The sequence below is a fragment of the Pezoporus flaviventris genome, unplaced genomic scaffold, assembly GCF_033815535.1.
Source record: "Pezoporus flaviventris isolate CSIRO_AGI_PZ_B2104156 unplaced genomic scaffold, CSIRO_AGI_Pfla_v1 ptg000148l, whole genome shotgun sequence".
In the NCBI taxonomy this organism is placed as follows: Eukaryota; Metazoa; Chordata; class Aves; order Psittaciformes; family Psittacidae; genus Pezoporus; species Pezoporus flaviventris.
The window spans coordinates 1,877,480-2,000,452 of NW_026892696.1; the positions used below are offsets into that span (position 1 = coordinate 1,877,480).

The 122,973-nt window shown below is 41.2% G+C and overlaps 8 protein-coding genes across 10 annotated transcripts; 1 reads left to right on the plus strand and 7 right to left on the minus strand.

Annotated features, from left to right (window-relative positions):
- Positions 1-641: 641 nt before the first annotated feature.
- Positions 642-14,669, minus strand: PDPN (podoplanin). 2 transcript variants are annotated; one of them, XM_061479330.1, is made up of 6 exons: positions 14,362-14,669; positions 4,418-4,497; positions 3,705-3,837; positions 2,034-2,069; positions 1,552-1,657; positions 642-969 (listed from the first exon to the last, which is right to left on the minus strand). In XM_061479330.1, exons 1-6 carry the CDS (start codon positions 14,435-14,437, stop codon positions 963-965), a joined length of 438 nt encoding a protein of 145 aa, XP_061335314.1. In that variant the 5' UTR covers positions 14,438-14,669; the 3' UTR covers positions 642-962. The 2 variants fall into 2 exon arrangements, with proteins under 2 accessions (XP_061335314.1, XP_061335313.1); XM_061479329.1 differs by having other exon boundaries at positions 1,546-1,657.
- A 16,382-nt stretch (positions 14,670-31,051) lies between these two features.
- LRRC38 (leucine rich repeat containing 38) lies at positions 31,052-118,867 on the plus strand. Of its 2 annotated transcripts, XM_061479327.1 has the most exons (6): positions 31,052-31,947; positions 43,021-43,263; positions 45,577-45,825; positions 47,147-47,300; positions 118,231-118,446; positions 118,771-118,867. In XM_061479327.1, exons 1-3 carry the CDS (start codon positions 31,320-31,322, stop codon positions 45,603-45,605), a joined length of 900 nt encoding a protein of 299 aa, XP_061335311.1. In that variant the 5' UTR covers positions 31,052-31,319; the 3' UTR covers positions 45,606-45,825; positions 47,147-47,300; positions 118,231-118,446; positions 118,771-118,867. The 2 variants fall into 2 exon arrangements, with proteins under 2 accessions (XP_061335311.1, XP_061335310.1); XM_061479326.1 differs by lacking the exons at positions 45,577-45,825; positions 47,147-47,300; positions 118,231-118,446; positions 118,771-118,867 and having other exon boundaries at positions 31,069-31,947; positions 43,021-45,348.
- CFAP107 (cilia and flagella associated protein 107) lies at positions 68,637-71,958 on the minus strand. Its single transcript, XM_061479375.1, has 4 exons — positions 71,736-71,958; positions 70,744-70,857; positions 69,754-69,931; positions 68,637-69,126 (listed from the first exon to the last, which is right to left on the minus strand). Exons 1-4 carry the CDS (start codon positions 71,874-71,876, stop codon positions 68,873-68,875), a joined length of 687 nt encoding a protein of 228 aa, XP_061335359.1. The 5' UTR covers positions 71,877-71,958; the 3' UTR covers positions 68,637-68,872.
- Positions 72,330-76,539, minus strand: LOC133282948 (arylacetamide deacetylase-like 4). Its single transcript, XM_061479325.1, has 4 exons — positions 76,329-76,539; positions 74,300-74,516; positions 74,035-74,098; positions 72,330-73,350 (listed from the first exon to the last, which is right to left on the minus strand). The coding sequence occupies exons 1-4, from the start codon at positions 76,500-76,502 to the stop codon at positions 72,576-72,578; spliced, it is 1,230 nt and encodes a 409-aa protein (XP_061335309.1). The 5' UTR covers positions 76,503-76,539; the 3' UTR covers positions 72,330-72,575.
- LOC133282974 (arylacetamide deacetylase-like 4) lies at positions 77,710-80,530 on the minus strand. Its single transcript, XM_061479364.1, is given in 6 exon segments — positions 77,710-78,307; positions 78,310-78,791; positions 79,640-79,703; positions 79,987-80,052; positions 80,055-80,322; positions 80,423-80,530. Coding segments are annotated over 6 exon segments (1,269 nt in total). The 3' UTR covers positions 77,710-78,026.
- LOC133282969 (arylacetamide deacetylase-like 4) lies at positions 82,486-87,544 on the minus strand. Its single transcript, XM_061479358.1, has 4 exons — positions 87,254-87,544; positions 84,883-85,099; positions 84,422-84,485; positions 82,486-83,705 (listed from the first exon to the last, which is right to left on the minus strand). Exons 1-4 carry the CDS (start codon positions 87,518-87,520, stop codon positions 82,931-82,933), a joined length of 1,323 nt encoding a protein of 440 aa, XP_061335342.1. The 5' UTR covers positions 87,521-87,544; the 3' UTR covers positions 82,486-82,930.
- On the minus strand, positions 89,430-95,204 carry LOC133282960 (arylacetamide deacetylase-like 4). Its single transcript, XM_061479349.1, has 4 exons — positions 94,923-95,204; positions 94,340-94,556; positions 90,917-90,980; positions 89,430-90,639 (listed from the first exon to the last, which is right to left on the minus strand). Exons 1-4 carry the CDS (start codon positions 95,103-95,105, stop codon positions 89,865-89,867), a joined length of 1,239 nt encoding a protein of 412 aa, XP_061335333.1. The 5' UTR covers positions 95,106-95,204; the 3' UTR covers positions 89,430-89,864.
- LOC133282970 (arylacetamide deacetylase-like 4) lies at positions 103,039-108,583 on the minus strand. The gene is made up of 4 exons (XM_061479359.1): positions 108,343-108,583; positions 105,662-105,881; positions 104,829-104,892; positions 103,039-103,984 (listed from the first exon to the last, which is right to left on the minus strand). The coding sequence occupies exons 1-4, from the start codon at positions 108,496-108,498 to the stop codon at positions 103,198-103,200; spliced, it is 1,227 nt and encodes a 408-aa protein (XP_061335343.1). The 5' UTR covers positions 108,499-108,583; the 3' UTR covers positions 103,039-103,197.
- Positions 118,868-122,973: the final 4,106 nt, after the last annotated feature.

The following is a 122,973-nucleotide window of genomic DNA, read 5'->3' on the forward strand; positions in this document are numbered from 1 at the left end:
AAAACATGATGCATATCACTTGACATACAAAGCCCTTTGCTCTGAACTCTGCATTCAGCACTAAACATGCCGCAGAAAAGCTGTGGACTCCAAAGATGCTTTATATCTTGCTAACATATTCTGTTCTTATTTTGCACACATTAACAAACAAGCCAACTATACAGTTAGGAAAAAAAAATGTATATGCTAATTCAAAAGCTTCTACATATCAGCTCTAAAGTGGGCTGAGTAACTGGCTAAAGTGACCCATCAAAACTGGGTATTTTCCAAGCACCCTTTAATTCAGGATGTGTATTTCAATCCCTGCATGTCTCTGCAACAGGAGAAGACAGGAAATTCCTGGTGCAGCAGTCAGAAGAGCAAGCTTTCAGCTAGTAGGTCAGTTCCAGCTGGGCCTACCATGTTTTGCCACATAATGTAAATATCAAGAGCAGAAAATCTGTATCAGTAGTGGAAAGATTTAGCTTCCAATATCTATCTTGTAAATAATTGGTTCTCTGTGAAGCCAATCCCTTCTTTTTGATACATCATTTGGTAGATAAACATGCCACAAGCACTTAACCAGCCAAAACCACTTAAGATTCTGGAGGTTTTTTTAATGCTTAAAATGTAATGTGAAATAATCTTTGGTAGTGTTTAAAAATAAAGCTAGGATACATATATTACCTGCAAATCACATTTCAGATGTAAATCTCATTGCTGCTGGGTTTTTTCTTACTGTATAATCATTTTGTGCTTCTACTAAACTCCTGGTTAGTAAAAACCTTATGAAATATTCCACACTCTGTAGTCTGGGGCAGTGGGAGTCTGTATTGTGTGGGATCCCCATAGATCTGGAATTTTTCAACCGTATTTTCCATGGATCATCTTCTCACACAGATACAGGAATAGTCTTTAGTTTTTATAAGAAGCACTTGTATTTTTCTGGTGTAGAACAGCGTGGCTGCTTGTTTCAACTGTTTTCAGGGCCTGTAGGACAAAAACACAGATGTTTTATGTTCATACTTACCCAAACGTTACGCGGTCTTTACTCTTTCTTCTTGTATGTCTTATTTCACTTTCCAGTTCATAGTTGAGTACTATTGATACAATGCTGTATCAATAGTACTCAAGAAATGTAGTGTGGTCTTTTACTAGTTTGGAGTTTATAAGCACTTCAGATTTACATGGCACCAGTGAATCTTGTTGATACCAAAACAGCTTCTACGAATGTCCAGAGAAATAAGATAAAGATCACTTGTGTCACATGTTATCCCACACTTCCAGAAGTTGGTCCTGTAATACTTCATACTGGATTTTACCTCTGTGCAGTGGAGTAATCCAAAACCCATGCACCTGATGACTATTATAACTGCATGAACGCAGTGTCTGACAAACTTCTCTGAAGTATATGAGTGGGTTTAGATCACCCACCTCACATTGGTGCTGTGAGGTCATGAAACAGGTTATTGTGTCAAAACAGCATTAGAAATTCCCAAAGCAGTCCCTGTGACCTTGCTCAGAGGTTGGTGCTTGTTTGAAAAGCCTGAGTAACTATTTACTTACGAGTACCTGCCTGACATCTTCCTTACAACAGCAATGATGATTCCTGCAAGGATTCCAACTGCAACTATTACTCCAATAATTATTCCAACCAGTGCAATTGTTTCCAGACCACCTGAAAGAATGTGGGGAATGTTAGCATGTTTCTAATGGAGACCACTAATAGAAGGCTACTGATAGAACTGACAGTGTTCTGCTGCATCTCACTCTTTGGGGAAGGTTCCCTTATCTTGTGAACTCTGAATTAGGCTGGGTAAGTTAAGCAGGCTTTTTGTAACCTATAAAAGTGCTTTTGGGCTGAGGGGCTCCATAGAGATATGGCCATGGGGACAGCAATGGGGTGAAACAGAGGAAGAGTTCAGGGAGCAGCTTGTGACTCCTGCCAAAACTTTTATTTAAGTATAGCATGGGCATCACTAGTAGCTTTTTGAAGGGTATCACCTGGCAGTTACGTTCTCCCTTGTTTTTGTAATGGTTACTTCTGTTCATACCTTTTTCAGCTTTCTCTGGCTCCCCACTCAGTCCACCTGTAAAGCCAAAGAGAGAACAATTTTTAATTACCTGCTCAGCTTTGTATGGAGTTTTCCATCCCAATTTTTAATGCTGTATCCAAGGAAAACTGATCTACTTATCCAAGGAAAACGTTTATCAAGCTTTTATTGCAGTGGTTTGAGGGTTGTGTAATAGGTTGTTCTTTCCACAGAAGTGAGCAAATGAGAAGCTTGAGAGAATGAATGCAAAGAGATCCCTGAAGTAACAGAAATTAAAATCTAAGGGACTGATTGATCTTATATATACTAGTGAAGCTTAAGTGTGATCACATCAAGATCAACAAGGATATACCTGGTAGAAAATGATTAAGACAGAAATCAGATTTTAATTGAGATGAAGTTATGCTGATAAGCTGACAGCAAGGCAGACCTTTATTTGCTGAACTACTCTTTGTTAATAAAGGCCTTTTTTGTCAGTTTGAAAGATCCTCAAGTTCCTTAAGTCTTTTGTGTCTGGAAGATTGTATAAAATCTGTTTAGTATACTTCTCTAATCCTGGAATTTTTAGCTGAGAACTCATCAGAAACAGATGAAACACAAATGCTGCTTTGAATTCATTACAAGTGTGTAAGCTCTAATCTTTCATGTATCCTTTTAGAAACATCTGAAAATTCTCCATAAAATTCAAATCTGCTGAACAGTTTGTTATTTAATGCTAAGCTGAGAAGCCTACACTCAGCAGAGACAAGCAGGCTGGGAAAGGAGATAAAAGCATGTACAATTTTTAAACAAACGTGTCTGATTTATTGAGGGATATAAAACTGCTGTAGAACATGAAAGCTTCAAAAAGAAGCTAGCAAAAGAGAGGTGTTTGTTCATAGCTGCTGTCTAGAGGTAATTGGTTTGGGCTACTCTGGGGAGAAGCAGTAAATAATATACCTACTACAAGACTTTGTAGAAATCCAGTTGCCACCAGGTCTGATTTGAGTGTTTCAAAGCAAAGCCTATATGCTAAAACCAAACTGACTTGCAGTGGGATTGACAGATGCCATTCATGTGAATTAAGTTTATCACTAACGTATTCTGATAGGGGAACCTGACATATCTGTGAACCTGATTGACTTCCAGTATTTCTAATCTGATTGTTGAGCTTGTACTTGAGGTAGAGTCCAGACTGAGCATCTGTTGGCAACAGCTACTACTGTTCACATTAAATGAAGAATGGTTTCTTTGGGTTTTCTTAGACACTCTGCTGAATTTGCATTTGGTTATCAGAAAGTTGGTCTGGAAACAAAACCACCTCTTTTCTCATAAAGGTTCATCTGACCACTTTAAAATGAGATCCATTAAACTTAAGACTAAGTCAGTGGTACTGTTATATGACTGAAAAAGCAGAAATTATGATGCTTGTGTTCTCTCCCTTTTTACTGGTATGAGAGTGAAGTGCAAGAACAACCACTGGTGAACAGAATGATATAGCTACTCTTTCCTATTATGAGTGCACATCTGTGATGAAGTTAGGATGAAGAGTGATTATTGAGTAATTTTAGCAATCTCTTTTCAGCAATGCTACCTTTGAGACCAACTTCAACTTAGTATTTGAATTTTCCAGGTCTTGTTTAGTAGGTGGCAGTAGAACTTTGATATAATAAAAGAAATTAAAGAATTTACCATCAGTATTTTCTGTGTTGCCTTCATAACCAGTAGAATTATCACTGTCTTCAGCTGGGGCAAATGCACTTTCTGTGGTCATCAGTTGTCCAAACTGCAAGAGATTGGTTACGCTCTGTAGTCTTGTGGGCAACTACAAGAATTTGGGGGGAGAAAGAGGGGAAAGAAAACCTCAGTACATTTGGTCTGTATGTATGAAATAAGCATTTTAAATCTCTTGGTCTGTCCAGTGGAGGATCTCTTAGCTATCATATGTCATCTTTGATTTGTGTACAGTGACGGGAAAAGTAAAGGGATTTGTATTCCCAGCCAGAGGCTCTCAAGATGGGATGACCTCTCAGTAGCACTATGGAAGGTGTAGGGCAGCACTGCAGAATATTGCAGACCTGCCTTTTTCATTGTTTTTCTTTTTTACAGATTGTCAGTTTGGTTTCACTGAAGCTAATGGAAAGGTACTGTATTAAAGGTAAATGGCAGCACATAAGCAGTTATGAATGCTTTTTACAGCACAGAACTACTGTCAAAAAAAGTGTTTTTAACTTTATTACCTTCAACCTGATTGCTTGCAAAACAAAGATATTGGTGTTAGAGCTCTTATGTTAGAACTCAAGATTATTCTTTGTAATGATTATTGAAAATGTAAGACACAAGACAATACCAGGAATATGAAATCAGGGTACCCTAAAGGGACCTTTGTTCAGAATGATACTCACCAGGGTTGGTGATTCTTCAAGTTCTGTGTCATTTCTGAAATCTGTTGTTGCACTTTCTTCTCCCTCTACAACTGTGCTTGCTGAATAAAAGTTTAGGAAGTGAGTTAGCATTTTTCTTGGTAATCAGATGTCCTGCCTACACTGACATGGAAATTGTGTTAAACACAGGATCTGAGTAGTGTTCCATCTCCTTTTCCCTGTGCACTTAGGTTTGCAAAATTATTTAGATTTCTTTGAATTCTGCTATAGTCTTGTGCAAAGCTGTAGGATAAAGAGCTGAAATTCACATCACTTAAACCTGGCACAACCTTGAAGCTTACTGGTTACTAAACGCATTGTCTAAGAAGAGATTTCTTTAAGGAAAAAATTTCCCCCTTCCCTCTGGATGGAGGCAACTACTCCAGATCTAAAGTTAATGCTTAACTTATGTATTTGATAAATTACTTCAAGCATCTTCCACTTTCTAAAACAATAAGAGCTTTCTTCCATTTTTCAGCTCAGTCCCAGCTACAACCTTTATTTTTAGAACTATCTTGAATGTTTATGGGTGTATCTGTAGTTTAGAAAATATTCCTATACAAATCCATTCTGAGCTTTTTTCTAAGTTGAACACGTTACTTGCTGAATATTGCTGAATAAGGATTTTTTATGTAACAATGTAAGGTCTCCCTTTTCATTCTAGACCTATGTATGTCACCTGTGTTCTTTGGTGTAACAGACATGCAAGTTTTGACCTTCACGATGTTTTTACAAATACCTCAGACTTCATCAATAGGAAAAATAAGATGGAACAAGATAGAACATTAAAGATGAATGTATGAAGACAACTGGTAATATCAATATTAAACATAAGTATCATTTAAGTTTCTTGCTGATTCATAAATTCTGACCATACACAGTATGATGCTACTGCAGTATGGTATCTCTGGGAGTTTCTGATTCAGTGTGCTTACAAAGCTTGGTGAGGCTGCTGTTATGCTGCTGCCTGGGGCATAAGGGTTTCTGCTAACTCCAGATACCGGTGTTTTAAATTTAAGCTAACAGCTAATAATAGCCATTGTCCTGAGCGAAAACTGCAGGCAAAACCCCTTAAACTTCTGAAAAATTCTTTCCTGGATTCAAATTTTGCATCTAACGTTAATTTCAGCAATTGAAGCAAAAGTTTGTCCAAGTAAGTTGTTGCCAGGAAATACTGCAGTGATGGCTGAAGGTTAAAATAAAAATGTTATTTCAAGTGAAGAAGCCAATATTTAGTTTTGAAACAAGTAACGAAATTACACTGAGCACTTTATAGGAAACTTTTCATACAGAGGATGAATGATTTGACATTGGAAAAAAGCAATCTCTGGTTTTGCTTGAAACTCTCACCTGAATTCTACTGGAAACTTGCAAATATTTTTCCTTGCTCCCAAAACTCAGTTTTGAACCAAAGTAATGCTTTTTCATCCATCTCTGGCATTGTAAGACTGAGAGCTTTGTCCAATTGCCAGGAGCCAAACACTGGTCTAAACTTAAACTTCTAATTCCTGGTTTACCCAAGTAAATAGAGTTTTCTATTTTTACACCTTTATAAACCCAAATGCAGATGCACTTTCATTTGAAGAGCCAAAAGGGTGTGCGAGTAGTACTTGAAACACAAACAGATGAAGAAAGTATATTTATATTATGCCAACATGAGGTCTAATTAAGCCAGTGAGTCTCCCCAAAATCATCTTCTAATCCATGGACAGTCTGGAACAGGCTAAGATAAGTTATTTTTACCATCTAGCTTAGAAATAGGATGTTTTGGTCATTTTTGATTGAAATATCCCAGGTGAGCAGCCTTGCATATTTTCTGTTGAGATAGCATAGAGGGGCCTGATTTAGGTGTCTTGCTTTAGCCACCGTCTACCTATCAGGGCATTTTTAAGATATGGCACTACTTTATCATATTTTTGTAAGTGTCTTTAAAGTACAATATTGTACCCAGAGTTTTTCCTTTATATATACAAAGTTAACTTCCTATATTAGCAAGCAGCTTCTCTGAATATACTCTTGGCATGCCAGTAGCTTTCAGCCCTGGAGAGTTACCTGACAGTGAAGGCAGGACAGTGTCACACAGCAAAGGTGGAAAGAATTAGTTTGTCACAAAGAAACATGAAACCATTATTCTTTGTGTGATAAAGTTATTGCAGATTCTTGGCAGTGAATGAAATGTAGAAAATCTCCTTCAGTGCATTTGCCCTCTGGGTACAGTGATTGATAAAAGGAGGTTGCCCAGATTAATCTGGCCTAATTTTAGGTTCTTAAAGGGGCCTAAATAAATGTCTGCTTGCTCTTATCTCCTTTCATAGTCTGTAGGGAAAGATAAATCTAGAAGGTAATTCAGCTCACCTGAGATTTGGGTCACCCTAGGTAGTGCTGCCTTGCCTTTACTGCAAAGGGAAACGAGAATAATATTGCTCCCCTATTACATGCCTCAATCTTACTGATTTCTGTCATCACATCCCAGTCCTGTCCAATCCACATAATTCTGTGTTCAAGCTGAGCTGCAGGATATGCAGGGGAATAGTCCCTGACTGTATTTTTAGGTTTGTTTTTCTGGCGAGACAGTGGGGGTGGTAGTTAAGCTGACACTACTAACTGACCAAAAGACAGACTGGGATGTAATTTAGCAGTGTACTACATTTGTAAGAAGGAATACTTGATACCAGACAACTCTTTGGCCCAGAAAGTCGTAATAGAGTAAAAAGTATTTAACTGGAATTGAGACGAACTATTGGACTTGAAATGTCTTTCCTTCGACCTAGTACAAGGCACATATATCACTGACATCAAAGAGACTGTAAATAGGATGCAGGGCTGTATGTGCTTTAGTTATTTGTTTGTTTTGTCTAATGTGGGTGAGTGTAGCAAGAGCCATAGGGTTAAGTAGTGCTTTTGTGTATGTTCTTGATATGATCTTCAAGGAGGCTGCAAATGAAAACATTGCCTCGCAGTGCTGTGGTTGTCTCCAACCAGCATTATAGTCTCTTCTATTTGCAGCTGTATGTTGCTGCAGATGTGAATGATTCATTGCATCTCTTTCTGCCAGAGTTCCAGCTGGGTGTGTTTCAGTTCAAAGTCCTCAGCTGCTATCAGGCTGCCAGCTTCTCACACCAGGAGAAAATGGGATGCCTTTAAAAGTTTAATACTGCTTTGAAACCATCCCATGGTTAAGCATCCCATGACCCACTTAGGGGAAGATGAGCTCACTGCTCATTGTTATGCATGGAATGACAGTTTACTAGAAAAACCTCTTAGGGTTGCTTTCAAAGCACAGTGGTTGCGTTGAAAAGTGAGTGGTAAAACTGTTGTTCATTAGCATTTCTTTCAGATATCTCCAAACCCAACAAAGATACTTCTGAAGATGAAAAATGTTGTAGGATCTTGTTTCTTTCCTGGCAGCCTGAATAAACCCAGCCACTAGTGAGCAAAGGCAGCTGTAAGCCTGTATTTTAGCTTAGTCCTCGAAATAGGAAGCCCTCAAAATAGAATGTTTCCATCTCTGTGATAAGAGAGCAGTAGATAAAAATGGGTAACCTTAAAGGATTCCCTCTAGCAAGAGCTGAAATAACCTTTATTGCTCATTGCCCCTCTGTGCCTATTAAAATAAAAGCAGCTTCAGTTATTTATAACAGCTAAAAAAAAGAAAAAATCTGCAGGTGAACTGTTAAACTAAAGCTTTGAGCTGAGAATTCAACTTTATTTTTATGTGTATCTTACTGATATCATATTTTATCCTATCCAGCTGTGCCATATAGGTGCTTTGGGGAATGCTGCTCTAGAGAAACAAGGGAAAAAATTTAGTGGGACAGGTCACTTGAGAGATACCACTCTTGTGCATCTGGACTTTACTGATGTTTTTCAGTATCTGCTTCCTGAATTGTTACAGGCCAACTGGTGGTTGAAGGACTGTGTGTGTACATGTGTGTTGGCTGTCATGTTTTGCCAACATTTTATTCAGCATTTGTCCTGATACAGGAATTCCCTTTCTGAGGAAGTACTCTTCACTCACAGATCTGAGCAAAGTAGTCTTAGAGCCTGTATCTTGTTATTGGAATCAATTCAGCTCTAGTTCAATGGAAACTTTTATTAATGGTGGTGGAAGCTGAACAAAACTGTGTGATTTGATAAGGTTATCTGCCCTCAGAATACAGAATGTCTCAGCAGCAGCTCTGTGATTTTCAAAAACAGTTTTGTCAGTGATTTGGCTTCATCCTCAATTTAAATATATTCCAGAGTCAGGTCCAAAGCCGACCTCATCAGCCCAGCCTTCTCTGGTAGGAGTTTTCCATTATTTCTCTATAATTAAGTATTTTCTGGGATTTATAAAAGCATATAGTTGTCTTTGTGTGTGTGAAGTAGTTTCATGCTGCCAAATACAGGCTACAGAATTTTTTGCACTTAGAAAATTTGAGGGTTTGAGGAATATAATATAGTTTATGCTGAGTTTTACCTTCTGGATTTTGAAGTTTTGGACAGTTAAAATTTTCAGGCTCTTGAAAGGAAGTTCTTCATGGAAACTGAAATTCTCATTGTACCTCTGGTTCAAGCATTATTCATGACATCTGCAGTACCCTGAGCACTTTGCATCTTTACCCTCTTTGGGGCCACAGCATTGGCGTATCTTGTGTTAATTCCTTCTGGTAGTTGGACTAATGTATCATGCCACAATAAAGAAATGCCCTGATGTATGATTAAGTGTCTAGGCTTCTTGTTCAGGAGAAAGTATACTGTCTGTGTGACTCCTGCGATGCTTACTACAGTTTTCTTTCACAAAGACTGACAGCTTTGCTTTATGTAATCAAGGAAGCTGGATGACAAAATACCATGATTGTATATCTGCCAGTTGAAAAGTGGCCGTGATGCACAAGAAATGATTTAGTTCAGCCTTCTTCAGAGTATGGCTGCCTTTGTTCAGGTAATCCATGTAGCTCTTGATGACAGTGTTTTGCTGAATTGTCAGAAACATATCCTTTGGTCACCACACCCTACCACAGATGGTTTCTATTGCTATGACTGGCTTAGCCAAAGGAACAAAATCAGAGTTGAATTCTACAGTGCCAAGTGACAAAAAACTATGTCCTGGGTTCAGCTACTCTGCTGCTTCTGAAGGAAGTCACATGGCTTCTGAATGTTACAATATTCTACACAGCTGTATTTGATACCCACAGAAAAGCAAAGTATATTTTAACTGGGCAGATAGAGGGGAAAATAGCACTTAAAGAGCAGTGATGTGTATATGACCCACAACCAAAGCTATGAAACAAAGCCACAGGAGGAAGTGGTGGTAACTTACTAAGCTTTTCTTGTGCATGATAAAATTGACCACAGAGCTGTGGGCATTGAAAAGGAAAAGAATATTTAATTCCATTATGGGGTATTCCTTGGAGAACTAGAGAACTAGAAGTGAATCTTCTAAGATTTATGGGTTTAATACTGTTGCTGTGTCAGTCTGTGATTTCTTACGTGATAATTACACTGAAGTCAGGGTTGTTATCCCATGAATGTGGGGTAAACCGACTTTCTTACAGTATTTTCTGTTATCCCATGAATGTGGGATAAACCGACTTTCTTACAGTATTTTCTGCCCCATGACCCTGCTGCCCTGGTTGAGGTCTTACTAGCAACTTTGTTGTTGTTGTTCCCTCTGAGCAGTAAGGGTTTGACTGGGGCAACAACACTGGACTAGTGATCAAATGTAAGTCTAAGAGAATATGTATTGGCTTGAAATGGTGTACACATCTGAATTGTGCCCTCACAAAGGAATATTCTGATGCAGTTTATGCTAGATGTTGTAGTGTTTGTAACCAACAAATACAAAGATGGAAAAAAACATGAGGAAGTCTTAAAGCAACATGAGAACGTGCTCAGCATCAGCTTCTATTTGCTTTGAGAATCTTGGCCAAGCTTCTGAGAAAGTGAGTTAAAATCAGTAGTAAATTTAACATTTTTTCTCATTTGTTTCTCTGTAGAACATCCCAGCATACCTATACTCCCAATCCTACATCTCTTTCTGAAACGCTCTGCAGCCTGTTGTGCCCCACACAGCCATGGGAGCTTTGCTGTAGAATGAATTCAAGCTGAGGGTATGGTATGTGCACACGCAACTTAGAGGAGGCCGTTTTGGAGGCTGCCTTGCCTGCAGCATGAATCCAGGATGCAGTGAATAGTAGGACCTGGCAGCATTTGGGTTCCATCCTTTAGTCCCTAACCACATCCAGACAAAAAGCAAACAAACCAACAAAACAAAAGTGCAGCTGAAACAGACCATGTGTTAGAGCTGGGCAAACGGTAGTTTCTGTGGCCTGCATGGATGTATGGCTTGCCTCAGAGGACATGAGGAAGAAACACTGCATGCTTCTCTCAGAGCCCAACAGCCTGAATGCTGTGGGTTATCATTTACTGGCATTTTATTTTCTATTAAGACATGCTTGAGGTTCTCAGCTGCTGGTTTCTGCAGATGACTTTCAAGTTCTAGATCTTGGGTAAATGCATGGGTTCAGTGGAAACTGTTGAATTACAGGAGTGGAGAATCTGGGTGCCTTTTTTTCAGTTTTCACTGTGCAGCCTGAGTTAAAGTTTGCTTGTAAGCTTTTAAATATGAATCTTTTGCCTGTAAAGTTACACAGATTCAAACCCCATCTTTTGTGATAGGGATGGGCAAGCCTCTCTGAAGCCTCTTTGCTTTCCCTGTGGAGTAAGCAAATTTCATCTATTCTCTGCTGGTCTTTTACCAAGATACTGCAAACCAGAGTCACTAATTTGCAGACTTACTAACTGAGATCCATTAAGATGTTTTTCTCTTCTTTGTGATGAATAAGTTTGGGGTATTGGACATGAAGAGCTAGATTCATCTCATGCTAATGTAGTTTTCCAGAGGCCTGTGTGGGAACACATGCACAAGTGCACTCATCATTCATGATGCAGCCAGATGCAGAGTGAAAGGCTTTGTCATGCTTACTGAGTACAAAACTGATCCTTGTGAGTCACATGTGACTGTTCATTTTGGTGGTTCATTTTATGTACTACCAGCAGTTACCCAGTTTGATTTTCAGAAGTGTTTGGAGTAAACCAAGATCTGTTTGAAACAATCCTTTCTTGTTATTTTGTTGATTCTAGTCTTCATGATTTTGAAAAATATAAAATACTTTTTAGTCTTTCATATTTGACTGTAAACTTCAGTTTTCTCTTACCATATAAACACTTTTCATCTCAATTACCCTATGTGTTTACTTATAGTTCAACAGAAATATAATGTAATGTGACCTAGTATAAACCTGTTTAATGGAGACTTGCATAAGGAGATACAATCTAATATTTGCCTCTAGGTAAGATCAGGCATGTGGACAGTTGATGCAGCTCAGGTGACATGTGGTAACTTGTTAAACAATCTCGTTAGTTTTTGTTCATGTTATGTGACAGCCAAGAGAGTCATCTCCTTCCCTGCAATGATACCTGCACCAGGGGAAAGGTTTCAGACTAGGAAATGTCACCTCCGTAACCACTTGTGCCTTTAATTGTTTGATTAATGCTGTGCCCAGAAAGAATCAGGTTAACTTCCATTTCAACTCATTTGGTCTGATCCTGTGTGCAAAGGTTTGGCTGAGTTCTTATGTGCTGAACAGGATCACAGGACAAAAATTATCTGCTAATCATTGATAGGAAACATTTAGCCTACGAGAGTCTAAGGATTCATCAGCTTGTATAAGAGTGCTCAGGGCTCTCTTTGCTTGTAAGAACAAGAAAGTAGTTGGCTGTTTCAGTGAGGATTTAAACCATGAATGGATAACACAAATAGAGTGTTATCCATCAGCAGATACTGATGAAACTACTCAGATTGTGGATCCCTTTTTGAAGGGTGAAAAATGCTATGCTTAAAACTAGGATCAACAGCTGAATTCAGTTTATTTGGCAGTTCAAGGAGGAATTTGGAACCAATAATCTTTTTTGGACATACGCTTCCTGATTGAAACGAACCTGCTTTTCTTGAGTCAGTCTCAATCCATAAAAGAATGTCCAAATATAACAGAAGGATGGCTGTAGACATTTTTCCTTTAAAACCCTCAGGCCAAATTGTCTATTCCTGAGGTTCAGGTATCTGAACATACCCACTCCCCTGAGTATTGTACGAGCCTAAAAACTTCTATTTTCACTAGCAGTGCAGGCACAGATTGTCCAGGGTGAAACTGTCATTCTAAGTCTAGTCTAACTTACAATTGCTAATGGGTATCAGTAAACAGCACTGATACACATGCTAAATAATCAAGACTTGCTTATTTTATATCTGGAGTCTGTTTTCCTCGTGTTCCCTTTGGAAGTCATCTGAAATGACTTGTTCCGCATGAAGTCATAAAACCTAAACAGACACAGAAGGCCTTAAATACTGTGAACTGTGTTCTAGATCCAAGTGTGGAGTTCAATGCAAACTATATCGGAAATGGAGGTAGAATCTTGCACGCAGGAAATATTTCAGCATTCTTTTGGCTGGCAGGATTTCAACCTGAGCATTGCTGGGCTCCTTCTCTTAGGGTTGAAAGAAAGAAAATATACTTAAAAATTCCCCAAAAGCCTGTGATGAAGATGAAAGACCTTTTCCTACAAGAAAAGGCATCTGGTATTATGGTATCTTAGAAACTGCTGGAGAGAATTCTATGAATTTGGGATGGTTTTTCCTCATTTCTCATGGCTTTAAGCTTTGGTCCAGGTAATACTGATACTTTTTCAGGTAAGCTAGCTCGGTAAGCCTAGAAAGGAATAGTTGGGACTTGCCTAATTTCTGTGGATTTTACATTTTCTGTGAAATTTTGAAGTGCAGCTCCCAAGCTTCCAGCCTCACATTCTGCCATCCAGTCCAGAGCACCTGGAATTACCATTAGAAGTCTCAAGCCAACATTCACACATCCTGTATATTGATATAGCCCCACTATTCCAGCAGAATGAGAGAGATTGACACCAAGCCAAAATTAGGTCACATCATTCAGTTAGGGTCCCTAGATCTAAGTCAGACAAGTAGATTTATGCTTTGGAAGACAAGCAGGCTGAGTCTCTGTTTATTGTTTCAAAGCACTAGGACTTGGGACATGTTCCATAGCAACAGCAACTGGATTTTACCACTACAGGCATACCTCACACCTCAGGCACGTTGCCTGATGGCCAATTCATTCATAATGAGTCAAATACTATGCAGAAAGAGTGGGGTTTTTTGAATGCAAAATTCCTGGAATCAAGTACTGCTCAGGGTAATTCTGATTTACTGTTAATCAGACTCTTCTTTAGCTGTAAAAAGACTTAATCTGTTTTACCTTAAAGTGTGTGGTTTATTTTTCTTAAAAAATTATAAATAAATAGTTTGCCAAATAAACTTCCTGATTAGATATGTAATGCTCTTCAAATCTATCTTGCGTAATAATTCTTCCTGGTTTCCCTCGCTTGTATACATTGCTTACGGCTAAGTTAGTATTAGCAAAATCCTGCATAAGGCTCAAATTCTAAGCTGTTGTAATGCCTCAAAGTACCGAACCTAAACTCTTGAATGGAAAGATTTACAAGTTACTGTCACAGAGTTTCACCACCTAAATATCAGTTACCACTAAATTATTGCTTGCAGTCATCTTTGCATATATACAGTGAAACTACAAACATTCCAAGGGCTGATGCTGTGCCTTCCCTGTCTGCTTGTACCCTTCTTCCTTTACACAGACACACAGAAAATGCTTTTCTAATAGAGCATAACTCATCTGAAAACTTTGGATGTGTTTCTTTCCCTATTACAGCCATAGTAGATGCCGAGGAGTAGCTTAAGGATTTGAAGGAAAGTTTCATAAACAGGACAGAGCAACTCTATTGGCTGTGAGTAAGGACACAAACTGTTACATTACAGGAAATAACTGGAAATCATTGTAACCAACATTTCTTCTTACCTTCTTCCACAAGTGCTACGAAAGGTACTCTCCCTAGAACGAAGATGAAGAATTGAACTTTGATCATAACAAACATCTTTGATCTGCTTTGAGAATAGTTTTCCAATCCTGAGACCAGATGGACCCAAATTCAGATCAATTTTTGGAGAACTGAGATCACAGAAAGAAATCGCTGCAAAAAATACTTTGGTATTCCAAATATTCCTTTAACTGCTGTAGTCTAGAGGGGGAAGGTTTTCCCAGATGATAACTATACAACTAAGGAAAGCTGAGTGGAGTCAGCATTATTTGCTTTAGCGAAGGGGTGGGAGCATGCCTAAGGTGGTCCTCAAAGGGCCAGGCCCGCCCTCTGCATTCTGTTTGGTCAGTACTAAAATGATGATCTCAGCCCAGGTTTAAAGTTACAGGAGCTGTGGCTTTCAGAAGACTCTTATTTAGTAAAGGGGGAAAGGGTATTCAGGCAGAGGGAGGTGTTCAGGGAGTTCTCTCCCTTCTGCAAACTGTCCTTAAGAAATATTTAAGGAACGACGCTAAGGACATTTTTCCTGTTATTTCCAGCAGGGAACTGATGTTTTTTTTCATTTCAAAGTGAGCACCCATGTTTATCTGAGCAAGTGTGGTAGTGGATGTGCAGTTAGGGAGACTGAAATAGTTTTAGGACAGGACATTTAATTCTGCAGTAAATACTGTCTGAATTTTTCTGCACGCTGAAGTCTCTGTTGTGTCCTCAAGTGACATCTAGCTTCCTCCAGCATCGGTCTCTGCCCACAGGCTTGCTGGGCTCGTCGGCATGCTAATATGACCCTGCAGAGGTGGAGGTTTTTCCCTTTCTGAGGGAAAGTATGTAGCTATTAGTAGTAAAGCTGTACAATGGTCTATACAAGACTAGATATTTTTTCTTGTGTATGTTTCTGCCCATCAGCATTCTATGGCATGAGTGCAAGACTAGATGAACACCCTACCAACATCTGTAACAGACACTACTTCTCACAAGTCATGGTGGTTAGACAGGAGCTGGGACTGAATTAGGACCTGGGAAGCAATGATTTATATTAATCCTTTTCTGAATCTTCCCTTGTCTTGGGCAAGTAATAATCTAATGATTGACATCTGTTTAGCAATGTGGTGAGTTTTAATCAGGGTTCACATGTGCCAGTGTGCCACATGGCTGAGTGGAGGAAGAATGTAACCTCCTTGGGTTTCTCTACCTCAAAGTCCTGTGGTGCCAGGACATTAGGCTCTGAAGCATAGATTTGTTTTCTTTCTGCTGAGAGCTGTGGAGGAGGTCAGCTCTGCAGGAGAGTGGGGCATGCTTATGGAAGAGGTTTTGACTTACAAAACAACTCTGAAACCTGGCTACGTTGTTTTGCTCAGTGAGTGATAGTCAGAGCTGACCCCACAACGCTTTGTTGCACTATGAAGGAGCAAAGCAAGTCCAAACATAAGCAGTGGTAGTAATGTAAAGAGGGCTGCAGGTAGGAAATGCAACACCTTCCATAAGGCTTTTCTTTTGAAAGGGATAGGTGCCAAAGGAATTTCTTAGCTATAGATCTAAGTTATGGTGCTGTAATTGTACTCTTTGGATTGAAGAAGACTAGGAGAGAAGGATTTCAAATAGTCAATGCAAAGAAACAACAGGCAATATTGGCTCATTTCTTTAGAAAAACAGTGAAATATTACCATCTACTAACTTTCAGCATGTCACGGGTCTTAAAATCTGGGATTAATTATTCCTCGATAATGCAGCTTCAGATTTACTTAAAGAATGTTTGCTTACTGGGCAATGCCATCATGTGAAGCTGAGATTTGCTGGGGGAGTATGTCAGTTTTAATGAAACTTACTTTGGAAAATGGAAACAAATCATTTCTACCATATCAGAGCAGAATATCTGGAATTCTGTCTGTATTTTCAGAACCAAAACTGAATGTAATACACTATGAAAGACAAGCTGGAACAAACAGTGACTTCTTAATGTTAACAAGTCAGTAGGAACAAAGAGAAGGTATTAGGATTTCATTCAGTTTCCTTCAGAGGTGCCCTGAAGACATGTCACGTTTATTCATGGAAATGAATCTGCCTCAGGTTTAAGAATAAGCTTTTCTCAGGAAGGACAAGCTCTTTGCTGAATGAAATAATGTTTTCCTTTAAACAGTAGTGTATTCTGGGTATAGAACCGGAGCTCTTGAGCTTTCAGGGATTGTAGATGTCCAAGTTCCAGTGGCTACTTCAATACTTTCTAACATTTTTAGTATTCTTCCCAAAAAGGAATCGTTTCTCCTATAGCAGCTATTTCTACTGCTGCTCAAAGAAAAAGTCTGTAGATAAATTTACTGAACTATGAAGAATTCAATAAAAGCAGCTTCTATCACGGCATCAAACTGATAGATATACAAATATAGATATATCAAAGGTATACAAAGAAAAGGAAAAAAATTTGCCTACCAAGTTGGTGAAAAAAGCTAGAATTGTCTTACTATTTGTCATCTTGCTAATTGTCCTTAAGGAACAATGCAATTGTTAGTGTTGAACCAATTGTTCCTTGGGGACAACAGTGATAGGAACTTGCCTTCTAATGGTGTCAGCATGTTGCTGAGTAAGGAGATTAAGGCTGGGAGCCATTGCTGAGCCATCTGATTTAAACCATCAACTAAATTCTTTCAAAAGAGCCAATACATCCTTGAAAGAGAGCATGGAGCCAGGGAGAGAGGAAGGAGCAGTTTTCCTCTGAACTGTAACAAATCAATAGGTTTTAATGAAACTATAGTTTAACATATTATCATCTGGTTAAGTCAATAGGGTTTGTGAAAATGAAGGAATTATTCTAGGTTCTGATTTAACAGTTCATCTGTGTTTAAAGCAGCACTGAACTATGTGCTCAGCTTGCTTCAAAACGCAAGTTAAGCACTTACTCTATGTAAGTGCATGTCTCTGGGAGTGGACTTGCACATGTGCTCCAGCGCTGCAGTGAGCTGAGGTTTAGGGCTATGAAGAGATGTCGGAATTTGGTATTTTTTGTTCTGGGTGTGTTCTGACAGTTCCCACAAATTGCCAGGATATGAGTGCATGGGCGCCCTCCTTTTGTTTTCGTCAATTTTTTGGCCAGGCAGCTCTGTGTGGTTTTAATCACAGTGGTTTAAGGGAGGAGGTGGAAAGGGTCTTGAGTACAAGCAGCCCTCATGTTTTCTTTTCATTATCTGTCCTTTCTGCCTGACTGTATCAGTCATGTGCACAGCCTTGAGAGGCTTAGTCTGTCTCTAGTTCAGCAAGAGCAAAGAATGAAACAGAGCTGGGGGGTAGAAAAGTAGTGACTGTATCCTGCAAAGTGTTATGCCTCAGTGGGCAGAAGTGTGGGATGATGTTTTGTCCTGAATCAGTGTTGCAATATGAACCCAGGAGTGCTGAAGTCAATAGAAGTCTCCCTGTTGTCGTAAGTGGGCCTTTAAAGAGCAGCTCTGGTATGAGTGAGGGCAGCTGTCCTCTGATCCTGTGTAACTCTGCTCATGCAGGGTGTGCATGTAGGCAGCTCAATTTCTGTGGCTGTAGGACTGCTTTATGTTAGCATTGGTCCATCTGCCTACATACACCCTTCTGAAAGTGCAGTGTTTTGTTGTGATCTCTTCCCTGGTATTATTTGGCCTTATAACTGGCAATGGTTTGGCAGTTTATCCTGGAACTGGTTGCATTTTGCTGCTCATGGAAATAATCTGTATGTGTACATTTAATTCATCTAGCTCCAGATTTCCTTTCCCTGCAAGGAAACACTAGGATCCAGAAAGTAAGGAATGCTCCACAGGGCAGAGTGTGACAATGAGCTCTGGGGAAAATGCTGACTCAGCTCCTGAAGTTAATGGGCTGGAGGGAAGAAGGGATGGTTGTAACACAGCTCCAGATGTTGCATGAAGCTGTTAATTATACTTAGCCTAAGATGACAACAAACTTGTTACTATTTTCCTGACCATGCTTCAGGAATAATTCCCCTTTTCACTACAGCCACAAGGAAATATATATGGAGAGAGAGAGGTCTAAACTTCTTAGGGCTGTGTTACCAGAATTGATATTTGATTTTTTCTTATGTTGGACTGTTTTAGAAACCCTTTGAGCACACCTGAGTCTTCTAGTATGGAAATTCAGGAGCGCCAAGCATGCAGAGCTCCTGTAAACTGTCTGAGCCTGGCCATGCCTGTCCCTTCTGCAGGCCCAGGCTCTAGTGTCTCAGACTGGACAGGAGGTTTCTGCAGGTTTGCGTTATGTATCACAAGAACCTGCCTAAACATCAGTTAAGAAAAATGCAACCTATGGACAGAATTTGCATTTGATTTCCACCTCCAGAAGAATTTGGTTTGTGGATACTCTCTGCTTCTGATTTATTGTTTTCAAAGAGTAAATCTATTATATTATGTGAAAGATTCAAAAATGGAGATGGGCAGTTCTGTACAGCATGGTTTGCTCAAAGGTTACCTCACAGTAAAGCAAAGTTGAAAAACTGTAGCTGTCATTCTGGGTCTCCTCCTCTTTCAAGTCATTGAACATCTCCTAAAACTGAATTGTGTGTTTTTGTGTATGTCAGTACCTGCCAAAAGGGGTGGGGTTGCCCGAAAAGGGGAAACAGGAAATGGTTTGAAAATTAATAAAGCTTGCAGAAAACAGTTTCTGTGCTTCTGACCAAATATTGCAGGAGCCACAGCTGCCCCTGGGGTACAGAAACAGGAAATCTGGCAACAGAAAGAGATGGTATCTTTTCAGTTCCAGAGCAGATTTGCAAGGGATATAATCAAATAGAATGCTTAATTTCCACATTTTGAGTGTAATTCTAGTGAAAGAGTAGGAAATACTGGTTTATTTTGTATGTGCTGGGGATACAGAAAACTTCTATGGGGCAGAGTTCTGTGGAAGAAGAAATTCTGGCAGCGTATGAGCTGCATATTCATGGGAAATAGGGTTAGTCAGGCACAAGCCCGGACATTGAAACCTGTCAGCAGTGTCCAGTCTCTGACAACTTGTGAGACTTTGGGACAGTAGAGGGGTAATTTGGATATTCCTCTTTCAGAGATGAGGCATTTGTGTTCCCTTTTTACATGTGTGTATATAGAGAGAAGTCATCTCTCTATATGCATTTGCAGGTCTACATAGTGGACTTGAAACTGAGTATGGATGATTATGTTCTCATGTTATGGGGTTATTTACATCGAAGTCAAAGATTCTTAAAAGGCTTTGCAGAAACACAGACTCTTGCGCTCAGAAATGGCCTTTACCTTCCCTTATTTACAAACTGTTAAAGTTGAAGTCCCTAGTATCTCTTCATTGATTTGTATAGGCTTTAAATAGGCATGGCTTTATGGTAGATTTTGGTTTAGAGTTAGTGTGCTTTTAGTTCCTAATGTCTTGAAATGCATTTGGTATGCAAGATATGAGAAAAAAGCAATCTAGAAGTTTTTCATTGTCAGGGAATGGGAGAACTTGAAGACCTGTCTGTGTTTCAGACAGCCTTTTCTGACTGGTAGGAGCACCACTTTTAATGTGAAGTCAGCCTTGCAGCTGATGTAAGACATAAGAATTCACTGAAAGTAAAACATGTCCTGTAGGAAGGGATTCGTATTAGTATTAACAAACTCAAATATTTGTATTATGCATCAGTTCTTAAGATAAGCAGCTATAAATCAAATCCTGTTCCTTAACGATCTGTGCTCCTGATTGTAGTGTAGTATATGCACAGATGTGTGAGCAGCCCTGGCTGTGTCAGATGTAAGGAAGAGATTATTGATTTGAAAAATGGCAACAATGCATGATAGTAGAAGATCTTAAGCTAGTATAATTATATTAGTCAGTTTTAGAGATGGTGCTAGGTTTTCAGCTGGTAGAACTCAGTTTCACCAACATCAATATAGACCTGTGTTCACAACCAGTGCTCCAATCTATGTGGCATTGAGGCAAACTAAAATACCTCATGATCTGATAAATGAGCTTGTGCCTCTGGGCTGTACAGCAGGATGGCTGATAGAGCAATTCTGAAGTAGCCCGGTTCCATCCAAGCCAGGAAATCAAAATGTATTCATTTGACTCTCAAACGAGTATCTAACAAAAAAGGAACAAGCACCTACACTTGCAATAGTTTCATTTGAGATTTAGGGGCAATTGGTCTTTGTACAAGCTGCTTTTCTCCATGATGCTCCTTCAGTCAGTCCTCAAAAGACTTAACTAAGATGGGCTGGGAGAGGGAAAGGGTAGAGAGGGCTACACAGTAGTTACATGTAAGAGTGAGTTGATCTATGTAAAATGTCAATAGTTCTCTATGATGTTTCAAAGACTGGTTTGATGTTAAAGTGAATTTATTTCCTCTTACAATTTCAGAATGTAAATTGTTGGTGGGTTTGGGTTTTTTTGTTTTACTGTAAGCCTCTTCACTGGAAGTAGCATTTGGGCTGTTTAAGCCAAAAGCATGATTTATGATCTTTATATCTTTTAAGTAAGAGTAACACCATTGCCTGCGTGAAGGGAGTAGGGTACAATTGATAGACACTGCCTTTCTCAAGAGGATAGATATGTATGTTGTATGTAAAGGCCCTTGGAGCAGAGCTGCTCAGCTGCTTTCTTACTAAAAGTTTCTTCTCAAAGTGAAGTTCTCAGGAGGAACAGTCTTGAAAACATAAATTGTATGGGATACAAGAGGTTACCTATGGTGTAAGAGCTGGTTGCAGGGAGTGGGCACACTCCTGAGGGCTCACTGGAGTTGGGATTTCTGTCAATAAGCATTTTATTCAGAAAAAGTCCTCCAGAGGCTGCCAGCAGTTGTCTCTACGTGACATACAATGGAGTGACTCAGAGTTAAATATGGAATGCCCACTCTTTACTACTTTTAAACCTGTGGATGACCACCGGGTATTTAACAAAAAATTATAAGGTTGATATAGGTTTTCTTAGGTCAGGAGTGTTCTTTTAACTAGAACAGTTAAATAAGGAAAGCAACACAGTGATGGAGCCAAAAGGGGGGTAAAAACCACACAAATACTGTGTATTCAGTCTCATTTATTACAGAATGGTTCTGTGAGTGTTTCTCAAGACTTTCAAAGACTTTCATTGCTTTCATAGTGAGTTTATACAGGTAAAGCAAGTGCCTCTCATTAGGAATTTAAAAGTTGTAATGATTTTAAATACACATTTAAAACTGTGTTACTGTGCCGGAAATGCACCAAGAAATGCTGTAATCCTGACAACATGGCTGAGATCACACTGCTTGGAATGCAGGCAGAACCCAGCATGGTCCCTGAATGTCCTGTGTCCCAGCAGCCTGGGCATCTTCAGCATGAAGCTGGATCTGCTGGGGTTTACAAGGAGGTGGACTGAGGCAGACACAGCATATGTCTGCAGCCAGTTGGTCTGTAGATTTGTAACTGTCTCTTTGAATATGCTTATGTGTCTTCTAGAATAAATGAAATACACATAGATAAATAAAGGAGAAGTACTACCTCCATGAAGTTCCATGACAAAATTCCCTTTTTAACTCTGATTTTAGGGAGAAAATGTATATAATGTTTCTTCTCCTTTCTGTATACAAAGCATGTTCCCAAGAATAAGCAGCGTCATAAAGGAGGTGCAAAGATGGGGAGTTGTTTCAGATGGTGGGGCGGCAGGCAGGGGCAGAAACCCAGGCTGGTGTGTGAAGGGGTACTTACTGTGGGGAAGATGGGAGTGCAGAGTGATGTTTTCCAGTGACCTTTCCTGACTGACACGTTTCATGTTAACTGGGATTGATCCGGAAACAATGTAAGTGAATAAACAAGAGCCCATGTCTGCAGCCAGCAGAGGGAGGGATGTGTTCACAGGTACTGTTCAAAGCGTGCTCGCTTCCCTAGTCCCGGTGAGGAGATGGAGCAGAGAAATGTGCTCCAGACAAGTAAGGTTTTGTACTGCAACCTCTCTGCCACGTCTTCAAGCAGCAGCATGTTTTCCCACCGTGCCTACATGTCCAAATGGGTATGAAACTACATGCTTCTGTGAAAGGTTTGGTGAGAGAAATAAGGCACAGTGATCTTACTGCAGTAGAAACCATGGGTTTGCTTGAAATGCCAGTTGTTGCGGTGACCCCCGGCTCACCTTCTGACAGACAAGCAAATTCAACAGCTAGCAGCAATCTGAAGCACTGTATTAAGGGCCAAAGCGTACCTCAGCTGAAAATGAAACCAAGCCCTGAAATCAGGGCAGGGATCCTGGATGGTTCAGCTCTTTTGTAAAATCTGGATTCATTCACATATTATTCCACTGACATGAATCATGTAGTCTCTTAAAATGAAATAGTATACCACTGAATTTAATAAAGGGTCTCAGCTGCAAATGCTAATGCTTTGTCTACGAGAAATACCAGACTAATAGCATGGCTTTATAAGTATTTTAGCCAAAAGGTTATAAAACTGGATTGTTTTCCTGAAAAATAAATTGAATAAGTATCACAGGAATGGAGACAAAGCAACAGAGGACACAAAAAAAAATCTAAAGCAAGTTTAGCATGCTTAAAACAGCCGTTAAATTCAGGGCTTGATGTATTCTCCTAACTTTGCTATAAATCATGAATGTCTGGATTAAATGAAGTGATGACTTGAGACTGTGTAGGGGAGTGGAGTCCCAGCCTGAGCGTGGAACATGGACCTAACGTAATGTGATTCAACTGGAATTCACAGAAAGACCTTGTCTTTGCGTTACACAAACTGTTGCATGAGCTCAGGCTTTGTGATGTTAGCTTGTCAGTAATAACTAGAGGGAGAGAAGGGAAGGTAGCTCAAATGCAGGATTTTCCTATGTAAGGGGAAAATTCAGTCATGCTTTAAATGGAAATAAATGTTTTATGCTTTGCTCTCTGTTTGCAAGACCCGTCTTATTCTAGAATTAGTTTATACACAAAGGAGAATGAGAGAGTTTCTCTCTTGGAGGCCTGCTCACCACTTCAGTAGCTTCAAGCCATGTGTCTTCAGATCAAGGCACTATCATGTTGTTAAAGTATATGTATTTAAAAGCCCATGCCTTTTAAAATGGAAATGCTGAAAGCTTCTGAGGTGAATATCATCTAACTTTAATGTTCCATCCCGTTGCTGCTTCTTGTTATTTCTATATGGAACTGTGGGGAAACTGAGGCACTTAGCACCAGAGTGACTTTTCCAAGGTTCCACAGTAGATCAGTGTGGAAATAAGTGTTGCAGATTCTCCTTGCAGTGCCCACACTGTCTCTGTTCTGTAAATTATTTCACTCAATGGAAGTAGTGAATCAAGAGGTTTTTTCTTTATTGGAATGTTAATATCTTCTTGGTTTCACTGTAGGAAACTGTATTAGAGCACCATGATTCATGTCTTTGTAGGCGTAGGCAGCTGTACACCAAGTACAATACAAGGAGTATTAACAATTTCAGTTGCTTGCAGGCATTATTGATAATGCAGCATCTTTCATAGCAAAGGAGATCCTTCCTAAAATCAGAGCTTTAGACCCATATCCCTTATACCCTGTGCATCCTGTAATCCTTATAGCAATTTTATGCCTTCCCCCATTTAAAAAAGGGAAACTGAGGCCCTGAGGTATTATGCTGTAAGTAAAGGGATTTAGATGGAAGTGTACAAACAAGTAGTAAGACACCTCTAACTCCCACCACGAAGGGTCCTACTGAAGTTCCAGTATTTAAAACTACATGTATCGCTGTGGGTACATATACCCCTATGGTACGTTACATCAGCATGTAGGCTGAAAGAAGTTGTGTTTGAGAGACCAGCTGTGCTAATGGTTGCTAATGCACCATTCAGAGTGTGCCTGTAATAGACTTCTGGAGGTTAGATGCCAGAGAAGTACCCCCAGTTCATTGTCAGGGAGGTAAGTAATTCCTGAAGCGATTCTGAAACTAGTCATTGTAATAATTACCATTATCTATCAACATCCTTTAGGGAAGCAAACCCAGAGGCAGCATTACAAGGCTCCAGACAGCTCGCGCTCGGGGATGGCTGCGCTCCCTGATATGATTCCACCTGACATTTTACTCAACTTATTACCAAGGCGAGTGAAATGTCAGAAGGCATCAAGTCAAAATATGCTGCATTCCCTAAGGGACACTGGATTTGTGTATAGCCAGAGCAAGTTGTGAGAGGATAGAAAGATCACTTCAGAGTGAAGACAAGTGACTGACGAGGATCATCTACCATAAACAGGGCTGTAGATATTTCAGTTATCATAGAATCACAGACAGGTTGGACAGGACATGGAGCAACCTGGTCTAGTGAAAGGTGTCCTTGCCTATGGCAGGGGGTTGTAACTGGAGGCGCTTTAAGGTCCCTTCCAACACAAACTAGTCTGGGATTCTATGAAGGAGGAAAAAAAGACTTACAGCTGAAACCAGGACATCATGAAATATTTTTATTGAAAAGGACAACAGAGGACTGTGTAATAATTATTTCCATGATTTCTACTACTCACCTGATGCTTGGAATTCTCACTGACACAGATATACTTTCTGCACATTTAAACCCATGAAGGGTGATCCATTTAGGCTGCATGGAGACTTCATAGCAGCTTTCCAGTATCTGAAGGGGGCCTATAAGGATCCTGGGGAGGGACTTTTCATTAGGGACTGTAGTGACAGGACAAGGGGTAACGGGTTAAAACTGAAACAGGGCAAGTTTATATTGGGTATAAGGAGGAAATTCTTTCCTGTGAGGGTGGTGAGGCACTGGAATGGGTTGCCCAGGGAAGCTGTGGCTGCTCCATCCCTGGCGGTGTTCAAGGCCAGGTTGGACAGAGCCTTGGGTGAGATGGTTTAGTGTGAGGTGCCCGTGTCCATGGCAGGTGGGTTGGAACTGGATGATCTTAAGGTGCTTTCCAACCTGAACTATTCGGAGGGTATGCAGCAACAATCAGTGTGGTAGATGGCAGTGACCACAAATTACTGTCTTGGGGACTTGGGGGGGGGGGGGGGGGGGGGGGCAGTGTTTTTCTGCATTCAAACAAAGGTCTGGAAGATCCAGCCTGTTTCTTTGCCCCTGTTGTGAGTAGCTTTTACCATGTCAAATAAATTAATAGAGCCAAGGAAGGTGGCTTTTAATGGCTTTGTAAAATCCCCTTATCAAAGCAAACTGAGGAGTCACGAAAAGCCTCTGACTTCCAGTTAAATTAGCCGTGCCTTTGTAAATGGAGCTGTTTTCTGGTACTGTTTGTATCTTTAGTACAAATTTGCATAAAATCCTCAGAAGTGCAGCATCTGCTTTGCTCTGGAAAAGACATTTGGCCCATTAATGTTCTGATTTTGATAGAAAAATCAAGCCAGGGCATATTTTTGTTTGTCTGGGGGAAATTACGGTGGCCGGGGGGGTGTTTTTGTGGTTTGTTGGTTTGTTTTTCTCTGGTGTACCGTGCTGACCTCCAGAGAGGTTTTATACTCAAAGAATGTATAGGAGGTATTTTAATAAGCATTAGCTGTCAGTTGGTTTAGTTGCTATAAATGCATTTGCTGTTCATTAGAACAAAGAGAACTCTCCAAAGGGTTTTCAAGGTGGCACAGGGCACACATTAAAACTGTCTGCTTCCTACTGAGAGAACATAAATTTGCTTCCCAGATATTTCAGAATAATTTCTGGGTTTCCTTCCTTGAAAGATAACTTGCCTCCTCTCTGCTAGAACATGCACCATTTGTCACACTGCACCCTCTGCTCAGCCAGATTGCACAGGGGCACGTTCAGTGCTTTGATAGAGCGTTCAGCAGAGGGGGGCCGGAAAGGATGAGTATGGAGGGCATGACTTGGAGGAAATCAGTCCACAAGACTTACTAGCTTCCTGTCTTTTGCTTTATAGTAGCAGTCATGGGTTAAAAATAACAATCTGCTTGGCTTTACATCAGAGCTGGATTAAATTTTGTGAAGTCTTTGGGCTTTGAGAATTTGCTCCGGCTTCCTTCTATGTTTAGGTGCAAGTTGAAGCAAGTTCCAGATATGAAAGTTATGTTCTACTCCAACCACTACTTTAAAGTCATTGACTTCCATAAACCTTCCCCTGCAACTCTGATGGTGAATTTTTTTATATGTACGTCATTATTTAGGAACCCTTAGGTTTGAAAGAATCTCTGATCTCCTCGAGGTTTTTCAGAACTTGACAGACCCATTGGTGAACCTGCCCAGATAAATAGTGTTTGAGAAGAAACCTGAGCCCAGCTTTATTCGTGACTCTACTACATACAAGTCTATCAGTGGATATACATGAGCACACCTCTGTGCTTAGGAGAACTTCCACCTTCAGTCACCTTTAATTTGCTTTAAAGCTGCAGTAATTCAGGATCAGCTAAGCCGAGGGCGTGGGGCTGAATACACTGTAGTGGCTGGATGCAAACTCATTCCTGAGGGAAAAGGAAAATATAATTTACACTGTTCCATCTCTTGTGGATGCTTTTAGAGCTTTTCAGTGGTTTACAGTAAGGCAGTGACCACATATCTGTGTGATCCACGTTCTCTAGAGCAGATGATGGAAGTCTTTTGATGGAGCTAGACTGGTCTTCTTTGGCTCTGAACTGCGGTGTCTGAAGTTTTCAAACTCAATCCTTGCTGTTGCCAGATCGATTAATTTTGATGGCATTTCCCTCCCAGTGGCATGGCGGCAGCACAGAAGGGCTGTGCAGGTGTAACACAAGCTTCAGTTCACAGTTTCTTACATCTCAGGAATTGTAAGACAAAGGAATCTTTTGCTTTTTCAGCACTTCTTATATGTAAGATCAGAGGGAACTGTCCAAAGGTGCCCTTTGGCTGCGTTCATACAACATACCTGGTCATAGCAGGGGAAGGTTTTTCCCAAAAGAAAAAAAGCCCTGGAAGTGAAATGGTAAACATCTGAAGAAAAATGGGACTTGTGTTCAGAGCTGTTGTTTAGTGCTTTATTTTAGTGTTTGATGGATTAATATGCAGTTAATCATTCAAGTTTGAACACCGTTCCCCATGACACATTGCTAATGTATGAGGGTGAGGAGGAAAACTGTTTGCAGTCCTTGTGTGCACCTGGTACAGCAGCCTCGGACACGACATGTGCCTTAATGAAGCATAAGTTTGGAATAATAACCTCCTCCATGGAAGGAGGAAGTTTCCATTCTCAATGGGAAAATATGATCAATGAAGCTCTTCAAAAATGTGGGTGGGGATGGACCATTTTCAGTCTCTTCTAGGTAAGGATGTGTTGGCTGAGATTGGGATCCTTCATGTTCTTTCTTTTTTTCTTCCATTACTCAAATTATTCCAGGAAGTTTTGAGCACGTTTTAGGGGAGTGCTGCAAGTTCCTAAGATGAAATCTTTGTCATTTTCCTGCAAAGCCATTTCTTACTTCACTAGATGGAGAAGCAAATGGGTTTTGGTTGGTTCCTCCTGGTTGTTTCCTCCTGCTTGCCATGATGTAGTGCTACAAGCACACTAAAGATTGAGGACCAGTGGGGACTTGTCGCTGTTTTATTTTAGAGGTTTCTCTTACCAGTATCCTGAATAGTAAATTGAAGGAATGAAAAGCCAGATCCTTGTTGTTTTAGTCCAAAGCCTGCCCACTGTTACTGTTCTGTTTATTCAGCTCCTACAACTGGAAGGTATGGAGAGAAATTGGTTTTGCATCTCCATTTTGCACAAAAGGTTTGTCACAAACTTCTCCAAAGTTCTTTGATTATGAAACTCTTACCCTGTTTGAAGTACAAGCACGTTCCTTGAACTCATCCTGTACTTCTTGCCTTAAGGGAGCCTAGAGGGCAGGACCACAGGTTTTGTATTTACCACAGTGGCAGGTGAAGCCAAACAAAATCCTGATATGCATGATACATTGTGAGGTACTGAAAAAATGTTCTCAGTGCAATCATGCAATAGGTGATTGGCAATCTGTGATTTAGGGTCCCTGCTCCTGTAACAAGGAGCCAAAAGAACACCACCAATTAGCACATAAGAACACTGCTGGGATTATATCTTATCTTATTGCATGGAGTGACTTAATAGGCCACTGGAAGAGGAAGAAGTGAAGCTCAGAGCATAAATAAGCTGTAGGAATACGGTAAAACTTGCTCCTAGCTCATCAGAAGAGACCAGGGTGGCTGTGGAATGACTGCTGTCTTGCAGGGCACAAGAGGGTGCTGTGCACGTAGAAGAGAGCAGGCTAACCCCTTGTGTAGCAGAGCAGGTTACTGTGACTGACTGATGCAAATAAAGATGACAAAAGTAAAGCTTTATTTATTAGATAGAAAGCTGTGCTGCTGAGTCGCCTTCCTGCTATCCAAAATTGCCTGAAGTGTCTGGCAAGTGAATGAAGCTTCAGAATGATTCCAGAGAATATTTATGCTGTGAGGAAAATAGATACAGAAATAAGCAGTAGCTAAGGAGTGAATAAAGCTGAGCAGACAAAATGAAACAGGAATGTTATACAGAGAAAGACTGTTCAGGAAAAAGCTCTATGGAATCAAAGACAACAGGAGAAAGGTGCCAGACCATGCAGGTGGCCTGTGATAGCAGGCACTGCGCCTGGTCTGGGTAGCTGGGACATGTTGGCAATGACCCTCCATTTGCCTGGATGCTGAGGAGCAGGGCTGATGTTTGACAAACCTACAGGATCCCTATCCCAAAATATCCAGAGCCAGTAATCCCTAGTCTCCTGCCAACCCCTTCACAGACCTCTCAGACAGGAAAGCTCCACAGGTTCTACAGAGAAAATGCAAACTGCATGCAAGTGTGCAGGATAAGCTGTGAAGATGCTGTTGCTTACCAGGCTTACCCTAAGGGTAAGATGTAAAGAACACACATGCGTGCCTGAGCAAAAGGAAGGTCTGTTCTGTATAGAAAGGAATGGTGGTTTTAGCAAGGGCTGGGGGAATTTTTAGGAAGCTGAATCCTGCTCCTGCCTGTGCCACTAACATGTTCTTGGATCTTTCACAAATTGAGCCTGATTGTCTGCAGTCTCCCATCTGTGGAATAGGCATAATAAACACTGAGGCCTCCTGGAAAAGAAAATGGGAGAGTCTGATTCTGTACATTTGATAGGGAAAGGTGGGTCTGCATAGGAGGAGCCATAAGGAAATGATAATGTTGAATGATGGTTAATGTTTGAAATGATAATGTTGGGAATTCAGTTGGGCTTTGTCCTGGTGATTTATGGAGGCCGCTGTGGCCATTTCTTTGTAGATGGTGTTTTAAAAATGATTCAAGACATGAAATCTACCTGAAGCAGGATGTGTGGTTATGGCAGAGATGTAGAGGCTGGCTCGAGGTGGTTTAGACTTACGAATTAGAAACAAGGTGTTGCAAAACGTGCTCAAAGGTATAACTCTTCCTGGCACGGTCATTTCCTGACAGCTCTGAGGCTGGAAGGGATCTCTGGAAATCATCTTGTCCAGTCCCCTGCTCAAGCAGAGTTGGAGCAGGTTGCCCCATGTACCGCATGAGAGAGATTTCTCTTCTTCAACATTTGTGTAAATGGAGGCTCCACAACTTTTCAGGGCAACCTGTTCCAGTGTCTCACCACCCTCACAGGAAAAGAGAAGTGTTTTCATCTCTTCAGATGGTTTTTAATCTGTGCCCATAGCCTCTTTTTTCTGTTAGTGGGTGCTATTGAGAACAGTCTGGCTCCCTCTTTGCTCCCCCACAGCAGTTCAATGTTTCTACGTCCTTCCTGAAGGAGAGGTTGATAATTCTGCTTCCTTGTGTGAGTTTAAGCGCACTATCTTGGGAGGATAGGCTGTTTTAGAAGGAAGTTTTTATACCATGTCTTGGATGAAAGACACTGAATTCAGTGATGAAATAAAACGTTAAATCAAGATTACTGGCCTCTCTTTGACATAGGAATGAGCTCTCCAAAGGTGTTTGAGTTTGTGCTCTAATCTTCAGGACACATGCACACAAATACAACCTGTCTTTAGAAAAATCTTCCTTCATAGGCGTAGGTATGGCCCAAGCACCAGAGTCCCCTTTCTATCTGCTTGTACGACGCGCATGAGGAGGGAGGGATGGAGTTAAATGTTAAGCTTGCAGCTGGCTGAGGATTTGCCTTTCTGGGTGTGGATTTGGGAATGTCAGAAAAACACAGATACCCTGTTGCAAAATCATCTCTGCTGGCCCACAGGAGGCAGGCAGATGGATTGTCAAATACTGCAGCCCCCTGGAAATGAAGGAAATCTGTTCAGTTTTAGCTCACTGAAGAGCTGAGCCACAATTTGCACTTCTCCATGGCCCAACAGACTCTACTGGTGCTGTATTAGGGAGTAGCTGGTTTTGTCATTAAAACGCGAAGTAAAACCCCGCGCTCTTCAGACCGTATTCCTTGTTGCTATAGGAGGTTATCCTTCTTGATTAAAAGATAATGAGTCATATCCAGAAACAGCACAAGTGCCTTGTCTGTGGGCTCCCCCTTTGCTGCTCTTCTGCTCCCTGTTTTACAAAGGAAAGGGAGAACAGTCCTTAGCAGTCAACCAGGATGCTTCCTTGGCTCTCACCTGCCTTTCTATAGGGCATTGCTCACCTTGAGATAGGCTCATACAAAGAAAGAAAGTCAGTGATTTCATTAGGGTTTATTACCTGGAGGGCTTTTTAAGCGTAAGCTGTTGCTGTCAGAGTCACAGGATCAGGTGTGATTTCCCATTTGCTGGAATACACAGCAAATATGCGAGCAGGCTCTCGGCTTTTTTTAGCTCACAGAAGCAAAGGGAGCCCTTTTGAAAGATCCACCGCTTGCCCAATCATCGCTTTCCCTTGCACTGTGCAGCATTATAACATTCTGACAGTGTAAATCCTCACATTTGCCTCCCTCCCTCCCTCCCTCCTTCAGTCATTCTCCCTCCCCCTGCCAAGGCTGTGCTGCTATCGGATCTGTGATGATATGTGATCTCCTGGATACAGTCACACACACACACAAATACCAGGCACTACTGCTCAGCTGAGCAAAATGTCTTTCTCTTAGAAGTGGTGCTCATCACAGCTTTCAGATCCTTGACGATGTTGCCATGCTTTCCTTTCTGCCTTCTGCCTTCTCCTCTCTTTGTCTGCCTGCTTTTCTTACCCGTGGGTCATTTTTGCCCTGCTGTCTGTAGCTGTATGGACTACCACACCATAGATTGCCGGGATCAAGGACTCCCAAGTGTTCCTAGTTCATTTCCATTGGATGTACGGAAACTTCTCATAGCTGATAACAACATTCAGGTGATACCAGCTGATTTCTTTATATTTTATGGAGATCTGGTCTATTTGGATTTCAGGAATAACTCCCTCACCTCTTTAGAAGAGGGCACTTTTAGCAGGTCTACCAAACTGCTCTATTTAGATTTAAGCTACAATAATTTAACACAGCTTGATGCTGGGATATTCAAATCAGCAGAAAAACTGGTAAAATTGAGCCTTGGCAACAATAACCTGGTGGATGTGGATGAGGCTGCTTTTGAGAACCTGGAACAGCTCCAAGTGTTAGAATTGAATGACAATAACTTACAAAGCCTCAATGTGGCAATCCTAGAAGCGCTTCCCTCCCTGCGGACTATACGCTTAGAGGGCAACCCCTGGGTCTGTGACTGTGACTTTGCCAGTCTTTTCAGCTGGATACAGGACAATGCATCGAAGCTCCAGAAAGGTAATGCTCGGTGCCTTACAGCACAGCATGTATGTTCTTTGTATGTCTGTCTTGGAGGGCAGGAGGGTTCTTGGTCAGGCTGTCTGTGTGCTGCCTGCAGTGTCCCACACTGCAGTTTGGTCCAGCCGTAATTGCATGCCTTCAGCAAAGGAGCCCATTAAAATGATGTTGGCTTTTTTAGCAGCAGCTCCTTTTCCCAGTTAATAAATACAAGTTAAAAATTAAGCCCTAATAGTTTTGATTTATAGACTAAGCTTACACAGGCAGTGAAAGAGCCTTTTCAAATTCATTCAGCCCCGAGCTGGTTCTCTTCCAGACTTCATTTTCTCTCTGGTAAAAAATGTTTTCTACAATAAGCCCTTTGAGAGCAGCTAAATATTCTGTGGCAGCTCCTTAAGAAAAGTGATTTTTCTCTCATCTTGCTGATCGGCTCGAAAGCTGCTACAGAAAAGTTAAATCCCCATTTTATGCAACTGTGATTGTCAACCCTTTCCTGGAAGTATTTTGTTGCGATACTCTGTGTTTGAAACTCTGTAGCTTGATCTGGGCTCTTTTTCATTAAAATAGCAGTGCTTTCCATACTAGGAATAAATTGAATTGGCTCTGGAACACCCCAAATATAATGCTTGTATTTGGGCCAGTGATTTTCAAAAAAGCATGGGAAGGGAAAAAAACAGTATTAACACTGGAAACATAGGGAATCCAGACTCTTGCTCCACACATCCCACCCGACCCTAAAGCCTCTCTTAATCCAGCTTTAGCAGTAGATCATCCCCCAGTTCATGCCTCTGAACAAGCACCAGGGTATAATCTTAGACCACTGAGCTGCCCAGATGCAAACTGCTTGAAGCAAAGCACCTCTGTAAGAACTACAGAGGCTGTACAGGCATTGCCTGACATGAAATCAGTGTGTTGGAGTGGGGATATCTGTGCAGAAGATGGTGAGAACTAAAAAGCTGGGGGAGAAGAGCGCGGGAGAATGGGTTGTGGTTCAGTAACTGTTCCTTTGAATTCAGACAAAAAGGAAGAAAAACAGTGAGGCTGCAAATTCCAGAGGTCTTTTCTCCCCTTTCTTGATCAGTAGTCAGTTATTCGGTTCTTCCTATGCTCCTGACCTTGTGCAGCATTTCTTTCATATACTCATCTAGGTTGCCATCAGTATCCTCAGCTCTAAAGCAGCTGTGTGGAGGAAGAACACAGCTTCCTCACTTTTCATTTGAGGAAAAGTGTTGTGGTTTTGCCCTCTCCCTCAGTGAAACTTTCATCTCTGTTCTTTCAGAACCAAACCTGGGCCTGTTCTCACACCTCCCGTGATGCTTTAGCTGAAGTTTGCTCTATTTGAACCAAGTATTTGCCCACCTCATGCTAAACATCTGTTCGCTTTCTCTGTGCTTTCCATCTCTTTTAATAAGCTTCTGCTCCTTCCCCTTTATCCAGACAGAGTCTGTTCAGTTTGAGAGTCTGTCCCAGCCCTGTCAGTGTTCTAAAGCATCTCTGAACTTATGTCTGGAAATTTCAAGTGATTGAGCTCTCCTATAGTATTAACAGTGTTCCCAGTGTCTTGCAAGCTTCGAGATGCTTTCTCACGGCATTTTCTCTCATCCATAGTTGTGTTTCAGCCTAATAGCTAAAAATTGACTCCCTCATCTGCATCTTCCAAACTTTCAGTTAGATTTTATTTGGGAAGACGAGGAGGGAAGGAGCAAATACTGAAACAGTTGGTTTGATCAGAACCGTCCCCCTGACTTGCCCCCTGACTTGTATGTGTTCCCGAGAGCAAGTCTTCTGATGTCTTTGCATCCAGTGATCTCCAGTGCATGTATGCAGAAAAGCCTGTGGAGTCAGAGAGCTGCTGCCACAAACATACTGGCTGTCTCCTGTAATAAACCAGCAAAACATTATTCACAGAGGGCAAAATTAACCCAAAAAAGGAAAAACTGTCTCAAAGCCAATTCTGAAACCACAATGCCACAATTCAGTACCTTTCAAACCAACTTTTGGCAAGCCAATGGAAAACTAATTCTTAGAATTATGATCTGATTGCATTTAATATCCAGTTTTTAGGTTGTAATTATATCACAATATTATACCCATTAAGAACTAATCACATTTGCACTGTTTGTGTGTCTGACCTTGTCCACAGCCCTGTTTGTGTGGCCTTTCCTGATAGGGGTGGGAAGAGCAAGTCACTGAAAGGTCCAGGATTCCGATTCCCTGGCTTCCTCAGGGTACTGCTGAAAGGCTGGAGACAGAAGTACTCCGGCAGCAAATGCATCAAGCTAAGTAGGACAGCACACGTTATGTCTGGAAATACAGCAAAAGCAAAAGGGATGCATTTTCAGGGGCCAGGAGAAGCTCATGTATCAATGCTACGTGGTTTTCCTTTATAATTCTATTTAAGCATTTGCATTGCACAGCCTGTACAAATGGGAAATCAAGGAAGGAGAAAGGAGTTAGCTGGTGTTTTTCCTCTCTTGTGTTCTTTAAGAATAAACTGTGATGAGCAGTACAGAATGGTTCCATGACAGATGGAAGTTCCCCAGCCTGTAAGTGGCAGACTTTGTAACCTGGGTTTGCTGAGAAGGGAAACTGTGGAAAGGTGAATGACAGTAAATTCACAGTGGTGATCCCCAGCCCTTTCATGAGAAACACTGCAAAGAAACTAAAGGCTCTGTACACTGTCTTGTGTCTTACACTGCCTTGGGATGCTTCTGTCAATAAGGTCTCTGAACAAAAGCTGTACTTCAACCCCTTAGTTTTGCAAAAGTCAGGTCTATTCTTTCTGGCATGCTCCCAGAAATAGCTTGTGGAGTTGTACCTTCTACTGACCTCTCTGACTTGCTGACCGAGAAGCCTCTTCTCAGCTGAGCTGCCTTTGCACATCTGACTTGTCACTTCACACAAACAGCTGGGGGTTGAATCATTTTGCAGTTCCCTGCATTTATTCACCTAACCTAAATGTCTGACTGAAGTCTTAATTTGGCAGTGAGTCAGTGCTTCTGCATGCCGCATCTGCAGGCAGACTTGGTAAAGAAACTGCACTGAAAGTTTTGCCGTTAAACTCAGCACTTTACTGCAATCGAACCCAGCACTTTAAAACAGCAAACATTTTTCTACTTGTAAAGAGATAGTAAACCAGAATTTTCATCATACTCCAAAACCAAACCAGTCTTTTCCCTCTGATTTGGTTATTGATTAATAACAAACTGAAAGTGGAGATGGAATTGTGAAGACCAAAAGTGATAGTTGGAGACTATAACTATTATTCTTTCTCCTAGACATTATAGATCTTCTATTCTCTGCTTGATTATATTTGATCCATCTCGAATATTGCAAAAAGCAATTGTCAAGTCAAGTAAGAATTGCAGAAGGAGGAGGAGGAAGAAGAAAGTTTGTTTGGGCTCTGACAGAAGAAATTAAGAAAAATAGGATTAAAAGCAAGAGAGGTGCTGAATAAAGGGAGGGTGGTTAGATGTTGAGTTAAATAATTTCAGGGCATAAGGTTTCAAGTCTATGGAAATCTGGCATTCATTGCCTTGAGGTCAAGAGTCATCTTTGAGATTTCTTGCATTTTCTACTTCAGAGAGAGCTGGAAATACTGAAAAAATACACTCACTTACTTGGAAAGGTTTTCTTCAGCTTTCAGAGCTTTTTCTGTGTCGCATTTTATCTGGGCTAAAAATGCACTTTTCCTTTCTTACCTCATCTCTTAACCTACTTTTAAGAAAACTGTTTGAAACGGGGGGCTCATCCAGCAAAAGGCTGTCGCTGGTGCACATGACCTACAGAACTGAGGTTTATGAATGCTCCCATTTATGTTTAAATACAAATGGCTTTGATGGAATCAATTTCTGGTGAAAGGTGCTGTTAAAATTAATGCACAGCACTGTCAAAAATGTTTCTTGAATCCTTCTGAGGATCCCATCTTGATGAAGTGGTTGGATTCAGATGAAATGCATGTAACAAGGACATATGAGTAGTCTGCAGTGGCCGCATTGAAGTGCTTTGGAGAGATCTGTGGCTGAGAACATGCTTTGGGCAGCCATGCCTGTGACCTTGTTTGCTAATGACTAATGCATTTCTAACATTACTTTCAATTAGAGCTGAAGTATTCCGGGAGGGTGACTCCAGTGTCTCCTTTCTGTCATCTTGCCCTCGTTTTGCTTTTTACTTTTTTCCTTCTCGCTATCTTTGGAAAAACCTTTTTGGGAAGTTGTGTAGTTTCTGGGATTGCAAGAAATAGTCAGTGTCTGTGCTTTCCGTGCTGGATGCAGTGATGTTTTCCCAACCCTCTGTGTTTAATACAGACTTCTAGTTTCCCACTATCCATCGCAATAATGAAAAATTTTGCTGCCCTCTGTTAAAAGAATATCAGGTTTGTAGCAATTTGATGAGGTTTGGACTCAACATTCTTATTGGTGGCTTTGAAAAATTCATTCAGAATTGGCCAGTGACAGAATTCCAGATAGATTTGTGCTGTCTGTGTGATAAATAAAGGAAACAGATGTTCTGAATGTCTGACATTAAAGTAGTGCAAGTTTAACATGAGGATCAGTGCTCAGTGTTAGACTTGCAGATGGGATTAGCTAGCATAGTGTCAGTGCACCACCCCCCTGGATGCTAACACTTACCTTCACACCACTAGAAGCCAAACTGGTGAAAGAAGCCCAAAGAAGACAGAACTGGCTCCATGTGCAGGACTGTATCCAGAACTAAGGTAATCACTGAACTTTACTAGAAGAAAGTTCATTAGCGGCTGCAAATCCTGTGTCACAACACGAAAGTGTAGCTAGGACCATGTTTCCCTCTTCATCTGGGCAAATGTCACGCCAATTTGGAAAGTGGTGTTCACAAGACTGCAGATTTTTAAGATTCTGGAAGGGGCTCGTAGTGATGATACTGATACAGATCCTGTTTAGCTACTTTAAGGACTTCTGTAGCTAGTACCTATATAGGTGGATAGGTAAATTCTGGTAAAGTGAAATACTTCCAGGTAAAAGCTGTCTATGGGAAAGATTAGGACAGAAGGATGGCAGGAAGAGGGCGTAGGGAAAAAAGCCAGAGCAGGTGACAGTGAGAATGTAAGCGGCCTTCTGGACAGGAAACTCAGGCTGAATTCAGTCCTAAAAGAAAACAGGACATTCAGAAGAGAATCAGTTCAGTGAGAAGAATGGAAGGATTTGTGTAAGCCTGCTTAGAAAGACTGCCATGAGGTGTTCATCTCTTGCTTCTCTGGCTCTTTCTATAATCGCATTCCAATCTAAGATCCATTACTAAACTTATTCTGTAAATAAAATAACATCTTACTTCACTGGTCCAGGCTGTTACAGTAGCCCTGGGCTCACTGAAAATGTTAACCATTGCCCTAAGAACAAAGCATCTCTGTTAAATGGGAGCACAGGTTTCATTTGCCTGTCTAACTAAAACTCAGCGAAACAACTGAGCATTTTGTAAGTCGTCTCAACTTGGCATTCTTTATCAGTACCTATTTATCTGCTATGTAGAGAAGGCTGCCTTAACTTCATGTACTAATACAGACCAGAGCACGCTTCAGCTAAAAAGGACAAGCTGTTCTGTCCATTACAACCACTCAGTTCTTCCCTGAGTATTGTGAACATGCTAGCACATCACTGGTACAGAACACAATATCTGTCTTTATGGAAAGGAATGAAAAGCCTTAAGGCATTTCACACAGCAGTTTTTATTCTGTTCAAGCAGAAGCTCCTAACAGAAATTAGATTCCCTATGAAGTGCATAAAATCTGTTTCTACATATAAATACATGATTTGCTATCCTAGTAATTTTCAGTAAAATGGTCGGACTGCAACTGGCTTTTCACTCTGTTTCTTCCATCTTAAGGTTATTTGGAGTACTTCCATCTTGAAGGTGTGAGGAAAGCATTTGAAGACATGAACACCTAATGCTAATATTTAGGCACTGAGACAAACTGTTACGAGCCCTCTGATGTTGATCTGTGAGGCTCTAGGTCACTTGGCTATAAAAAAAAATTGCTTTAAGGACCTAAATCTAGGTTGTGGGTTTTTTGAGCCTGTTCTGATAGCTTGAGGCTATTTCCAATGAGAACTCATCTCTCTTCAGAGGCAATGCCTGTCTTCATTAATGCTTATTAATACATCTAATGCATTAGTGACAGTGTTTAAGTAGACAAAAGAGAGCTATAGCTGGAGGAAAAATACCATATGAGAAATATAATGCCATATTTAAGCATTTCAGTCTCTGTCAACTGCATTCAGCAACATGAGAGAACAGCTAAATTCTGCCCAAAAGAGCGAATATAAATTTTACTTAAAAAATAATAATAAATAGCATATTATAATGTTTTTATGTTTACTGCATAGATAGTAATGAACATGTGTGCATGAAGCTCACTTGGATATTTATGGCTTCAGGTGTTTTTCTGGGCATATTTCCTATGCATACCAGTGTATGTATGAGTGGCCATTTTCATGCTCTCATACTGTTGTACACTGATGAATGTCAGGAAGCTGTTTATTTTGATACCTGTTTTTTGTGAACTCTACAAAGACCCAACAGAATTGAGGCCTCTTTTTAAGCTCAGCATCCAAAATTATAGCTGGGAAATCTCCCTCTGAGGGTAAACAGACCATAAAATTCAAGTAATAATGAATTTCAGAAGTTCTTCAATAAATATATAGTTAGCATGGGTATTGGAAATAAGCAAAGACAGAAATACACAAGGAGTCCTTTAAAATAGAGTTGAGTAGACCTGGAGTAAGTGATACCTCTTGCTTAAAAACCTCTCTCCTTTTAACGTCATGGCTCTAGAATTCCAGCATTTTCATACTCGCCATGTTACTGAGATGATCTGTTCCCCAGGGTGCAGCCACGTATTTTCACCTCATTTTATGTTTCCGTGTTGAGACAAGACTATACAGAATCTAGCACCCGTCCCTTCACTGGCCCTTCAAAGCATTCCCCTTTTGAAAGCAAACAATATGTTACAGCCTGCCAGGAAACTACATCTGCTGCTTCAGACGACGTAGCAGAAAGCTACGGCCTGTGTGACATTGTCCTTGGGCCAGCTGGAGTCACTGCAGATAATGTGATTGCCCTGACCAAAATAACATAAGCTATATATTTATAACACTCACACTTGTTAGTTCATTTACAGATTTGTTTGGTATGAAGAAGCAACTCTTTGAACATGTTGTGGGAGCAATGAGGTATATATATAGCTATCATCAAAGGTTTACTTGCTGCAGCCAAGCACTAAATATCTTTGACATACCCTTTCAAGAAGCTTGGCTGTTTTTTTTGAATGATTAAATTGAGCAGGTTCCACAGAAAAACAAAAGCAAATCAAACAAAGAGGAAAAAAAACAAAGAAAGTATATGAAAAAAAACCAGCATTCCCATGGCTAAAGTTTGTAAAAGTGGAGCACTGAGGTTAAATGGCACTCTCCTGTCCTTTGGAAGTCTTGTGTGTGTGGACAGGTAATCTGACCGAGCCAGCCTGTATGCAACAGAATCACTCAGAGGGAAAAAACCCCACACTTTATAATGAATACTGGTCACTTTATAGAAGCTGTTCTTTTGTTTGTGCAGAGGGTGTATGATGACCTGGGATTGTGTCCTGCCCAAGCAAAGAACAAAACTGAATCTATTGCACAGGTGGAGTACGGAACATCAGTTCTTCATTCACACTGGATCCTCATGTCATAAGGACAACCTACTTTTAAATAATGAAAAGTCAAGTATTGATGTGGAAGGAAGCAGATGCAGTGGCATTTATTGTTACTAAGTCTTCTTAAGCAGACATGCATAAAGATGACTTATTGATGACATTTTCAGGTAAGCAGTTAGGAGCTCTGGTGCAATAATCACTGCTTTAGCTTCGAGAGAAGAAATTCCTTGTGCCACCAGAGATACAGCTGCTAGTCTTACTATTGTCACAAATGAACAGCCTGTTTCAAATCCTCTTTGGAGTGGAAAGAAATGCTACTATTAACTGTACTGGGGTTTGCAGTAGCATCAGGACACAGCAAAGAGAAACTTTCACTGAGCAGAATGTTCCTTCCTCCCTCAATCGCTGCCATGTGCTTCCACCGAGCTCTGGAGTCCTCCTCGGTTGCTTCCAGCACAATTTTAGCTGACTGCCTTCTCTGTGGATAGAGGAGGTCAGTTCCTTCCTGTCTTGTTGAAAATGATGGTGCAAGCACCGGTTGGCTGAAACCAGAGCTGGGATCTAGCAAGACCTCTGCACTGCGCCTGGTTCGTGGTGATACACGTTGCCCAGTGGCATCTATTACTCTCCATGACATGCGAATTCTATAAAAACTTAAGGCTAAGCTAACACACTGGAGTGTCACAGGGTAAAGCAAGTAAGAAATTCCTATCTAATCTATTTGGTTTGAGAACATGACCTACATTCCACTACCCATGGCTACATGGGGAAGAGCTTTTTTATTTCTCATTATTGTCTGATCAGACTCAAAATCATCCCAGCACATAACAAGGAATACTCTTGATCTATTGCAGGTTCTATTCTTTATTCTGTGCGTTGTCATGTTAGGTGAAAGCATCTGAGGACTGGGAATAGAGCTCACAGCCTGCAGGCTCAGTTTTGATCTATAGCAAAGCTGCTGATCGTAATGGTAAAGAATAAGTGAGCTCTTAGTTTTCTGCCTCTGGGATCCTGGGCAAATACTACCAGGCTAAGATATTTCTAGAGGTAAGGGCTGTAGTCTGCAGAACTACTTAGAACAGGAGTTATCTTTTGGAGTTTTTTACCCCATCTATAATACATCCTTTTTCTACTTCCTTCCTTATGGAAGCTTAGGTCTGATACTCCAGCTCATCAAGGCCCCTCCAACACAGGGGTCACATTAAAAGGTGGCATGTGAGGACACCAGAGAATTTCTTCTGCTTTGGCCTGAAATAGAAAGTTTAGAAAAAGAAAAAAACTTGTTTTTCTTGTGCTTGCTACAAGAGAAATGGGATTTTTTTCAGGTCTCATATTCAATTGGACTGTGCTTTTCTGCCAAAATACTGCAATGTTCTTTTCTGTTAGCAAGGAACTTCCTCTTTGAATGAATTTGCAGTATGTTACATTCATTTTCTTGCTGTTTCTATACAACAGCAGTAACTGCTTTGATTACTGTCAACATCATGTTGATTTATTGAAATTGTTTTGCTTTTTAAACTCTGATTAAAAAGACACAGGGCTTGGAATTCCAACCCATGGTTTTTCACTCCTCCCATAGATCTCATGGTTTTGAATAGGGAAGGATATCCATTTGTGTCCCCTTTTGCTTGTTCCTTCCATTAACCCAAAGGTTGCTATTCTGAAGTCTTGATGAGAAGAAAATAAGGGCTTGGTGAACAACTCTCTCTTCTTTCAGTAGAAAGGTTTGTGCAAAGAGCTCTGTCACAAGCTAGAGAATGCAATAGTATCCTAGGCATCTGTGCAAAGGCATGCTCAAGTGCTCCTGTGTGTCAGCTTGTATACAAGACACACTATATATGAATACTGCAGCTTCTGGATCTCCAAGTGTCTCAGAGGATGTTGGAAACAGTGTGGCTTCTTTACCTTCCAGACTCATTGCATAGGTAGGAGGTTCCAGAGATGTGCAGAGCAAGTTGCCTCACCATCTGGTGTATGTCACCAGTGCACTCCAGGCTCAGCAGGGAAAATGTAGCATGTATTCAGGTGGCAGCTTGCCTAGAAGAAACCTTGGGCATGCTGACTTGTCCTGTTCTGCTGGTAGCTTTTAGTCCATTGTCAGCAAGAGGAGCATGATAAAGACCAAAGGCAACAGAACTTTAGGCAAATATGACATACAGGTTGGCTTATAAAAATTAAAATTTAGTACAATCATCATTAAAAGGTCAAGGAAGTCATTGGATCCATAGTAGACTTAGCTAAAACTCCCTCCCAAATCAACCTAACAAACAGCTGAGCTGGACCAGTTTGCACCACTAACCCTAGGAGCTTGGGTTTAATATTAAAATATCGTATGCCATTGCTGTTCAGCCATAAGAAAAATGAGATTCACAAAAGCAGAGGAAATCTTATTGCCACATATTCCTTATTTAGTGACATATTGGTTATATGGTAGAGCTGTGTGACGGAAACACCTTCTAGACTGTGTGCACACAGGAGTGCAGAATCAGATGCTTGGATCCCTCCTGTGATCACTAACAAAGAGTGAAAGTGTATTAAGGAAACCAGCAGCAATTCTCCTGGCACTAATGCACAATAATTCATTTGCATTCGTATCCTTAGCAGCAAGATAGAAACCATCTTGCCAACAGCCACAAAGATTTAATTCATGTCATTATTTGTTCCATTCTAGCCCATTTAACACACTCTCCTGATTTTCCCATTATGAATGAAGAGGGAGATGGTTCTGTGCAGTGAACTGTAAGCTTTTACTGCCCAGTATCACAGTATATTCTCATCAGGTTTCAAAAATGGACTTTCTCTTTGCTTTCACTATGAAGAGCCCAGCTCTAGGCATTCTTCAGTAATGCATGGAGGAATAACACCTGCCAGACTGCATGTCCTTATGACAGGCAGAGAGAAAAGGTGAAAGCAGGTCATAGACAGACAAGCAGCCATTGAACATAAGCCTCTGTTTTGACCAGAAGGAAAATACAACTGTAATTTTGGAAGTACATGGAAAAAAGTGGTGTGGAAGGAACTTCAGTATTCCTGTTACCCTGATTTGGAGTCAGAATTTGTGTTCAGATGGAGTACCCTGGCAGTGCTTCCAAGTCTTCAGATTTAGATGCATCCAGGGTTCTATACTGGCTTGTTTTATCTGATCCTGGTCCTAGGTCACACCTGACCTGTCGGAAGACTGAAGGTGAAATTAACTTAATACTAACTTAATTACCCACTTGAGGGGGCTGTGTAATGGCTTTTGGGTAGTGACAGATTTTGTTCCATTATTTTCCTGAATTTTGTACAAATTCATAAACCTAGAATTAACCCTAAAACTGCTCTTCAGCCATTCAGTCTCTGACCGGAGCAACAGAGGACTTCACTAATAGTCCACTGATTTGTTTCCCTTTTCCTCTTCTTTGCAGGTCTCCATGAAATCCAGTGTTCCCTGCCTGTAGAAAACAGAAGAATCTTTCTGAATGAATTATCTGAGGTCAGCTTTAGTGAATGCAAATTTAGTTTGTCATTGACAGACCTGTTTTTCATCATCTTCTCTGGAGTCGCAGTCTCCATTGCTGCTATTCTCTCAAGCTTCTTCTTAGCAACTCTAGTACACTGCTTCCAAAGATGTGCTCCCAGTAAAGATGACGATGACGATGAAGATGACGGTGAGGATGGAGTTGGAGCTTGCATCCAAGACTGTTAGCTTTTCTTACATATGTAACCTGGTGCAATGAGGGAGGCTCAGTTTCTGTGATCCTTAATCAAGCGCTGCATTTAAAATGGAAGATTGGAGGAAAAAAGGGGTAAAGGCTAAAAAAAAAATAAGCTCCAGTGTTTTAAAAGACTAATAATTCTCGGCTTCCACCTTGTCCTTCTGGTGAGATGCAAGTCCCTGTAAGGGCTTGATAATGCATTCTAATCACACTTTGAAAAGGATAGGTGAGATGGAGGCATTTCAGCTGGAAAATAAGGAAGCAATTAAAATAGTGTCCTTCCTGGGCCTAAGTAATGAGAGATTCTCTTATGCTCACACAAGTAACAAAATGTGATTGAAAGGATTCCTGGAGTTAGAGAAAGCATTAGAGGAAGGTTGGCATTTTCTCTCTACAAATGTTCTTTATAAGCATTCATCCTCCATTTAGTTACAGCAGTTGCAGGCATCATTCAGCCAAAAAAACCTTTTTCTGTAAACCCCACAATTCTGTGTCTGAGTCATCCACTGCAGCTGCTTGGCACCTCTTTGGTTATGGCACAAACACTGAATTTAATGTTTCTTTGCATTTTTAGATGCAATGAAGTAAAGGATTTCCATTCCCTGTAATGCCAGGTACAAATAACTGTTGCAGTATTCAGTCCATTTAGTTATTTTAAAATACCAAGGGCTATATTTGGCTCCTGATTATACTAGAGTAGCACAACTGAAATGAACACCATGATCCAAATTGGCAACTGTATAAACAAGAGTGGCATCTGGCCCAAGATGTTTCTGACTGTATTATAGATTTGTCAAAACTTGAGCTCTTCTATATAAGGGTAGATATTTTTGTTAGAATTTAAAACAAGACATTTATTACACGAGATTTTTGGAATAGTGCTGGACAGCTTTTTAGGATAAGTATATTTTTAAAATATTTGTAATGGAAATATTTTTTTAAAGCTCTGTGTATTTAAATATCTAGAGTAGCTGTGAGGGCTTAACATAGTAGTAAATGATCTAAGGACTGTATGCTATTATCAAAGAATTAGATCTGATAAAAAGTAGCATCTGTTTAACCACTGTAAATGCTAAAACACTCTTTGGTTAAAATATTGCCTTGCTCAGCTAATATGAATGGTCTTTTACGGACAGTTAGTTCCAAATGTCTTCTATCTGTTGTACATATTGTTCAGGCAGACAGGAGTTCATCACACTGTGTGTTATGGGTTAATACAGCCCAGTAACTAAGGGACAAGATCAGGATGTGGCACTCTGGGGTTTTGTCTCTATCTAACAATGATCAAGTAGGAGAACTCCAGCAAATCACTATCTGCCTGTGCCTCAGTTCCACTACCTATAAAACAAAGATCATAATTATTTTGCTTTCTCAAGTGCTTTGAGATATGCGGGGGGGGAGGACACTATACTGGGGCGATGTGTATTGATTATATGCATTAGGCTGAAGCAGATATTTGTTACGCAGTAGGTCTAATCTGATCTCATATCAAGGTGACTTGACTGACATCAATGAAGTTAATCCACTGGCCAACTGCACTTGCAATGGAGTTTGCACCGTGCTGAGGTCAAAACCAGGACGAGAGTGTTTATTTCTGTTAGCTCTACAGCTTATTCAATGCCACTTAATGCTACTGTTGTTAAGGTTGTTATTTCTGCAAACACATTGCAGCAGAATGAAGTAGGGCAGTGGGAGGATGTTCTGAATCAGTACTGTTACTCTATTCTGATTCTCTCCAGAAGAATGAAATGACATGATTTTCACTGTGTAGTGCCATGACTATAAATAACACAAATATATTTATAATTTCAACATGGGCTTTCATGTTTATTTGTACCTGGGTATGAAAAAAAGGAGAAAAACTGTGCCTGATTCATCATTTCTAAGCGGGGTTTTGCCGTGCAGTTGGACATCCACAACTTGCTGCCTGGGGCAATTTGTGCAGTGCGTGCCTTGGCAACAAATACAGATGTTATCAACAGTTTATATTTAGAGCCGTGCAAATTGTCCAGTCATGGAACAAGAAACTGGGTCACACTTTTTTGTCTGTAAGTTTTATTGCAAACTCAAAACCTGTCATCAGTTAGTAAAATGATTTGTCCTGCCACACTTTTCAGTGAGACATCAGTGAATGTTTCAGCAAGTGTCTACCCTTCCTTTGGTAACAAACTTATGGGTTTGGTTTTGTTTCATAAGGCTGAGTAATGTTGCAGAGGGCACATCTCAAACTCTACTATTTTGACTGGGTTCTGCTCTTACTTGCAGGTTCATCCTACCGTGGTGCCTCAAAATGAAGATCTAGATTTGTTTGTAGTTTGTAGCTTTTTGTTCAACCCAACATAAAGCCCTGAAAGCACTGATTATATTTGGAACATAGCACCCTTCAGAACAGCAAGGAACAGACCAAGCTGACACCCACATAATCCAGTGCAAGTTGAAGAGCAAGGCTTAGTAAAGCTTTACTTATGAACCTGCCATTCTGGATACTCCATCACATCAAAGCGATTTTGCAATGTATGTTTTTTTCCAGATAAGAAACTTTAATGAAGTTTTCCCATATTAAGTAATGTATATTTTATAAGTATTGAACTCATCTGGTTAGCAATATTTGTTCATCACAAGCATCAGCAGTTATTAATATTGATTTTGCATAATTCTCATTGCTAACAAGACACAACTTGGATTTAGTTCTTACTGGGAGTTTTCTTATTTTATGTAATCATCAGATCAAAACATTCTCCTGTTGGAACATTGCCAGAACCAGTGATCAGCATAATGATCCCTGCAAAACTTTGAAAGCAAATTTGTGGCCTAAAGGCTGCGTTATTACTGCAGTTTTACCTCCAAAAAGGTAGTAACATGGAGGTAATCCCATCTCCAGCTTTGTGGATGTGAGAAGCATTCCCATGCCAGGATGCTCCTGTGGGTGGGATCCAGTGCTCCCTTCTCAGTCTGTGGTAACCCCCGTTAGATTAGTGAAGCTACGGTGGTGCCAAGTGTAAGAGCTGAATTTAGCTCCTTGTGCAGTACATTGCTAGCTCGAGAGGCACTGCCTGGAGGTGATTCTAAATGTGCAGCGGAAAGTTTATCTTCATTTCCAGTTTTCCTTCTAAAACAGCTTTACCTCAGTGGTGGTATCTCTTGCTGTCAGAAAAGAGCAGACATTTTACCTGCTTCAAAGGGAAGGAAAGATACTATGCATGACCCAAATAAAATGTTGCAGGCTCAAAGAGCCAGGAAGCAGCTGTCGCATTGCCTGCAGATATGTCTCCTTGATGAAATGCTGGAGCTTGGTATGTATGAGGATCCAAAAACTCTGCAGTAAAGCAAATCTTCATGGTGTAATTGAGATAGGGTCTGACTTTTCAGAAGTGTGTGCTTTGGTTTAAATAAAACCTCCTTTAATCCACAGAACATTAAAATGAAGCTCACCTGAAGGCACTGTCCAAACCCAGCATTTCATCCATCAGCCAGCATCTTTTTGGGGTAGCTTCAGTCCTGCTGTGGGTCTTACTCAGATGTGAATATTAACGGACCGGTTTTCAGAGCAGCATTAAAATGCATTGGGAAAGTAACTTGAAGGGATGGTTCTGGAAGCTCCTAAAGAGGAGCACACTGCTTGTCTGCCTCTGGTGTATAGTAGAGAGTGAGCCAGTGTACACTGACAGTGAAAATTTAGCCTGGCATACACAGAGGTGATCAAAAATGGTCTTGTCTTTCAGCAGGGGGAAGAACACTGTTCTGTGTATGTGGATAGGGTGTGCACACTTGTGCAGTAGGGTGGAGGTTGTGTGTATAACAATACTAGAGCTTGCTGTAACTATCACCCCTGTAGACAGCCTCAGTGGAACAGCTGAAGCCTGGTGGGGATGCTGAGCTTGAGACAGTCCTTCATCCCCAGTGAAGATTCCTCTGTGCTGGCTTCAAACCCATGAGAGCGACAATGTGCAGGACCTTTTCCTGATCAGTATGAGCTGCCTACCTGCTATGTGAGTAAACTACTTTAGTTTCCAGGACTGCTAGTTGGTGTGTTTCTAAGTTCAGCTCATGTCCCCCAAAGTAAAGGAGCAGGGGTTTGGATATCTTCCAAATCTGACCATTCCTCTCAGCGAATGAGAACCTCGTTTACTGACCTCTGGTGGTACCTGGGATGCTCTGTTGTGGAGGTAAGTCCTTGTGGTTCCTTGCGGTGATACTGAAACGCTGAATCCCTGCATACTCTTTGCAAAAAGAAACCAGAAATATACGTTAGGGAATTAAATTTCTTGGAGAGTAAGCTCTGCCTTGGACTCGAAGTGCCAAGCAGCCTGTAATATGCATGAGCCACCAGAAGCACTCACTTCATGTTTAACCTTGTTAAGCATTTAACAAGGTTAAACATTTAGTAAGGTTAACATTGATAACACTGATTTTGTTTAACCTTGGAGCAAAACAACCTTGTCATAGAAGTGTAGAAAATAGGTATGGCAGAACCTCAGATACATCACCTAAGGATAGATGATGTTTTGTAATAAAGATATTTGGTTTTCTAATCAGATTCCTACTTTCATCTTTCCCATTGTGTCTTGGTTACTGTATCTTCGTATCTTGACTGTATCTAGAACAACAGAATCCCAGTTTGGTACTGTTTCTGCAGTGTACAGCAATACAAATCACCACCAGCAAGAACCAACCAGCAGACTAGGACAAACAGAGTTTTATTTATGTTGACCGACCATCCATCTACGTAAAGTGTTAGCATGAAAAAAACTATTGCGTTTTAAGCTGACAGAGCAACAGGAGACCTTCTGTTGCAAAGCAGAATGCCTGGATTCTGATGTGTCTTTCCAGTTCTCATCAGTTCTCACACCCCACCCAGAGCTCCCTGAAGCCATGTGAAATTGTGTAACTTTGGCCTAGCAAATGTGTTTTTTGGGGGAGTTGTCAAAAACCATACGAGTAAACACTTGAGAGCAGGCTTCTGCTGTTAGTCTTGTGGGAAGAGAAAAGTTTGCAGGGAGGTAAGCAGCAAATGAGGAGTGAAACAGCTTGGGCCAGGGTTGGTCAGCAGAGACAAGTTTGCTTCAAAGCAGCATTGTTTTGATCTCAGAGCTGCTTTTTCACCAGTTTGTCAGCAGTGGTGAAGTCTCAAGGGCAGTGAGTTTGCACCCAGGTATGAAGCAGTACAGTATTTCAAGCAGAAATTGATGTCAGTCCAATTCCTAAGGTTTACCACTCACAGCCAAAGCACCATTTGCCTATTTAAAAACTTTAATTTGAATCTGGAATGGGAGATGTCACTCGGTAGGCTGTACAAAAATCCTTTATCAGCTCAACTGAGAAAGTCAAAAACATCCTTCCAGACAATGGTGGGAGCAAGATATGCTTCAGTCATTTCAGTATGTGAGGTCATTTTGACTCTTCCTGTTGTTTTTATCCTGGTGATGCTACTCACCAATAGTTAAGCAAAGACCAGGCTACAGATGTTGAGCACCACCTTAAAAACTCCTGTTAGCTGGAAGAATGAGCAAAAAGGAATGGAGAATTGAGCAGGAAAGCAGCTTTGTGACCTTTGCTTAAAACCTAACTGTGATGCAGTCCAGCTATCTGACATTCTAAGGCATAGCTTGCTGCTGCTGCATGAGGAATTTGCTCTTTAATTAGGGCAGGTGTTGAAAGACTTTGCAGTAGAAATCGTTTGATCTTCATGGCATTTAAGAGGGAATGAAATGACTGTGAATGTATTTGGCAAACAATCCTAATTTATTTTTGCCCATCAGTTTTTCTCAAATTCAGAAACTGTTGCTCAAGAGTAGATTAAGTTTGCAATCTGCAGTGGGTTAAAGTATTACTCCCTTGATCCTTTGAAGATCTGGATTCAAATGGGAGTTTGGGTCAGAGGAGGAAATGACCAGAATAAATCCCTTAAGGTCGTTTTAGTCAGTTCAGCAAATGCATGGAGATGCCCTTATTAACAATATGAACTGTACACTTGAATACAGGAAAACAGGTCTCTGAACTTCAAAAGATTCCATATAAATATGGCATTTGGATGGTGGCTTCAATTCAGATTTCGCTACTAAATTATTTGTTATCGAGTCCTTATCTTGTAAAGATTGGTAGGACTCCATTAACTTTACTACTGTGATATGCTCATTTACCTAAGGAAGATACTGGACAGTGAAAACTGCAGTTGTGTGTATGCGTGTGGTTATTCTCTACATTTTCATACAGAGAGAAAGAAAATAACTCAATGTGGGCCTTTTGTAGGGGTGATCTCTATGTACATTAGTAACTGAGTCTGTGGTTTCTGCACTGGAAGGTCAATGCTAATTTTATTTAGGTTTATAGGTGGCATTATTTGGAGGTTGCAGACCCTGTGCAAAGAGAGGCCCTCCAGATCTTCCAGATTCTTTCTGGATTCAGTGCTATTGTGCTGTGCTCTGTGAAAGGAGGATCTGACCCTGCTTACCAAAACTTGACTACAGTCTTGTGTAGCTCAGGCAGCAACACAGAAGTTGCCATTCTAAGCACATTCCCTCAATCTGGTAATCATTGTCCATCTATGTCCTAGTTGAAGATGGATTTATAATGAGCATCTTTAAGCTCAGCCTAGCCTGGCCATCTGCTTTATGAAGCAAGCTGGCACTTCAAAGCCATTTTTTGCTTCAAGGTGTCTCTTTGTAGTCTTACAGAACAAATAATGAGTCATTTCCTCCCACCAGAATCAAGTAAGATCATAACCTATCTTGGTGTGAATGGAAAGACAGATTGCAGAGAGCACCACAGTCAACTACAGTAGTAACTTTTGCACTGAGGAAAATAAAGGCTCATCAGAACAGGTAATGCGGACGTATGTTTGTCCTCAGAGGGGCCACAGAGGTGGGAGTAGTGGTTATGTCAGCCAGGTTTGTGTGGGGTCATTTGCCCAAAGAAGTTGTGGATCCCTGGACATGCTCAAGGCCAGGTTTGATGGGGCTTGGAGCAACCTGATCTAATGGAAGGTGTCCTTGCACATGGCAGAGGGTTGGAACTGGATGAGCTTTAAGATCCTTCCAACATGAAACACTCTGGTTTGTAGAATATCTCCTTTGTGGTACGCTTACCTAGGGATAGGCAGACATTTTTGGTGAGCCCTCCTAAAATACAGAGGGCATAGAAGTCACATATTTCCTATTTTGTTGCATCCCTCTTACTGCAGACTTCAGAGCTTTGTATTGCTGAGCACAGGAACCAAACTTGAGCATTATTGCTCTCAGCTGAGTGGTAGAGAGATGATACACTGAATGTGTTAGATACGGGGGTGTTTAACTCGCATGGTGTATGAACGAGGGATTTTCTTGCACATAAGATTTATCTGATTAAAACAAAAAACAGATAACTTTGTCAAGACTAAGCTGTTGGATCAGCATCTCTGCCATGCTGGTTTAATTTATTACTTCTCCAAATGTTATAACCAATGATAGGAATTTTAGACTAATTGCTTGCTTTTGGTTTTAGATGATCTTTGATGTAATAGGCATATGCAGAAAGGATTTTAAGATACAGGGTCATTACTGTACCTCATTTTCATCCCTGCAGTGTTGCTGGGGTGCAGTTTGTATGCACTGCACATGTGAGTTGTAAGCAGTACACGTGCTTTGCCAGACAGTACTTTACATACCCCTTTCACTGTATTACAGGCACAGAAATCAAGGCTTAGCACAGTTTCTCTCTAAAACCCATGGTCACACAGGAATTGATTCCAAAACTGAATTTCATCAGAAAACAATAGATTTTAAATTTACCTATTACCGCTTCGCATCTTTGAGAACTTGATGTAAATCACATGGAAGAGAAGATCCTCCCTGCCCCCCTACTGCAGGCTGTTATCAAGTAAAATGCATTTGGAGAAAGTGTCAGTGAGGGCACTCACTTCATTAAAAGAAATAATTCTGGGGTTGTAAAACTGTTTTCCACTGCCTACTGTTAGCTGAAATGAACCTTTTGGTCTGTCTTATATTGCAGCACTAGAAAATTAGGGGCATCCAGTCTTAAATGGAAAAGTACAAGAAGCATTGTCTCAAAGTGATGCGTAAGACTTGTCTGTCTCTTTTTCCCATGTTCTTTACTAGATGATCCCCCCTGCTGCCATCTTCAGATGAAGTGATTTTAAATGGGTATTAATGCTTTAAGATAGGGGGTTAAAATAAATGAAATGCTATCAGGACTGTAACAGTAACAGATGTTGTGTCCACCAGATGGATGGTGACTTAATCACTCAGTCAAATCCCACTTTCCACAGTGCTGCACTCGTTTTATCTGCTTCTGCCCTTTCACCAAAGCTGCAGCATCAACTCAACAGAGGCTGCTTTCCTGTGGTCCGTGGCTCACTCTGCCAGAGCCACCAAGGGAGAAATCTCTTTCTCAGCACTGCCAGCACAGCCTGCACCGTGCAGCTGAGTTTGCCTTACCTGGAACATGCTTTCTAAAGCCCTCAAATCAGGAAGGAACAAGAGCTCAGGCTACACCTATGTACATGCTTTTGTCCCACTATGCAAGATACAGGTAGGAATGTGCTGCTCAGGGCATTGCTGTGTACCTCACAGCTGCAAAGCAGGGCTTTTAGGGATCTGTTTGTGTAGATATTGGAAAAGCAGCTCTGAACTCCTGTCTTCTGAGCTGGCTGCTTGTAGTGCTGTTTTTCAGAAGGAAAGAACTTCTGCATTCAGTATGAGATTGAATAGTGTCAGATATATTTCAGTAATACTGTTGCTTTGAAGAAAAGGAATTTGTCACTGCTGACTTACTCACAGCGGTTCCAGAATCCTCACATTTCACCTGTTAAAACTCACAAATTATTTCCAAGTCATCTCAGAAAGCAACTTGTGGTTTCAAAATGGCAGATTTCTCTTAGACTTTTACCTAAGCTTTGTAAAAAGCTGTAGCAAAAAGGCTCAATATTATTTCCTTTGAGCCGAAACCAAATCTTTTGCTTGACTCATTTAATCTCACTTGGTTAAAAGAGCCATTAGGAGAAAATTGGTTTTAGCCAAACTGAAAACCACCATTTTTCTGATTGATTATTTATTCAGGTCTGGGTTCTCACTCCCAACAGTGCAGCTAACTCAGTGAGCAAGCATGGCCAAGGGAGTTAACCTTTCTATTGTGTGTTTAATCACCTGTAAAATGGATATGATACTACTTACCTGCCTGATGCAGCTGTACAGAGGCTTAATTTTTAATCAAGCTCTGTTGAAACACTTTGAGCTCATTGTATAAAAGATTCATGGAGAGACAAAACACTTTTATTACGCTATTCTTACTTTTGTAAGATTTAGGTTTCCAAGAATAATACATGGTAAACTATATCATGTTCTAGAAATAACACCATAAAAGAAACAATCGAGAAGCATAAGAGATGTCCTGGGATGGAGAACAGACTTTCTGACAGTCTAGGGTTCCTTCGTCCTTATTAATTATACATGTGGAGCAACTTGTTAATGCATTTCTAAAGACACATTGACACGAGCTCAGACCTCTACCCTGACAGGCAGTCTTTTGAAGGAATTTAACCCCAGGATCAGAAGGAGCTGGACAACATAGTTAAAGGCATTTCTGTAACAACCACAGGTGACTACTGTCAACACAACAGATTTCCTGGGTCCAGGAGAGAGACCAGGGAGTAATGGAACACCTTCATGGGGAGCTGGCTATGAATAATTTCTGTAGAAGGCCCTGGCATTACATTTCAGGCTGATTGTCCATGGACTATGACCAGGTATCATTCTCTGTGTTATATCTCTCTCTCCTATGCCCTCCAACAGTTTCAAAAATAATGATAGAAATACTTAATTTTACTATTAAAGTGCCCAAGTCGTTCAGGAGTTAGGTTTATGGTAAAACATAATAGCTTATATTTAACAGCCAGCAGAAATGGAAACCAATGGTTAGTTATATTTGAACAGATTGCCTGATATATTCTACAGTATTCAACTCTTCCCTGCTATTTTGAGCAAAATTTGACACTGCTTTGGAGGCACAATGCCCCCCCCCCCCCCCCCCCCGAATTACTGTTCGTAATTACCCACCCAGTAGTGGCGGTGCAGTATTCGAAGTGCATTGCTGGAGTGACTGCACACGAAGCTCTGTGAGGTTTCCTGCTTTGTGCCATCTCAGGACCCCCCACCGCATGTGTTTCTTTATCAGAGGATGGAGAACAGGACAGCCTGAAACTTCCACAGACCAAACTGTGGCAATTTCTTGATTCTGTAGGTAAGTCAGGTCACGAGGAACACACACCTCAGTGGGACCTGAAGCTATTACAGGCATGCATGCATTAGCTTACAAAAGTGTTATTGTTTCTTTTTTGGAGTCACTTAGAAAATTAGACTTTCCTGATAAAAAACTGGAGTGGGCTGAATGAAACAAAAAGCATTACTGGGAGGGACATCCATACTGAGTGTCAAAACTAGGATATTACAATAGTTTGATTATTTTACATTGTGGACTCACAGGGAAGTCCTCCCAAAGATGAATATCACTGTGGGTTTCTCATACAATTTATGAAATGAATTCTTGAAACAACTAAGTGACTTAAACTACTGATTCTGAGTGTGCAGCTTGAGATATCCTGAGGAATTTGACCTTAAAGTGCTGAGCTCCTGCTGCCTTGAAAATGCCAAAACTTGGAGATATCCAAATAATGTCAGTATGTTTGAAAATCCTGAATCTGAAGTTTAGCGTTACCTTTTTACCCGAAGACCTGATCTCTTGTATAATAGGAGTTCTGTGGAGAAAAACATTTAAAAATATAACCTAAGACATTAGAGCCATTTCCAATATTACAGCTTTGGATTTAGTTGATTTAGTGAGCTCTTTTTTCCTCTTCCTTTTCCATGCTGTTCATAAAATACCTTGAACAGCTGCAAATGTTAAAGCTTTATCCACCAAGACACATCCTCATGAGGCACAGTGCATCTAATCCATAGCTGGAACATCCCCACAGTATTAAGCCTGTAGTTTATGCTTATTGCTAGAATGTATGGAATTGACCAGACTAATATTTTTCTCTCTATTTACTGGATTTACTGGATTTATTATTCTGGATAATCTTTAAGAGCAATCATATCATCAGTAACACTTACCACAGCAAAAATCCACTCAAGTTCCTATAATTCAAGGTAGTTTGGTGGATCTCGGCTAAATGGTGATTCTTTTTTCCCTGATTCATTGAAACAACCATGGAAATGACTAAAGGCTTTACTGGGGGTGTGACTTGATAGGATAAGGGTTTTAGGGTGCTAAGCAGTGCGAGCGTGGGGGTGAGAACCGCTTTTAAAAGATGTTGCCCACTGCTGCTTTCATTAAAGCTCTTGTGAATTCCACATCCCTAAGACTTTTTACAAGAAAAGCTTAGGGAACTCCTCACAACATCACTTGCAAAAAGGCAGAAAAGGATGGAAGTGAATCTTTTGAACCTGACCAACTAGGCAAGATCTGCTAACGGCCTGTGGGCACTGGGAATGATGGCTTTCTTGTGGCTTTGGAAATTAGTAGATGCCTCACTCCAGAGAATGAAGGACAACAGGAGCAGACGTATCAGAGATTTCAGGTGGACTTTATCGCCCAGTCAATATTCCTGATGTTTGAACACCAGACAGTAGCTGTGCAGCTTCCTCCTTCAGACTGAGGCTGTACTTGACTTGAAAGAGTTAATGTTCTCTTACTCTTCCTTTTTTTGTCCTTTCTCTCTACCACTGGCTTTCATCTGAAGGGCACAGCATACTGAGTGCTGTTCACATGATACCAGTGACACCAGCAAGATTAAGTGTATTTCTGAGTGTGGCAAATTACTATTATGAAATCCCAATGCGTTTGATTGCAGAATGACTTTGAGAAGGGATCACACATAGGAAGGTTATGAAGGGCTCACTGTTTACTGCAGTAATGCTGACTTGCTGGAAAAAAGTAGCAAGAGTTCTTTAAATAAGAAAGCTTGGGAGATTCCCAATTCATAAGCCATTTGGCTGAGTACATCTGAGCAAACATTATGTTTCTCTAAAATGAAAGGGGAAAATATGCTCAGCAGGAATTCTTAAGGTTCCCCACCCCACCCCCCCGGCTGACTCGCTGGAATGATTGCCAGTGATTCACTCAAAAGGAATCATCACTTGAGGCTGTCCTTCCCCTCTAACACTTCACTTTACGTTAGGAGTTCTGTCTCCCCGTTCCAGTCAAAGCTCAGGATCCCCTATGTCTGCACTGTGCCCAAGTTAAAAGCAGAGTAAGATTCATACAAAGAATTGTGACAAAAGCAGGAGTAGGAGGAGAAACAGGTGATTTGTGGGCTATGCAATCATGGAAGTTGCCAGAAAAAGCAGCACATCTGTAAAATACAGAACAGCAGTAACCCACCTGCTGAATTATTGTCAACATCCAAGGCTGTGTTAAAACAAAGAGATAAACTGTCCCTGCTCCAAACACCTTCCTTTTCAATGCAATCAACAAAGAAAGAGCAGGCAGTTAATGCTCAGGTTTACAGCAGGATTTTCATCACACCAATGGGCAGCAAGGTATTTTCATGGGGAAATAAGTCTTTATTATATCCTAATAAATAAATATGATTATTACTTTGCTTCTTCTAGGCCTTGTTCATAAAGTTTTTAGTTATGATAACCCAAGTAAACCTCTAATTGCTTTTCTTGCTTTTATTAACTGTAACAGCAGCAGGTTGTGATTACTGCATCCATAAGCAATGTTCTGACTGCTTAACTAAAGCCTGTGCCTTCTTTTTCACGTAGACATTGACATTCCTATTAAATTACAGTTCAAGCACATCCTGCCTCCCTAAGTGCAGAAATATTGGTCTCTGCTATATTTTAGCAGTGTTTTGGAGCTGCTCTTTGTGCTGTATTATACCCAAGGTGTTACAGTAGAGCTCAGCGTATATAAGAATCTGATTAGGTTGATGAATAGGAGAAAACAACCAGCAAAACTTCCCCCCAATAAAAAAAAAAACCAACATCTTTTTTCAAGTGTCGCTGATTTGGACTTACTATAGCTCTCAGATATTGAGGCAAATCGGCTTTATTTTAAGCAAGTTTGCAATAAATGTTCCCTAGATTTAGCAGTTGTAACAGTTTCCCTGCACTTCATTCAGTGAAGCGGTGGCTTCAGTTGTCTGCCTTGCTCAGGCAAACACATTTGCTCTGGTGGGTAAAATTAGGTGTGTGGCAAATTCAGATCTCTCCATCTTACTCCTTCCTTCCGTCCAATTGAGGAATATTATTTAAACATTGGCTGAAATACACCTGATCCCTGTAAGTATGTATACAACATATAAAAGCCCCTGAAGTTTAAGTAGAACCCCTTAGGTCTGTGTGAGGCTCTTGAATGGCAAAGAAGAAAAATTTGTCTCTTAAAAGCCCCCAAACTCTTGTAATTGTCACTTCTTAGCACACTTTTATGCTAGGGCAAAACATGTTAATCAGTAGATCAATATACAGAAGATGATGATTCCCTTTCCTAGTTATCTTCATTTTCTAGGCCAAGTAAAGCATTCAGATGATGTTTATTTTAGGAAAAACAATAGAGTCTTGTTTATCTGCTGGCTGGAATGTGACTATTCCAGTCTGCTTTGATTACCATTCCTAGCTGAATTAGGGAGTTGATCCCTTAGTTTAGTAAGAGGAGACTTGTAGAGGATTGGTATCCTGCCTCTATTGTAACACCAACACGTTTTGCTGATGGTGTGATATGGTTTCCATGTGTAGGTGGCCACAGCCTGTCCTGGGTTTAAACTGAGGGACCAGCTGCCTGAGGTTAGATGTGTAGCATCAACAGTCGTCTTTATAAAAGGTTATGTTTTAAAGTTATGTGTTTGTTTCCTGGGTGACATCTTGTACCACGGAGAAGCCAAATATCTTCAGACACGTATTTTGCACTTTGCTGTAAAACCTGAAGGCAATTGCCTCTGAAATCAAACTCATGATGGCAAAGTTTTGGTGCAAAGTGAATTGGTCATTATTGCCCTGTCTGTGAATCATAGAATCCCAGACTGGTTTGTGTTGAAGGACCTTAAAGCTCATCCAGCTCCAACCCCTGCCACGGGCAGGGACCCCTTCCACTAGAGCAACTTGCTCCAAGCCCCTGTGTTCAACCTGGCCTTGAACACTGCCAGGGATGGGGCAGCCACAGCTTCTCTGGGCACCCTGTGCCAGCGCCTCAGCACCCTCACAGGGAAGAGCTTCTGCCTAAGAGCTCATCTCAGTCTCCCCTCTGGCAGGTTCAAGCCATTCCCCTTGTCCTGTCCCTACATCCCTTGTCCCAAGCCCCTCTCCAGCTGTCCTGCAGCCCCTTCAGGCACTGGAGCTGCTCTCAGGTCTCCCCTTCAGGAGCCTTCTCTTCTCCAGGCTGCCCCAGCCCAGCTCTCTCAGCCTGGCTCCAGAGCAGAGCTGCTCCAGCCCTCGCAGCATCTCCATGGCCTCCTCTGGCCTCGCTCCAACAGCTCCACATCCCTCTTGTGCTGTTGCACCCAGAACTGAAAGGCAAAGCTGAAAGGGGAATAATGGCAAATTTGGGATCTTTTTACATGTCTAACAGATTTGAATAAATAAGACTTTTACCTCTAACTTTAGTGGGGCCAGAATGTCACCTGAAAGTTTTTGGAGAAGAAAAGCTAGTGCTGAAGTTGATAGTGCTGTGTTGTGTTACAAGCTGGGAGTTTGAGTGCTATTACTATTTGCAGTGATCAAAGACATCCCACTGCTGCAACTGCAGCATTTACTGGTTTGGGTGCAAAGGAATTGTCTGACTGCAGCATGTGGCACAAGCTGCAAACCCACCAAAACAGTCAAGCTTCATGCACTGCAGCTGGAGTGCAACAGGCTGGGAACTGATCCCTGGTTTTAGGAACTGGAGACTTGACTTTTTCTGTAAAAAAGAAGCCCATTTGGTTTGCTGCTTAAAAGGTGCTGCATTCCCAATACTTCACTCACACCAGTGACTTGCTTGTAGACCCACCTTTGTCTACATCAATGCCAGCCTGTGCTTTCCTGGATAATTAAACACAGATGAATTGCAGCGAGTATCTTTCGTTACAATGTCTTGTGATTGTTTCTGGAAAGTCCCAAGATTCTGGGAGAAGAAGAGGGCAAAGGGGGTATCCAGCTTTTCCTCTGAAACCGAAGGAGAAACTATGCAGGATCTGCCACCGTAAGCTATTAATGATGGCTCTTTGTTTAGAGGTTGAGGCTGGCTAATTGCACAGTGTGTGATTTAATCTCTAAAGAAAGAGGGGAGGGTGAAAACTGTCCTCCAGGACTTTGAAGTGCAAGTGTACAATTGAATACAAGAAAATTCAAAAATGAATCATCACAGTCTAGAAATAGAATTAGCTGTAGTCCTCAGAGTTGCAGTTCTAAGAACTAACAGCCTGACCCAAGTGTTTACAACAGCTGGAAATCTTTCCATTGTTTTCAGTTTACTTGGGACCATATGTAATGCACCTCATGCTGCAGAATTCCTAATTTCCCCCTGGAAATATAATCTAGGTCCCTGATGTGTTATATATAGACAATGCCATTTCCAGCAGAGTTTAAAGACTTATGATGCTAAATTCTAGTTTCACAGTAAACTTCTGCTTAAGTATTTCAACTTAGTCATACAGTGGCTGATACTACAGTAGATCTGCATGTCTCTTTATTTTATGTAGGCAGTCCGTTGTGCTTTTGATACAGGGACTCTATCAGATAGGTAAAAATAAGGAAATTATTTACTGTTGCAGAATTCTAAGGGGAAGACAATAACTAGAAGTGGTGGGACTCCATAAAATAGGCCTTTGGGAGTTTGCTGTGACTGTGTGTTTTAAGGAAAGGAAAACATTATTTTAACTCTGAAGCTGGCAAATTGCACGGTTTCGATTGCAGAACACTCGGCTCTGGGCGAGACAGGGTTTAAAAGCTGCTATTTCTCACTCTCTGTAGCTAAATACACTTTTTATTCTAAGCAATGTGAACAAAATTAGAGCACCGTGAATAAATTCCCCCTGCCTCTGCGCCTGCTGTCATAGCTCCAGGCGGAAGCAGATGACTGATCTCTAAGACTGTGGAACTAGCACCATCAGCCAAAGCTACATTCACCTCAGAAGAACATGAGGTTTATTCCAGCTTGGTAACAAGCTGGGCCATTATTTCAGGGGGTTGGTGCCAGTGTTCAGTTTTTGAAAAGGCCATCTGAAACCTCACGGGCATTTTTGACATTTTCCCATTAACAGGGTTAGTATTTGGGGGCTCGAGAGTGCTTTGTGTTCACATTTAAACTTTAACACCTTAAATCTGTCACCAGTGCACTAGAAAATGCTATTTTGATTTTTCTCGTTAGCAGCTCTGGAAACAAGAAAGGGGGGAAAGAAGGAGAGGGGCAATAGCACATTTCACATTTAACATTAATTGGGACATATTTTTCCCTGTACTACTTTGCTGCTTATGGGGTTTCCGTGCTGCTGGCCGAGGTGGCTTTGCAAATAGTCCCTATAAGTAGAAAATAAGAAGCTGTTTCTGTGAAGTGACCAGCTAGAGAGTCATTAATCAGGGACACAGGTACAGACCAACAGCCTGCCTAGCACTGGGCTGGCAGCACTGTCTGGACAGCCAAGCAGAACAGTTTGGGCTACACTTGCATTTTGTAGGGAGAAAGGTTAGTCACGGGTTTAAAATATGGAAATAAAATCGCTGTTCTGAGTTTTCTGTAGCCCTCCTGCTGCAGTCAAATCACCTTGCCTCTGTGTAATCACTGACAAAGGGCTGGTTTCCACCTGAAAAGAGATGTTTGTTGGATACAGTCTTCAGAAATCACATCATGGAGTATGAAAGGTGAAGGTGACCAGTGTGTAAATCACATAGATTTGTGTGGCAGTGTGGCAGTGCAATTTGTTCATGTTAAAACAGTGCAGGTCATTTTGGGCTGGTTTGCATTGATGTTTTCTGTCATCCATGTACCCTCTAAGTAAGTGCGTGGACTATTTCCAGAAAACAAAGATTATTCATAAGGGGGAGCAAGACCTCTTGCTGCCTTGTCTACCAGGCATGTACCAAGTAATGTGCCAAGATCTGCTTTTTGTGTTGACAACACAGTTTACTGCCAGCCCTGCTTTGACCTCGTTTGTAATGTAGTAGAAATAAAGAATAGTAACAGTGGCACCTTTCATCTCTGGGGCTCTTGAAATATTTGGAAAAGATACGTCCTCTGAACAGATATATTGAACTGTTTTAAGGATCATGTAGACATTTCTTCCCAGTAAGAAGGAGTGGGGTGCCTTAGATTGAAAAGAGGTGACTACACCAGATCACAGAATCCCAGACTGGTTTGGGTTGGGAGGGACCTCAAAGCTCCTCAGGTTCCAACCCCTGCCACAGGCAGGAACCCCTTCCACTAGAGCAGCTTGCTCCAAGCCCCTGTGTCCAACCTGCCCTTGAACACTGCCAGGGATGGGGCAGCCACAGCTTCTCTGGGCACCCTGTGCCAGCGCCTCAGCACCCTCACAGGGAAGAGCTTCTGCCTAAGAGCTCATCTCAGTCTCCCCTCTGGCAGGTTAAAGCCATTCCCCTTGTCCTGTCCCTACAGGCCCTTGTCCCAAGCCCCTCTCCAGCTTTCCTGCAGCCCCTTCAGGCACTGGAGCTGCTCTCAGGTCTCCCCTTCAGGAGCCTTCTCTTCTCCAGGCTGCCCCAGCCCAGCTCTCTCAGCCTGGCTCCAGAGCAGAGCTGCTCCAGCCCTCGCAGCATCTCCATGGCCTCCTCTGGCCTCGCTCCAGCAGCTCCACGTCCCTCTTGTGCTGCTGCCCCAGAGCTGGATCAGGGCTGCAGGGGGGGTCTCCCCCGAGCACAGCAGAGGGGCAGGATCCCCTCCCTGGGCTGCTGCTGGCGCTCTGGCGGTGCAGCCCAGCACACGCTTGGCCAGCAGCTGTTGGCCAGCACTCGGACCTTGGCACGCTGTGCAGTGAGCCCCAGTGCCCGCAGGCGGTCGGGGAGCCAGATCAGAGGCCAGGAGGCAGCTCCTCCTCAGGAACCAGCTGCCGGGGAACTTCTCCTGGTGCAGTCTCCAGAGCGAATTGTGCCACCTGCTGCCTCCCCGCAGGCCTGCAGTGCCCTCAGGTCAGCGCAGACTAAGCCTTGGTCTGCCCTAACCTGGTGGAGGTTGCGCTGAGATTGCGTTTACCAGTGGGATTTCTGTATTCAAGCCCAAAACGTGAGGGGCTAGATTAAAGTGATTTGCTTTCCATATTTATAAGTAACGGCAGTAATGCTGTGACCATGAAGTACGTAGTGATACAAGTGGTCAAGAATGTCCACATCTCTTACAATACTTGGATTGGGCTAAGTATGTATTTAAAAGTAAAATTATTGATAGCACAAAATGCCAGGAATATTGATGGGGAGTGGGCTGTCCAGTGGGAGCACTGACATAACTGAAGGTCCTTTCAAAACTCAAGTGTTTGAGGGAACAGAAATGAAATGCAGACTCGCCTGTGGATTTTTATAGCCTTCCTCTAGATATCTCAAAGAGCTTAAATTAGACAGCCAGCTCTGTGGGCAGTTATCAGCAATGTGCAAAGCCATAGCTTCTGTATCACTGTAGGAGTTCAAAATTGCTTTATTTTTAATTTCAAAAGTCCAAGAGTTTCTCTTTATTGGCTCTAGGCTGAGACACAAGAAGCTTAGCCCTCTAAGCCTCTTCTCCATAAGCCTTTCCCTGTCCTGTATGAGTGTTCCCCACCTTGAGGTGAACTAGGGAGGACACAGCTATAAGCATCCATGCCAGCAGAAGCTGCTGAAGTCCTTGACATGAAGGATGTCAGGGTTGCCATGGCAGAATGTAGCTGTTTGGAGCTTAAGGGAGACTTGAGCAGCATTCCTCTACGGATCCTTAACTACCTCTCAGGCCAGCCACTGTCAAGGACAAGGGCTATCACCAGGTCAATGTTCTCTTTATATATAGAGCTAACTAAATTTAGTGTTAAATCTGCTGTGAAAATTTGCAGCTTGTGCTATTTACCTGACAGGCATCCAGCCCCTTGTGTCCAAATATACAGTTCCTTAAATTAGACACTAAATATGTCATGAGCCAGCAGCCTAAGTCACACATTTCCAGTGCTGAAGCAAGTACACATTTGGGCAGCCAATCCCAAGTTTGTATTTTAAGAAGTGGACTGGCTTATTCAAGGTATTTTTTGAGATCCTGATGGAACAGGCTGTGGTTTGGGAGCTCTCTGGGCCGGGGCTGTCATTGTATGGTCTGTTTACAACCAAGTCCTGCACAGCAACACTGGTACCCTTGGGGGCTGTTCCAGCTGCAAGAATAGAAGTATGTGACAATAAAGAGCAACTCCCTATGAAATAATTGTGCTTAGAGATTTTTTCCTTCTTAGCAAAGGAGTTATTGTTTGGGTTATTGCCCCCAAACAACTAGTATATTATTTATATAATGATTTCCTTATGGGTCATTGTTGAATAGAATTCGTGTCCTTTCATGCCCAGAGCAAATGCCTCCATCACTGCAGCTACAAAATGTTTTCCTTTATACCCTGTCAGGACTGAGCTGTTCTCTACACCAGCCAGCTTAGGAGCTACTCACAGTTACGTAAAGACAAATAGAATTCTGTTCTACAGTTCTTCAGTATCCCAAACTTACTCCTTTGTGAATTCCCACAAATCACCATTAAAGCTTGTGTAGATTTTAAATTATAAGAAAATAAGACCAGAAAAAGAACCCAGGGAATGTGTTTATTAGAAACAGTTCATAGCACAGATCGCGTTCATGACAAGCTGCTGCATTTTTGTGGCTGGTAGCTATTCCTTGAGGACAAGTGGCTCCTCTGAAACAGGATTGTGGAGTGCTGACCAAGTAAGATGTTTCTGCAAAGAATGTGTCAGGTTTTCAGAAGTTTACACACTCTTTGTTGGGGTGAGTAAGCAGGACCTAAACCTGCTTAATTCTTAACTTAGTGTTACTGAAATCAATGGGTCTGTGCCCCTGTGTGGTCCTTTCTGACACTCTTAAGAGCTGTGTGACACAGCCCTTGGTTTTCAGGTGTTTGTTTTGCTTGATGAAAGTCTTGATGGGAGCTGTAGTTCCTGTCGATGTGTAAGTGTTTCTATGAGGAAAGCTGTGCTGTCTACAAAAGAAGGACCAAATACGAATTATTTTTACAAGCTATTAAATGATTTTTCTTCCTGAAGTGTTACAATCCCATATGGCAGTAAGATCATAGAATCACAGATGGGTTTGGGTCGGGAGGAATCTTAAAGCTCATCCAATTCCAGCTTCAACCCCTGCCACGGGCAGGGACCCCTTCCACTAGAGCAGCTTGCTCCAACTTGCTTGAACACTGCCAGGGATGGGGCAGCCACAGCTTCTGTGGGCACCCTGTGCCAGCACCTCAGCACCCTCACAGTAAATGGTTATTATCGTATATGTACTGCAAATGACATCTGTTTAGAATGCTTAGACGTATGGGGAAGGAAAGGGTACCAGTGCATAGGTTTATGATGGTGCATTTTAAGAGCTGATCAGTTCAGCTCAGTTCAACAAACTAAAAAAATTTAAACAAGGGGAAGACTAGTTACACTAATGGCAATTTGATGTTTTCATCACCAATATGAAAACTGTATGTCTAAATATACAACAAGCTTTGCCAGATATGTGTGCCTTGTGTAACTGCCATAAAAGAAAGCTTTTTATGTTCTTATGGGAGCCAGGTGAACCTGAATCCCAGGTGCTCTGTGTGCTTAAAGGTACTGTTCAGAGAAATCAATGCAGTGGAACAGGCAGATGTGAGGACAGAACTTGGCAGCCATTGTGTCACTGTTAGGCAGTGCTCAAAATCACAGAATCATAGAATAGTTGGGGCTGGAAAGGACCTTAAGATCATCCAGTTCCAACCCCCCTGTCATGGGCAGGGACACCTCACACTAAACCAGGTCACCCAAGGCTCTGTCCAACCTGGCCTTGAACACCACCAGGGATGGAGCATTCACAGCTTCCCTGGGCAACCCATTCCAGTGCCTCACCACCCTTACAGTAAAGAACTTCTTCCTTATATCCAATCTAAACTTGCCCTGTTTAAGTTTGAACCCATTAGCCCTTGTCCTGTCACTACAGTCCCTAATGAAGAGTCCATCCCCAGCATCACTATAGGGATTCAGACCAGTGAAGCTGTTTGACCAGTTAACTGACTTGGATATCTCTTCATGAGCACCTAAATATTCCTCCAAAAGAATATTTATAACTTTCTGAAAGAGGCCTCTTGACCATGCAAACACCCTCCTGTCAATGGCTTGTTTCTCTTTTCCCTGAATCCCTGCCATTTATTCTCTGTGACCACCCTCCCTTATAAGCTGGCACCCACAGTCCCCAGTTACTGCAGACCTTGCCAGCCAGAATCAGTGTTCCTTGTTGGAGTCCTGACTGTGACTGAGATGCTCAGTCCAAACAATCTGTCGTCTTGTTTGTGCAGCTCATCCAGGCTGACATCGCTCTCCTCCAAGGCAAGAAGCACGCTTGCTTTGAGAGATGTGCATCAATTCCAGCTACTGCTTTGCCTCTTTAATGTCACAGAAGTTCAAATATGAGTCTGAGTTCATGCAGTCAAGACTGTCTAGAAGGTTGTATCAAAGGCCCTGTTTACTCCATGAAAACCTGAAGAGACTGGTGCACTCTTTCCAGTCACAAGGGACCACAAGGCTTTGAGACAAAACCAGAGTTCCTCAAAAAACCTTGGATAAATCTGATGTGTTGGCAAAATGTAGTCCTTAACGTATTGTAACAATTCCCAGGAATCCCAGAGTGCTTGTTATACAGCAGTGAATTATGCCTTACAGCATCAAAGCGTGCCGTAATAAACATAACCACTTCTCTGATACAAATATGCTTAAGTTCTGAACTGGATCCATATTTCAGAGGTCTCCAAGAGTGTTCATCACCAGTCTATATTTCAAGTTGATCTGTTGATCTCTTTTCTTTGTAAGGATATGCTGTTTTCACCATTAATATTTCCTCCTCCTGAAAAGTGTGCATCATCATAGTGTAACCCAGCATTTCTGTGGTACATTTTCACTAGTTGGCTTCATTTTCTAATTGCTAGTAAATGGATTTCTGAGTTATTGCAGGTTTTTACTGATGGTGTTTCATGTTTTCTCACCTCTTTTCAATGGCAGCTGTGAACATTTTAATTGTTCTTGAAGCACAGGCAAAATGACCTCTGTCATTTTGGGTTTATCCTTGAATATCATCAAGGGTTTACCTTGAAAATCACGGGTTTACCTTGAATAAAAGTCTTTGTAATTTCTGAACATTTGAGGGAGTTGGGAAACACATTTGTGTTAGACACAACAAGGGTATTTAATTATTAAAGGAATCTCTAGCACAGCAATATTGAAACTGATTAAAACAGAATTGTTTGTCTCAGCAAGAATTAGCTTAGATAACCTTCATTTTTATCTATAGGTGTGGATGTCCATTTTTATCTGCCTTTCCTACTTCAATGCACTTGTGCCAAATGCAATATAATAGTTGGGAAAAAATGTGTATATTCTTACCTGTATCTATAGGGAATAAAACAAACATACAGGATCAGACCCTTGAATTGGAACTAGATGACTTTAAGGTCCTTTCCAATCCTAACTGTTCTATGACTGACCTAATAAAAATGGTCAGAAAGAAAATGTCAATGAGGTATTCTTGGTGTAGCCATGTGTCTGCAGCATTGCTTTCAGCAATGGTTTGACCTTACTGTTTTGGGGGGTTCTGATTGGAATAACCTAGGTCAACTACATTTTATAGGGGAAAAAAAAAGAGAGGAAGCTTCACTATCAGTGCTCTTCTGTCTGAATTTTTTTCTTGTAGAATATTTGAGCAATATGTGTTTGAGATACATTCATTCAGTTTTGGTTACTGTCTGGGTTGTGGTTGATTCCTCCTTCACTAAACTTAGATCAAGAGAAGGAGAAGCCTGAACTCAGTCATCAGTTCAGCTTGAGGCCTGAGTCACCAAAAAGCTCACTAGATATCATAGAGTCATAGAATCAACCAGGTTGGAAAAGACCTTTAAGATCATTGAGTGCAACCATTCCCCAGCACTGCCAAGGCCACCATTAACACTGCGGGCGTCATGTACATGATGTGTGAACACTTGCAGGGATGGTGACTCCAGCCCTGCCCTGGGCAGCCTGTTCCAATGCCTGAGCACCCTCTGGGGCAGGAATTGTTCCTCAGCTTCATCTAAACCTGCCCTGGTGCAGCTTGAGGCTGTTTCCTCTTGTCCCATCCCTTGTTCCTTGGGAGAAGAGATGGATCCCACCTCACTACAACCTCCTGTCAGGCAGTTGTAGAGAGTGGTAAGGTGCCCCTGAGCCTTCTCTTCTCCAGACTAACCCCCTCCAGGTCCCTCAGCCATTCCTCATCAGAATTATATCTGGGCTGGATGCTCAGTATTGCTGAAGTGACAACAGCTAATCAGTTAAACACTTCGAAGTGGATATTTTGCTCCCAGGTGTTATTAATCACAACTGACATGTCTTGTGGAGTTGTGCATTTGTCTATTTAAGAAGCTCCCTATCAAAATGCATTTCATCTGCTTGGCTGCTGAGCTTGGTGTGGTCCCTTTGGGTGTTGTACTTTTATATTTTACTGATAAATGCCTCAGCAGTTGAACAGCTTAGCCCCGCACTGGGGAGCACTACCCAGCTTCCAGATTGGGAATTAATGTTTGCAGAGGTTTCATAGGTGGGACTTGTGCATCTCAGTAATTTCCTGTACATCATCCAGCAATTTCTTTCCATATATGCCCTTTGGTTCTAGAAGCACAGCAGGTAATAACCATAAATGTACAATTTACTGTAAATATTTAAAAACTATGAATGATTGATGAGCAGATTTTTAAGCAAACTGAGAATTGCATGAAGTAAAGACTATCTTTGTGTAGTTTTCTAAGCTGTATTCTACATATCATATGGGCTTTATTGTGTTATTAGGATGCTTGCCTGAGTGGTATTTTCATTTAAAAGCTTAGCACATGGGTAATAAACAGAAAAATACATTTTTATTTTTCATATTTCCATAGTGATAAAGTTAATCTAGATGGACTTCCTTGTGACTACAAGAATTTCTATAGCTGCCAACTTCTGTCCCATTGTGAGGAATGCCTTCTTTATGGATTATTTTAAAGCTGTCAAGAGAACATGTTTTCTGCAGCACAGCACTAATAGCTGGCTGTGTTTCAATGGCTGCTTTCACCTCTTTTGCTTTCAGTTTTTCCTCATTGCCTTTGATCTCCCTGGGGCTTTGAAGCCCAAGTAATGCCAGATAATGCTCTGATATTAGCAGGGCTCTTGCTTCTCTAAAAGACTTCATTACCAAAGCTGCTTTGTGATTCATGGGCCCCGTGGACAGTTTGGGATCTCTCCCAGCTTGGTGAGGAATCACTTTGCCAATAGGTGCCACTGTTGCTCTACACACGCATCTGAACCATCAGTGTCCTTCAGTTGAATATTCAACGTTGAAAAAGCAAACCTCAACCACAGTGACTGAAATGCTGCAGAAGTAAAACTCTGGACAGACCATGGCCAGAGGCTTGTCCATGCCAAGACTAAAGTATATGCTTTATCTTGCTACTAAAAATAAATATATAACTGCTAGTTTTGAGCAAAACTGATGAAGAGATAAATATGTACTCAGTGAAATACAGATATATTTAATCTAAGCCTTTAACTTGCTACAAGTTAATTGTTAAGCCTCAGACTAACAGTAGCTGAACCTTGCAGATAGCTCCTCAGGACCAGATGTGGTTTAGATGCAGAAGCTGCACAGCAGTGTAATAAGAATTTGGATTCTGCCAGCATTTTCTACATAGGTCTTTCCCATGCTTTCTCGACTGAGTAAAGTGCCAGGGTGGCCCATCCAGCAGTATAAAGGACACCCACAACAATTTCTTCTAGGTTTACTGTTTGGTAATGTAAGGTTGGCTAATGCAGTTCACTTTGCAGCTTATCTACCACTAAGTGCCATTCAGGATGCAGAGCCAAGGGCAGTCAAGGTCTGCTTGTTTATGCAGTGAGGGAAACCTTGGTTCCCCTTGTCCTTAGGCAGGCAGCCATTCCATATGTTTACTTTTTTGTTGGATGTTTTAGGCACTTAATGGAATAACACAAGTTCCTTTTCTACCCTTTCTTTAAGCAAGTGGATAGCAAGCTACGTAAAAATGGAAAACACAACTAAGGACAAAGCAATTAAGATATTTATATCCTCTCAAGTTCAGTCCTGTTCTTGTTTTTTTCCTTTCTGCAACTATTAATTGACTAGAAACCAACAGATTAGATTGTTTTTTCAGTGGTTTAATATGTTCTGAAAATTTCCCAGCCATCTGCAGGTCAGAATGCAGCCAGCAACTTGTTCTAACTAGTAGACAGCCCTCTGACTAGATAACCTAATTCTCATTGCTTCTGCATGGAACAGATCATTCCCACATCCATGAGCGAAGCTATATTAAGTAGTACTTAAGATCACCCTAAGCAGTTTAGACAGAGGCGTCCCTTTGCTCTGCTGGCTCTCACCAGTCAGCTGATGACTTGCAGATATTTCTAAGCCTTTCATAGTCCAGGATTCCACTAACATTTTGGGGAGGACTTCCCTGGATGAAAGGGAGAACAGGGGTTTTAGGTGGTCGTCTTCTATGATGAGTAGCAAAGGCAGGAATTGGTAGGGTTTCATAGGAAGTGGTGTAGACTCTGTTCATCACTCTAGCTTCTTTCTTGTGCCATTTTTTCATCAGGTGCTCAAGAAGGCCATAGTTAGTGGGTGGTTCTGAGACAGGAAATGATTGAATGTTAGAAATGATAGAATAAAACTTTTGATCCTGGTGTTTTCACTCCACAGATGCCATAGGGAATACTTGTACTATTTGGACAGGAGATTAAGGACAAAACAGATCTTTTTGTTCCCCAGGCATGCGTGCCTACCCTCCGGCTGGAAGGGAAAAGTCACTCTTAAATATTGATATGACAGCGTTAATTGTATAAATTAAATGAGTCCTGATTCTTTGCAGTCTCTCTGGTAGGTACTTAAAAAGTTAACAGAGATGTATGTTAACATACACTTAAATTTAGAAACATAGTAATACTCTGTGAATTCTGCTGCTAGATGTGCCTCACAGCTCTCCTTGTTTTCAGCTGGTGTCTCACATTATTTAATAAGAGAGAGAAATCTGTTCATTTGCACTACCCTTCACTGCTTCCTGTGGTGATTAAGTATTGTGTGGGCAACATTTCCACTTCATCAATCCAAAAACAAGCTACTGACTGGGCAAGAAATCAGCCAGAATTCACCACAAGATCCATTACAGAATTAAAATAGGAGGTTCCTGGCTCCAACTCTATATATTGACTACTGCACCATGTTCCATCTGATTGAATTAATAATGCCAAAAACTACCAGTAATGGGGAAATCTGATTTCTGAGGAATCCAGGAAGACTTGGGTCCACTCCAGTTGCGCAGGGGAGGCAGCACAGGGTTGTAACTGTGTCTGTTGTATTTATCATCATACTCCGATACTAAATTGCGGTTCCTTGGCTCTTCATGATGGGTGAAACAGTGCTGCCTTGGCAGGCCCTGAAATGAGATGTACATGGAACCACACTGATTGGTTTTGAACACAGGCCTCAGAGGGTTTAGCATGCTTTAGAGTCAGACTACCCTCCCAGTGATATCACAAAATTTGGCCAGTACTTACATTACTTAGAATTTAATCCCTGAAAGTAATGACATTTGCATTTCAAGTAAAGTAAATTTCCAGTTAAATTAAGCAACTACATCAGTATGTAATGAGAACTGATTGGTCTCATTTGAACACATGCTTCATAGATTTGCAGATACATCTAAGAAGCCTACAAATGAAAAGCTGATTGTCTGATGCTGCTTAAGTGCTTCAGTATGCACTGGCATTACGTTTACTGCCTTCCAACTGTCTGTCAGGAGAGATGATAAGAATATTTGGCAGTGGAGAACCACCTTGGAGGAAAGGCACATTCTAGCAGCTGATCCTTGTGGAAAAAGCAAAAGATCTGGGACATGTTTAACTGCAGTTTGTTCCTATGAAGTGGAGGTGTGCTGACGGAAATAATCCTCTTTTATCAGCAAACTCATATTAAAGCCCAGGGAATGTCCTGAAGACACAATCCCCAGTCCTAGGTGGTAGTAATGTGCTGGTTTTCTTCATGTCCCCTGGCCACCCTCCAAGGCAGAGACTAGGAAACAACCAGAGAGTACCAAGAAGCATGTGCCATTGCTACCTCTGGAAGGCATACTGCCTGAATCAAACACAAGGGAGCTCTGGATCCTGTGAACTGGCCATGGAGCTGCAGCATCTTCTTTTACACATTTTGAAAATGTGAATTTGTTAATTTGTTATTCCTTTTCCTTACCTCCATTTTTTGCACCATGGCTCTCCTTAGTGTTTGGTCTGGTTTGTGATCTGGGAAGGAAACGAAGTCTTTTCTGTATATGCTGTGGTTCAGTTCCCCAGTGTCTTTCCTGAACTAGAGAGATATATGACATTCAGTAGAGCTAAGGCAAGCTGATAATTACAGGAGCTACATTTAAAAAGCACTTATTTGGACAGAGGTCTGTGCTGTGTACTTTTTCTCAGAGGGTAAAGTCAGCTGGTATAACCCACCACTGTAAAATTCTGATTGATTCCTTGGTGTAAATGGAAGACACTGCACAGCCCTGGAAGAATTATTCATGGTGTTAAACGCTTAACCCTGCCACATGAACTAATAAACCCTTTTGGGGGGTTTATTTTGTCCCTTTGTTGCCACTTCTGCTACAGCAGGTGAGCCTCTGCAGTATAGTCTAGCATTTTGCTCCGGGGAAAAAAAAAATCTGAAGGAAGTCATTTTAGCAGAGTCAGGAGGATTTGCCCTCTGCAGCTCTACTATTGAATCCAACTGGCATGTTTTGACAAAGTTAAATGTCTAATGCTGAAATTCAGCTCGGCTCTTAAGCAGGCCATGCAATCTGCAAGCAGCTCTGCGAGCAAAGATGTTTACACCAGCAATTTACACCAATATCCAAGTTATAAAAGATTCTCTGATACAAGTAATAGTCAGTATTAACTTACAGGTTAATGAAGCCTTTTTATGTAATGTTGGTATATATACTGTTGTATGTAAGCTGTAAAGCAGCCTGAAGTGACTGCCAAAAGAGCTACAGCATTTTTAATTGGCTGAGGTTACGTGGAGTGGGAACCACACATTAACCTCTGCTCAGGCCTTGCTCTGTCCTGATTTAGGGAGAAGAATGGCAGATCATGAACAGAATGACGTAGGCCAAGCAAGGTGCTCATCCTTCTCCCTTTCATTTACTCTTCCGAGATAAGCCTGGGCTGCAGCTCATGACTACAGCAGTACACTACCTCCACAGGGCTGGATCTTTCCCTTTTCCTGTCTTCCAGCCAGTTTCCAATGAGAACTTTAGTGGAATATCTGGGTTCAATTTTCCACGAGTCCTGGCCATCATTTTGCGATGCTATCACATGTCTCCGTCTCAACAGCATCACCCCCAGTGGTTGGTGGAATTGTCCTTCAAGTTATGTGGGTGAAAGATTACTCAGTAGCCCAGCACTAAAACTAAGGCAGAAAGGGAGTGCTTCAGCAGCGGAGCACTTCTGCCTGCCTTCGTGCTGGGTGATGTGAGTGAGGCATGGAACTGCGTAGCCATGGAAACGTTTGTGTTTGCTATTCCCCGGTGACTGTTGTTCCAGTAACCACATTCTACTTCCTGTTGACCAAAACAATGGCTCCTAACCCAGGAAAATCAGCTGGATATTTTCTCTAATACAGCTCAGAATCAGAGAACAGTGTATTGTTCCACAACACCCTGACATAAAGTACATACTCCTCTATATTATAAAGTACATACTCTATAGACTGCACCACACACACCTGCACACACACAGTCTCTCATCATGATCAAATTTTATTTTTAAGAAGTGAAATAAACCAGGATGTCCATTCAAAATTATGTTCTTCTTTATTGACATAACTAAAGATAAGGGCTTGCAGCATGGTACAAGCTTCTAGAAGGTTTGCATGTTCCATATTCCAACTAACAGCTGGAATGGGGTTCTGATGAGCCTTGTATGTCATTGTTAGTGCTGCTCTTGACTGACTACCGATCACCTGATATTCAATATCCTAAAAGGACATTTTCCTAAGTTGAGGCATGAACAGACTCGTGGAATCTAAGATGTTTGCTATAAGCTTTTTAGGAAGTTAACAATGCTGTCCAATCCCCTTTTTCCAGATGGGAATGACAAACCACAGTAATCATAAAGGCTTATGATTCCATGGAATCCATCCTCGAGGTGGTACCAGGTCACTGGAACACCATTGTCCTCCAGTCTCTTCTTGTATAGCAAGCCATCGTCCCTCAGCACATCATACTCACAAGTCAGGATGAAAGACTGAGGCAGCTGCTGAACCACAGCATCTTCGGCCAGCAGCGGGCACAGGTTGGGCTCACAGAATCTCTTCACAGTCTCATAAACTTCAGCAATAAAATCAGTGGACTTACATGGCTTCACACCTCTGTCCTTAAATTTTTTGGGGATGTGATCTGGACTTACCCATTTCCTATACTTCAGCCTCATATCTGGAGGAATATGAGAGCCCTCCAAGACCTCTTGCATATGCAGTGCATGCCCATTGAGGTACTGCAAAGCAAAGAAAGCAGCACGTTCTCGGAATAAGAGAGGGACTCCTCGATTCTGGTGATAGGATGGTAAATTGAAGTCCAGGGCCTGCAGGCCTGGGTAGATCAAGACCTGAGCACGCAGGCTGGGGAGGTCTGATCTACCTGCAAGGGTTTGGCTAACAGCAGCTGCCAGATTGCCCCCAGCACTGTCCCCACAGACAGTTACATTGGCAGGATCCACGCCATAGTGCTCTGCATTCTTCATGAAGTGTATGGTGGCAATAAGACAGTCTTCATATGCATCAGGGTATTTGTGTTCAGGGGCTAAACGGTACCTAGCACACAGAAAGAGACAACAAAAGTAAGAGAAGGAAATGTTGTTGGTATTATTCAGAAAATGGTATCTTATGCTGTCTTCCAGCCCTGTCATTTTGGTTTTTTTTTCCTCTAGGTGAGGATACCCATTACCCCCTGAGCAGGCATTCCTCAGTTAGTGACTGCAGGTAGGCTGTAAACTATAAACTCAATCACCAGGATTCAGTAAAGTAGGATTCTCTTTTGATAACAAGTCTGAGTGAGACTTTGTACATTTCTTAGTCATGCTGAAAACTCCCTGTGTATCCTTGACAAGATCATTTAATCATTTTGTGCCTCTGCTTCCCACGTGTAAAGTGGGAGTAATGCAGTGTGATTATTCTCTTTCTATAAATACAATTATTTTGAGGACCTTATTCATACATTCAGCACAAGGAAGATTTTTTTTTTTATCCAAGTTTTTTATTGACTTTTATAGATTTTCTTAGTGTGACGAATATTTCCATTTGGGTCTTTTCTGAGTGTATCAGGTCCTGAACAGTCATGAGCTGTGATATCTCCATTATCACTATTTGTCTCTTTATGGACTTAACTGAATTCAACAGAAATTTCTCTGAAAAAAAGCACGTCTCCAAATCCAGTGCAGCTGCTGTGACACCACAGCAACAATCACCTCCAAAGAGTAGAAGAGGGCAGGCACTTACTGAACAGATACAACTACTGAGACACTTTCTCTGGATAGGTAGCGACATACTTTTTCATAGGTATCTGGAAAAGAAATGTTTTCATTAGTGCTGTGCTATTGCCCTAATCCTTGGGACAGCTGGGGGATGTTCATTCTGGAAGGGCATGCATTTGTCTTCAGATTTCCTCCCATATCCCATGGTGAGCCCTCCACTTATTTCAATTTTATAGAAAGATGAGAACGTTCTTTCTACATCACTACAGTCCTTCCAGCAAGTATCTTACCAAGACTTCCAAATACCCAGCCTCCTCCATGAAAGAAGATGAGAGCTCTCCTTCGCCCATCAGAGGTAGTTTTAGGCTGATAAACCCTCACAGGTACTTTGTTAAACTGCAGATCCTGGATAAAGAGCTTTGGATCCACCCCTAGTTTCCGTCCCTGTCGCACATATCGGCCAAATGTGATTTGATTGCAAATTCCCGTCTTCTCCAAAATCCTTCCCTGTTAAAGGTAAATGAAATTAAGGCTTCTTTACAAGTCTTGAGTTAGCCAACTTATACAAACTCTGCATCATACTTATACTGAACTGTATTTGAGGGAAAATTTAAACACAGAAGGGTAATGTTGTAAAATACAAATATACTGTAAGAAGATACAGCAATAACAGCACAAGATGGTAGAATAACTACCACAAGGGCTGTTCCCAGAGGAGGATAATGGCCATGCAAATGTATTGCAAACCCTCTCTAAATGGCTTCCTGTATTCTTAGTACTGCTCAGAGAGCTCCCTCCCATTGCTTGGTTAGTCCTTTGGTTTTGCTGTAATAAATCCGTGGAAAGCAGTGAGGAAAAGTAACTCCACGGCTGGTTTTCTTGGTAGGAATGCCCAGTCTTATGGAAGTGAGAGATCCCCTCACTGAGAGGAGCCAGAGAGAAAGCCAGAAAGGAGTATTTAAGTTTGCCTCAATTAGTTTTAGTTTCTAACATATCAGAACCACTGGAATGTGAAGAATCAGACTGAAAAATCTAGTCTTCACATACAGCAATTTGATTTCTCTTGTCTGATAAAAATAAAGCTCTTTGATTCAGAAAAAAACCCAAACCCACAACAGTTTTCCCAAGCTCTTGTATCCTACAGACTGTAAAAAGTATACTTGCATTACTCAAGTCCTATGTCACATCAGAAATTTGATACAGGCTATTCAAAGTGGCTGCCTTGGAGAACACAGTTGTCAGCATTGTCCTGCACACCTCTGTGATAGCAACATGACAACAACAATGAAATGCCCTATGTTGAAACAGCAATAAAACTTCTAAGAGTTCTTCATTGCATAAACTAATATTCCTGAATTAGACCATAAAACTCAATGAATTTGCAAAACTCAAGCATTGAGTTGCATTGTGCAAATTAGTTACCACTTTTTATTTGCACAACATTTACTGAGCACAATCAAGAAAGTTCCTTTCCTGATGCTACTGCAATGCTTCTCCATGCTGTATTCAGGAATCTTATGTGAAAAGTGAAGAAACAAGAAATTGGGAACCAAATTAATTAATGGAATAAAACAAACTGTTACAGTTCAGTTACTAAACGATTTTAAATACTCAAAGAGAGTCTGTCTTTATCCACTCCCTTATTGTCACCTGGTAGTGGGATTCAGGAGAGCTAGGTACCTTAGTCAGTAACTTTCAAGAGGATGTAAATGGTGTAGGTATGAAACAGCACGAAGAACAAGTCTTTATGATAGCAAAAGTGATGTGTTTGTCGGCTAAAGGAGAAAACTGAAGATTTAAAACCATTAAAAGATACAACTAGTGACACGAGAAGAGTTTAGGGGAGCTCTAATGCCGTTTATGCAATGCTGTAAAAGGGAGTCCACGGATTAAGTAAAGCAGCCCTAACCGGATTGCGTACCATCAATGTCAGCCCCCTTGAAGGGCTGCAGTGTTCCTTGTGCAAGGTGACTTCGGCTAAAGCAGAGGGCAGTTATCAGCCAAGCACCAGCCCAGCTCTCAATTGGAGACTTCAATCAGCCCCGCGGTTTGGCAACCTCCGCTAACGCGCCTCAGCACGCCGCTCGGACCGGGAGGTGGGTCCCGGTGAGGTGCTGCCCCGCGGGGAGCCGCAGGACATGCGGATCTGAACCCAGCCTCTTGGGGTTTTCTCTTCCTAAGCGCAGCCCGCGGGCCGCGGCTTGCCCGCCCTCCCGGCGAGGGGATGCCCGGCCAGGGGCCGGACCTGCGAACCCTCGGGCTCAGTGGAAACAGTCCCCCGTTCCCCGGAACCACAAGCGGGCGGAGGGCGCGACTCACCAGGGCGGCCGTGCCGAGCAGGACGGCCAGGACCAGGCGCAGCTTGGCGGGCTGGTTCACCCCGGGCGGGATGTCGTAGCTGGGCAGGGAGAGAAGGACCGCGGCCAGCACGGCTGCCAGCGCCGCCAGGCCCAGGAGCAGCAGCAGCAGCAGCAGCGCGGGCAGCAGCGCCATGGCGCGGCGGCGGTCCCCGGGGGCTCCCGGCCCGCGGCGGGGCCCGGCAGCTCCCGCCCCCCCGCCCGCTCCGAACCGCGGCCCGGGCCGGCGGCGTCACGGGCCGTTTGTGACAGCTCCGCAAAGCCGCCCGCGGGGTCATGGTACGGGCGGCGGCGAGCCCCGGGGGGCGGCCGCGCGGGAGCCGCGCAGTAATCTCGGTTCAAGGAGGAGGCGGTGCGTGACCTGCGCGCCCGGCAAGGGCGCTCCGCAAAGCCGCGCGTCCCCGCGGGCGGCAGGGAGTGCGACCGGGCGCTATGCCGGGTGCTGCCGTTACCGAAGAGGCGGGGGAGTCCGCAGCGCCGGCGGGTTGCAGCGCACCCTGTGTCCCTGACGGCTTCATCGCAGGAGGCAGTTTATAGTTTGTCCCTGAATTTAGGGATTCTTTGTCTAACGGCAGCGTGCAGGAAGCTGAGGGAAGGGCTGCCTCTGCGCTGTGACAGCTGACTGGAAGACGGCGTTTCTTTTTGGAAGAATTTCTGATTTCCTCAGTTTGGGGATTATCTTTTCCTTAGGCTGTTAATTTCTCTGTTTTACTATTTTGAGTATGCTTATGACTGTTTTCTCCTTGCTTTATCAGCAGAATATAATGGGACATCAGGTCAAGGAATACACTGCCTTGTCCTGTAAAGGAAACTCAAAGTATGAAGAACATCACAACATAAATTCTAAAAATACAATACTGGGGGAACCATTCTTTCAAAGAACAGAACATTTTGTTTCGTATTTTCTGTCTCTAAGCTAAACCTTCCAGTGTACACAGATCAAGTGTCCAGTTCACAAATCCTTACTTTCTAAAGCCGATGTTAAGTGTTCCCGCTCAACCAGTATGTCTTGTCCTGAGCTTCAGTGGCATAATAGAAACATCACAAAATTAAATAGGAGTTTGTAGAGCTACAGTTAGTTCAAGTTCAGGGCAGCCCTTACTTGCCTCGCGCAGGGTGTCCTCAGTTAACTCAGGCCTCTAGTGCTCTTGCAAATGTGGATCTGTCAAGCCCACTGAAAATCTGCTGATTTTCCTTACCAAGACTTCATCTCTGCCTGTATTTCCAGAGCTTTCCTCTAACTTTTTCTTATAGCTCACTATGTACCTACCTTGAGCTTTTTAGCTAAATAAAATTAAGTCATGCTTTGGAGCTCATGAAATGAACATCACAAAGACCCTGGCTGCAATTCACAGGAGTTATTTAATCCAAGTCATTCCAAAGACATTATTCATATAGAATTACATAATTTGGTAATGAAATACAAGGAATCAATCAGATAGATACTGACTTTAAAGAAAAGGGATTGAAACACAGTATGTGGAAAATACTAAAGCTGTAGACACTGAACTGACAAGAGTCTCATGAGGACAAAGACCAGATCTGAAGTTCATGAATATGAAAATAGGTATTCTTACACATCGCATTTTTGCTGACAAGTGCTACCTGAGGTTTGGGAGCCTAAACAGTGGGAAATCTCTACAAAGAAGTAAAGTTGTTTTCACAGGCCTTTTATGAATTTAACAATTCTGTCCAATCCCATTTTTCCAGATGGGAATGACAAACCACAGTAACCATAGAGGCTTATGATTCCATGGAATTCTTCCTCGAGGTGGTACCAGGTCACTGGAACACCACTGTCCTCCGGTCTCTTCTTGTAAAGCAAGCCGTCGTCCCTCAGCACATCATACTCACAAGTCAGGATGAAAGACTGAGGCAGCTGCTGAACCACAGCATCTTCGGCCAGCAGCGGGCACAGGTTGGGCTCACAGAATCTCTTCAGACTTCAGCAATAAAATCAGTGGATTTACATGGCTTCACACCTCTGCCCTTAAATTTTTCGGGGATGTGATCTGGACTTACCCATTTTCTATACTTCAGCCTCATATCTGGAGGAATATGAGAGCCCTCCAAGGCTTCTTGCATATGCAGTGCATGCCCATTGAGGTACTGCAAAGCAAAGAGAGCGGCACGTTCTTGGAATAAGAGAGGGACTCCCCGATTCTGGTGATAGGATGGTAAATTGAAGTCCAGGGCCTGCAGGCCTGGGTAGATCAAGACCTGAGCACGCAGGCTGGGGAGGTCTGATCTACCTGCAAGGGTCTGGCTAACAGCAGCTGCCAGATTGCCCCCGGCACTGTCCCCACAGACAGTTACATTGGCAGGATCCACTCCATAGTGCTCTGCATTCTTCATGAAGTGTATGGTGGCATTAAGACAGTCTTCATACGCAGCAGGGTATTTGTGTTCAGGGGCTAAACGGTACCTAGCACACAGAAAGAGACAACCAAAGTAAGAGAAGGGAATGCTATCACTGTAAATACAATTTTCCTACAGCACCTTGGCTTTCCCTGTGTTGTTTGGAGTATTTTATCTTCAGGAAAATAACAAACACCTGTGTTATTATCAGCTGAACAGGTATTTGTCCAGCAAGTTATAACAGATAAATGATAGCCTGCAGGATGAAGTTGCAAGGACATGCATAGTTGGGATCTTCTCAGAACAGCACTGATCAGAACTTAAACTATACAGGTTGCTGTTATACTTCTGGTGTAGACTGCATTTGGCTTGTGGCTGAAGTAATTTAACCAGTCTGTACCTCACCTGTATTTAGGATATTTCCCCTTGTGAATTATTCTTTTTTATTTTTCTGTGTTTATTTGAGTAACTGGGACAGAGGTATTTTTCAGTACTATTAGTATTAGAATATATTAGTAATTGATGCTTACTGTTAGAAAGCACCTTGAAGTTTGTAGAGGGATTACATTCACCTGATAGATCAGTGAATGAACCCTTGAAGTCGGTTTCTTAGTTCTCAGCACATTTCCAAAGTCTTCTGGACAGGATTCCTTTTTTTTGTGTGCTGCCAGCATAGCTCCATGCTGGAAAGTACACGAACCTTTACTTTGGAGTCTCTGCACTCTCCCTGCATTAGCAGATTGGTGTGGGGAGGAAGAAATTAAAACCATGCCCTTGGAATTCTGTCTGACCATCTGGGATCCTGGGGAAACGGTTACTGAGGAGAGGGAGTGTTCCCACAGTATGCGTTAACACTGTGGTGCTAAGTGAAAAGAAGCAAAAAGACTTCCATAGGGTTACACCAACGTAACTCACCCAATTAGTACAACCACCGAGTTACGTTCCCTGGCAGTGTAACTGCAGATGTTTTCATGGGAATCTGCAAAACGCCAGGGGATCGCTACGGGCCCGCTCCGTTTCCACACGCCACAGGCAAAGAAAGGCGGGCACCTCCTCTTCCCGCCCTGCCGCGCCCTTCATGCCCGCCACACGCCGCCTCCCCTCGGGGCCGGCAGCCGCGGGAGCGCTCAGCGGGCCGCAGATGGCGGCGATGCTCAGCCGGGTGCTGGAGTTCCCGCCAGGTTTCGGGGTAGAATTATCCCACCGCCTCCAGCAGCGCTGCCGGGGAAGGGAGCATTGCGGCGCGGCCCGCCCTGCCCCACCGATGCTGCGGTACAGCCAGCCGCCGCCGTGGAAGGTGACGGCAGGAGGCGTGCGGGGCCGGTATATCTCACCGGCACCCGGCCCAGCCGAGCGTCCGACATCCACAGCTGTGGGTCCGGCCCCGGCTTCCTCCCGGAGACCGCGTAGCGGGTGAAGGCGATCTCGCTGCACAGCCAAGTCTTCTCCAACAGCTTCCCCTGTTCGAAGAGAAGGGGGAGAGTGCGGGTGAGCGGAGGGCGGGCTCCGCGGGCACAGTCAGCAGCCGCGTTAGGGGAGGCTGCCGCAGGCCACGCTAGGGTGTTCACCGTGAGGGAGAGACCCTGCCCTTGGCGAGGCTTGAGGAGCACCCGGGCTTCGTGTTGGTGAGGTTCAACCTGTTCCAGAGCCTCTCGCCTCTACCCTGGCCTTGAGCGGCCGCTTCGGTTTAGACCTCACCAGAAAGGTGGTGCAGGAGAAGATGGAGCCGTGGCGGTGTCCTGCGAGGCGCTGCACCTGGGTGAGCAGGGCTGCTGTGGCGCTGTGTGCCTGAGAAGGTAGGGCCATGTGTCCGACTCACACTGTCAGGCAAAATGGCTTAGGGGAGAAAAGAGTTTCCATCTCAGTGCCACCAAGTCCTGTGCTTTCGTAGCAGCTTCCCATCACTTACAGCCGTATACAACACAGAAGTCATTCCTCTAAGGTTTCCTGGGAGTCTCCAGTTTTATCTGCTGAAGTGTTACTGGAAAGCCCCAAGACTGGCCTAAAACCATCAACTGTGCTTAGCTGAAATGGAAATCAAACCAATTTCACTTTTTATAAATAATCAATTTAAACTTCATTAAGGAAGCTCAGCTTGTTCTGCTTAGACACTTAAGGTTGTCTTCATCCCTATGTAACAGGGAAAACCTGACTGAAACTCTCTGAGGTGTAGCAGAAATGATTTTACTAAAATTGTCCTCTAAAGTCAGCCCCCCAAAAATGGAAGCTGTCATTTAAGTCTTGATGCAGCCAGCAGGATTCTAGTATTTACACATAAGCTTACAAAAATAACACCTAAACCACATTTCTGATAGAAATCATGGCAGAGTAACTCACCATAGCTGATGTACCAATCACAAGAACAAGGATAATTTGAAGCTTTCCAGGATGATTCACTCCAGGAGGGATACTGAAATTGGAGTTACTGGATTGAATCATTCCCTTAATTGCTAGTATGAAAGAAGCAATAAAACCCACCAGCAGTACCACTGGCAGTATATAAAAAAAAATGCCATGTCGCTTAGCTAAATGTGAGGTGTCTTTATGCCTGTCTTTGATGCACCTTTCTCATCTGAAAGTAAGCCTTAGAGCAGTCCAAGTTGCAACTGATCTCTTGGGTGCCACACACCTTCAAGTTCTTATAAATGTTGTGTAAGGTACCAGCATGTGTTACATTGGAAAAGAGTCAAGAGGAGAATGTATTTAATAACCTATTTAGCTTTATGTTAATTGTGGGACTGGTGCATAGCCTAGTATTCTACATGGTGTCCTCGACATAAAAAGGACATGGAACTGTTGGAACAAGTCCAGAGGAGGGCCACGAGGATGATCAGGGGCTGGAGCACCTCCCGTATGAAGCTAGGCTGAGAAAGTTGGGGCTGTTCAGACTGGAGAAGAGAAGGCTGCGTGGAGACCTCATAGCAGCCTTTCAGTATCTGAAGGGGGCTGCAAGGATGTTGGGGAGGGACTCTTCATTAGGGACTATAGTGATAGGACAAGGGGTAATGGGTTAAAACTTAAACAGTGGAAGTTTATATTTGGTATAAGGAAGAAGTTCTTTACTGTAAGGGTGGTGAGGCACTGGAATGGGTTGCCCAGGGAAGCTGTGAATGCTCCATCCCTGGCGGTGTTTATGGCCAGGTTGGACAGAGCCTTGGGTGAGATGGTTTAGTGTGAGGTGTCCCTGCCCATGGCAGGGGGGCTGGAGCTAGATGATCTTAAGGTGCTTTCTAACCCTGACTATTCTATGATTCTATGGTATTCTTGGATTGCGGATGATATAAATGATTGTTCAGAGATAGCAGTTAATTACTGAAGAAAGGTCTAGTCTATGATGGGTTGCTATTGACAATGAAAGCCAACTAAGGTGGAGGTTAAATTGTCTCTTGCGTCTTACATAAATTATCTCTTGGTTGATCTGCAGCAACAGCATATTGCTCCCTGTATTGTGGACATTATTTAAGTGGTTTAGAGGGTATAATTTTAACAAAGACATCTAGAAAAGAAAATGGGAACTAACATGTTGGGGAGAAGCTAATCTGCTCTGCAAAAGTAAATGTTTCAGTCTTATTTTGTTATTAGAGTATTTAAGCAGAGGACAGGTTTTTCAGCATACTTGTAAGTTTGTTAAGCGTAGGAAAACACATAGTTTCTTCCATTATAATTTAAACATAGCTGCCTTGGACAGTTGCAGTTTTCACTTCATTTATGTGAGTCTAAAATACCAGTTTCCTAGCCCATAGACATAGCTGGTGACTAGGAATCTTAAACTCAGATGCTACGTGTAGCATATATCACAGGCACTGCATTACAGCATTTTAACATCAGTATCTTTTTCCTTTGCCAAAATAAACCTTTGGCAAAGGAGAAAGATACTCAACCTTCTAGGAAGAATTAAACTGTTGATCATCATATAATAAAATGGGTCAGACCCAGTGTTGGTTTAAATTTTTACTTCATCTTTAATATTTACTGAGAGAATAGCAAGCATCTAGTCTAAATAGATCATTAAAATAGGCAGACTGCACGTGGAATACTTCAAACAGCATGAAAAGAAACTTTCATAGCATTCTTGAAGTATCTTTTTCAGTGGTCACACTGGCAAAATTGCTCATAGATGTCCTATCTGAACATTTTATATGGAATTTAGAAGCATAAAAGACTACAGAAAATTGGCAGTTCTTGCAGAAGGAAAGAAAATTGTTTCTATAAGCTTTTTAGAAAGTTCACAATATTGTCAAGACCCCTTTTTCCAGATGGGAATGACAACCAGTCAGTATTAAATGAATTTACGATTCCATGGAATCCATCCTCGAGGTGGTACCAGGTCACTGGAACACCATTGTCCTCCAGTCTCTTCTTGTATAGCAAGCCATCGTCCCTCAGCACATCATACTCACAAGTCAGGATGAAAGACTGAGGCAGCTGCTGAACCACAGCATCTTCGGCCAGCAGTGGGCACAGGTTGGGCTCACAGAATCTCTTCACTGTCTCATAAATCTCAGTTGAACAGTCCAGTAGCACATGTGGTTTGTAGCCTCTGTCCTTAAATTTTTCGGGGATGTGATCTGGACTTACCCACTTCCCATAATTTAATTTTATGTCCATAGGAATATGGGAGCCCTCCAAGACCTCTTCCAGGTTTGATACATTCCCATCTAGGTACTGTAACATATAGAAAGCAGCACGTTCTCGGAATAAGGGAGGGACTCCCTGATTCTGCTGATAGGATGGTAAATTGAAGTCCAGGGCCTGCAGGCCTGGGTAGATCAAGACCTGAGCACGCAGGCTGGGGAGGTCTGATCTACCTGCAAGGGTCTGGCTAACAGCAGCTGCCAGATTGCCCCCAGCACTGTCCCCACAGACAGTTACATTGGCAGGATCCACTCCATAGTGCTCTGCATTCTTCATGAAGTGTATGGTGGCATTAAGACAGTCTTCATACGCAGCAGGGTATTTGTGTTCAGGGGCTAAACGGTACCTAGCACACAGAAAGTGACAACAAAAGTAAGAGAGGGAAGTATTTGTTTTAAATGTATTGCTGAAAACACTGGTTCTTGCAATCAGCAGGATTTTCTCTTTGATCATAAAATAAACTGCAGGTTGTTGGACCAGGTGGTGCAGATTAACCTGTTAGGATATCATCTGTTTAGGGCGTTTCCCAGGTATTTGACAACACAATAGTAGTCCACTGCAATCCTTTAGTCATTTTATGCTTTAGTTTTCCATGGGTCGGAGAGAAATGACAATACATCTGGTTTATGGCTTTGTTATAGTGTAACTATATCCTCATAATCCAAATCATTATGTCAGTATGTTGATGATGATATTAGCTTGTCATTCATATTGTGCATCTATAAGCATCAAGCAGAGTTTTCTTGAATACGGATTAAGTAGGATATATGGCTTACTATCCATTTACTATCAGTTTTGAATTTGGAATTTGAAAACAGTGATTCAAAACTTTATTTTCCAGGTGGGTATCCCAAAGCATTATTTGTGATGTAGTCAGCAGTGAAAACTTAGCCAGAGTCATTCTTCAGTGGCTCCAAACAAGAACAGAGTGAATTTGTACATCACATGCTTGACAAGCCCCACAGAAACACAGAACAGTTGTTGATGTGGTTAGAGAAGCTGTAAGGTTATGCTTACACTGTATGAAATAATCTGTAACAAACAGCATGAAGAGAGACTCACCCAACAGATGCAACCACAGATTCGCTTTCTCTGGCAATAGAGCGGCATAGCCTTTCATGGGTCTCTGAAAGAAACAGATTTGGTGGGGTTTGGTTTGGTTTAGTTTGGTTTGCCGGAGTATTAATTTTGTCTATTGCAGAAGTCAAAGAATTGCAAGAACAAAATACTCTCTAAGTTTCTCTGCCCCCTCCTACGTAGCTCCTCAGTTCTTTTGCACCTCCTCATATTCCTATTTCACTATTTACTTACTGTATTTTTTCCCCTTGTATCTTACTGTCCTTAAGAAAAAACACATAATGTACAGCAGATTCTTTCTTCTGACAGCCAGACTTAGGAGGCTGCATCTGTCATTATACTCCCAACTTCATAACTGCTTCAAGGTCAAGCGACACTTCACCATTTATGAAGTAGATACTTATTTAACTATATTAAAATATCTTTTTTTCTGTTAGGTATCTTACCAAGACTTCCAAATACCCATCCTCCTCCATGGAAAAACATGACTCCTCTCCTTTGGCTGGCAGATGGAGCCTTAGGCTGATAAATTCGTACAGGCACTTTTTCAAACCACAGGTCCTTGATTAAGAGCTTTGGGTCCACTTGTAGAATCTTTCTATCTTGCATGTACCGGACAAAGTTAACCTGGCTGCATATACCAATGTTTTCCAAAATCCTTCCCTGTTCAAAGGTAAGGAGAATTGGGAGTTCACTCAAGAGATACTGTATTTTCCAAAGTAAAGAAGCTGTATGGGCAGTATACTCCTGATCTTAATGTTGTATATTTTAGGGCAACCATAAAATATTTGAGTAGTATAGGTACAGTACAACTGAACAAATAGCAGCAGCATCATGAGAGGACACATGAGCAGCAGCATTCACTGAAGAACATAATCTCAAAGTAATGCAGCATTAACACAGTGGTGAAATATATCCCTTCACTTTCTCAGTGGGTCCTTTATGTAACACTGGAAATGAGTTTGCTTTTCACTGGATATTCTGTCCTTGCCCCTGAGGACATGTGGAGACATAGTGAAAGATGGTAGCTCTGGTGCTCATTTTCATCATGTGGACACTTGCCCAAAGTAGAGTTGACTAAGTTGAGAAATATATTTGATAATTGCTTTTTGAGTTCATGTCAGAGGTCTTCACTGATGTGTGCAATGCACTAGCAAGAACATCCTGAGATATTTAGTAGGCTTAAGCTTCTGTTCTTCCTACATGCCATCATGATATTCATGCCAGGCACCAGAAGATGAAAAGAATACAAATGAGAGCTACTGGTCTGATATATATTTGCAAAAATAGAAAAAAAACACATAACCTCTGTTTTGAAATACATTTTTTAGTCATGTCAAACTAGTACTTAGGTGCTTATGAAGATTTGGATCAAGCTTTTAGTATTCAGTATTTTGTTATGACTGTGTCTTCTTAGACCACTACATTTGCATGCTTGTCAGCAGAGTGTTGTGACTCAAAGTGTATTTACTTACGAAAGACCTTTTCTTCAGTGACTCCAGCTCCTTATAATGTTCTCTATGCCTGATTTTTTTGATAAAGAAACTAATACATTTTGCAACATGCTGATTTTAATTAATTATAGAAACTAGTCTTATTATCTCTGATTGGGTACAAACATGATGCAATTATTTATTCTTTGGTATTTGCTATTTTCCAAGCAGAAATAAAACAACTACAAAGAGTATTCTCACCTTTGCATTCAACTTACTTGGGTTTTTTCAGCGTGTGTTGTTGACATTGCAGCGTACAATTCTGGTTCATGCTACTAATGGGCAGTGTATAAATATAAGGAGAGAACTGGCTTTTCCAGTTGCTTAAGTGAAGTAATCTCTTTCTAATCAAAACTTCTGTACATCCAAAGCATGAGAACATGGATCTAGAATTCTTTACTGTGGTCTGCTATAATCTAGAATATATCTGACAGAGATTTTTTATTTTTCTAAAACATTTTAAATAGTTTTTCCCTTTTGGAGGTGTTTAAGTGATTTATTAAATACATTACTTCTGTTATCTTGCGTGTTTCTAACACCTTCTGTCACCACAGCATCTATACACCTATCATTACATGAAATACTCCTGATTCAGTGAGATCCTGTGTCAGCAGAGATCACCAAAAGTTGAGTGCTGACAAGAGCTTCAACTCTTGTGGACCAGTTCCCACTTTCTTCCAGACCTGTTCACCTGAAGCAGCTAGGCTGGCCAGAACCCCTCATTCCTATCAGAGAAGCCTGCTCAGTTGCTGCAGGAGTTACAAGTACGTCTTCAGGGGAGATGGACTTCCTCCACCTCCTCTTGGGCAACATTACCTGATTTTGTCATTTGTGTGACAAAAAATACCCCTTTCCCAAAGCAATTTTGAAATGTTCAGTTTCTAATTTTATCTTCAAGTAGATAACTCCTCATCCCCATATCTAAGGAAAGCTTGAAGGCATGTCCCAAAGACATCTGATATATTCTGAACCTATAATAGAAATGCAAATGATCCAACATGCAGAAGTGGTCTTAATCAAGTTGTTGCTAGGTTAGCACAGTTCATTGTAGAAGCACAGTCAGACTTTCAAATTCTGTGTTAGGCAGCATTTACATCCTGCCTAGTGCCAGAGCCAGGCAGGACTGTAATAATGCAGCTTAGTGTCAAAATCTGGTCAAGGTTTACCTAGGAAAACCAGGCTTTTAAATCCAACATGCAGCATGATAGCAATGCCCTGCTTTCCTCTCTGGAAACTAATTCCAAGCAGGGCTCTAGCATTGCATTACGTTTCAGATCTGCAGGTTCACCATGCTTCCATCAGAAACTGCACCAGGTTAACTTACCACCACAGCTCTGCTTATTAACATGATGTGGATGATTCGGAGCTTTACTGGCTCGTTCACTCCAGGAGGAATTTCTGAGTTGGAGAAATCAAAATTCATTGCCCCCAAGACCAGCAACACAAATCCAGCAACAAAAACTGCCAAGAACAGCACGAGCAGTGTGTATAAAACTGCCATTTTGCTGAGCAGCAAAGTGGTCTGAAATGTCTTTGATTTGACTTTCCCAGATGTCTTTGGCTTGTTACTTCCTGATTCTTTGTTCGTCATAAGGCTGCTCTAGTAAAAAACTTTCTCCTCCCTTTTTACGAATACCTTAGTTGGTATCTTGCCCTCTCCCACTTTCTTTCCCTCTTCTCCCTTTATTTCACAGAAGGTAAGTTGGTGAAACTCCTGAATTCGTTAAGAGAACCAGTCCTTAGCTGCGAGAGGAGTGTTAGGAAAAAACTGTATTAATATTAAATTAATTAGAGGTTGAAAATGGACACAGGGCATTTGTGTAGTTTGAGTTTGTGATACTATAAAGCAGTTGTGTTTCTCTAGGGTTATGCAGAGACAGGAACCTGCAGCTGGTGATTGTCACTCTAAAGGGACAGATGGATTGTCACCAGTGTGGTTTTGGAAAGGTCACTTGTGAAATTAGGTCATTACCTCAATCTCAGGTTTTTTGGTATTTATGTATTCTTCTAAAAGAAGAATGTGGTTAAAAAACCCACAGGAGGCTGACTTTAGGTTCATGATCAGATTACCTCATACCGGATAACCTCAGTAACCAGATAACCTCATAACCAGATAACCTCAGTGCAGCAGGTAGCACGTAAAATGACTTAAGGTGGTCAGCGATTAAAGAGTTTCAAATCAAACTGGTTTGCCTTGTTCTTGCTGTAGAATGGGATTGTGCAAATGTAGAGGTGAGTTGTGCAAGCGTAGAATGGGATTGTGCAAATGTAGAGGTGGTTTGTGCTAATGTAGAATAGGATTATGCAAACGTAGAGGTGGCTTGTGCTGATATAGAATGGGATTGTGCAAACGTAGAGGTGGCTTGTGCTAATGTAGAATGGGACTGTGCTAATGTAGAATGGGATTGTGCTAATGCAGAGATGGGTTGTGCAAATGTAGAATGGGATTGTGCAAACAGAGGTGGCTTGTGCTAATGTAGAATGGGATTGTGCTGATATAGAGATGGGTTGTGCAAATGTGGAATGGGATTGTGCAGACATAGAGGTGGCTTGTGCTGATGTAGAATGGGATTGGGCTGATGTAGTATGGGAGTATGCTAATTTAGAGATAGGTTGTGCTAAGGTAGAGATGGGTTCTGCTAATGTAGAATGGGATCATGCTACTGCAGAGATGCTGTAGCTTCAATAATGCTTGAGATGCTAATTGTGAATCTAAGTCTGCAATTCCTCAAACAACTGGGAAGTCAGACCATTGTTGAAATTGCAAATTCTCAGGGAAATGAAAGGTAAAAATGCCACTTCATTAAGCAGCCATGTTATAATTTGTTGTTGGGGCTTTTTTTATGTTAAATTGTAAGCAATAGGGGAAGTACCATGTCATTTGAGTCAGAAAACTTTCTAAAAAATGAAATTTTGTAGGATTAGCAAGAGTGTGGTCTCTGTTTGCCAGTGTTGCATTGTTCCTCTCACCACAAGGTGTTCATTTAGGTTTATCAGTGAGTATATGTTTAGCAGATATAATTTGCTGTTGTAATAGAAGTACTTGAAATGCTAGCTTTTATTTTTTTTTGTTATTGAAAGCATCACAATTGCCACACTATTACAGTGATAAGAGAATATGACATTGTGCTTTTCTACTCTCTTACCTATGCAATCTTCAGAGCTTTTTCAACAAACATAGCGTAACAGGTAACATAAAAGGTCCTCTTGAGCATAATCTTAAGAGAAAAAGAGTACAGAAAGGAAACCAAGTCTCACCTCTGCACTTCTGAAACATGCACACACTAATTACAGTTTAGGGATTCCAGTTCAAGAATCAAGTTCCAAAATGAAACATCATTTCTCAGATTTCAAACGGAATCAACCGCATACTAACTCCAGTTCAGGACTTCCACTTCAGACAGAAGCCTTTCTTCTGACTTGAAGAAAGAAACTTTCAAGAACAGCATAGTCTGTGCAAACTAACCCTAGGAATTAAAACACATAGCTGCAATTTCACTACCAGACATAAGACTTCACAGAACCTGAATCATTGGGCTCTCCATCTGATACCCTGAATATCTGTCGTTCACAAGGGCCAGAGTAGACCCTGGTTGTTGTCTTGAGCATTCGTCAGGAAGAGGTGTTCTTGCTGCTTGTCTTGAAGGTGTGACAGGCATGCAAAGACAGTACAATTGCTTGAGTTGAAGTGAAACAGTATGTGCCAGGTGCCTACTTATGCATCTTGATCTTAATGGTGGGGTTTTCTAATCATGGTTTCTGGAATGGTGATGCTTTAAATAATCTTTACATTTGTTTGAGAGCCACTGCAGAAACACAAATTAGAAAGTGGAAAATGCAGTCAAAATCTGGTATCAAAAGTGTTTACATTCTTTGCCAAGTGTAAATTCACCAAGGATAAAGTAAGATTTGCATCTTTGTTCTGAAAAATACTTCTATAAGCTGTTTATAAAATTCACTGTACTATCCATTATCTTTTTCCCAGTTAAAAAGGAAAATATCCCATATCCAAAAAAGGGCAAAATTCCATGGAAACCACTCTCAGAATGGTACCAGGTTACTTGAACGCCATTGTCCTCTAAGCGCTTCTTGTATAACAGCCCATCATCCCTGAGCACATCAAACTCACACGTCAAGATGTAGCTTTCCGGGAGCTGGCGAATAATGGAATCTTCAGCTAAGAGTGGGGAAAATGTTATTGCTAAAATTTCTTTGATTGCTTCATGGACTTCAGGTTTATATGAGGTGGGTTTCTGAGGTACGTAGTCTCTCAACTTGAATTTGTCAGGAATAATGTCAGCACTTACCCATTTCTTATACTTCTGTTTCATACTCTCGGGAACATGGCGGTTTTGGAGAACATCTTCCAAAACTGATGTTTCTTTATTAAGATAGCGAAAGCAGAAGTAGACAACTGACTTCCGAAACAACAGGGGCACTGAAGCATTCTGCTGGTAGGAAGGCAAGTGAAAATCCAGGCCCTGCAGTCCTGGATAAAGTAAAACCTGAGCACGTACTTTTGGGAGATCTCTTTTATTCAGCAATATTTGGCAAATAACTGTAGCAAAATTGGCTCCACAGCTGTCACCACTAAGGATGATGAGAGCAGGATCCACATGATACTCTTCTAAATTCCTCATAAAATACAAGGTGGCATTGAGACAATCAAAATACTGCCCTGGGTATGGGTGTTCAGGAGCCAAACGATAACTGGAATGTCAAGGATACCATGGTTATTGTCACAGCGAGTATAAAAATGCAATTTAGTTTTCATTTTAACCAGTGCAGACTGGAAAGACAAACTAAGGGTATTACAGCTATTTTAAAATATTGGTCCTATAAGCGCATTTCTCAATGGAATAAAAGGCTAAAGTGAAGAATTAGGGAGTACAGTTTGCAGTAGTAGATGTTTTCAGTATAGGTTTCAGATAGGTTTCGGCTGTACACTGTGTTACCATAAATACTTTGATGTAAAAGTAGCACTTACCCCACAGACACAACCACTGAGTTGCATTTTTTGGCCATATAGCAGCATATTCTTTCATAGGCTCCTAAAGAGAAAATCAGAAATTATACGTTAAAAATCAAATATCCTTTTGAAATGGAAATTTAGACCCTTGAACATAAGCTTTGTGGAAGGCACTGCAACGTGAGACCCATGAGTAATTTCTGCTGTGGTCTTTACCTGTTAATGTATTTTCTGGTTATTGATTGGTGGCTGTTAGGGCATAATATAAGCAACATAAGAATGGTCGTACTAGGACAAACAGATGTCTGTCTAGGATGGTATCACATCTCAGATGTTCTTCTCTAAGGAGAAGCATAACCTGAGGGCAAGCATCTATAAGTAATAAGCATACAAGAAGCTGAGGCTCAGGGCACTCCTCTGAGACAGACACTGTGTCTTCATATTAAATGCCCTTGGTTAATGTTTCTTCCCTGAATTACTCACACCACTTCCTGAAGCCATGATTTTAACATTAACAATTTCGTGCAGTGAAGAATTCCATAGCTTGCTTACAAAGGTGTAAAAAACTGTTTCTATTTGCTCGCTTTGTGCCTCAATTTCACTACTTCCATTTGATGACATTCACTTCCGTGCTGTATGAAGTGGTGATAATTATTCCCTGTTTAACTTCTTTTCCATCTCATGGTTTGTAGACATTTAGTGCATCTGTATTTGTCTGAGCCTGAAGGATCATAGTCTACTCATTTTCTGTACAGCAGCACTTTTCTCCTTTGATACTGTATCTTATTTGAGGTACGGGAACCAGAACTATAAGCAGTATTCTGTATTTACATGCACAGTGGATTTATTACAGTGGTATAAAGAAGTTCCCAGTTTTGTCCTTTCCTAATAATAATTCCTTGCATTTTATTTGCTTTCTGACTGCTGCTGGGCACTAATTCAACATTTTCAGGCAATTTTCTACCATAATCCCAAGATCATCTTCCTGCAAGGGGAAGTCTGCTTAGAGCCCATTGGTTTATTTATAAAGGTAGGATGCTGTGGTCATGTCTGACTTCTCTACACACCATTTCACCTGTCATTTTATTGTCTAATCCTTCGCTATCATAAAGACACTGCAGGTTTTCAGCCATCCACTTACTAGCCCAGAGGACTTCGTATCAGCTTTCAGCATCTTTTTTTTTTCTGACTAAATTGATTAGCACTGACCTCAGCACAGATCTCCTTATGGGAATCTCCCAGGAATATCCCAGAACTCATCTTTTTTCTCTCTTTTAATCAGTTTTTATCTAAATATGTCATGGGTGTATAGCCTCTTTAAGAGGCTCTTTTGGAAATCAAAGTAGGTTTTATCAACTCAGTCTCCTTTATTGCTGTATTTGCTGATTCATTTAAAAAAGCTTAAATTGATTTGTGAAGCATGACTTCCATTTGTATGGATTTTAAGGAGTAAGTCATATTTACCTGTCCACTGATTTTGTTCTTCATTGTAGCTTTTGCTAATTTTCTAGTTGCAGACTTCATGTTTACTAGGATATAGATTCCACAAGTCCTTTAAAAAGCTTGACATAGAATCACAGAATTCCAGAATAGTCTGGGTTGGAAGGGACCTTAAAGCTCATCCAGTCCCAACCCCCTGCCACAGGCAGGGACCCCTTCCACTAGAGCAGCTTGCTCCAAGCCCCTGTGTCCAACCTGGCCCTGAACACTGCCAGGGATGGGGCAGCCATCTCTGGGCAGCCTTCTCTGGGCACCCTGTGCCAGCAGCTCAGCACCCTCACAGGGAAGAAGACCTGATGTTAGTTGCTGTCCTGTCACCAAGTACCAGTGTGAATTCAAGTGAAAGGTCACATTCTATAATCAGTGTATCAGTGTGGGTATTATCTTAATGGCATGTGAACAACAACAATTATGCCACCACACTATGGCAACTACAGCTATGGTGTAGGTTTTTTTCTGCCACTGAAAGGAATTCACCTTTCACTTAGATCACAGCGGCTTATCTTAAGTCCTCACCGCCACCCAAAGTAGCTCTAGAACTAGAAGTGTTACAGGTAGTGCCAGCCTAACACTCCACCCAGACTAACATGCTCTGCAGTAAAACAAGGGTAGCTTATTTCTACACAGTGCAGAATGGAACCTCAGTTCCTGGAATTTACATTATTATTTCTGCATGATGTTAAGCAAAACTTGGTAGACTCTCAAACTCATTTGCAGATAACTGGAGTCTGCCTGGGGTGTAGTGGAGACTTACCATGTGAAACAGTAAAGGATTCAAACCCCACAAACTTCCCTGTCTGACCCCTGGAATGAAGTCTGCATTTCCATGTTAGGTACTGGCTTCCAGACAAAGCACACACTAACTTGGCTGCTCAGGAGGAGATCCAGAATAGATAGGAGGAGGCTGAGAGTAGCAACTGAGACAATCAAAGTTGTCTTCCTGTCTGAAAAAGAACTAAAGTATTCTGTGCAGTGTTGCCACAAGGATCGGTCTTCCCCAGATTGGTTCTATTTTTGATGCCTATTTATTATTTACATTTTCCTTGATTTTGATTCCTCGTTTGCTGAATGGGAATATATTTACACATTATTTTTTAATGTATTCTTTAAATTCTTTCTTGGGCAATATTATACCTTTTAGACTTTCCTTTGATGCATAGACTGCAAGTTGAGAAACAGTTTCATAGTGTTTCTATACAAAAGATGAGTGGTGAGCACAGAAGTATTTAAATTCCACACTTTGAGGCCCTATCCAGACTTACAGAAAATGCTTTAGTCCAGTTGAGATCAAAACCTAAAAGTTTGTCCTTGGGAAGTAACCAAAGCATTACTCCAGAGAATTAAGCCAGAATGTGTTTTTTTAGCAACAGTATTGCCATTTTCATGATGTAATAATTCCTGAAAGTAAATCTAGGTTCATTTGTGTGTCAGCCTAAAAGGATTTTAAGTTGCATTTCTGGCAAAGATGGAGAACAGAGGAGCGGGGAAGAGACCTGATTGAAACCCTTACTCCAGGACTGCTGCTGTATTTTCAGCTAGGCATTAGTTAAGTTACAAGAACATCCTGTAAGCTCAGCTTCCCACTCAGTGACCTATGAGTTTTGTTTCAATGGTCTCTTTTTCTCTGTGCCAGCAAACTGAATCTTTCTCAGAGTAAGCAGGAAGAGCAGTGGAGTCCCTCTGCTGTTAGCTGACAGCTGACCCAGGAGGTTCTGGAACACAGTTCTGGATTTAGAAGCCTTAGATCTGCTTTCATCAACTTAGCCTGTAGCCCAAAGGAAGTAGAAATGCACTAGGCTATTAATTCTACAAGGCAGTTAGTAGTGAGATTGCAAAGGCTATTGTCAGTAGGAAGAGCAGGTGAGATATTGACAGCGTCTGAAGGTAAAAAATATAAAGGTTTGGATTTGATTTTAAAAATAAAACTTGCTCTTTTCTTACTAATGCTTCCAAATGTGCCAGCACCTCCATGAAAATACAGTATTCCTCTTCTTTTGCCAGGAGGTGGCCATTTGGGCTGATAAATCCTCAGTGGTACCTCATCTACTTTGAGGTCTTTGATAAGAAGTGTTGAATCTCTCCGTGGTGGTATTCCATCGAGCACAATTCGCATTAAGCTTAAGTCACTGCAGATTCCCAGCTTCTGCAAAATCTTTCCCTGTTGAAAAGAAAGAACTTGGAAGAAGAGGAGCAATGTTGGCTTGCTTCTGATAGACAGCATCATTATATGTACATGCGGTTCACTAGGTACAGTATACATATAGCTGGGGGGGGTTTAGTTTTCATGTGAAATGGTTTTCCAATGTAAAGTGGCTGCAGTTTGACAGATGCATTGAAAAATCTAAGTAAGCTTTTTAGTCATATCAGTTTTATGAGATAATATAATGTGTTTCATACAACTACGCTTACAGGTTTCAGGGGGGTGAATTGCTTCTTCTTTTCTCTCTTAAGCCATTATCTTCCAGCTCCAAACTATCCTATCAAAATAAAAGCAAAATCCTCAGTTTTAAGAAAGTTCACTTACCAAGACCATGGTTGTAATCATCACTGAATGATAAAACCGCAGCTTTAGAGGTTGGTCAATTCCGAGTGGCAGTTCTGAGCTGAAAAGATCATAAAATACCCCCCAGAAAAACAATGCTGGTAATACAACAGGAGAGATGAAAACCATCCCTATTGTTGCTAAAGTCACATAAACAGATGCCATTTCACTTCAGTAGATGTGGATGCTAAGAAAGCCCTGTGCTGCCTTAAGCCTTGTTTTCAAGTGGTTCTGACATGTCTTCACAGGAGACTAAGCACTCACTTCATAAGCAGAAATGAAAAGTTTATTAATGTTGCAACATCCTATTTTTCTCCACCCTTCTTTTGCTAATGATACTACTGGCAACAAGTCGTTATACTTAAAAAAAGGGCAGGGGGACAGTTTACCCTTTACAAAAGGTGGAGTTCTGAGTATATGGAATTGACTTGTACCGTGAGCTCTTCACTAGCAATGAGAAATGATTATTCAGAGGAGCCCTTATTTAAAGATGGTCTATGTTTGTTTTGTTGTGGATTCATTATGGATGGACATTCCTGTTGTAGTGTTGAACTGTAGTGATGTGGGGCTACTTGCATTTGTCATCAAGGTGTGTACTTCTCTGGGAAGAAAAATACTCATTAACAATCATATTTTTTTAATAAACTTTGGTTTATACTGTACATTAAGACTTGCATTGTTTGTCACTGGTTTTACTTGTACTCCTACTCCAGTGTGAAGAGTGATACCTGTGCATAAAACGTCTTGTGCAGCTAACATAATGTAGCACATACATCACAGGTTATACACTGAGCACAGGTACTCATTTAAACCAAAATTGAAGCATGAATGTGTGTCTTAATGCACAGTAAGATCTCTTCAGATACAGAGTGGTGTATTTGGAGACTCTGTTTCTGGTAAAAGCTTCTCACCAATTAAACTCAGAATTTGATATTGATTGCAATTCTTTGTAGCTCTATGTAGAGGCATGATGAATACATGTGTATCAGTGACGGCTAATTGAAGTTGATGGCAGTTTGTGGTGAAATAATTTTTATGGCTTATGTTCTTTTCACTGAATTTCATTTTCCACACAATGTTAAAGTTACAGCTCCCAAGACTTTTTCCTGACCTGTCTTTTAAAGTGGAAATCAAGTCTGAAAACTGCTTTAGTCCTTAGCTTCATTGGCAAGTATTTAAAACAAAGCAATCCTGACAGCTGATTTGCACAATTTTAGCTTGTGGAGATAACAATGTGTGGGATAAAGCAACGTAAATTTACACCAAAGTTTGTGAAACGGGCAAATCATCAGTTGTTCACAGTAAGGGCTTTTTCCTTGCTGAGGTTGGCTGATTTGTGGCTGCTTTTCCCCTTCCATGGAGTACAAAGTGATCCTGTGTGTTACAAACATCAGACTGCAGAGTGTTGAAGCCAAACCCTGATATGCCTGGTCAGTGCTAATTTTGGCCTCAGCTTATCAGCATCTAACCATAGGGCTCTTCCTGCGGCACAGCAGGGTCATCTGCTGATGTTTTTAGTTAGGAATTCTGTAAGTAATCTCTGTGTAGTGTAATGATAGAACATAGCCCATGGGGTTTTGATTGATTATTTGGGTTTCCAAACAGCAGAACAACACAGTTCTTACTAAAAGCTTATTTCTGGTGTCTGTGCCATCAGTCAAAATATCCTGAAATGAATTGCCACATGGGGCAGCTCTGAATATTGTATTTCAGCATTGAAAATGGTCTTTTATATTTGAATCCTTGGAGAAGGAAAATTCTGTGTTTCCAAAAGAATCTGTGATCAAGAGGAGTAAACTCACAGAGGCACTTCTTATTGCAGTGGCAGTAAATGACACTCTTAAGAACAACCAACAACATGAATAACCTGATGTTTGGAATAGAGCAGTTCAGATTATGAAAGCCTCATGCCATGGAGGACATGTGTATCTGCTGGAGCTGGATAAACTGTTGCTGACACTGTACTGGCAGGAGTCTTTTCTTCACAGTATTCGGTGAGTCAATAATTAAACACCATTAATCAAAACCAAAACACCTGAGAGATGCCACCTCTGTTTTGAAACTGTGATGGATCCGATAGAGTGTAAGGAGTAGTTCTTGACTGCCTCTTTTATTTTAAATATAGATTGAAAAGTGGACAGTTTGTGGGGGGTGTTTATTTGCTTTTTGATGTCATGCTCCTGCAGTTGCCTTCAGGAAGTATCTGTTGTACAGTTGTGCCAATTTGAACAAAAATCTTTCTGTTGTGCATTATAGCCCTTCTGTTGTCAAAGCAATGTTGGTTAAGTAATGTTTCAGAATAATTTCTTCATGTTTTAGTTTTAATCTCTTAATATCCTAATATTTTACTCTTAGACCATACTCTGAGTATGCCTAATCAGAGCATATTCTGTCTTCTAAATCAGCTCCTCGGTCCTTCTTCACTGTCCAGTTTCCATGTTTTTCCATAAGCAAGCAAATCTCGTGGTCTTAGAGCTGCTCAGTCCTTCTGGGATGCTCATGCACAACTGTTTTATGATTCTCAGTGCCTTGTGTTCCAAAATGCTCCTGTGACTCCTATACTCCTGTGGCTGCATGTCACTTTTGTAGTAATGCTTATTCTGAGATGCTTCAAATCTTTCCAGCCTGGTCAGGCTGTTCCTGCTGATAGAGGGGTAGAGATATCTATGATCATTGTCAGACTGGCACATTTCTAACAGTCAGTGGGGCTTTTGGTGGGCTTTTTTAATTGTTTTTAACATGTTAAATTGTTGGAAAAAAATGTTTTACCTCCCTTCAGTCCATTCCATAAAGTGAGTACCTCATGACTTTGCAAACAGAAAGGCTTCTCTTTCTGGCAGTAGATAGATATCCATCCCATATACAAAGCTACTAGGTGTTTGCTGATGTGTTTTGCTACATCCATTCTTCTTTCAGCAAGCTCGTTGCAAAACCCCAGCTTCCACAGAGTCTTTGCTTGTCAATAGGTAAGAACAGCCTTGAATTAGCTGAGAAATAAACTGGAGAAAATGAACACAGCTTGGCATTTGGCATTGTAAGGTGCCCTATGGATTTACATATGGTTCTTTATTCTTATCAAGCAGGCAGCTCATAGCTCACAAAACTGATACTTTATTCATTGAATTTAGTATTGCTGGAAACTGATTTATTTAATGTATCAGTTGGTGAGTCCAGAATGAGAATAATCGAGTCAGTTCTTCCCATTTTCTCATCAGCGAGCCTCTCTTTATGCAAGATGTTAGTCACCTCTGAAATCCATTCTTAATTTTTCAGCCTATTTGTAATGGTTATAGTAATGATGGGAAGGCAAAGTATTATAACAGTAACATGTTCAAAGAAATATTTGCTGTTTTTTCCCAGGCTTAGCCTGTTGGGTTTTAAAGGCTTATGTAGCTGTGGCATCAGACCTCTTTGCACACTGAGAATGTAAAACTCATCAAGGTCACATAAACTGTTTATCAGCAGAAGTGGGCAGGTTTCAAACCAAACATTAATCAAGACAAAAGTGTCAGGGCAGTTGGAGCTAATGACTTACCTGAATGTCATGTGCTATTAGGTAATTTTGTAGCACAATTAGACTCCATAGTGCAACTTAACTAACTTGGTTTTACCAAGTGGAGCATGTAAGAAAGTCACTGTCCTCCAGTTCACATTTCCTTTCTTGTATTAATGTAAACAAATGACTGAAACCATCTCAGACCTCTTCATACCTGTAAGCTTTGATCTCCTGATCTGTGAAATGGATTTAGTATGCCCTTTACAGTGACAGTTACAGCTTAGTATGTGCTCTATGATACTGGTTTTTAAAGGTGCTAGGTATTTGCTTAATCTATTTCCTTCTTCATTTAGCCTGCCTCCTACCTACCTTTCGGTTTCCTCCCTATTAGTTATCTCCATCTCCCCACCCAAATTAGTAGCTACTCCCTATGCATTTTGCTCTTACTCATGACTAAAAGCTGTCTTCCATTTAGTCTGCCATGAATCGTTATTTTAACCTTTCCTTTCTAAGTTATTTTTTGAAGTGTATGTCTTTCAAATGACTCTTAGGTTAAACATCTGGATGTGTCTTGGTAGCTGTGCAGTTCTGTTCCTAAGAATGGGTAAACTCTGCTCCACACAAATGGACTCCAGATAAACTGCTCTGGAACATCCACCTGGGATTTCATGACAGGTCACCACACCAAAGTATATTCTTATTGTGATAAGTAGTTTGAATATGAATATAAAAACTACAACTGACCTTCGTTTGCTGTGGCCAGATTTGTCTGAGACTCCTTACACCAAATATATAGGTTAGCAGTTTCTTCACGATCATGAGAGTGTCAGCAAACACAGTGAATCACTGAGGAAATTGGCAATCAGAGAAAGAAGATTGACAGGATTAAAAGCAGCCATAGTTTGCAGGATTATGTCTGTTTATTTCAGGAGTGGTATAGACAATGGGCATCATAGGCAGAGAATAATGTTAAATGCTTTTAAATAAATAAGATTATTTATAAATAATATAGTTACTAAATTTGAAATGTTTTCTGATTGCCTGCTTATTTTTAAAAATAAAAATATGCAACTTGCTGTTGTATACTGACTTTTAACTAGAGTGGTACAAAGAAGTGATGTAAAGATAGCAAAGCAAAAGATAACTGAAGTTGTAGATTTATGTAATAGACAATGGTAACATGACTGATATAGAACAGGTATCTAACTTTAAAATTATTGTGTGTTCTATTATTAAACATACAGCTTTAGTCTATGAAGGCATAACAACAGGTTCAGTAAAAATATTTAGTATGTAAAAATATTTAATATGTAAAAATATTTGATATATAAAAATATTTACTGGTCTAAACCAGAGATCGACCTGCTGTAATGTATTTTGGGCACTCAGATTCCGTGCCATAAACAAAGAGAAGTTTGCCAGGTTATTCTGCTGGCATTAAAAACTCAACTGTGCACTGACATCTGGTGATGGGGGTGGTGCACAGCAATTTGCTTTCCCTTAATTTCACATCTACAACACATAGCTGCTCAAATAGTGTCAAGACCTCCCAGCTGTACTGCACTTTCCAGCATTTCACTAGGGTTTGGATCTTGACAGTGTTCTGATCTGCTCCTGAATCCTACTATTTGAGTCACACTGCCTTTGTGCCAAAGCATACAGACCAGCTAAAGAAATGGCTCGTGTCCACATTATTTGGGGTTAATAATAGTACCAGCTTTTATTAACCAGCTTTGTCCATACCCTGTTACTGCCTGGGTGGTCTAGGATGGTCTGTCTCTTTACTCAGGATGCAAACTCTAGAGTAAATGATTGCCTCAGCCATATTCACCTTCCCTTTTGGAAAGAAGCAGCTGTTTCTGTCAAGATGGGAAGTAACTGCCTGTTGTGGTATAAGCCCAGCCGGTAACTCAAGCATGCAGCCACTTGCTCACTCCCCCCCTTCTCCCTCCCCCTGCTCCCAGAGAGATGAGGAGGAGAATTGAAAGAATGTAACTCCTGTGGGTTGAGATAAGAGCAGTCCGGTAACTAAGGTATAACCACTACTGCTACCACCAATGATAATGATAAGGGAAATAACAAGGGAAGAGAATACAACTGCTCACCACCTGCCAATCGATACTCAGTGATCTAGCCCTTCCACGTAACTGCCCCCAGTTTATATACTGGGCATGACGTGCTGTGGTATGGAATACCTCTTTGGTTAGTTTGGGTCAGGTGTCCTGTTTCTGCTTCCTCCTGACTTCCCCTCCTCCCTGGCAGAGCATGAGGCTCACAAAGTCCTTGGTCAGAGTAAACATTTGAGCAGCAACAAAAACCATCGGTGTTACCAGCGCTGCTCCCAGGCTGAAAGTCAAACCCACAGCACTGCACCAGCTACTAAGAAGGAGAAAAATGACTGCTACTGCTGAACCCAGGACACTGCCCCATTTAAGGAAGCATACTTGTTAGGATTGTATTTTCCTAAGTTCTTCATAGGCAAAGACTCCTTGATAACGTTTAAAAGAAAAAGATGTGTAGTAGCTTCAGCATGTCTTTTTGGGGGGTTTAATACCCATGAGAGATTTATCAGTTTTAAGCCTTCTTCTTAGTCTGACTACATATGTATTTTAGTGTTAGGAATGTAACGTTGTATTGCTTTATGGACAAACTGCCCCTGATGTCAATGGAGTGAGTAAATCTCAGCATTCATGGCATAGGTGGCCCATATGAAAATCAGGTAGCATTCAAAAATCAATGTTAACTGGTTATGTTTGCCTAGAAATGAGGAAAATACTGTAGAAGACTTCTGGGGGGCTTTTTGCTTATTCAGGTTGTATTCATACAGAAAAGCCACATGGAAGAGCCCTGTAAAACTTCTTTTTCCTGCCTATACTGAATAAGTGTAACTAACTAAATGTCACTGATACTATTCTAGCAGGCTTTATTTTCTCATACACTGAATGTAACTAAGACAGCCATACCAAGCATTGCAGAGCATCCTTCGTTTGTAGGGTGTCTTCTTCTGTCTGAACACTTACCTTACATGATTGTCTGCAGCATGCTTTGCTTTTGATTATAGCTTAAATAAGCCAGTGGTGGGCAGAAAGCACATACAATAATATCAGTAAAAAGATTCTTATTTCTAAATGCCAGAGCTAGAAATTTCTCTGACAAGATCAAAACTAATTCATAGTGTTCCAGGTATTAATTTAAGCAAAGATAGATAGTTAGAAGTTTTGACTGTAAGATTGCTTCCTTGCCCTGCTCCCATTTCTGTATGGAAATGCATCTTGCCTCCAAGTATAACTCACTGAAGAATTTAAGGCATTAGTGTCTAATGACATCAATCATTATAATGCAGGTTAAAAGATTACAGTAAAACAGAGGAAACAGTTAACACTGTCAGATGTTCGCCTCAGAAAAAATGTGTCATCAAAACAGTTACTGATATTTCTTGGCAAGACTTGCTTTCATTTCCAAGACAAAAGCCTCAGACATTTATTATGCCATTTTATTTGTATTTTTTTACTTAATATTTCTCTCATCTTGTAAAAAGTTTAAGATCAATGTGAACTTTTCTTTTTTGTGTGTTGTTTGTGGGGGGTTCTTTCTCCTTAATTCTCCTTTCTCTGCCTGAATTTAGCTATAACAGTTCTTTTTCTCCTTAGTATCTGGTGCAGTGCAGTGTTTTCAACTTTAGTATGAGAGCAGCACTGGTAAACTATAGAAACTGGGGGGAGTTACGTGGAAGGTCCAGATCGCTGCTCAGAATGGGCTGAGTATTGATCAGCAGGTGCTGAGCAATTGTATTGTACATCACTTGTGTTTATTGTTTTCTTTTCCTTTTCCCTTTTTAGTTTTATATTCTCTTCCCTTGTTATTTCCCTTATCATTATTATTACTGGTGGTAGCAGTAGTGGTTTTATGTTATACCTTAGTTACTGGGGTGCTCTTATCTCAACCCGTCAGAGTTACATTTTTTCAGTTCTCCTCCCCAACCCTCCAGGAATAGGGGAGAAGAAAGCGGGGGAGTGAGCGAGTGGCTGTGTGGTTCTGAGCTACTGGCTGGGCTTAAATCACAACAGCACTTTATAAGAAAGTGCTTCCTGCTTCAGACAGTGCAGGCCTCCAGTTAATACAAACTCTTTATAAACTGATATTACTGTGCATTCCCATCTATATATAAAAGGTGTATGCATAATTCTTCTAATGGATGTTGTGTTCCTTAAACAATACTTTTCATCACATCAGTAGTTTCAGGCCAGTTCCCTTTTCTGACCTCTTTCCCTCCACTTCTTTCTGTTATGTCTATGCTCAAATCTGTTGTGCTGCATTCAGTTCTGTAAGCTTGCCTCAAATTCAGCTTTCATCAGCTTTCACCTGTAAATCATTGACCATGTTCATTACGCACTTAACCTCTAGATTCATGCCCTGTTACCTGCCCCAAGTTCTCCTTAAATCACAGTTCATGCTTTAATATTACCATAATTTTGTTGAGGCAAACTGCATTGCAAAACACTTGCCGTGGGGTTTTACAGGTACAGGAGAAAACTCTGAAGAGGAAGGAAAGGTAAGTTCATCTGATTTTGTTTCTCATAAGAGAAAATGAAGCAAAATCCATCAACAAATCAATTTATTGGGTAAAAAGAGGACAGATGCAATGCAGAAATTCATAATGATGATTTAAGAAAAGGAAAATTGAGGATGTTTTTTAAAAGTCTTTGCAAGCAATAAAAGATTCAATCTTTTGAACCAGGAAAGTAAAACAAGAAATGAATTTTACATCAATCTTAGAAAATGTACTATATTTTCCAGGCCTTTATTTCCAGATTGAAATGCCAAAAATGCACCAGAAAGAGCTAATAATACTGTGCCATGGAATCCCTCTTGCAAATGGCACCAGGTCACTTTTATACCATGATCCTCTAATCGTTTCTTGTAGAGCAGTCCATCATCTCTAAGCACATCATATTCACAGGTCAAAATGAAAGCCTCAGGAAGCTGAGCAATAACACTGTCTTCAGCTAGCAGTGGTGAAAAAACAGTGTCAAAAATAGGTTTGACTAGTGCATAGATTTCCTCTGAGAATGAATATGTTGTACTCGGCGTGTAGCCTCTTCTTTTAAACTCAGGAGGGATGATGTCAGAACTCACCCATTTCCGATACTTCAGTAGCAGATCTTCTGGAACATGATTGCCTTTAAATGCTTTAAATGCTGGTTTTGTGGCAGACAATTTTATATTAAGGTACTTCAAGCCAAGAGAAAGGGTTCGTTCCTTTAACAAAATGGGCACCCCCTCATTCTGCTGATAAGAAGGCAAATCAAAGTCCAAACCCTGGAGAAAGGGATATATTAGGATTTGCGCTCTCAGCTTTGGGAGATCTTGTCTGTTCACCAGTGCTTGGGCCACAGCAGCAGTGATTGTACCTCCACTGCTATCTCCACAGATAACAATGCGAGAAGGGTCTACTCCGTAGTCTTGTGCAGTCCTCATGAAGTGGATGGTGGCAGCAAGGCAATCCTCAAATTGTGTTGGATATGGATGCTCAGGAGCTAAGCGATACCTAAACAGGGGTGAGAGTGTTCAAACATGGTCATATCTAGTGAATGTCCCTTAGTCATCTCTTCATTCACATATTTCTTTCTGAAGATAGGAAGTACTCTGAGATAATAATTACAGCAATGGAATTTATGATAATTATTGCTTTTAATGGATTATTTACTACTATTGTTAATGTTTGGGGGATTAGTCCGCTATTCTATCTTTACAGAATACATCTTCACTTATGTTTTAGCTGACTCTAGGCACGTGCTGAGTCATTGTAGGATTAGGTGGCAAGGCACCTGATCTGATGTATGCATGAATCAGTTATCAGCAATTCCACTTAGAAATTCAAGTGAACATTTCCCAACAAATTGTTAGGGAATATGAGCACAGAACATTGATAATGAAAATCCAAAAGGTTTTCAGTGGTTTTCTATAAACTGAATTCTTTCAAAACAGAATCAAAAAGAGTTGTTGATTCCTCAAGTATTTTAGGATGTAAATAATAATTGCTAGAATTTAATCCATTTCCAAAATGTCAACTCTTTTCCTGAACGCTTAGAAATCAGTTCTTTTAAAAATGCATTATAGCTCACCAGAAAAAGACTTTGAATGTTCATCTCAGGTTGATTGCAGGTTAAATGTGGATATCCATGTGGATATACCCCACCATTTCTTCAGAACGCCTACTAAGATGAGTATTTAGTACTCTGGGCAACTGTGCTTTTAGCAAAAGCAGTGACACTTGGAATACAGTGTTGGCTTTCAGCTGCAGTTTGCTCTAACTGTACATTACAGACTTACAAGCCTAGAAGGAGGCGTGAATGGCTGTCACATTGTATGTCTGGATTGACTGCACTTACCCAACAGACACCACCACCGAATTGCTTTGTCGGGCAAGATAGCGGCATGTTCTTTCATAGGCCTCTGTAAAACAAAGTATTTCAGTGGAATTGTAGCTTGCCTTAAAAATGAGTAGAATGCGAGTATTCTGAAATTCTTATCTGTATTCTTATTCTGATTCTCTTATTGTAGCATGGTCTGATCTGGACATGGTTCTGTAGGATCTTCTTGGAACTAAGAAACCTGGAATTTACACCAATGCATTGCTTCACTCTCCTCTTTGAGAAGTTAAGGAATAGAATGAATTCTGCCACTTCTAAAGTAGTATTGAAAGTGATAAGTTGTTTAAAAGCCCCAAACAAAACCAAAACCCCTTGCTAAATCCAGCACAAGGATTTTTCTTGTGCATGAGCCACTATCTAATCCCTTATGCCTTTCCATTTCAAATGCAAAAATATACTTTTCCTTGTTTTGCCATTAAGACAGACTGCAGTATACACACATACACACAAGCTTGCACACACATGTCAACATAAATCGGGTTCTTTAAAATAAAAAATAAAATTCTAATGAGATTTTCAACTTTTCTTCTGTGCAGGAATGAGAAGAAGGAAGAAAACAGGTATTACGAATGACCAGAGAAAAAATGTTTTAGGTACACTACCTGCATAAAGACAATTTAACTCTTAATTTACATACCTATTACATGAAAATAAAATTACTCTGCTGCCCTGAAATTAATTTTATTGTATGTAGTGCTTCACCTACTAACTCTTCTTGTCATCTAAGAAATACTGTATCAGATCAGAAACTACATCTATTTGTAGTTATAGCTTATATTTATATTACTTACTAATACTTCCAAACAGTCCAACTCCTCCATGAAAATATAGGATTCCTCTTCTTTGGCCAGTAGTTGATGATTTTGGCTGGTAAATTCTTACTTCAACCTTTTCAAACCTTAAGTCCCTGATAAAAAGTTGTTTATCGTCTCTTAATGGTGGTATTCCATCCATGACAGCCCTGAGGAAATCCACCTCTGAGGTGATACCTACTTTTTCCAAAACTTTTGCCTGTTAATAAAGGGAAAGAAACCACAAATCAGTGCACATTTCCTTCTTACCTAGAGATTGATCGTGAAACATTTACAATTATATGGTTAGTTCAGACTTTGTCTCCTGATGGTTCTTACAATGAAGTGGCCAGTTACGGAAACGATTTGGATAGATCTCAATTGTAACGTAATACCTAACAACATCGGAAGTTCAAAGAGCAGTAGGCTGGAGAAGAATGGATGATTTTATATTCTGGAGCTGCCTTGTGTCATGCTCCTCCAAAAGCAAGGCCTTTGAGCCTAAGGGTTGCCTCCACAGAAGTACAGTAACTTGGCTCATTAATCCCATCTCAGGTCTCTAGCAAAACTGTTAGCAGTGCTGTGGCAGAACATAGGGTTAGCTTTGGTGGTAATTTCTAGGTTATGTTAAAAGTGTTGGATGAGAGCATGGTGGTTTGCAAATGATTTACTTCTTCAGTGGTGAAATCCTGGCTTAGTTTTTATCAGCAGAAAAAATCCCCTGGCATTAGGGTCCTTTGTGCTTTTCACACAGGTACAAAAGCCTACCAGGTACAGCCCAGAACTCAACAGAATTGCACTGTGCCAGTCTGTCTGACTAAATGCTGGGTACAGGCAGCTTACAGAACTATTAACACAGTAGGTAGCATCATTTAATCAGCCTATTTCCTAGACAGGATCAGTCATAAGTCCCCTGGCTATTGTGTAGCTTCTTATAGGCTGAAATTAAATAAAAAAATAAAGGATGAGTTAATAGATTTTTCAGTGAAGAAGTTCTATTAACCTTTAGATGCAGCTGGTTTTATTGAAGCAGATCCTTACAGGTGAATGCAGTCATTTCTTCATAAAATCTGTTCTTGAGCACAAGTACTTCAAACTGGTTTGTCTCCAGTGACTTCACATGCATCTTTTGTCCCAGCTGAAGACTGGACATGCTGGTAAACTTTAATGTTCCTGCAGTTTTGACATCATGGGTTGTCATACCTTGAAAAGGTTTGGCTATTTAGGCACAAGTAACTGCCCTAACAGCAATACTAAGAGTTGCCTCATGACTCAGACTTTACTTGCATTTAAACTTTCGTAGAACCATACGTAAGAGACAGTCCAGGCCAGGCTGGATGTGGTTCAAGGCAACCAGGTCTAGTTGAAGATGTTCCTGCTCATTGCAGGGGGTTGGATTAGATGAACTTTAAGGTCTCTTCCAACCCAAACTGTTCTATGATTCAATGATTCTGTTATTCTATAAATATTCTTATCTTTGTGCTCCTTTGCGGTAATGTGGTACAGTGCTGGCCTCTCTCTGGCCAGCAGAAAGCATACTGAATTATAAGATCAGCAGTTTAAAACTACATTAATCACCAGTAAATTTTTAAATCCTGCAGTTTAGCTTTTTACAAATTAATTATACAAAGATAAAACTTTGATGGATAAAGAGTCTTCATACAGTGTTTTGAAAATGTGGAAGTACGCTTTGTACAGTAGAGGTAAGAAAATGTAATTTGACTTCTGTTACTACCCTGTTTTGTTGCACTGCTTTAGTGTAGTGTCAGTGTTGAGGCCTCGGTGGGGCACCTCTCAAGAGACACACTGAGTCACATTCTCAGGAGTTTACCGGCTTGCTTCAAACAAAGCTTAACAAGCAGTGTAGCATGGAAAGGGAGGGAAGAAACAGTGCTGGAGGGTGGGGCTGAAGCGAAACATAATGAACAAACCAAAGAAACTGAAGGGTTTTTCTCAGTTTAAAGAACCAAAGGAAAAGAAGCTTGATTTAAGTTTCACAGAAGAAATGTTATTAAAATGATAGTGGCAACACTTAATCCAGGAAAGGATAATTGGTGAAACAGTAAGACAAATAGAAATCTCATTTTAGTTTTGAAAAGAAAGAAGGTGAAAAACAAGAGAGGATCAAAAATGTGCCAAAAGCAATGACACAGAAAGACAGCTTTCATATGTGTAGTGTCTCATAAAAGAGAGTCATGTAGACATATTGAAAGGCAAAAGACAGTGTCTTTCAGATGGCTCACGAGTAGAGTGATACAGTTGTAGAAGAAAACTGAGATCACAGACATCATTTAGTTGCTCATTCTCTAAATAAGCACTGTGTTACACGGTGCAGAAGTTCCACGTACGCAGTGCAGTAAGATGCTTAAGCCTTCCAGCACTGCATTGAGCACTGGGGCAACCAGATCAGAAAGCTAAAGCATACTTAAAAACTGGGAATTACAGAGTTTGCGGGATTTTATTTTCCATATTGCCTCTGGTGCTGTATAGCAAGCAGCAGGGTCTGTTATACCCAGCTGAGCTGAAGGTGTCTTCAGTGGTGCTCACAATTGCCAAATTAATCCAGTTGCATATTTGCAATACATTTAAACATTGGTTCAAAAAGAACCCCCCTTATTAATCCATTAACATTTTATCATAAATGAAATAAAAAACTCCAGCTTGAATCAAGTTTTACTTACGAGGCCAAACCCAAAGTTCACGGCATAATGAAAAATGTAAAGCTTTCGGCGCTGACTAAATCCATGAGGGATTTTTGCTTTGGGGTGTTCATAGTAGAATGCCATTGCCACGAAGAAAGTCAAAACAGCAAGAAAAATCACTAGAAGCAATCCCATCTCAGTGTACTGTGAGGAACCAAACTGAAAAACCAGCTGTGGCTTCCTCACCCCTCTGACTTTTGAAGGATTTCTGAAGGTTAAAGGCATGGGATTAGCAATTCTCTTCATATCTCATCATCCAGCTTTAAAAATGCCAATAGGAAGATGAAAACATGTGGCAATCAAAGCATACAATTAGACAGTAACAATTAGTCCTGGCAGAAGCTTGCATAAGAAGTTTTTCAGATTTGCAGTGAACATGTTTTGGGTCTGTGCCCATCACTATAGAACCAGTGCTTTGTGTATCATTTGTAGTGTCAGTTTTACGAGAAGACAAGAATTTGTTGAGTCTCTCCCAAGTTCTTGAATGCAGTCAGGTCTGTTATTATTCCCAAGTTCCCCTGCGTTCCTGTGGAACAGGATTTCCTAGCAATCATCTTCAGAGCTGCTCAGTTTCTTGATTTATTCTGCCTCCACTCCTTATTTCTGCAGACTTCTAGTGAAATCAAGGTTTCAGTGTCACAAACACATTTAATCACCTTTGATGACTGATTCTGTACCCTGCTATGCTGTTGTGTTCTTGAATCTAATGGAACCAGAAGTGGTTGCAGCCTGAAGTGTCAGTGGTTTGCATCTTGCTTCATCTTCCTTGATAGTTTTTCTCCAGGAGGTGGAAGCCTGGAACCAGCTGTTGTGGTTGGTTGGTTGGTTGGTTGATGTTTGGCTTGGTCGAGCCTTACAGTATGCAGTCTCCACCTTCTCATGAGTATATTACTTGCAGATGTCATTCCAGGTAGAAATGTGACTGCAGCTGATGAAGCCTAGAGCTGGACTTCATGGTTTCAGTGCTGGTAGCAACTGACTAGACATCAGGAGCCTACTCTTTTCTGTGTACTCTGTAGTGAGCTTTAGGATCTTTGCCTGACTCTGGAATGAACAGATTTTTCAGTACACAGGTGATGAGATTTAACCTGAAGCAAAAAAATCTGTAAAGCAAAGCTTTTTCAGCTCGTAAGGTATTACCTTTGGGTGTCTTTTTACCAGTCAGATCCCATGTTCTGCTCCCTGTGCCCAAACTGATTCTTCGTTTTATCCAACACCTCTTTGCAGACTTTCCTGTCCCAATGACCCTGTTCCCTCTCCCTGCCTTGCCAAGGGTTGTTTACATGCTGAGGATGAAGTTTGCTTCCTTTTGGTTTATTCTTTGTGGCAATTGCACATTGCCCAGCTGGGTGAGGGATGCTGGTGACAGGCATGCTGGTGGTTGGGCCACTTGGGAAATGGAATGGGTGAATTTAAACCTGTCAGCACCAAAGTGCATATAAGGTTCAGCTTTCTTACAGTTCAGACAAGATCATTAGGAAATACTGTTACACAAAACATGGTTGCAGCTCCTTTCTTTAGTGCTTTAATAGTGAAAGGAATCAACTTAATGCTAAACTGTGCTGTCCTAGTAAATTAGCGGCGTTGTAAGTATGCTTATCAGATCTGGCCCCTTTGGGGTTCTAAGAAGTCTTCTGACTTTTTGTGACAGATTGTTTGTGCTAAGGTTCTTACCACCTATTGTTGGTCTGTTTTCTATAGCTTCTGGGTGCCAGTCCTTGAGGTAGCTAGTTACCAACTGGTCTTGGACAAGATCCTTGGGGCGTGTTAACTAGGTCCATACATCAAAGCCAAACCACCAGCAACAGAGGCTCCACACAAAGACTGGATGTGCTGGAATCTGCTAGCAGCTGTAGAAGAAACCAACTACTGTTGGTTCCTGAAGTAATACATTCTTTTTTTAGCTTGGGCATTGCAGGTACAGGGTAACCATTAATGTTTTAAAAGCATAGTCTCAGCGATTTACAAGCTTGCTTGAATCCCAGGATGGAGAACCATTCCCTAAATAATCTTTGAAATGTATGCTCTCTCCAGCTTCTGATTTTTTAACCTTATCTCTTGAGATACATGAGATATGTCTCTCTGTGAAACAGAGCAAAGGAATTGGCTCGTGAGGCCAAACCGCCATATTCTCCTGCTCTAGGAACTGACTTAATTTCCGATGAAGAGCTAAATGTTGTACCTGAAACCTTGTCAATACTGGGTTGGCACCCTTAAGCTTTTTCTCTCTAGTGTAGCTTCATGTAGTAGGAGAAATAGACCGAGCCAGTTGCTCAGGTGTGAACTATTTCCTCACATAGTCTTCAAGCAGACCCAAGAACTCTCTGCCTGTATCTGGTGCTGATTAGGTGTCAAAGAGGTAATCACTTGCTTAGATTCAGACACAGCAGGTGTGAATAGATGCTTGTTCTTGGACACCGGGAAGCATTCCCAGAAAGGGTGCTGCTTGTCCGGAGAAGCCCTGTGTGAGTTCTGCAGAGCATGAGGGCCATCTGGTGCTTGAAGTATGCACCCTGGTCAGTCCTTGCCAACATGCTGACTGCCGCTAGCTGTCAGCTGAAGTGCCAAAGCACTGAGGAGATCCGTTAATGGCTTAGTTTGGGTGTTCACGCTTGTATCCATATGGATAACTCCTTGTGGAAAGTCATTGGTGTGCATAATTCTGTAGGAGCATAGCAATTTTGTCACTGACTGTGTTTTAAGTACCTGAAAATTAATTCCATGCTTTGGAAAGTATAAGATATCTTCAAATGACCAAATGTTCTATCTTAGCAATGCAAGACACAGCAGAGCTGGAATTAATTCAAAGAAAGTAGAGGACAGGAAGTTCCATGGAGACAATTCCATCTTGTGACTCCCTAAATTTTAGAAAATATAGGAGTCACTAGTTGTCGTGGTTTAAACCCAGTCAGGTAATTCGTTCGCTCACTTCCCCCCCTTTCTTGCCCTCCCCCTGCTCCCGGAGGGACAGAGAGGAGAATTGAAAAGAATGCAACTCCCACGGGTTGAGATAAGAACAGTTTAGTAACTAAGGTATAACACAGATCACTACTGCTACCACCAGTGATAATAATGATAAGAGAAATAACAAGGGAAGAGAATACAACACCTCAGCACCAGCTGACCGATAACTCGCCCCCCTCAGCCCGACCAAGCTCCGACCAATACCTCCTCCAACCCTTCAGTCTCCCAGCCCTTCCGGCTAACTCCCAGTTACATCCTGGGCATGACGTGCTGTGGTATGGAATAGCTCTTTGGTCAGTTTGGGTCAGGTGTCCTGTCTCTGCTTCCTCCTGGCTTCCCCTCCTCCCTGGCAGAGCGTGAGGCTCACAAAGTCCTTGGCCAAACCAAAACATCCTTGTTATCAGCTCTGTTCCCGAGCTGAAAGTCAAAACACTGCACTGTACCAGCTACCAAGAAGGAGAAAAAATGACTGCTACTGCTGAACCCAGGACATTATCCACCCCTTATTCCATACCATTCACGTCATGCTCAGTTCCCACATTTTCAATATACCATCACTCTTATCTCAGTGCACTCTTATCTTAGTGCATGGACCAGTCCCTATAAAGCTGCTGAGTCCATCTGGTCCATGATGTCAGGCTTCATCTCTTGTAACAGTCTTCCAGAGCAGGAGAGATTGTGTGCAGTGTTCACACTTGTGAATAACCTGGGCAATAGTGTCCATTGCTAAGTCCACCCCTCGATCATGAGTCCATCTCTATGTTGCATCTCTGCTCTCATGGCCTGAAGTGCCATGGGGGATTCAGGACTTGCTGTTTCGTACTCACCCATCTGCACTGCCATGGTTATAACCCTCAATACAAATTAAAATGTACAGAGAGTACTATTACTGCTGACATATTATAATTTTATTAATATTTATAATAAATTAAAGACTTACAGATAAAGGACCATGGAAAAATCTCAGGAAGAGATCAGTGAAGAGTTTGGACATTGGCCTATAAATGAGGCATAAATTCGGAAAGTGAATAATGGAAAGAAAACAAGTATTGGATTGCTGAATGGACAAGCAGTATAATACACGCTGTGCTGAATGAGGTATGTGTAAAAGAGTATGAGTAAAAGAGTATGAGATCATACAGGATTGTCTCATAACTTACAACATACAAGGTGGAATTGTACAGACATCCTTAGTTCTAGCACTTCCACCCATCTCTACCTGCAAAGAATCATCAAGAGAACAAGCTTGGTACTGAAGATGCAAACAAGAGCGAAGCGTGGATAAAAATGACCCAAAATAAAGATAAGCTTAATAACTGTCACAGGTTTGATGAAGTGCATGGAGATGTACCCAGGCTAGTTTTAAGCCATCTTGTTCAAGGCAGAGCACCAGACTGCTCAAATACTAGCCAGCTTTCTGCACAGCTTTTGCAGCAGGTACTAGCTGCAACTACTATGCTGGCCTAGCTTCAGCTACCAACATGTTGAGATCAGAAACCACAATTAATCCCCACTTTCACATCTGCTTGCATAACAGAGGCAAATCCTGAAACCCTCAAACTGTGGAATATCTGGAATTTATACATTTACCCCGGAAGAATTTCTTTGCTCGAAGCATAAATTGCTAATACCTGCAATAGGAAAAAAGAAAACAATCTGTTGTGTCAACAGAGCATGAAGAAATGTCATTTCATTTTGCTGCAAGGAACTGAGAGCAAGAATTCACAAGTAACAACGTGTTGCTGCAGAGATGTGTACCTGTGAAGTTGTCATCATATTTAATTAACATGGTGACAATGTGAAGAATTTAACCCAGCATTTTCTTCCTACTCACTATTTGGCTGACAGAGAATGAAGATAGGGAGTAACCTCTTTCCATGCTTGTGTGTGCTCAGGTATTGCAAGTGCAAGGCGGTTGCATAAGAGTGATTTTACAGTTCGTAGGCATTGAATGACCAGCTGTTTTGACATGCAATGGCAATTATCTTGTGTTTAGTGAAGGTGGATCTGTTCTAATGAGCAATATAACAACTCAGCTGAGATTTTTCTTTTCCTTTGTGTTTTGTATCTTTGCAGAAATAGTTCAATAGTTCATTCACAGAAATTGTTTAGCCTGGAGAAGAGAAGGCTCCAAGGGAAGCCTTAGAGCAGCTTCCAGTGCATAAAAGGGCTAAAAGAAACCTGGAGAGGGGCTTTGGACAAGGGCCTGTAGGAACAGGACAAGGGCAATGGCTTAACCTGCCAAAGGGGAGAGTGAGATGAGCTCTTAGGCAGGAGCTCTTCCCTGTGAGGGTGCTGAGGTGCTGGCACAGGGTGCCCAGAGAAGCTGTGGCTGCCCCATCCCTGGCAGTGTTCAAGGCCAGGCTGGACACAGGGGCTTGGAGCAAGCTGCTCTAGTGGAAGGGGTCCCTGCCCATGGCAGGGGGTTGGAACTGGATGAGCTTTAAAGTCCTGTCCAAACCAAACCATTCTGTGATTCCTTCTGTGAGATTATTTGGGCACCTTCCATGCTGTTTTTGTACTTTCTCTCCAAATTCCAGGTAAAAGAGTTGATGATGTGTCTGATTACAAAATGGCAAAACCCACTATGTCTGTCTTGCTAAAGACAACCAATTGCTTCTCAGAAAAGAACTTTATAGAAAAGTTTAGAGGCCAGTCTCAGACACAGGTACCTGTCTCACACAGCTGGCATTTCTGTACTCCCTCTGTGTCACCCATTTCCCTTTAAAATCAGATTTGTAAATATACTCAATTCCCTCATTCAGACCTTACAATCATGTCCAAAGCTACCTATACACATAGTTTGATGATGATTACTACTCATTTCAGAAGTGCTGGATGTGAAAGTATTGTTACTCTCCAGAGGCTTTGAGGGGGCATTTTATGCTGATTTTGTGTGTATTATGTTGAGATGTGGATGCACATTGCTAGTTACTCATTAATGGCATGCTTCAAAATGTTCTTTTACTATGTTGAGTTTTTATTCTTTGACATAAGAAGAGAATGAATCTTCTTACAATGTAAAAAAAGAACATCAGAACAGATATACCAAATAATGGGATTTTTAAAAAAAGGTGGGGGAAAAGATAAAAAATAAATCATGTTCCCAAATAACAGCAACTGAAAATCAGAATTCAACAGACCATGCTAATCTTATTATTTGTTACCTAGGTTCTAATGTTCTAATATACAAATAGCTAGTAGCTGGTTAATTAGAACACCCTCTGCATACCAGTACACTATACTGGAGAAAACATTTTAATAGCCTTCTATTAAGTTTACAGTGTGGATCACTTTTTTACTTGGTGGTGAAAAGAGAAAATACCATAACCAAAAAATCCCAGTGCACAGTGGAAACCGCCTTCCATGCTGAACCAGGTCACTTTGACATTGTTGTCCTCTAACCGTTTATTGTACAAGAGTCCATCATCTCTGAGCACATTGTGCTCACAGGTGATGATACAAGCATCAGGTAGGCAGCAAACAACAGCATCTTCTGCTAGCAGTGGGGACAGTCTTGTCTCAACCAGTTCCTTTGTTTCTTCATGGACTTGAGGTAGAAATGAAGCAAGTAGCAGCTGTTTATAACCCAGCTTAAATATCTCTGGGATAAGATCTGGATTTATCCACTTCTTGTATTTCAAATTCATACTCTCAGGAATGTGAGAACCTGCCAAAACAGCTTCCTTCATAGAGCAGTCTTTCTTCAGGGACTTCAGGATAAACTTGACTGTATGTTCCCAGGACAGGAAGGCAGTGAAAGCATTTTTCTGATGAGATGGCAGATTGAAGTTCAGTGCTTAGAGAAATGGATAGATCAGTACTTGGGCGCATGTCTTTAGGATATCTCTTCTATTTCCCAGTTCTTGGCATACACTAGCAGCAAAAGTGCCCCTGAACTATGCCCACAAACAATAATAGAATCATAGAATCATAGAATAGTTAGGGTTGGAAAGGACCTTAAGATCATCTAGTTCCAACCCCCTGCCATGGGCAGGGACACCTCACACTAAACCATATCACTCAAGGCCTCGTCCAGCCTGGCCTTGAACACCACCAGGGATGGAGCATTCACAATCTTCCTGGGCAGCCCATTCCATTACCTCACCACCCTAACAGGAAAGAATTTCCTCCTTTTATCCAAGGATCCAATAATCCAATAATCCAATGAGGATCCACCCCATAGTTTTCTGCAGTCTTCAAGAAGTACACGGTAGCAGTATGACAGCCCAGAGCTTGGACTGAATGCTTATGTTCAGGAGATAAAACGTACCTGAAATGCAGAAAAGAACTAGTATTACACATCCACTAGTATTACACATCTACTTGCAAATGGCTTGAATGCATTTGCAAAACTCGCTCAAAGCAATATTAACTTTACTTAAGTTTTGCTTGGTGAAGCAAACAGAAGAGCTTCCCCAAGACCATCAGCATTGAGCTATGCTCTTGTGTAATTTAAGTGTGTGAGGCATTAAGTCTTGCAGTCCATTTCCCCACATTTTACAAGGCCATACATTTACTCAGTTCCTGATCCAGGTGCATCCACCTGGGATGCAAGTTCATGCCTGCAGGGAAGTCTGCAGTTGTCCCACTCAGACTGACTTTGGATGTATGTATAGCTGTGAGTAATCCTGTGTAAACCCACAAAATCCAGCCGAGTCATGGCTCCTGAGCTTTTTACACTGGGGACACTGATTATTAGGTTATTCTATATTGGTACAGTATTGTATATTATTATTGCGTTTTAATATAGAAAGATTAATAACATTATAAAACATCATACAGTATATGTACTGTGGTGACAAAATAGCTTCCTGTAGACAATACTTTTATTTATGGTATCCATTGGAACAAGTGAATTACAAAAAGGGGATGTTACAGTGACAATCCCTTTATTTCTTTCTTAACTACTAACTTACTTTATGTGTTGAAAATCAAGGTAGATATAACTGTCAGACACCTAAGCAAGTTAAAGTGTTGTACATTGATTTCAATGACATCTAAGTATACTTTGAGACTATGTTTTTAACAGCCATACTTCTTTATTCTCTGTATTCATGGTTTTATGGCTTTCTGGCGAAGATTAATATTAATAAGAAAGTAAATACTACAGAGGTAACAGTGTGGGCATTCTCTCTTAACCCTTCACTGTTTGCAGAGACACTGCTTCTGCTTCTCTGGTTTTTCACTGTTCTGTGAAATTAATTCAATGGATTCATCAGCATCCTGATAACCAGGGAATAAAAAGATATTAGAGACTGAAATTAGGAATATGACTTATAATTCCTTGTTATCAAAGTCAATGATTTTTTGTGGTGACAAAACAAACGGATCTGCTCCTCTGAAAATAGCTGGCATATATATAACTTTTGTAACTTTATGAACCTGTGTTTCTCACTGCCATTTCATGGCACATGCTTGCTCACACATATCAACAGCATAGGGGTAGACAACACTACAGCTCAGCTTCTCTTATATTTAAAGAAATGTAAATACAGAATGGGTATCATTAAGAGGGAACCGGAGGGAACTAACTAATCCTGGGAGTAACACTGAATGGGGGTCACTTATGGAACAGACACAACCACTGAATCAGATGTTCTGGCTATGTACCAGAATATTCTTTCATGGCTTCCTGAAGAACAAATGTTGTTGATGTAATTAAATCTGAAAATACTTGAAGCAATATCATCTCTTTTTTTATGACATATTGCCACAATTGAATGTGTTCTTCCCTGTGAGGGTGCTGAGGCGCTGGCACAGGGTGCCCAGAGAAGCTGTGGCTGCCCCATCCCTGGCAGTGTTCAAGGCCAGGCTGGACACAGGGGCTTGGAGCAAGCTGCTCTAGTGGAAGGGGTCCCTGCCCGTGGCAGGGGTTGGAGCTGGATGAGCTTTAAGGTCTCTTCCAACACAAACCATTCGAGGATTATTACACACCGTTTCTTAGGGTGGTTGTAAAGGCTAAAATAGCTTGAGATCCTTGTAAAAGCTTTCTACGTTGTTTTAAGTAACTGGAAGGCTGAGGCTGGCCGAGGTACGTCATACCATTTTCCTGTGGAAATGTTAATTGTAGTACAAAGCTGAGTCTAAATGAATTTTGAAGCAGAGATTTGACTGTTTGCTGAAGAATGAAGGGTGCAGCTGATGTGCCCCTGTGAAATCAGCACATTTCTGTGTGGCTGATTCAGGCAGAAATCTGAGACCTACACATCGTGTTACAGTAAATTGTCTAATAGAATTATTCCATCGTAAGGTTGTGGGCAGAAATATGACTCTTTTAATGTATTTAAAGATGCACTGAATTTTTCTTCAACCTTAATTGTGATTTTGCTGCATTTAGAAGATTTGGTTTACAGGTATTTGCTCAGTGATGTGTTCTTTCGGTTACAGAATTCTAATGCCATGTAATATGTGTGCATGTCTCCTGCCTGTAGAAATAGGATCTTTTAGAACTTTCTGAATTACATGTTTGCAGTTATATCTGGTTTCTCTAATAAATTAAACGGGAAAAAAGACAACTAAAGTACATCCATCATGGACACATGTTTTTAAATGTCTGCTATAAGACCATCTGAATTGCCATGAGCACTACAGAAGTCACAATAAACATGCTGCAGTTAGAGACCAAAGGGAGGAACGCAGATGTTAACAACTTCAGTGTAGTTTAAAAAAAAAAAAAAAAAATTTCTTTAGCAGCACTGCTTCCTGTAAGGAATATATGTCATAAAGAGTGCAATATCCTACAAAAATAAGGGCAGATTAGAGAGTTTTAAAAGTAAAATAAACCATGAGTGCTTTCTGTCTCTCAATCCCTCAAACTAATCATCAGTCACTTCCTAGGTTCAGGAGAGTTATTAAAAAGATTGAGTTAAGAATCCTAAATAATCATATTTTGTCTTTCAGCTCCTTACTGATGCTTCCAACTATCCAACATCCTCCATGGAAGATGATGATTCCTCTCCATTTATTTGCAGCTGGTGCTCTTGGGCAGTAAATCCTCACTGGCACCTCATCAAAACGCAGATCCTTTATGAAGCATTTTGAGTCCCTGCATGCTGGCAGTCCATCAGCAAGCAACCTTGTAAGTTTGTGCTCCTCAAAGACACCCAAACTTTCTGAGTAAGTTCTTTGCCTAGATAGATATAACAGGAAAAACTTGGAATTAGTTTAGGAATTCAGGCCTTCCCACTCTAAAAAGGCCACAAGCTTCTTCTAACATAGAATCATAGAATATTTAGGGTTGGAAAGGACCCTAAGATCATCCAGTTCCAACACCCCTGCCATGGGCAGGGACACCTCCCACTAAACTATGCCACCCAAGGCTTTGTCCAACCTGGCCTTGAACATCCCTGAGTTTTAACAGAGTTTTCAGATTCCATTAATATACATGATAAACTTGGTATCAGTGCATTCTAAATATCCTCTTTTCTTTCCTTCTCTTAGGAGATCCTGACATCACAGAGGCATCTCAAAATTCAGAGAAAACACTGTCATGAAGGAGAACAGAGAATTTGATACGTATTCTGTCAAAAAGCTTCTTTAATTTTAAAAATTACAAAGCACTTCAGAACCAATAGCAATGCACTCAGAAAATGAAAGGTATGAGTATTCCTAGACAAATGGGCTCAGTGTTGCAGTGATCAGTAGTAGGTGAAACATTTTATATAAGCCAGGTTCTAAAATGTGTACTTGTGTAAGAAAAAGAGGACCTAGATCACCATGTCAGCACACCTTTTCTTGTGAAATAGGGTCTTTGAAAAGCTATTTGCTGGAACACCTGAATTCTGGCACAAACTGGCTTTTTATGTGGAAAACCATATGGGGACCAGATTTTTACTTTAAAAATAATTACAGAATCACATACTAACCAGCAAAAACCACTCAATTTGAGCTTAATTGACCTTAAACTACATTAGACAGTCTTTCTGTCAGTCACTTTTAAGTTTTATGCTTTGCCAGCCAAAATCATAGAAACATAGAATCAGCTGGGTTGGAAAAGACCTTTAAGATCAAGTCCAACCTTTACCCCAGGACTGTCAAGTCCACTACTAATAATAATTATCATCAAAGCTTTATATCACAGTGCAATATGATTAGTTAGTCTAAATGCAGATCTGTATGAGCAAATTAAAACAAAAGCTAGGATGTGAGCTAGGAGGCTTTCTCTTTTCCATTTGAGATTGTCATTGATGTCTTTATGACAGAGTACGTGGATAGATTCTGCAGGAGCATCACACGTATGATACTTATGCTGTAGAAGGCACACATTTAACTGTTGATGCAGTTTTGCTATGACATATCACAAATAAGGTGAAAGAAAAAAGGAAAAGACTGTTAAAAGAGGTCTTCATTGCAACATACAATACAGACCCATCACTGGCACAGGAAGAGCAGCATTCATCAGAATGAGCAGGATATGTTGATTGTACATGTTCAATGCACATGTTCCTTTATGGAACCCTGTGAAGTCATCACTATGAGGGTTATTTCTGTGGAAGAAACATAAAGCCAGAAATTCACCAAAAGTACCAGCAGATGTCTAAAGGTTTTTGAAAGGAAATCAGGTATTGAATAGATTCAGTGAACAGCAAATGGTGAAATGCATCTTTAAAACTATCCAAGAATAGGAAACTGAATTTTCTGGAACATATTATCAATGAAGATAAAATACGTACTGTTGAATAACAGCCACTTAGAAACTATAAAAGTGGGTTAAAAAAATCACCTGAAAGAATCTTTTCATTCAACCAAGTATAGAAACATAGAGAACTTAATAACATACAGTCATATTATTATATTAAGTTTATATATAGCTTAACATGAAAAGCAGTGTGAGATACATAAAGGACAGCAGACTCTTCTTTCATGCCAGACAATGCAGAGCGGCTTAGGCTGCTCTTATGTACTCCTGTTGCCTTCTTTGATAGCTTTTTGGGCACAAGCTGTTTCTTTCTCTGATGGCAAAGCACATTGCACAATGAGTCTGGCTTACAAGTACTTAAATAATAAGTGGTAACAGGTCTAGCTGACCCTGCTCTGGCTGGAGGTTAGATTAGATATTCTCTGGAAGTGCCCTCCAACCTACATGGTATATAACTAGGGCACAGTATATATATATATACTCTAAGGTATATAACTAGGACGCAGTAATTCAGTCACTGCGGAAAGAATCGCAGGTAAGAAAATTACTGCAGATAGTTCAAAATTTAGGAAAACACCTTAAATATATCAAAGTGCATTGAGATACAGAAGGGTGGTTATTACTATTCATGTGATCCACAGCCCTCCTGTCATCCACAGGACCAATCATTTCATTGTAGAAGGCAACCAAATTACAACTGCAGTATAAGAATATGTATCTCGGTATTTAAAAGAACTCACCTCACACTGGCTGCTTCTATGTATAGAATACCAACTCAAACCTTGGCCTTGATCTTTAAATCTGTGTTACTATGTGGTTCCCATTACATACAGTTGCAATATTTAGATGCGTATCTTCATAGTTTTCTTTTCCTGAAAATCACAATATCACAGAGCATGATAAACTCACCAGAATTTCCATCAGAATATGTAAGTAATGATAGAAGCGGAGCTTTAGTGGCTGATCAGCATCAGGAGGAATCTCTACCTTGAAGGATTTGTAAGTTTCCACTAAAACCAGTAATACAAAAGCAGCCAGAATTCCTGCTATTAAAGCCAACACATAAAAGGATTCAATTTTTCTTTGGTGGGAATAACGTATTAGAGAACGGTGTTATCTGATTCTGTCAGTGATGTGATGTGATTCTGTCAATATTTACATCCTTCAATGTGACTCCACAGAGAAGTCATTTGCATTCCAGAACTCCTCCACCCTCCTCCTACAGATAAAGCTGCCAGATGCTGGCAGCATCTAAACATCTGGCTATTATAGGTTCCTTTAGCATGGTCAGAGTTAATACATAGAAGACTCACATCCAGGAAATGTCATTATTCTGTATATTCAAAAATTGCAAAACAACTGTATTTTTTAGCTGCTTTAATTGTATTCTTCTTTATGGGCCTCAAAAGCTAGGTGGAATTTTTTGAAGTGTACTGATTAGTATAGGATACTACCTCTCCTTAAGAACCTGTGGAAGACTGAACTCCAATCTCCATGTTCAGAAATTGTAGCAGTTCTGGTGTTGGGAGGAGATCTGAAGTATGATTCTAAGGCTTTTGCTTAGTGCCGGTCATGTTTTCCCCTGCTATGTTGCTGGGAGAGACAGCTTTGAACAGAGAGCTTAGAACAGAACTGTTCTGTTGGCCACAACAGTTAGACATTGTGAAGTCCATCTAAAAGAATTAGATTTTACAGATTTATATAGATCTGTCAGTTATGTGGAAGCTGTCCAGAGATCTCTGGGCTTACCAATGATATGAAAGAGAAACTTCACCTTCACTTGGAGAACTCTGGCCCTAACCCTCTGTTCTGATTCATTCTAAAGAAAGGATTTTGATCTCTTTACACCTTCTCAGTTTGCTGTTTGTTGCTGAGCCAGCCCAATGTTACCCTTTGCTGTCATCTAGGATGTGATCAGACCACATGGCCAGCCAAATGCTTGTACCAACAGAGGTGATGATAGCAAAGGAATGTGTGACCAGGTGTAACTCCATGTATTTCTATCCACCGTGTGACTGGAAAAAACCTGTTTGGGTAAAAGTAAAAAGCAAAGAAACACCAGCTCATTGTGATATAAGCAGTACAACCTATGCTTAGCCCCTGAATACCCTGAACTATTTCTTCATCCCCACTAACTTCTTAAATAGTCCATTTAAAAACCCTTTTAAAAGCTTGTAATTGTGGTCATAGAAGAGAAATACTCCTCTCTGTGAGCCATAAGATTCTGCATTTGGTTACAGACTTGCAGTAGTATTCCCTCAGAAAGTAGGATCTTGACTCAAAACCAGGTGAGACCTTTTTAGCTTTTCTTATACCCTTAAAAGAAGCAGATGAAATGTATCTGCTTGGGAAAATCCCATTTTTTTGAAATATGCGTTATAGGAAAGAATGAGAAACATTCATGTGAATTAGTCAATAGGCTAAACCAATACTTACCTGTGTAGAATGAGAATAAACAAGAAGAACCGAAAGAAAGTACCAGATGATGAGAGACCAGGCTGGGTTTTAAAGAGAATGGGTCTAATCTGTAACTTACTGGGAGCAAGTACAGCTGATTAAATATAAAACTAATACTGACTCAAATTGTTTGACTAAGCCGGGGAATAATGGATCTCTTCCATCACTGCAGGGTGCAGGATGTTTAGTTGCTCCCTCCCAACTTCTTACTCCATCCAGACTTACAGGGTACACTGTATGATGATGATTAATGATGATTAAATGGAATGATTAAAAAACCTAACCCAAACCAACCAAAAACCAACCATGTAAGTTAGAGCAAAAATTAAGGCTTCTTTTTATATTCTGAGAAGGAATATCTGGGTTGCGGTTTAATGATTTTTACTAATACTTCCTAAAAGTAATAGGTTTTAAGTTCTGAATGTCCCCATATAAGCATACTTTTAAATAGGACAAGTGAAAGTACAACAATATTTCTTCTTTATTAATTTTTAGTTTCTTTGTGGTGGATTTAAACACTCCCCTGATACTATCAACTGTGGCTTGTG

Excerpts from the sequence above, each read along its gene's own strand:
- PDPN (XM_061479329.1), bottom strand. The coding sequence starts at position 14,437 with ATGTTTGTTATGATCAAAGTTCAATTCTTCATCTTCGTTCTAGGGAGA. Across the intron at positions 3,838-4,417 it reads TTGAAGAATCACCAACCCTG|TTGCCCACAAGACTACAGAG; the intron begins GTGAGTATCATT and ends AAATTCTTGTAG. Across the intron at positions 1,658-2,033 it reads GCCAGAGAAAGCTGAAAAAG|GTGGTCTGGAAACAATTGCA; the intron begins GTATGAACAGAA and ends ACATTCTTTCAG.
- LRRC38 (XM_061479326.1), top strand. The coding sequence starts at position 31,320 with ATGTTGCCATGCTTTCCTTTCTGCCTTCTGCCTTCTCCTCTCTTTGTC. Across the intron at positions 31,948-43,020 it reads TGCATCGAAGCTCCAGAAAG|GTCTCCATGAAATCCAGTGT; the intron begins GTAATGCTCGGT and ends TCTTCTTTGCAG.
- CFAP107 (XM_061479375.1), bottom strand. The coding sequence starts at position 71,876 with ATGCTGTTGAGACGGAGACATGTGATAGCATCGCAAAATGATGGCCAG. Across the intron at positions 70,858-71,735 it reads AAAGATCCAGCCCTGTGGAG|TTCAGGAAAGACACTGGGGA; the intron begins GTAGTGTACTGC and ends ATATCTCTCTAG. Across the intron at positions 69,932-70,743 it reads CCATGGTGCAAAAAATGGAG|GGCCTGCCAAGGCAGCACTG; the intron begins GTAAGGAAAAGG and ends ATCTCATTTCAG.
- LOC133282948 (XM_061479325.1), bottom strand. The coding sequence starts at position 76,502 with ATGGCGCTGCTGCCCGCGCTGCTGCTGCTGCTGCTGCTCCTGGGCCTG. Across the intron at positions 74,517-76,328 it reads TGCTCGGCACGGCCGCCCTG|GGAAGGATTTTGGAGAAGAC; the intron begins GTGAGTCGCGCC and ends TACCTTTAACAG. Across the intron at positions 74,099-74,299 it reads CTGGGTATTTGGAAGTCTTG|ATACCTATGAAAAAGTATGT; the intron begins GTAAGATACTTG and ends TTTCTTTTCCAG.
- LOC133282969 (XM_061479358.1), bottom strand. The coding sequence starts at position 87,520 with ATGACGAACAAAGAATCAGGAAGTAACAAGCCAAAGACATCTGGGAAA. Across the intron at positions 84,486-84,882 it reads ATGGGTATTTGGAAGTCTTG|AGACCCATGAAAGGCTATGC; the intron begins GTAAGATACCTA and ends TGTTTCTTTCAG. Across the intron at positions 83,706-84,421 it reads TCTGTGGTTGCATCTGTTGG|GTACCGTTTAGCCCCTGAAC; the intron begins GTGAGTCTCTCT and ends TCTGTGTGCTAG.
- LOC133282960 (XM_061479349.1), bottom strand. The coding sequence starts at position 95,105 with ATGGCATCTGTTTATGTGACTTTAGCAACAATAGGGATGGTTTTCATC. Across the intron at positions 94,557-94,922 it reads TGATTACAACCATGGTCTTG|GGAAAGATTTTGCAGAAGCT; the intron begins GTAAGTGAACTT and ends TCTTTTCAACAG. Across the intron at positions 90,640-90,916 it reads TCAGTGGTTGTGTCTGTGGG|TTATCGTTTGGCTCCTGAAC; the intron begins GTAAGTGCTACT and ends TTGACATTCCAG.
- LOC133282970 (XM_061479359.1), bottom strand. The coding sequence starts at position 108,498 with ATGGGATTGCTTCTAGTGATTTTTCTTGCTGTTTTGACTTTCTTCGTG. Across the intron at positions 104,893-105,661 it reads TGGACTGTTTGGAAGTATTA|AGGCCTATGAAAGAACATGC; the intron begins GTAAGTAATATA and ends TTTGTTTTACAG. Across the intron at positions 103,985-104,828 it reads TCGGTGGTGGTGTCTGTTGG|GTATCGCTTAGCTCCTGAGC; the intron begins GTAAGTGCAGTC and ends ACCCCTGTTTAG.